Genomic DNA, 121896 nt, shown 5'->3' with positions numbered 1-121896 from the left:
GCTGCTGCGTCTAAAGAACTGCCTGTCTCTATGCCTGTCTCTATGCACGGAATATCATTAGAAAAATATTTCAAAGACACAACTATACTTTACAAACTCATCTGTGTCTGCAACTTTGTCTCCTATTGGGCTTACTGCAATGTTCAAAAACCTCTACAGACATTATGGAACAGGTTGGAATTTCCAAAGCATAAAGTGGTGGATTTACTGAAGGCAAACAGACTGTGGACTTTGCAAGTGCATTTGCACTCATTTCCCCCGGAGCTTAGCGAATGAGGTAAATCTCTGATTTCTGTCATCCAATCACATGCAAGCAAAAGTATTTATTTTTTTACATTTTCCTTGCACCCGATTGGGTATTCTTTAAAAAGTGAAGCTTTAGACCCCTTTCACACTGGAGTCCCCTTTCAGGCGCTTTATCGCTATAAATAGCGCCTGCAAAAAGCCTCAGCTACAAACCCAATGTGAAAGCCCAAGTGCCTTCACACTGGGGCGCTGCGCTGGTGGGGCGTCACAAAAGTCCTGCAAGCAGCTTCTTTGTAGCACTAATACACCACTTCCTCTAGCGCCCCTTCCCATTGAAATCAATGGGCAGCACCGCTGTACCGCCGGCAAACCGCTACTGCAGAGGCATTTTGCGGGCGGTTTTAACCCCTTTTCAGCCACTAGCGGAGGTTAAAACTGCCCCGCTATCAGCCGAATAGCGCTGCTAAAACAACGGTAAAGCACCACTAAAAATAGCGGCGCTTTACCGCCGACGCCCAGGCACTTTCAGTGTGAAAGAGCTCTTGCCGCATTTACTAAACTCTGGGGAAAATGAGTGTGGGCTGCAGTGCAGTGGTGGGTGTGCGGGGAGATCCAGCTGAGATGAAAGAAGTGATGATGCGCTGAGTTCAGTACATCGATCCGTTTCTTTTTTTATTATTATTTAATTTTTTTTAACAAACCTTATTAAGATGTCACATAGACATCTCAAAGTTTAAATTGCCAGATGCCCGGTGTGAGACAGTGGATCCCCTTTCACTGCCCTCAATAAAAAAAAAGTACTGCATGCATTTCTTTTTTTTTTTTAACGCATTGTGCCCACTCACCATTGTAAACGCAGTGTTGTGAATTGGGCACACAGAAGACGAGGCGTTTCACCTTGACCGCTCAGTGGGACTGCAATAGGCACCCAACACAATCCAACCTCATTGGTTGTGAACCAGCCCTGCAACTGCACAGTACACAGTCTATTTACCTTTAGTAAATCTACTCCATAGTATACTCTTGGTTTCTAAATCAAACTGGCTGCAATTGTGCTGCTTGTCTAACACTGGAAGCCCTCTTTAAAGCTGAAATCCAGGCAGAAAAAAAAAAAAAAAAGTAATTTATTCTCCACCTATGTATTAATAAATTAATTAATAAAATGTATTTGTACATAATAATAGAATATGTACCTGACTCGGTTTTGGGATACGTTTACTTTAGTCACCCACACAGCAGCACGCAGCCTTGCAGAGGGGTGTCAAAAATCTGACCCAATTAGGGTTCTACTTTGCACATTTCTGCCAAGATGGTGTACAAAGGAATGATTTAATCTATCTGCTGCTGCTCGTTCACAGGCTGTGACGGGTACCACACTGCATAGCTGCAATATAGTTAGCAGGGATGTTCATGACCTTGCTGTGCTGTTTGGCAGGGGTGACTATATGACAAGACCAGATAAGCAGGATTACAATTCCTGTGGCAGATAAAAACGGATTACAGCTGTTTGCCTGGAGTTTAGTTTTAAAGTACAACTGTCGCTACATAATAGTGCTTTCCAAAATGACAATGCAGGCCGAGGCATACAGTGCTGCCTGCACAATCTTTGGCACCCCCAGTAGCCTGAAATCACAAGGTAATAATGAAGGGGGGGGGGGGGGTTACTAAAACTGGAGCGTGCAAAATCTGGTGCAACTCTGCATAGAAACCAACCAGTTTCCAGGTTTTATTGTCGAAGCTAAGTGGTTAGAACCGCCGCCTGTTCGCACTGGGGTCATTGGTTTGGCACAACATGTCTGGAGTTGGCATGTTCTCTCTATGACTACGTGGGTTACACACATACAAATAAGTATGTATGAATGCGAGTTAGGGACCTTAGATTGCAAGCTCCTTGAGGGCAGCGGGGACAGATGCACTATATATAGAGATACACACGTACATACATACACACACACACACACACACACGCGCGCGGCTAGCCAAATTTCCAGCGCTATACAAGTACCTTTAGCCACTTGCCGACCTCTGCATGCTGATAGAAGTCGGTACAATGGCAGCGGTGGGCAAATGGGCGTACTTGTACATCCCCTTTAATTGGCGAGGCTAGTGGGTGCGCCGTGTACAGCGCGACCGTGCCCGAGGACTCAATGTCCGCCGGTCTCCCAGCGATCGTGTCACGGAGCCGCAGACAGGGGAGAGGCATTTCCCTGTTCTGCCTTGTGAGATGACAGAGATCTCTGCATTTTTATAGCACCGATCATTGTATAAATGACAATGGTCCCAAAGTAGTGTCAAAAGTGTCCGATGTGTCCGCCATAATGTCGCAGTCACGATAAAAATCGCAGATCGCCGCCATTACTAATAACAAAAATTATAATAAAAATGCCATAAATCTATCCCCTATTTTGTAGACGCTATAACTTTTGCGCAAACCAATCAATATACGCTTATTGCGATCTTGTTTTACCAAAGATATGTAGAAGAATACATATCAGCCTAAACTGAGGTAAAAAAATATTTTTTTAATATATTTTTGGGGGATTTTTCTAATAGCAAAAAGTAAAAAATATTGCGTTTTTTTTCAAAATTGTCTATCTTTTTTTGCTCATAGCGCAAAAAATATAAACCGCAGAGGTGAACAAATACCACCAAAAGAAAGCTCTATTTGTGAGGGGGGGGCGTCAATTTTGTTTGGGTGCAACATCGCACGACAACGCAATAGTCAGTTAAAGCGATGCAGTACCAAATCGCAAAAAGTGCTCTGGTCAGGAAGGGGGTAAAATCTTCCAGGGGGTCTGAAGCGGTTAATTGAACAAGCTGAAGTTAGAGGCTGATTGGCTACCATGCACAGTTGCCCCAGATTCTGAGTGCTCTAGTTTTAGTAAATTTGCCCATGACATGACAGTTCCTGGTAGTATTGCCCTGCCCCTTCCACATGTTCCTCCTGGCCAAGGAGGCTGAACTCCATTGTGATCTGCCAATAAAAACCGTGGAGGCAGCGGGCCAGTGCTTACCACCTTGGGACTTGTGGCGCCTGAGGTGCTAAAGAATGCATGTGAACATAGGCGTGTGCAGGGGGTGTGCCTGGGCACCTTCTAATCACTAAGTTTGCTGCCGGATTCCCCTACTGCCTGGGCTCCTCCCCCCCCCATTTTGTTTCCCCTGCCCCGCAGTGCTGCTGGCTTCCCGCCTCTCCTCTCCCCCTGGCTGCTGTGGGGGATATTTCAGGATGGAGAGAGCGGGGGAAGGGGCTAGTAAATATGTAATTTACCGACCCCTTCCTTTTCTAAACGAACACAGTGAACACGCACTCGCTGCGCTCATCTATAACTGAAGCATAGTAAACCGTGCTGACTATGCTTCAGTTTGTGAAGGAATGGGAAGCCACTCAGCACTTCCCATTCATTCACTGCCCCGTGCAGGTGAGGCTGCAGAGAAAGGCGTGTGTGTTTGAGCTTTGGGGTGCACACCTATGCACCTGAAGGTATATGCTATTGTGTACCATCACAGTACAACCAGGTTTTACTTTTTTTAAACAAAGGCTAGAACAATATAAAAACAATAGGCTACATAGTATCATTGCCCTTCTATTGAGATTGACTATTTCTAAATTGTTATAATACAGCCCTGCTAGAATCGGCAGGGGTTGCTACTTAAAGGCTACTCCTTGTGGAATAAATATTGTATATGGCACAGATATTTACATTAAGTATATAGCACACATAATATTATAACATCATTCGCTATTGCTTATTGTTACAGATGTCATGTGCTGCAGAAAGGGGTGGTTGCAAGTCTAGCACTACTTAGTAAGGTGTACCTTGGCTCATAATAAAGCATATTACCTGGTAATGTCATGGCGGCAATGTATCTGATCATGTGATCTACCCGTCCCGCTACACTCCTACCTCTTGCAAAAGCTGCAGTTAGGCCCTTACGTTATACTTCTTCCAAGGGGGGGGCTTCAGGTGCGTTTGAATAATGCAGAACTGGGTGGGTATTGAGCAAGTCTTTCCAGTTCCCTAGGCATATAGGTACCTATGAAATATATATACATTAGTAGGGTTATATTGCTTTTAAAACTCTATCACTGGTCTTGTACAATAAAATAATTAAAATAATAAAGATATGAACTGCAGTCTTATTTAGCAACTCCAAGCACACTTCGAAGTAAATTTTTAGACAGCAGCGCTAGAAAAAGAAAAAGAAAAAGCGTAATGGTTTTGGGAGTTACCTTACTTGTTATATTATATTTCTATATATATATATATATATATATATATATATATTTTATTTATTTTTTTATGTTTTTATACATTTTTAAAGCTGTGGTTATATTTTACCAGTGTGTGTGGAGAGCAGCTTTAATGGGGCGCACTACCCTTTAATCACCAGCTGGTGGAGCTGTATTTTATTGCTAGGTAACATTTTGGAAGCGCCTGACGGTGGCAGAACCGTAGTAAGGAAGAGTATGGTGTCTGCGGTCTGGATGAGCCCCTAGTAACCAGCACTTTGAACAGTTGACACCCATTGCACAGCACCGCTACTTCTACCCTAAACATTACTAAACACATTGAGGGTTATTTACGAAAAGGCAAATCCACTTTGCACTACTTGGAAGTGCAGTCGCTGTAGATCCGAGGGGGACATGCAAGGAAAACATAAAAACAGCATTTTTGCTTGTACATGATTGGATGATAAAATCAGCAGAGCTTCCCCTCGTTGCAGATCTTCCCCTCAGATCTAAAGCAACTGCTCTTGCAGTGCAAAGTGGATTTACTTTTTAGTAAATCAACCCCATTGTCCTCTTTTTTCCCTCCAAAAAATACAATCAGATGACTATTTTAAAAGGGGTTAGGTAGGCAAAACAGTCACATGAAAAAAAAAGCAGCCAATAGTGCATGAGATGCTCTAGGACAGTGATGGCAAACCTTGGCACCCCAGATGTTTTGGAACTACATTTCCCATGATGCTCCAGTACACTGCAGAGTGCTTGAGCATCATGGGAAATGTAGTTCCAAAACATCTGGGGTGCCAAGGTTCGCCATCACTGCCCTAGGAGCAGTTTGTATGCAGTTTGTTCATTCTGTGTTTGTTTCTTCTCCAAAACACTTCAGCCGAGAAAAGTCAATTTAAAAAAAAAAAAGGATTGACGTTCTGTCTCCGTCATGGCTCCTGTTCACTCCTCTAATGCAAATATTCATGGTTGGCCTGAATGTGACCATAAAACAGTGCAATTTTGTTTTTTTCGAGAGATCCGACATTTGTTTTTTTTTTTGGGCATCACGACGCTTACATGTAGCACGTGGTTCAGTGACTTGGCATTAATGTGCAGAGTTGTTCTTCCAGGATGTTTGGATGTTTTCTGCAGCTTGGGCATCGTGTGTGTTCTCACGGTCGGGAAAAGGAAAGGCATATGGGGCTCAACAGCAAAATGCCACGCTTCACGTTTGCTACCATCTGGGACCTCTACGTGCAGCAAGCCCGCCGCTCCAACTTATTTATTTTTTTGCCAGGCTGCTGCAGTCACCCACCTTACAGTACATTTTTTTATGGAGTATCCACTGTGTAGTGCAACAAACACCAGCTGATTCCGAATAGGTGCCTACGGAAAATTCACAGGCCGGTGACAGCAACAGCTTAGCCAAAAAAAAGCAGAGTTTAGAAGAATTCCATATCTTATTTGCCCAGAGAAGAAAAAAAAAAAAGGATTGTCCGGTTCACCCATTGCAACAGGTAGGGTACATTTTTTTTTTATGGTTAAGTCAGAAACATGTCCGCCCCCAGAAGAATTCCTCCTCCAGCATGTTGGCGGAACCCCTTGATGATTCAATAATCCCAAGCTGATCCAGTTAATTGTCTTGCACCCCTCTGCGGGGTTTGTTTTTTTCGGGAGAGATGGAACTATGGAGTGTTCTTGGCATTACAGCAGTCAGTTTGGCACGGGGGAGATTGCAGCTGCAGATTCCCAGCGTGAACTCGGTCACAGTGTTTGGTAGGGTCAGCTCTATTAGAAATTCCCAAATGAAGCTGAAGAGAATAAAAAAAAAAAAAAAAAAAAAAAAAAAAAAAAGAAATTTGAGGCCGAGAGACAGATTTCTACAAAATGTTAAAAAATACTAATTATAAAAGAGTCCTGCGTCCACGGGCTTTTGTTTGCCAATGGCAAACCCTGCTTGAGTCAGATAAATGCAGGTGAGAAGGAAGTCCAACGTAACGGTCACTGAATTCTGAATAGTCTAAAGCCCCATACACACTATCAGATTTTCTGCTGATTTTTTCCTTCAGATTTACTAAAAACCATGTAATATGAGGTCAAACCTTAAGAGTTTCAATTTGTATGCAATCAGGCCGGCCCTTCCACTACATGGTTTTGGTAAATCTGAAGACAAAAATCAGCAGAAAATCTGATAGTGTGTATGGGGCTTAAAGTGGTTTTAAACTCTTATGCCGCGTACACGCGATCGGAAATTCCGGTCAGAAAAAGACCAATGAGAGCTTTTCATCGGAAAATGCGACCGTGTGTATGCTCCATCAAAATTTAGCTGTCCGAATTTCCGCCAGCCAAAAATTGATAGCATGTTCTCAATTTTCCCGACAGAAAAACTTTCCATCGGTAATTCCGATCGTGTGTATGCAATTCCGACACGCCAAAACTCACGCATCCTCAGATTCAACTACGAGATGGAAGCTATTGGCTACTGGCTATTGAACTTCCTTTTTCTAGTCACGTCGTACGTGTTGTACGTCACCGCGTTATAAACGATCGGAATTTGGTGTGACCGTGTGTAGGCAAGACAGCTTGAGCCGAATTCCATTGGGAAAACCATCAGAGCTTTTTCCGCCGAGAATTCCAATCGTGTGTACGCGGCATTACAGACCACTTTAACCTACAGGTAAGCCTAGATTAAGGCTTACCTGTAGGTCCAAGAAATATCTCCCAAACCTACACGGTTTAGGAGATATTTGCAAAAAGACAGGCACCGCTGTCTACGGCGCATACGCCGTAGACAGCGCCGCACAGGCGCACTGAGCATGCCGCTGCTAACAGCGATATGCCGTTAGTGGTGTGACGTCATCACGGCTCCGGCCAATCACAGCGCCTGAGCCACAATACCCGGAAGGAAGATGGAGGCTCCGTGGAAGAGGGGACAGCGGGGACATCGCTGGCTCCTGTGTCAGGTAAGTGACACATAATGGGCTACTATGCGATGCATAGCAGTCCATTATGTTTTACCTTTGCTGGGAAAAAAAAGAGGAAGTAAAACCACCAGGGTTTACTTCCTCTTTAAGAAGCATCTTAAACTTTTTGAACTAAAATACATACCGTATATACTCGAGTATAGGCCGACCCGAATATAAGCCGAGGCCCCCAATTTACCCCCAAAAAAACTGGCAAACTTATTGACTCGTGTATAAGCCGAGGGTGAGACATGCCTGTCCATCCCTGTGTGTGTGTCCGTCCATCCCTGTGTGTCCGTCCATCCCTGTGTGTCCGTCCATCCCTGTGTGTCCGTCCATCCATCCCTGTGTGTGTGTGTGTCCATCCATCCATCCATCCCTGTGTGTGTGTGTCTCCATCCATCCATCCATCCATCCCTGTGTGTGTGTGTCTCCATCCATCCATCCATCCCTGTGTGTGTGTGTCTCCATCCATCCATCCATCCATCCCTGTGTGTGTGTGTCTCCATCCATCCATCCATCCCTGTGTGTGTGTGTATCCATCCATCCCTGTGTGTGTGTGTGTCTCCATCCATCCATCCATCCGTGTGTGTGTGTCTCCATCCGTGTGTGTGTGTGTGTGTGTGTGTGTGTGTGTGTGTGTGTGTGTGTCCAGCCTACCTGTGTCCCGAGCCTTTGTCCCGAGCCTCCGTCCCGTGTCGTGCCTTGCCTTCGTCCCGTCCCGTCCCGTCCCGTCCCGTGCCGTGCCGTGCCTTGCCTTGCCTCCGTCCCGTGCCCTCTTCGTCGGCGGCCATTGTAAAATTCAAAAGCCGCGCCTCCTCCTTCGCCTGTGATAGGCGGAACACTGAATTTCCCAGCAGCCTGTGTTCCGCCTATCACGGACGTCGTATCATCCTCGTCCGTAGTACGAGGATGAGACGATGCCCGTGATAGGCGGAACACAGGCTGCTGGGAAATTCAGTGTTCCGCCTATCACAGGCGAAGGCGGAGCCGGAGGCGCGGCTTTTGAATCATAGAATGGCCGCTGTCTGTCTGCTCGACACGCTGATCGAGCGGGCAGACAGCGATGACTCGAGTATAAGCCGAGGGGGGCACTTTCAGCCTCAAAAAAGAGGCTGAAAATCTCGGCTTATACTCGAGTATATACGGTATACAGTGCCTTGAAAAAGTATTCAAACCCTTTGAAACGTTCCACAGTTCGTCATGTTACAACCAAAAACGTAAATGTATCTTATTTGATAGACCAATACAAAGTGTCACATAATTGTGAAGTGGAAGGAAAATGATAAATGGTTTTCAACATTTTTTACAAATAAATATGTGAAAAGTGTGGTGTGCATTTGTATTCAGCCCCCTTTACTCTGATACCCCTAACTAAAATCTAGTGGAACCAACTGCCTTCAGAAGTCACCTAGTTATTAAATAGAGTCCACCTGTGTGTAATTTAATCTCAGTATAAATACAGCTGTTCTGTGAAGCCCTTGGAGGTTTGTTAGAGAACGATAGTGAACAACAACGTTTCCATTGTGTTGGACCAGTTAGGACAGGTCTCATAGTAAACCATTGATTTACACACATCATGCGACATGAGCTCCCAAAGTCGGAGCGTTTGTCGTACAAATGTGAACCAAACCTCATGAGTGATCTGTGTTCAGATCATGTGAACAAGCCCTTATGCCCCATACACACTATTAGATTTTATGCAGATTTTTGTTTTCAGATTTACCAAAACCATATAATATGAGGTCAAACCTTAAGCCCCTGTACACACGGTCGGAGATTTCCACAACCAAATCCGTCGGATTTTGCCCGTCAGATTTTAACCGTCGGATCTTGTCCGAAACTGTTGCATACACACGGTCGGACAAAGTTGGCGAAAAATCCGATCTTTCAGAACGTGATGACGTAATTTCATTACGATGGGACTACATTCAGGCTAGTAGCCAATAGCTTTGATGTAGGAATTTGATCTGAGCATGTGTGGCACTTGGTCCGATCAAAATTCTCTACACATGATCGGAGTATGTCCGATCGGCCCAGTTGGTCGGGAAATATTTCCAACATGTTGGAAAATTGGGTCCGACGGATATTCCGACTGAATCAGTCCGATGCATACCACACACAGTCGGATTATCCGACGACACGGTCCGATAGGACACATTCCGACGGATTCTCCGACCGTGTGTACAAGGGCTAAGAGTTTCAATTTGGCAGGCCCTTGCACTACATGGTTTTGGTAAATCTGAAGACAAAAATCTGTAGAAAATCTAATAGTGTGTATGGGGGCCTTAAAGACAATTAGAAACTAAAATTATTTCAATGAATGAAAAACAACATTTAATGGTGTGCCCCCCGCCACGTTGTGGTTCCATCCTCCAACCTTTACCCCGTAGTTATGAAGTGGTTGGAGGATGAATCCAGGGCACGCGGTGGGGGAAACATGCATCCAACTATCCCAAAATGTCAAAGAGACTGGATGCTGCTGCAGTGCTAGAACAGAGGAAAGGTAGGAGACACTAATGCAGGCCATACATGGGTCGAATGCCATCCTATTTGTCAATAGAAAAATCGAAAATGTTGTGCGTTTTGTAATCCGATGGTGCCACCACCAATTTCGAAATTCAACCAACCAGGTCTTCAATTTTCCCTCATGTAGTTACGGAAAAGAAAATAAGTTCCTGGGAATCTTCTTCTCTTTCCAGGTCACAACTCATGTGCGTTTCTTTTTCAATGAGATCTCTCACACGATTCTCCCATCGATTAGAAATTTGTTTGTTTTGAAAAAAAAATTCCAACATGACTCATCACTCAAATTCGATGGCCGCACGAAAATCGGCCGTTGCTGTGGTCCCCAGTGGCGGCCCATCCATAGAATCCTAATCCATGCGCCCAGCCCCTAATCTACTTGCACTAGACGCATAGATTTCAATAAGGTTTTTTTTTTGTTGAGGCTCTAATTGGCTTCAAAAAAGGTGGGCTCGGGGAGCAGAGCACTGTGCAATGAGCCCACCCAGTTCTGTGACAATAGCCAATAAATATTCATATTGTCTTCCTGATTCTCCTTCTGGTCATTTAGGAAGCAGGTCCGTCTCGATCGCCACATTCCTATCCGTCTCTGGGGGGGGGATTGTTCGATTGATGAACCACCCCCCCAAATATTGGGCACCAGCCGCCACTGGTGGCCCCATTAGTGATCGGAAAACCCAACGATTATTCAAAAATGAGATTTTCGAACTAAAACTTGTTCGGAATTCGACACATGTATGGTTGGCCTAACTGCTAAAAAGTTGAGCCCTTCAACTGTCGGGAACTGGCCTTTAGGATTGTCTTATAACCTTGACAGGGTGCCAAATGACAGCTGAGCCCATTACATCTCACTCTACAGGCTAAACCCCAGACCATTACTTTGCGACAGGCAAACAACATGAAGGTTCACACACTAGGCCTTAAACATAAGAATGCAAAAAAAAAAAAAAAATAGTACACTAAAAAAAATGTCATTGGCTCCAGCATATACAAAGTCTACCTCCCCTCGTCCTTCACAGGATTTCCAGGCTGGACTGTAAAAAAAAACTAACATAAAAGATTCATCATTTCTACTAACAAGTCCCAAAAGAACGGATCCCTTCATTATTTTTTCAGGACAGGTACTTTTTTTTTTTACCTGCAGGACAGGTCATTAATTTCTTTTGTTTCCCTTTCTCGTACCTTGACTGAGCAGCTGCAAATTGCGGACCTCCTCCCGTACCTGCAGCTGGAGAACCTGCTGTAAGACCTCCTGCCGCTGAGACTCGTGGGTAATGCCCATTCGCTGCAATTTTTCTGCATTCAGCCTCAGTAGGGCTCGGCCTGAGAAAAACAAGGAAAAAAAAAAAAAAAAAGGAAAAAAAAAAAAAAGAGTATTCACACTAGGTAAAATATTAGCACATAGCAATATTAACTCTGGAAAAAAAAATTCATTCATCTGCTAATGCTACCAAGAATCTATGCAAAGGTCTTAAAGCAAAACAGGGCAAAACAACAGGTTCTCTTTAATGCCCCCTCTCCAACAGCGCATATTTACCTTTCCCTGGCTCCTTCCGCGCTCTGTTCAGCTGTCAAAAGCAAAAAGGAGATATCCAATACTTCCAGGTTTGAGGGAGCACGTGTCCAACTGCCCTTTCTTTCATGTTGTAGAATTTGGTGCGTTGTGATTGGCCCAGCCAATTATATAAGCATTTATTCCTATATCACTAAAACTATGCAAGCTTACAAAGAAGATTATACTCCCCAATTTAGCTTTACTTCTTTTGAGGGGTTACTAAAACTGGTGGAGAGTGCAAAAATCTGGTGCAGTTGTACATGGCAGCCAATTAGCTTCTATCTTGAGCTTGTTCAATTAAAAAACGGAGCTCCAGTCTCTGAGGCAATTTTTTCATAAAAGCACCCTTGTGGTTCTCTTTACTAGTACAATATAATTAGGATTATTGTAATAACCGTAATCATTCTTTTTACTACTAAATCCATCATTCCTCACAGGATCATGGCAGGCAGCGGCCATTGATGTGGGCATCTGAAGCCCGTTTCTCTTGGCTTCCAGGATTCTGTGCAGCTGGATACCCAGCATGCACCTCCCGATCTTGCTCCTGTGAAGTAATGACACTGCGTGACGCACTTTGTTGATTACGGGTTGCCATAGCAATGGCGACGGCCAAAGTTTCAGCCTCCGTTGTTATGGCAACCTGTCAAACAACACAGAATGCCACAAGTATTCACTATAAGCCCTTGTACACACGGTCGGACATTCCCACAACAAAATAGTATTTTGTCCGAAACTGGTGTTGCATACACACGGTCGGACAAAGTTGTCGGAAAATCCGATTGTTCATAATGTGATGACATTATTTAGTTACGACGGGACTATGTTCAGGCTACGTTCAGGCTGGTAGCCAATAGCTTTGGTCTCCTAATTTGATCTGAGCATGCGTGGCACTTTGTCCGATCGGAATTCTCTTCTCTCCGATAGGATCATGTTGTCGGAAAATTTTATAGCCTAGCTTTAAAACTTTGTTGGTCGGATATTCCGACGGAAACATACATACAGGAAAAAAAAAGGTATTTGTAAACCATAATTAACTGCTTCAGCCCTGGAAGATTTTACCCCCTTCCTGACCAGAGCACTTTTTGCGATTCGGCACTGCGTCGCTTTAACTGACAATTGTGCGGTCGTGCGATGTTGCAGCCAAACAAAATTGACCTTCTGCTTTTCACACAAATAGAGCTTTCTTTTGGTGGTATTTGATCACCTCTGTGGGTTTTTTTTTTTTTTACTTAAGGATCTATGTTTTAAGGTGAATGGCCATTTAATCCTCAGGTGGTGGATTACTCTCACTTGACACAGTGTCTTCCCAATTTTGATTACAAGGCCACCAGCGTTCCACTTATTGAAAGAAAACACCACAGATAATTACATAGCACCTGTCATTGGTGTTAGTTGGAGGAATAGTGCCCCATCATTGGTATCAGTGGGAGGAATAGTGGGGTAATCAATGGTATTAGTTGGAGGAATAGTGCTCCGTCATTGGTATTAGTTGGAGGAATAGTGCTCCATCAATGGTATTAGTTGGAGGAATAGTGCTCCGTCATTGGTATTAGTTGGAGGAATAGTGCTCCACCATTGGTATTAGTTGGAGGAATAGTGCTCCATCATTGGTATTAGTTGGAGGAATAGTGCTCCACCATTGGTATTAGTTGGAGGAATAGTGCTCCATCATTGGTATTAGTTGGAGGAATAGTGCTCCACCATTGGTATTAGTTGGAGGAATAGTGCTCCACCATTGGTATTAGTTGGAGCAATAGTGCTCCATCATTGGTATTAGTTGGGGAAATAATGTCCCATCATTGGTGTCAATAGAAGGAATAGTGCCCCATTGTTGGTGTTAGTGAGAGGAATGGTTCCCCAATGGTGGTGTATGTGGAAGGAATGGTGCCTCCTTGCTGGTGTCAGTGAGATGAATAGGGCCCCTGAGGGCTAGATAAAGGCTAGCAAAGGGCCGCATTTGGCGTCCACTGGTCTATGTTATAAGGAGGAATAGTGCCCTATCATTGGTATTAGCTGGATAAATAGTGCCCCATCATTGGTATTAGTTGGAAGAATTGTGGCCCATCATTGGTATTAGTTGGAGGAATAGTGGACCATCATTGGTATTAGTTGCAGGAATAGTGCCCCATCATTGGTGTCAATGGAAGGAATAGTGCCCCATTGTTGGTGTTGGTGAGAGGAATGGTTCCCCAATGTTGGTGTGTGTGGAAGGAATGGTGCCTCCTTGCTGGTGACAGTGAGATGAATAGGGCCCCCAAGGGCTGGATAAAGGCTAGCATTTGGCGTCCACTGGTCTATTTTATAACGTGAGGGGCGATTTTGCTATTCTAGGTGGTGGAACCATTTCACATACATGATGCATTTGGCGGTGAAGTATTATGTGAATATTGGCCACAGTTTTTCACCTTGGTTTTGTTTTTTGGGACTTTTATGGACTATTATTATAGGATTGCACATCTTCAAGCATGAATTGATCATTTTTGTATTTTTAGATTTATATATTTGTTTGCATTTCTATATAAACTCCTATATGTTTGCATAACAACAGTTTTTGATCACAATTCACAAACGTTACGTGTTTTTGTGAGGGGCGGCACTAGTTACACTTATATCCTACAAACTGGGAGCTCAAAAATGTAAAATGTTAAAGTCTTAAGATATTATTATGTTTAAAATTATAAAATTTCTCTTTAACCTCCATTAAAAACACTTTCTCCCTCATCAGCCACCTCTATTTTCTTCCAGCTCCCAACAGGACCTCCTTCACTCCTCTATACACCAGATTATCTTTTATCTAGTCCATTTTCAGTTTTTCTTTTTCTGCACTCTCCTCCCTTCGTTCTTGTCTCTCTCCTGAGGATGGCATCTTCTCTGTGAACTTTCATCCGCTCCGCACATTAAGACTTCTGCTGTATGCTGCCCGGGGGTACGGATCTTGCAGCGAGAGCTGGTGCGTGTCTGCTGGGATTCAGGCACAGTCAGATGATGCAACCAATTCCCCGTTCGTGGCTCTGTCCCTGAGACTCAAGATACGCAGCCTGCGGGGCCATACGGAGATGCTAACCGACCATATGTTCAATTTGCTCCTAGTGTTTTGTAAGCCTCTGTTACAAAACGCAGCAATACTCGGCATTTGAGGTTCTTCCATTTATAGGGCTCACAGATTGCACAGCACTTTAGTGAGTTATTTATTTATTTTTATAGGCTAGAGTCACAAGAGAGCCTACCAGGCCTAGGGCAGGAATTAGGCAGATGTAGATCTTTGTCTAAATAGATAACTACATATACAAGTAGAGGTAAACCCTTAAGCTGATGACATTTAGTTTGCTAAAGCACTGTGTATCGCAAACAGTTGCCATTTATTTTTAATACAACATAGTTTTCCCTTTTTTTTTTTTTTTTTTAACTTGTTGCATCTCAGTGTTGCTGATCACTTGCAGCCTCTTTGTAGCCACACTGTCTACATGACCTACAGTGTTGATGAGTTCCCCCTGGTGTCTACGGGTAGGCAACCTCGGCACTCCAGCTGTGGTGGAACTACAAATCCCATCATGCCTCTGCCTGTAGGAGTCTTGCCTGTGATTGTCAGGGTCTTGCAATGTCTCATGGGACCAGTGCGTCAGGTCTGGGCTCAGCCCTTCCTTTCTCTGAGCTGGCCGCTCAGCTGTCGGCTAATTGCCAGCTTCTTTCTCTCCACAGTGACTCACCTGTTGATGATATTCTGCTCGTCAGTCCTGCCTACTTAAGCCATCCATCCCAGAGGATCTCTGTCTTCGCCTTGGTCAACATCACAGAGACGATCTCCCGCCTTCCTGTTAAAAGACTTGCTTGGCTGACATCCCTTATGGCTCCAGATCCTGCTTGCCATTTTACTACGCTTATCTCTGGCTCCCTGGCGTCTGGCTTGTCCGACTGTCCATTCCGGGTTCCTGAACTCTGGCTATGTTTTGATTAGGTTTTGTTCAATTTACTTTTATTATTAAACAAGTGTGATTTAACTGTACTTCTGTCTCGGTCTGATTTCATGGTTTCTGACACATTGGTGCCAACTTACCAGATTGAAATTCACTGACACGACACCCAAATTATTTTCCTGGCACAGCCAAGTTTTTACTGGCATTTCCAATAAGTTAAAAAAATTACAGTTTTAAGTGCAAATTTCAGTATTTAGGCTACAAACAAGTACAATATGCACTTAGCAATGTGATTTAAGGTAGATATCTAGGCAAAAAAATGATATTTCTTTTTTTTTTTCAATATAGTAAGTAAGCAGCTCAGGGGCAGGACTCATGAAATTGACTCGTATAGTGACACTGACAGTAGTACAGACGATGACAACTCACCGACACGACACGTCCTCTCCTGAGTCAGAGAGGACAGTCTCTCTCTAAACCAGATGGTCCCTTCAGTCCACTCCAGTCCAAAAGACACCGACAGTCCTGCTCCCGGCTTGCCTTGCTCCCATCCTACAGATCCACACATGAGGCTCCAGCCTCTCTGCTTGGCTCGGCTCCCTTGCACCATGACATCACACCACACGCTCAGGCACCGCCTCCGCACACACTAAAGCAGGCCGTCAATGGTGTCGGTGGGCTCCGAACCAGAAAGCGCAATTCTACACCATGCGTCACAGCCATGTTTTTTACTGGCAACCTTTTCCGGTCACTGGCATTTAGAACCCTTTCACATTGGAGGCCTCTTGCAGGCACTAAAGGGATAAAAATTGTGCCTGTAAAAGGCCTCCCCTGCAGCCCCAGTGTGAAAGCCCGAGTGCTTTCACACCGGGGAGGTGCGCTTGCAGGATGTTAGAAAAAAGTCCTGCAAGCAACATCTTTAGGGCGGTGGAGGAGCGGTATATACGCTGCTCTTCTACTGCCCTTGCCCATTGGAAAGCATGGGCAGCACCTGCAAAGTTCTTTAGCAGCTGTGCTTGTTTTTCGGGTGCATTTAACCCTTTCTTTGGCCGCTAGCAGGGGTTAAAAGCACCCCACTAGCGACCATAAGGCGCCGCTAAAATAACAGTAAATCATTGCTAAAACTAGCAGCGATTTACCGCTAACGTGGCCCACTGCCAGTGTGAAAGGGGTCTTACTGGCAGAAGAAAAAGTGGCTACCAGTAAAAATACTGACGGTTGGCAACACTGCATGGAACTTGTAGTTTTACCACAGCTGGAGAGCCGAGGTTGCCTACCCCTGGCTCTACAACAATTGAAAATTTCACAGGCAAGTTCTCCTGGGCATGGGTGGGGTGGTGTTGGGATGTGTAGTGCAGACAACTCTTTTCAATGCCAATGGCCTTGCTGCCCTCCTGAGGGCAATGGGTATCCTTGGAACTGGAAAATATTTTGAAAAATATCTACCAACCTAGTGCATTACCAAAAATATATTCAATTTATTCCAAATAAAAGACAAATGGTTGTACTCACAAACAGACGTAATGAATAGACATATCGCAGCATAGGAAGATGCGAACACTCTCTCTCTAGTCTGATGTGAAGAACTGGTGATGCCAAAAGACCATGCGATGTTTGAGGCGGCTAACGCGTTTCGAGGGAGAACCCTCTTCTTCAGATCCAAAGTGATGAATGATTGCGAGTACAAACATTGCTGTCTTTAATTTGGAATAAATTGAATTTATTTTTAGTAATGCACTAGGTCGGTGCACCCTCCTTTTTTTAAATAGTCCACAACAAGTAATCACGCTTGTGTAATGCTTGTTGAAATGGAACTTGTAGGTGCTATCAGCAGCCTGTGTGACAGGGTGACAACACAGGAGCACACTTACACAAGGTGTTGTCACCCTGTAAAAGAAAATTCCAAAACAGGGATCTTCTTGACAGGATCACTAGGGATGATTTTAAAGGCTGGGTTCACCTTATATAAGTAAAATGGCCCATGCCAACAAGGGGCCCCTGTATATTACAATGCACTGTGCCTTTAAAAGACATATATAGTGTAATGTGATTGGCACACCTATAGGCCTTTGCTGGTACTCATGAAGCTTACCAGATACAGTATAGCTTAGATGGTAGCTCTCAATCAAGGTGACGCATATGCAGTGAGAGTTCCCTTTCCCTGGAGCTTGCCCAGTGTGCTCTTTCCAGCAGCTTAGCGTTTCTGGGATAGGGAAAGAAAGCACACATTGAAATAGAGAAATGCACTGCCATGATTGCTGAGAATGAGTCTCGAAGCTCTGCAGTATCCAGGAAGAAATTAGAGAACAGTGAAGGTAAACAATATGGGAAAATATAGGCCAGGTTGGAGAGGGGAGGGGCAGCAGAGGCCTACATGTCTTTCAATCACATGGCAATGCACTGTAATATACTGGGTGTCAGGACCCAGGTCTGAACCTGCGACCTCTGCTGTGTCTGGCAGTGTCTCTTCTTGCTGAGCCACCTGGGATGCTGGACAGCTCCCTGGACATTTCCTTAAAGCGAAGTTCCACCCAAAAATGGAATGTCCACTTCAAGTACTGGTGACCCCCTGACATGCCACATTTGGCATGTAATTTTTTTTTGGGGGGGGAGCACCCACAGTTACAATGAGAGCTACACAGAGAGGAGGGGGAGAGGAGCGAGGCTTTGTGCGCCCGCATCACTGGACCCTGGGACAGTTGAGTGTCTGTTTATTAAAAGTCAGCAGCTACACTTTTTGTAGCTGCTGACTTTTAATTGGGTGGAATTCCACTTTAAATTATCTTGCCTTGAACCTTGTTTCTCTTGAACCTTAATCCCTTTGCTCCTCCTTTGAACTTACTGTTTTAGCCATGCCTTTGCACTTCCTATTTGCTGGAATATTGTGCTCTCTCCAGCCAATATCTTGCTCTTCTCACTTCTGCTGCTACCCATATCTTTGCGACCACTTACTGACCTTTGGCTTGTTCTTTGACTGCGCTTCTGCTTGATTCCAACCTGCAACCACTCGTTAATGACTACACTTGATCCCTACCTGCTATATCTGCTACTGGCCCCCGGCTTGCTCACCTCCTGGTGGGGCGATCCTGAGGACTGCGACCTGGTACTAACATGCAGCAAAACCCATCTCCACTGGTATAGTCTGGTGAACCCATGCTAGTGCTTAGACCTCTCATCTCAGGGGAACTCATGTCATCCACCAGCGTGACCTGCTTCTGTACTTATCCAGCTGAGCGGTGGGAGCCTCTCTACTGCCATATAACCATTAGCTACTGGTCTCCGAAACCAACCCCTGACTGTCATACTGGGGCCTCTTGTCTGCATAAGCTGTTTTACTCAAAAGATGGACTATACCTTAAGTGAAAGTTGTAACATTACAATTTGTTTTAAAACAACGTTACCATGTTTAAGCTTATATAAAATTTTGGCAATTGTGTTTACATCTATTCTAACTATGTGATGTGCACTTATTCCCATGTAAAACATTAATTTTCAGTTAGGTAGCTGCAAAGGATATCAACAATTTCATGAATGGTTACCTGTGATGGCATGGTGGGAGAAGGCCTCGACATAGGTGAGATAGTTGTGAGGGCAATGCTTCTTCAACCATTTGCACACGTCTTGCTGGGTCCAAAGGACGACCGGTTTTGTGAGGCAGCTGAAGGACGGACTGGTATGATAAATTCCATATTGATCGCTGGGTCTTACCTGTGCCAGGAAGAAAACTGGGATTAATTAAAGCATAGACAGAGAAGCACAAGAATCTGTCTGGAAACAAGCGGATGATGGTAAACAGGCCAATTGACCTAGGAGATGTTATTGAGATCCTGCAATTGGAATGGAAGAGAAGCTTTGACAAACATTACAGCAGTGTTGTGCCACTGTTTCACTGGCCCATTTTATCACTATTTAAAACTGAACTCCAAGAATTCAGCCACTTTGTACAATGTGCTGGATTACTAGGGGTGAAGTCCAATGAGATGCATGCCACCTTGTGGACTTAACGCTCCAATTTACAGTTTGTATTTTTACTGAGCACCAGGAGCATAGCTAGACATTCTGGCTTCAGCCAATGGGGTGTGGGGGTATGTGTGGCTGTTAAGGGTGCCAGTTATGTGAGCCTATTGCTTTGCCCTACACAAAATGCATGTTGACTTTAAATCTCACTAGTTCCCTTTAAAAGAGGAGCAGTAAAGACACCTTCCTCAGAGACAGCCGTCTCCAGGGAACACATCACTGCACAGCGATACATAATTTCCTGCGCAGCTTCGTGTATTGATAAATCTTCTCCTGCGTGGCACTGCACGTTCATAAATCATCTTCACGGCACTGCACTGCCATAAATAATGTTCTGCTCTGCTCTCCTTAATAACAGAACCTAGCTCAGTCCTTTTCTTCTTGTCCACCGAAGCCGATCGTGCTTTTCTGTTACCAGTACGTGGTCTGGCTTGTTTACTAAAGCCAAGGGCTCAATGCATGCATTAATCTGCTAAAAGAAATGAGATGACGGTTGTCCTGCTTCGCCATGTTTATGGGTCCTGCAAACAACTGTAGCATGGTCACGCCTCACGGAAGGGGGGGGGGTGTCAATTTACTGGCTAGGATAGAAAATCACAGCCATTATTGATCCCTTCTGTGTTAATCTGATGTCGTGTTCCATCCCCTGCCTTTTCTCCACTGCAGCTACTGTACAGTATGCTTGGATTTTGCACTCTAAAAACTCAACCCAAGGACAGCTGGATCAGGCCTACAGGATTGACTATCCTCTATGGTATATTCGCAGTCTCACCCATAACTGCCAGTGAAAAGATTGTATCTTCTAGTGATCGGATTGTTATTACAATCTGATTGGTTATTAGGAGGGACTGTACTTTTCACAGCAAAAACCAACAAGTCCCCTTTAACCTCCCACCCTTCCCCAGCAACGTGGTCTCATCCTTCCTTGGCTCCTTGCCAACTCCATTCAACTTTTAGGAATAAAAAAAATTAGGGCTGTGGAAATTAAAGATTAATTCATCGATTAATCGTAAAATCTTTTTGATCGATCAAAATACTCACCTCTCCGCCAGCTTCCGGGTCTTCAGGGACTTCCGTCGGACATCCAGTGACATCACGGACACCGACGTCACCGGACTCCTCCCCCCTTCCCCAAGTGCTTCCGTCTGCTAATGAAGGGAAGGGGGGGAGGAGTCCTGTGATGTTGAAGGTCTGATTGAACGTAACGCGTACGGGGGAGGAGCTACGCATGACGTCACCCGCTGCTGCCCTATGGAACTAACACGATTGTCAGCTTTACATTCTGTGTTTTTATCATCTTTATGTGAGTAGTTTGTGTTTGAACACAAAAATGAAATCTTATACTTAAGCGGTGAGCACTTAGATCTTTTCTTTCTACCCATGACCCGGCGTCCTTGCTGAGATCTAAGGAGTCGTGAGAGAAGTTTATGGTCCGTGTTAACCCTTTTGATACCTGCTTGCAAGACCACCTGTTTGCACAGGGGTCCATGCCATAAGGTGAAAGTGATTAGTTGACTGGAGGTGGAGGGATTGTCACACTACCGTGGAAAAAAAAATTACTCACGTCAGTACTACAGTTTGAATTTAAAACGTATTTGTGTGAACTGTGACGTTAAGTCGTGGATTGTGTAAACTAACTAGTGTCGGGTGATTGTATATAGTGTATACCACATTTACCACTGACTAATGCAGAGTTGCAATGCAAGGAGATCAGCTAAAAGTAGTTGGATCTGTATGTGCGTTACAATTAATCAAAATTAGTAGATTTTTTTTTTTTTTTTAATTGATTAATCGAACACGAAAATTTTAATCAGTAACAGCCATAAAAAATAAAAATAAAAAATAAATACTTGGAACTTCCAGGTATGGATCAGCATGCGACTCACTCCATGTGACAGCAGTAGGCCAATCACCAAGCACCAGTGCTGTCACATGAATAGATTCCATATCCTTATGTACAAAAAAAAAAAAAGGACGTAAACAGGGTCACTTTTCCAGCACTTAGGTATAAAAAAATATTAACTGTACTGAGAAGCTGCTATATTAGTATAAAACATTAAAAAGGAAAAGCAAAAAAGATCGAAACAATAGTCCTTCCAGCTTAAGCAGCGCTAAAACAATTAAAGCACATTAGATCTAATGATAGTGTGTGAATCCAGGTGATGAATAATTCGGAATATCAGTGTGACAGTTCATATCAAAGACATCAGCTGTTTAAACGTTCGACCCTCACCACACCATGTGATTCTGCTCCCTTTAGGATTTGCACTCACCGAATTCCCAATAACCAATCGCCTTTGTATAATATGTTCAGCCTTTGCAATCAATGCCAAAAGGACATCAGCCCGGAAACTCCAATATTGATCAACCAAAAGGATGTCGGACGCTCTGATCCTGTGAATCACCGAGACCAAACAAGCCACAATCCTTTCATACAGCTCAGACATAAGGAAGGAAAAGAATCCTCATAGTGTAAAACTGTAAACAACTTTTATTCAAAAGCCTACCCCTTCCCTTATGCCAATGCACTTAAACAAACAAACAAAGTGTTCAGTAAATATTGCACTGTATATTCAGTTCCGATATTCTCACCACCTCTCATGATCGTCTGTGGTGGTTCCTGGGAAGAAATCGGAGCCAGTAACTGATGCAGCAAGCTGCGTGGACACTCCTAGACGCGTTTCGTCATTCCGTCTTTGTCAATAGCATGCCTCAATGTCCTTTTGGCATTGATGGCTGAACATATTAGACAAAGGCGATTGGTTATTGGGAATTCGGTGAGTGCAACTCCTAAAGGGAGCGGAATCACATGGTGTGGTGATGGTCGAACGTCTAAACAGCTGATGTCTTTGCTATGAACGGTCACACTGATATTCCGAATTATTCATCACCCAGATTCACACACTATCATTAGATCTAATGTGCTTTATTTGTTTTAGTGCTGCTTAAGCTGGAAGGACTAATCTTTAGATCTTTTTTGCTTTATCCTTTTTAATATCCTTATGTACGTTGTGACTTGAATGACTGATAACTTATACAGGACCACTTCTACTAATCCCAGCAGCTGAATGGTGCGTGGACAGAGCGATGGAAAGAGGAGTATGTGCTGCCGTGGTGAGAGGCAATTAAGTAACCTGTTGGTTTGCTCTGCATAGGGAAAGCACAGGTATACTTTAAAAATAATCTAGAGTTTTAATAGCATTTAAGGTGACTGCACATTATTGCACAATCTCAACTTGATCGAATAGAAGTCAAATGGATTGTTTAAGTAAGCCTGCAATGTATAGTTAGCAGTAAGGAGGTTGAACAGAGATCATAAAATCTGTGAATTTGGTGAATGGAATGCACTTGATGTAAATCATCTCATCAGTGTGTGTTAAATTTAAAAAAAAAAGGTATTTATATGTATAGCTATTATAGATGTACATGGGGAGAGCTATATCTGCTCATTACATATGCAAGCCGTGCTTCCCCCCTCCGCAATCCCATGTGGTTACTCTGCTTTGCTCCTCTCTCACAATGCAAGTCAACCAGCCAGGCCTGACATACAATGCAATTTATATGGCTGGCTGATTTTATCAAGGCAATTGATGGACAGGGTGGGTTGCCACCTCACCCCTTTAAACCTGAACACATATTAATTACACAGGTTCTGTGGCCGATTACGATGGTAATTAAACTCACTTAGTGCTTTATCTGCATTAAAATTTGCCTGACAACCTGTGCAATTATTATATGTTCGTGTTTAAAAAGGGATGAGGTGGAAATCCTAGGTATACACTAGTAGAATTAAAAAGAAAAAATTTGTATGAAGACTCAAAATTCGGCTGAAAATTCTCAGGACATTCGAATGTCGTTTGCAAAGAAGTTCAAGATTTTGTTTGCTTTTAACATGTGATTTCGGAACAAATTGACTTTACTAACCGAAAACCACATACACTGTGCATTTGAGAAAAGAAATTCCATTCTGCTCCTTTGAATTCAAAAACGAGCGTTGATCTGACCCCACTAATGCAGTGGTATATGTTGGTTTTGTGTTGGCAAGATTAAAATTGGGCACCCTCCATCTAAATTTGGGCTCCACCTCTTCTGATTAGAGCCCCACCTCCTCAGAATGGGGGGGGGGGGAGAGGAGTGAGAGAAGGCTCCTCTAACCCCCCCAATACTACACCAGGAGGTTCTCCCACAACCTCCCCCCCCCCCCAAGAAAAAGAAAATACACAGGACTCTCACCTTTCCGCAGCCACCACCTCATTTTTACCAGCTGTGTGTAGCGAGGCTCCTGAGACACCATCATAGTCCTGGACTCCGAACTGCTCTGCCAAGTGAGCTATTTCTGGGATCGGAGGCTACAGCCACCACCAGCTTTGCTCATCTGTCACCGGCCGCCCCTGCTCCTGAAAAATGCTGCCCAAGGCAAGGCGGTAGATATGCCCCTGCACTATCGATTAGAAAAAACGAACAAATATGCTTACAACTAAAATGGCTTTTTACCATGTGTCCCCTCAAAATAACTCAACACACAGCCATTAATGTCTAAACCGCTGGCAACAAGAGTGAGTACACCCCTAAGTGAAAATGTCCAAATGGGGCCAAAAGTGTCAATATTTTGTGTGGCCACCATTATTTTCCAGCACTGCCTCAACCCTCTTGGGCATGAAGTTCACCAGAGCTTCACAGGTCGCCACTGGAGTCCTCTTCCCCTCCTCCATGATGACATCACAGAGCTGGTGGATGTTAGAGACCTTGCACTCCTCCACCTTCCGTTTGAGGATGCCCCACAGATGCTTAATAGGGTTTAGGTCTGGAGACATGCTTGGCCAGTCCATCACCTTTACCCTCAGCTTCTTTAGCAAGGCAGTGGTCGTCTTGGAGGTGTGTTTGGGGTCGTTATCATGTTGAAATACTGCCCTGCAGTCCAGTATCCGAAGGGAGGGGATAATGCTCGGCTTCAGTATGTCACAGTACATGTTGGTATTCATGGTTCTCTCAGTGAATTGTAGCTCCCCAGTGCCACCAGCACTCATGGAGCCCCAGACAATGACACTCCCACCACCATGCTTGACTGTAGGCAAGACACACTTGTCTTTGTACTCCTCACCTGGTTGCTGCCACACAAGCTTCACACCATCTGAACCAAATAAGTTTATCTTGGTCTCATCAGACCACAGGACATGGTTCCAGTAATCCATGTCCTTAGTCTGCTTGTCTTCAGCAAACTGTTTGCAGGCTTTCTTGTGCATCATCTTTAGAAGAGGCTTCCTTCTGGGATGACAGCAATGCAGAGTAATTTGATGCAGTGTGCGGTCTGAGCACTGATAGGCTGACCCCCACCCCCACCCCTTCAACCTCTGCAGCAATGCTGTCAACCCTCATATGTCTATTTCCCAAAGACAACCTATAGTTAGGACGCTGAGCACGTGCACTCAACTTCTTTGGTCGACCATGGCGAGGCCTGTCGTGTTAAACCATTGCCCACCATGCTGCAACTCAGTTTCAGCTTCTTATAGCCTAGGCCATCTTTATGTAGAGCAACAATTAATTTTTTTCAGATCCTCAGAGAGTTCTTTGCCATGAGGTGCCATGTTGAACTTCCAGTGACCAGTATGAGAGAGTGAGAGCGATAACACCAAATTTAACACACCTGCTCCCCATTCACACCTGAGACCTTGTAACACTAACGAGTCACATGACACCGGGGATGGGAAAATGGCTAATTGGGCCCACCAATTTGGACATTTTCACTTAGAGCTGTAATCACTTTTGTTGCCAGCGGTTTAGACATTAATGGCTGTGTGTTGAGTTATTTTGAGGGGACAGGAAATTTACACTGTTATACAAGCTGTACACTCACTACTTTACATTGTAGACAAGTGTCATTTCTTCAGTGTTGTCACATGAAAAGATAGAATAAAATAATAAAATATTTTAAAAAATGTGAGGGGAGTACTCACTTTTGTGAGATACCGTATGTGGTATTACAGGCAAACCTTTTCCTGACTTATATTATCTTATATTATCCTAGCTCCCCTTCATTCTCTCCCCATCTTCTCTTCCCTTTTTGTTCTATACTCCTGCTCTTAGTACCCACACGTATTGCTTTCTACAGTTCATTCGGGGAACCGTCCAATTTTAATATAATTATCTCCCTCACCTATAATGCATTATTGGGATTAAAGAAGAGCTAATTAGTTTGTCATGTTGCCAAGGAAATGTTTAGACTAATACGAGTTCATTTAGTCTTCACTTTTAAAGTAAAGTCCAATTCTGAATAAAGTGGGTACGGAATTAGAACTCCTGTCAGGTTTTACTGCAGTTGGAGGCTCTACTGGAGAGATTCCTTCCCTTCTTGTCTAGTAAAAAGGTTCTCAAGACAGGAAATTTCCTCAACAGCAACACAGTCAGAATTAAAAAAAAAATTATAATTTTTTTAAATCTTAGTAGGTGCTGGAACCTCAGACAGCTTTTTATTGTTGTCTAGTTTCCTTTTTGCAGATTTCCCCTTACCTTACAGTTTGGTTAAAGCCGATCTAAACTCCCCAATATACTCACCTCCACCTCCTAGTGATGCAGCTCTTACATTCCTTGCTGGCTGATGTCAGAAACAGCGCACCTCTTCTTCAATAAAGAGCTGCCTGCTCGCACTGTCCCAGTTTAAAGTAGAAGACAACCCTAATATTAAAATCTTTAAATCCACAGGTATCCACGATCTAAGACTAACCTATGCCGCCCTGTAAAAAATACATACCATTTTTTGAAGCCGCTTTGGTCCGGTCCCATGCTGAGCTGTCAGCGACAGCTTTTTTGTGGAGGTGGGTGGATGAGGGGCAGCCAACAACAGAACCCCCATAGAACTTCTATGGGTGACATCACTTCCCATTCATTTCTCAGGCGACTGACTCTTTTGCAGAACTTCTATAGCTGTAGACCTGACCAAAGCGGGTTAAAAAAAAAAAGGCATGTATAGTGATTTCTTCTTTACAGAAGAAATGCTTGCAGGATTTACAGATTTTAGTGCTAGAGTCTTCCTTAAAGGGGTTGTAAACCCTTTTTTATTTTTAAATAACAACCATGTTATACTTACCTCCACCGTGCAGTTGGTTTTGCACAGAGTGCCCCTGGACCTCCTATTCTGGGGTCCCCCAGCGGCGCTGGTAGCTCCTTCCCACATTGGGCACCCGTGCTGGCATACTCTCAGTCCTGCTTCTGTGTCCATTCACACAGAATTCTGGACTCAGCCCCGCCCCCTGGCATCCTCGTCATTGGATTTGACAGCAGCGTGAACCAATGGCTGCGCTGCTATCAATCTATCCAATCAAGAGCCGAGACAATGCGCAGAGAGGTAGAGGCCGTCTCCGCCGTGGGAACGAATGGGCTCAGTGTCAGAAATTTTTTCACCTTGATGCATAGGATGCATCAAGGTGAAAAAACACGAGGGTTTAAACCCCTTTAAGGTTGTCCCCAGAGCAGGAAATCAGGGGAAATCTTTCCAATGAAGCCCCTGGGTAGCAGTCCAACCTGGCATGGGTTCTAACCTTTCCTATTCTTTATCTAAATCTTTATACTGTATTCCTGCTACTAGTGCAGGGTTACTATGACTTTGCGGTTCCCTTTTATTCTGTACACATTAGGGGAGATTTACTAAAAATGCAGCGTGTCAAAGCCGGGTACACACTACAGTTTTTTTTTCCTCATGTAAAAACTGACAGTTGGAGCTGCTGTACTAACCATGCAAGGTTAGTCCAGAAATCTGCCCCGCTGAGCTGTTGTGTTCCGATAGGGGGGCGGCCCCTCCGCCAGAACACTCCAATCAGCCATTGGCTGAGAAAGCTGACCGGGAGTCGGTCGGCTGCTGGTTTTCCCGCATGCATGGCCGGCTTCCGTCAGATAGACCAACATACACAGGTGCCGAATGTCGACCGTCTTATTTTTGGAAAAGGCCGTTGTCCCCCGACATTCAGCCTGTGGTGTATGGGGCTTAAATCCGGTGCAGCTGTGCAGAGAAACCCATCAGCTTCCAGGTTTTATTGTCAAAGCTGAAGTTAGAAGCCGATTGGCCACCATGCACAGCTCCACCAGATTTTGGGTGCTCCAGTTTAAGTAAATCTCCCCCACTGCTTTGTATGTTTAAAATTCATTAAAGATTGCACAAAAAAGGAGACGACAGCTGTCAGCAAGGGCATCGCCATTCAAATGAGCATTGAGAATGTTTTGCTGAGCTGGTTCACCTCCTTTCAGCTGCATTGCCTCCCCCTCCTCCCATAACTCATTTCATGCACCACAATGTCCGGCTAGAAGTGTTAAAACACCACTGAGCGGAGTAATGTCTGTTCTCCAATCACCGGCATGATATGAATACCCAATTATCTCAATGTCCACTTAGGTCACACATGAATTGTCCAGAGAAGTCACCTCCACCGCCCTATGGAAAATTCTGACTGCAGTGTTTGCGGCTTCCTTTATGATGCTCCCCCTACGAACTACATGACCACAGAGGTCTTATTGGAGACAGGTAAATGCTCTTCAATAATGAAGAAGTCTAAATTCACCACTAAACTTAAATAATATCCAGTTATATCCCTTTATAATAAACACCAACTCCGACCAAAACTTTTTTATTTTGGTTGGGGGTGAAGAAGTATTTTTATTGCAGCTTGCCTTCTGATTGGGGTGGTTTCTTTTCACGTCCAGTGAGAGAGAATCAGAGGGACAGGCAATCGGAAGCACGAGAAGTGTTCACGAATCTCTCCAAAAGATATATAGACGGCAACAAAACCCATTGTTTAGTCAGTGAGGAAAGATTAGAACCTCACACAGTATTTGGTGTCTGGGTCTTTCTGTCCAGGTGACCCCTATTCCCCTCCTTTCATATCCTGGTGTCATTGGGGGGGGGGGGGGTCACTGAGGTACATGGTGAAGGGATATCTCCTCAATTAAGTCTCAGACAACAATAATAAGTGTGCAGCAGCCCACTCTAATACTTAACGGAGCCCCATCTCGATCCAGCGATGTGCATGAGAGCAGCAGCTCTCCCTGGTTTCTTCTTCCTCATTGAGAAAGTACTGTCAATTACAGCCAGTGAGCCAAAAGAAGAGAGAGCGGGGGTGGGGCTGAGCTGTGACCCGCAGGTGAATGGGCACCCCTGCTCGGTTGCACGCATAGCAAGCTGCTTGGTATGGGGGCACTTGGCAGGAGGAAGGGGCAAAGAGCACCAGAGGGAGAACCAAGAAGGGGAGGAATAGAGCTGCTCTGTGCACATAGCAGGGAAGTATAACATGTTTGTTTAAAAATGAAAAAAAAAAAAAGAAAAAAAAAAAGGGCCTGGTAGCCTACTTTTATTAAAAGGAAACAGAAAAGTCTTTACAACATCATCAGGTTTCCTAGGCAGGGGTTTCAGCTTCACACCTTCAGCTCACTCAGCTTTAATTGCAGTACCTCGCTGCATGGTGCCACTCATGGCTTCCAAATATGGCTCTCCATAAATGGAGGCTGGAGGAAGTCTGGAAGTCTCGGAGAGAGTGAGCAAAGCCTGGGGGGTGGCCGCAGGGTTTGCTCACTCTCTCCAAGATTTACGGACTTCCTCCAGCCTCCCTGAACTTGTTAGCGCCCTCAGCTTTCCCAGCTTCCCAGACCCTCTCTTGGTCTCCCAGGCCCACATAGTCTTCCCATTCCTTTGGGCAAGAAGTTCCGCTCACAAAGTATACAGTCTCTGACAGGAAGCAACCAGGTATGACAGAGTCTGTCTCCAAATGGTAGCAACTGCAACAACTCCACCTACCCTGAGCTATGCTACCTTATAATGACCATGCACACCTGTACACAGGCTGCAAAAGTCAAGCAAAACCTGGACACCGGATTGAAGGTTCCATCCCGCTCAATACTCTTTGGTATCTTCAAACTCCCGACCTTGATCAAGAACTACCAAATCCAGAGAAAGCATTGAAACCGCTTTCTCCATTCACAAGCAACCTGCAAGAGACTCTCAAACTGCAGATTTAAGAATTCAGTGTCACTTTTTTGCACATTTACATAGTGGCAGGGTCTCATACTGTCACAGCATCCAGAACCTTCAGTCCTCAGCTGCTATGAAGATTGCAGCCAGGGTCGTTTTTAAGGCAGGGCAAAAGGGGCAGCTGCCCTGGGCCCTGTCATTGTTGTGGGGCCCAAAGCAGCTGCCTCATACTTGTCAACTATACTGGTTTAAATTCCCTCGTCCCATGCTGTGTCCTGATATCTCAGTGTGAAGTGCTGCTACTAATGCTGCCCAGCTCTGCCCTATTGTTGTGTACAGATGACTCACCTGCAGACCCTGTTTTTACATGTAAATTACCGGCATTCATATGTAAATAGTGGTGATATTCATATGTAAATAAAGATGGCATTTATACATAAATAGCGGCGGCCAGCAGCATTGATATGTATATCATGCCTCCTGCGGTCATATCCACAGTAATCTCTAGCAACCAGTCAACAAGCAGAAATCATGTGCTGTAATGTGTGCTGTAACCTCTTCCAACCAGTTAGTTAGCGGTAATGATACACTGTAACCTCTGGTAACCAATCGCAATAGCTGCCTGATCTGATTCAGTAAACTGATTTTGAGACTAGCTGCTATTTATTGTATGTCTCAGAGGTGGAGAGCGAAGCTGCATGGGGGGGGGGCCCAAGAAAAGTTTTGCCCAGGGTCCAATCAATATTAAAGACAGCCATGATTGCAGCTACTAAATGGGTGTTAGACCATCCAAATTTCATCACTGCTTAAAAACATCCTACTGTACCTGTAGTAAAGCTGGGTGCCAGAGCTCAGAAGCCCGCCTCTACTCCTGCACTGCACACAGATTAAGAAAGAACTGGGTTGCACACCAGCAATGTAGAAATATCCAGCGAGGTTTAACGAATAAGCAGTAAGGACAAGCAGTACACATAGGCCACCACCCACTGGAAGCCAACCTCAAACGCGTTTCACCCTATACAGGGCTTAATCGTAGGGACCCACAATTAAACCCTGTAGGGGGTAAAAGACATTACGGCGTGGCCTAAAGTAGTAGGTTGCCTATCTGTGCTGCTTATCTTTACTGCTTGTGCATTAAACTCTCTGGATGTTTCTACGTCGCTGGTGTGCAACCCAGTTCTTTCTTACTAAATGGGTGTGCTACTTTGATTCAGACTACACAGTCTGCAAAAGCTTGCATGATTCTGAAAAAACAAAACAAAAAAAAAAAACACAACAGCTGTGTGTCATTGTGCATGCCGTTGGTGGCTATACACAGCTTGATAGCAGCAAACTCCTAGTTTCAAACTTCTCTCCAGATAACTGGGATGTGTCTGAAAGCATCTCCTTTTGCTGAGCCACCTCAGATGTTCCTTGAACCGGTTTTCTGGTGAACCTTGACCTCTTTGCTCCTCCCATGAACTTCCCATGTAAGCCATGCCTTTGCACTTCCTGCATGACAGATTATTGTGCTCTCTCCAGCCAACATCTAGCTTTGGTCACTCCTGCTGCCGTCCATATCTCCACTGCCACTCATTACTGACCTTTGGCTTGTTCCTCAACTATGCTTCTGCTTGATCCCAACCTGCAACCACTTGTTACTGACCTTAGTCTTGTTTACTGACTATGCTTTCACTTGATCCCAACCTGCTATATCTGTTACTGGACCCTGGCTTGCTCACCTCCTGGTGGCGTGATCCTGAGGACTGCAACCTGGTACTAACACGCAGCAAAATCCATCTTTACCATCATGAGCTCTGGTGAATACTAGTTATCACTTAGACCGAGCACCTTGGGTGAGCCGGCATCATCTGTCTGGGTGACCTACTTGTATGCTTATCCTGCTGGTTGGTGGGAGCATCTCTACTGCTGTAGCTACTGGTCTCCAAGCTTGACCCCGTCACCTTCATAAGGGGTCATAACGTGCAATTCTTGTGCTTGTTGGCACCTGCAAGCAGGTCAAATCTTTTAGAAGGAGCCATGTACCTGTCAGTGATATGCAAGAGTCATGGTGGGACCAAGCACCTCTTCTGCTATTCTCAAGGCTATACTTGCCTGTTCCTGGCTAGCACTCTTAGTTGTTAGTGGATCTTTATACCATTCCAACGAAGAGACAAATTCACATTCTGTGACACCCACAAGAAGATGCCATTCTGAGGAGTGCACCCTGTGCAGTCCGTTACCTGTGATACATCTGTTCCAGGCTGTTTAAGGAGTTTAATTGCCCTGCCTCCGGTTGTTCTGTGCCCTCGGCCATCGTGCCAGGTCAGGCTGTTACCGATATCACGTCGGAGGCGGTGGTTAAGATTCTCTGAGGACACAGTGTGTTCCAGGAGGTTCCGACAAAATCTGAAGTGAGCGGCAGCTGCAAAAAAAAAAAAAGTCAATATGTGTGATGTTACTATATGTACTGGAGGTTGAATGAATACTTATGGGCATATTTATAAATAGTTATTATGAAATTCAGCAAAACCTTCTCTGCTGGTGAATCTTCCATGTGCATACATCTTTATTGGCAACGACCGATTCTCCAGCAGAGAAGGTTTGGTGAAACTTGCAGTCACAGGTTTATTGGGAAACCCTGAGCTGGCCTTTTACAAGAGCTCACTACCATAGAAACCTGGCACCATAGGTGTGCACAGCCTATTACATTAAGGTTTGCACCCCAAAGCTCAAACACACATGCATGTGTGTGTGTCTACAGATTTAGGGGACCTGCATTGATCTCCCTGCCCACACAGTGTAAGAGAAGCGTGTAAGCAGAACCAGTAAGAGGGAGATCTTTCCCATACAGAGTGATAATGCTAATGCATACAGGGTAATTGGGGTGTGTGCACGACTATGCCTGACACTCAAGCAATGACCCGTTTGAAGATTTGTGCTCAACACCTTGTTTCTACCTTCCCTTAGTCAATGAGGTATGGGGACTATGTACCTTATATTGCCTCTTTATAGTCCATCACCCCAATATGCCTTTTAGGCTGCATGGATAGGGCCCAAGTTCAGAGCAGGTGGTGATCCCATTCATTTTTTGGAATTTTCTTTTCCTTTTGATTCAGGGGTCTATTGTCTCGTTAATTAGGTTATTTACCCTTTTTTCAACAGAAGAGGTTATTTACCTTACCATTCAAGTCCCCCCTCTCTCAATTTAATCGGGGCCTCTTTGCTGGGTTCAGCGTCCTTTGCATTGCATCAGCACCCCCTGGACGCACATCCTTTTTATCATATGTTTACATCATTGTGCTCTATACTGTAATTTTTACCTCCTGATGAAGACACGTTATGAGTTGAAACGCATTGGGGTGTTGGTACAGACTGATATTGAAGATATCTGCCCATGATGGAATGTATATATGCTATATAAAAACCCTGGATGTAATTGATTGCTATCGTTTTAGTTGTGTTACGCGTTTAACTTTTAGTTGTCACCCAATAAAGGGCTATATTTTTTTTTATACCAACTTTTTTTTTGTTTGGTATCTACACAAAGTCCCATTCCATGCTTGCATACAATATGCCTTTTTGGCTGTAGCTGGGCTGTTGCTCTATGATTGACTAAGCCCATTCAGATTATTGACTTTGGACTTGATAAAAAACAGTGGGCCAACACCAGCAGATGACATCACTGACTGTGGAAACTTCACACTGGATCTCATGCAACTTGGATTCTGTGCCTCTCCACTCTTCCTCCAGACTCTGGGACCTTGATTTCCAAATGAAATGCAACATTTTCCACAGTCTGTCATGATTTTGGAAACCATGTCATCTGCTAGTGTTGGTCCATTGCATTTTATCAAGTCCAAAGTCAGCGCAGCCTTCTACCATGAAATTCTAGAGCACTAGGGCCACTATCAAAGCAACCTGGACTTCCATAACACCTCAGCAGTGCCACAGGCTGATCGCCTCCATGCCACACCATATTGATGCAGTACTTCATGCAAAAGGAGCCCCCGAAGTAGTATTGAGTGCATACTATACTGTACATTAGAGGTCTCCAAACTATGGCCCTGTTCAGAAACTACAATTCCCATCATGCCTAGTCATATCTGTGAATGTCAGAGGTTTACAACAGCTGAAGAGCCATAGTTTGGAGATCCCTGCTGTACATGGACATACTTCAGTAAGCCAACATTTCTGTATTAAAAATCCTTTTTTTTATTTTTTATTTTTTTTATTGATCTTCTGTAAAATTCTAAATTTTCTGAGATACCAAATTTTGGATTTTCACTAGCTGTAAGCCATAATTATCAAAATTAAAAGAAAGGAATGCTTAAAATATATAACTGCGTGTTTCACATCTATATAAAATTATAGGAGTTTCACTTTTTTGAATTGAATTACTGAAATAAATTAACTTGATGGTATTCTACATTTTTTGAGATGCACCTGTGTGTATCATAAATATTATATTATATATATATATATATATATATATTATATTATATTATAATATATATATATATATTACAATGGTGTGAATAAGTGTTTGCCCCCTTCCTCATTTCCTGTTCCTTTGCATGTTTGTCACACTTAAGTGTTTCGGAACATCAAACCAATTTAAACAATAGTCAAGGACAACACAAGTAAACACAAAATGCAATTTGTAAATGAAGGTGTTTATTATTAAAGGTGAAAAAAATCCAAACCATCATGGCCCTGTGTGAAAAAGTGATTGCCCCCTAAACCTAATAACTGGTTGGGCCACCCTTAGCAGCAACAACTGCAACCAAGCGTTTGCGATAACGTGCAATGAGGCTTTTACAGCGTCCTGGAGGAATTTTGGCCCACTCATCTTTGCAGAATTGTCCTAATTCAGTTACATTAGAGGGTTTTCGAGCATGAACGGCCTTTTTAAGGTCATACCACAACATCTCAATAGGATTCAGGTCAGGACTTTGGCTAGGCCACTCCAAAGTCTTCATTTTGTTTTTCTTCAGCCATTCGGTGATGGACTTGCTGGTGTGTTTAGGATCATTGTCCTGCTGCAGAACCCAAGTTCGTTTCAGCTTGAGTACACGAACAGATGGTCGGACATTCTCCTTCAGGATCTCTTGGTAGACAGCAGAATTCATAGTTCCTTTTATCACGGCAAGTCTTCCAGGTCCTGAAGCAGCAAAACAGCCCCAGACCATCACACTACCACCACCATATTTTACTGTTGGTATAATGTTCTTTTTATGAAATGCAGTGTTCCTTCTACGCCAGATATACTTGGACACACACCTTCCAAAGAGTTCCACTTTTGTCTCATCGGTCCACAGAATGTTGTCCCAAAAGTCTTGGGGATCATCAAGATGTGTTGTGGAGAAATTGAGACGAGCTTTGATGTTCTTTTTGCTCAGCAGTGGTTTTCTCCTTGGAACTCTGCCATGCAGGCCATTTTTGCCCAGTCTTTTCCTGATGGTGGAGGCATGAACGCTGACCTTAACTGAGGCAAGTGAGGCCTGCAGTTCCTTGGACGTTGTTGTGGGGTCTTTTGTGACCTCTTGGATGAGTCGTCGCTGCGCTCTTGGGGTAATTTTGGGCGGCCGGCCACTCCTAGGAAGGTTCACCACTGTTCCATGTCTTCGCCATTTGTGGATAATGGCTCTCACTGTGGTTTGCTGGATTCCCAAAGCTTTGGAAATGGCTTTATAACCCTTTCCAGACTGATAGATCGCAATTACTTTCTTTCTCAATTGTTCCTGAATTTCTTTGGGTCTCGGCATGATGTGTAGCTTTTAAGGATCTTCTGGTGGACCTTACTGTGTCAAGCAGCTCCTATTTAAGTGATGCCTTGATTGTGAACAGGTGTGGCAATAATCAGGCCTGGGTGTGGCTAGAGAAATTGAACTCAGGTGTGGACAACCACAGTTATAGTATGTTTTAACAAGGGGGGGCAATCACTTTTTCACACAGGGCCATGATGGTTTGGATTTTTTTTCACCTTTAATAATAAACACCTTCATTTACAAATTGCATTTTGTGTTTACTTGTGTTGTCCTTGACTATTGTTTAAATTGGTTTGATGTTCCGAAACACTTAAAGAGGAAGTAAACCCTGATGGGTTTACTTCCTCTTTTTTTCCCTGCAAAGGTAAAGCATAATGGACTACTATGCATCGGATAGTAGCTCATTATGTGTCACTTACCTGACACAGGAGCCAGCGAAGTCGCCGCTGTCCCCTGTAGTCCGCCGCATCCATGTTGCTTGTGGCGTCTCGCAGCTCCGACGAATCACAGCGGCGCAACCGCGATGACGTCACTCCCGCGCATGCGCACGGGAGTCGCGCCTCGCAGCTCCGCCGCTGTCATACGGCGAAGCCGCGATGACGTCACTCCCGCGCATGCGCACGGGAGTCGACAAATTTGGCAAATCCATTCTTGGATTTGCCGCATTTAGTGCGCCTGCGCGCCGCTGTCTACGGCGCATGCGCCATAGACAGCGGTGCCCATTTTCGGGCAAATATCTCCTAAACCATATAGGTTTAGGAGATATTGCTTGGACCTACAGGTAAGCCTTAATCTAGGCTTACCTATAGGTCCAAGTTGTTTGGAAGGGTTTACTTCCTCTTTAAGTGTGACAAACATGCAAAGGAACAGGAAATGAGGAAGGGGGCAAACACTTTTTCACACCACTGTATATATATATATATATATTTTTTATTTTATTTTTTAAGCTATTTCTTTTTTGATGATGATTATTATTATACAGGATTTCTATAGCTCTGACAGTTTACGCAGCGCTTTACAACATTAGGGCAGACAGTACAATTATAATACAATTCAATACAGTGGGAATCAGAGGGCCCTGCTCGTTAGAGCTTACAATCTAGGAGGGAGGGTCAAGTTATACAAAAGGGTAATAGCTGTGGGGGATGAGTTAATGGAGAAAATAGTACAGTAGTTAGATGGAGGCAGGATAGGCTTCTCTGAAGAGGACATTTTTCAGGGATCGCCTAAAAGTGGATACATTTGGAGACAGTCTGACAGATTGGGGTAGCGAATTCCAGAGGATGGGGGAGGCTCAGGAGAAGTCCTGGAGGCGGATATGGGAGGAGGTGATGAGGGAGCTAGAGAGCAGGAGGTCTTGGGAGGAACGAAGAGGGCGATTAGGTTGGTATTTTGAGACTAGGCTAGTGATGGCTTTGTAACTCATTGTTAGTATTTTGGATTTCATTTGTTGGGCAAGTGGCAGCCAATGGAGGGATTGGCAGAGAGGGGTAGCAGACACTGTGCGGTTTGTAAGGTGGATGACTCTGGCAGCAGCATTCATGATGGACTGAAGGGGGATAGTCTATTTAAAGGTAAGCCAATGAGGAGGGAATTGCAGTAGTCAAGGTGAGAGATAACCAGGTAGTGAATCAGGAGCTTTGTGGTTTCATTGGTTAGAAAGGGACGTCGTTTAGAGATGTTTCGGAGGTTGAGGCGGCAAGCTTTGGAAAGTAACTGGATGTGGAGCTGAAAAGGAGAGTTAAGAGTCCAGGATAACACCTAGCACGCTGACATGTGGGGATGGGTGGATGGTTGTGCCATTGCTCTCGAATGATAAGTCAGGGGAAGAGGCACGTGGGGGAGGAAATATTATAAGTTCGGTTCTGGACAAGATGAGTTTGAGAAAGTGTTGTGACATCCATACAGATATGTCTTTTAGTAAGTTGGTGATGCGTGAGGAGGCTGATTGAGTGAGTTGAGGAGTGGAGAGATAGATTTGTGTGTCATCAGCATAGAAATGATATTGAAAGCCGTGAGAGGCTATCAGCTGACCCAAGGAAGAGACGTAGACTGAAAATAAAAGAGGTCCAAGAACAGAACCTTGGGGACCCCAATGGAGAAGGGAAGAAGAGTGGAGGTAGTAGAATTGTAAGTGACACTGAAGGTGCGTTGTGATAGGTAGGATGAGAGCCACTGAAAAGCACCGTCACGGAGACCAAGGGAGTAACGTTTTTTGAGGAGGAGGGGGTGGTCAACCGTGTCAAAGGCAGCTGAAAGGTCTAGAAGTAGGCGTACAGAATAGTGTCCGTTGGTTTTTGTAGCGAGTAGGTAATTTGTGAGTTTTAAAAGAGCAGTTTCTGTTGAGTGTTGAGGGTGAAATCCAGATTCAAGGGGATCAAGAAGGTTATTCTTAATGAGGTGGTCACTCAGTTGGTTGTAAACCAGGCGTTCAAGGAGTTTAGAGGAGAAGGGGAGCCTAGAGATAGGGCGTAGGCTGTTAAGACTGGTAGGGTCCAAGGACGACTTTTTAAGTATGGGGGTGACCAGTGCATGTTTTAGAGCATTGGGGAAAATGCCAGAGTTGAGGGAAAGATTGAAGATGTGAGTTAGAGAGCATAAGATAGAGTCAGAGGGTGACCGTAGTGTTTGAAAGGGAATAGGGTCAAGGGGGCAGGTGGTTAGGTGGGAGTTAGAAAGGAGTTTAGCAACTTTGTCTGTAGTAGCAGATTTGTATAAGGGGAGTGTCAATTGTACCTGTTGTAACGGGGTCTTAATGGGGAGAGATACCTGTAGAATGGAGATTTCATCACGGATTTTATCAATCTTGTTTTTGAAGTGATTAGCAATCTCCTGGGCAGTGAGTGAGTCAGTGGGTGGAGGCGGTGAAGGACAAAGTAGATAGTTGAAGGTAGAGAAAAGTTTACAGGGACTGGACCAGAAGGTGTTGATAAGAGTTGTAAAATGGGTCGGCTTGGCAGTGTGGAGGAAAGAATAGTATTGGTTGAAGTCTTTGAAAGACTTGGTCTTCTGCCACAGACGCTCAACAGCACGACTACCTTTTTTTTTTGAGAATTTTTGTGTAATCTGTTTGCCAGGGTTGTAGGGGTCGAGGCTTGATTCTGCATGTAGTGAGGGGATCGAGCTTGCCCAGGGTGGAGGACAGGGATTTATTGTAGATGGAAGTGGATTGGTTGGGGCAGGACAGGGGAGAGATTGTCATAGAGGTGGTCAGTGGCAGAATAGAGGACAGAAGAGTTGAAGATGCGAAAGTTTCTATGGGTGATGGTTAGGAGGGAAAGGTGGTGGAAGACAGGGGGGGAGAGAGAGAGAGAGAAACGAATAAGGTGATGGTCGGAGAGAGGAAAAGGATTGTTTGTGAAGTTGCATGGAGTGCAAAGGTAGGAGAATACAAGGTCAAGGGTGTTGCCATCAGAGTGAGTAGAAGCCTGTACCCATTGCTTCAGGTCATTTAGAAGTTCTTCTTTATCTTCTTCACCAGATCAGCAACTGTCAACGACCTGTTATACCAGCTTTGATATTTGCCACTCTATAAACAAGCAATCCAATTTCCATGCAGTGAAGGAGACTGATTACAGTTTTATACAGCCACAGAGAACAAAGAAGTTGTGTTTTTCTTCTGCTCCTGCCTAAATCTATTTTTAAAGTGGTGCCTTAGGCGTGAAAATCGACTGGGGGGGGGGGGGGATGGGAACTTGTAAAAAGAAGCAAGGCGCAATTTGCATATTCATGCAAGAGACGTACTACAGTCTCTATAATCGCATCATGTGTCCTTCAGCGGCAAAAAACAAATGTTGCAAGAAGCAAAAATAAAAGAAAGTCGATGCAAAAGGTAAAACATGTGACATGGCAGTGCTAGCCAAGAAGAACTGTAACACTCTTGTAAAGAAACGTAGTCAGTTTACCCTAAAAGCTGAACTATGGGATGAAAAAATCTCTCATTTAAATATATTCCTCAATAGTCATAGAGGATATACAGTATCTCACAAAAGTGAGTACACCTCTCACATTTGTGTAAATATTTTATTCTACCTTTTCACATGACAACACTGAAGAAATGACACTTTGCTACAATGTAAAGTAGTGAGTGTACAGCTTGTATAACAGTGTAAATTTGCTGTCCCCTCAAACTAACTCAACATACTGCCACAGCAGGGATTGGGAGTGCACCGCGTACAGAGCGCAGGGATTGGGAATGCGCCGCGTACAGAGCGCAGGGATCGGGAATGTGCCGCGTACAGAGCGCAGGGATCGGGAATGTGCCGCGTACAGAGCGCAGGGATCGGGAATGCGCCGCTTTCAGAGCGCAGGGATCGGGAATGCGCCGCTTTCAGAGCGCAGGGATCGGGAGTGTGCCGCGTACAGAGCGCAGGGATCGGGAGTGTGCCGCGTACAGAGCGCAGGGATCGGGAGTGTGCCGCGTACAGAGCGCAGGGATCGGGAGTGTGCCGCGTACAGAGCGCAGGGATCGGGAGTGTGCCGCGTACAGAGCGCAGGGATCGGGAGTGTGCCGCGTACAGAGCGCAGGGATCGGGAGTGTGCCGCGTACAGAGCGCAGGGATCGGGAATGCGCCACTTTCAGAGTGCAGGGATCAGGAATGCGCCGCGTACAGGGTGCAGGGATCAGGAATGCGCCGTGTACAGAGCAAAGGGATCGGGAGTGCGCCGCGTACAGAGCAAAGGGATCGGGAGTGCACCGAGTACAGAGCGCAGGGATCGGGAGTGCACCAAGTACAGAATGCAGGGATCAGGAATGCACTGCGTACAGGATGCTGGGTTCGGAAGTGTGTCGCATATGGAGTGCAGGGTTGCTGGGGCCCTGAGCAGTGAGTTGCCATGCTTGAGCATTGCCACAATATTGAACATCTGCTGCACTTGCAGAGTTCTAATGAGGAAAGTGGCCAAAAATGACATTTTTGTTGCAGAGGATGCCCAAAATCTAACTTGCATCTTAGTGCAGACTTCTAGGAAAATTCAGTGAGCCAATCACACAATCAGGAAATTATATTTCTTGGGGGGGGGAACGTTCTGTACACCCTTTGCTTTGGGCACCTTTTTGCATTGAATTTTATAAAAAATTACAATGCTGCAGATTGAAAAGAAAAAGATCATTTTTAATTACGTTATATTATATCGTGGCTTGTTTGGCAATTGCATACGCTATATTATTTTTTTTTGCAATATTTTCTTCCCATGAAAGTGGCATTACCCAGCTGGCTTTTCACCTATGCATTGTATTGACGTGTGTTAATGCACAAAACCAAAAATGGAACATAACGTGCTACAGAATCATTTTGAATGGTATTCCATTGCAATAATGCAAGGCATGGTAATGCACTGCATCAGCAAAAATGCCGCTAGGATGCTTTTTTAGTCCATTGTGGTGCACTGGCAGCCCATGCAAGTAAATACACTGCCAATGAATAGCACATTAACTCTGCGATGTAATGCATGGCATCAGACTGAATAGGTGTAAACAGAGCCTAAAGGAAATTAGTTTTGTTATGCTCCTTTCTATTTAATTGTTAGCATTACAAATGCATACCCCCTTTTTTTTTTTTTTTTTTTATTTTTTTTTTTTTACTTTTCTTACAAATAAACAAACATTTATTATAGAGCCAATGTGGTTTCGGGTTGTGCCTAAGTAGATGCAAATAACCAGCCTCCTGCTGTGTGCCGGTCTGCTGGCACTTACCCCGTGGGCGGGGACAGCATCTCCTGTGTCCTCTTCTCATCTCAGATCACGGCAGTTTCCGCCGTGTCTCCTCCCCTCCTCCTAGGCATCCAATAGGATCGCCTGATCTTTCAGCCAATTGGTGCCAGACCCACGCTGCCCGATTGGCAGAGAGGCGATTCAGTGTTAGAAAAGCGAATATTTATTTGCTTTTCTAACACACCTGGGTGGGCTCCAAGCGCAATGCTCTGCGCTCCGAGTCTATTTTGAGGCCTATGGCTCTAATCAGGTGCTTCAGAAAAAAACACCCCTGCCGCTGTAATTCAGATGGCCATGTGGCTGTGGATAGATTCACTTCTGCCCATAGCTCTTAAAAAAGGGCCATTTGTTTTTTTTTTGTGAATTTTTTTAAAATGACAATTATTATTTTTTTATTGCATTTTAGGGTAAATACGAGATCTGAGGTCTTTTTGACCCCAGATTTCATATTTTCTATTACAAGTTATGTTCAGGAATAAAAGTGATTTTTTTTTTAAACTGTAAAAAAAATTTAAAAAAATAAAATAAAAAATGGTAAAATATATAAGAAAAATTAATTTTTAAACGTGCCCTGTCCCAACGAGCGCGCGTGCAGTGCCCACATATGAAAATGGTGTTCAAACCACACATGTGAGGTATCGCTGCGATCAGTAAAGCAATAGAAATCATTCTAGCCCTAGACCTCCTCTGTAACTCAAAACATGCAACCTGCAAAAAATTTTAAACATTGGCTATGGAGATTTTTAAGGGTAAAAAGTTTGTTGCCATTCCACAAGCGGGTGCAATTTTGAAGCATGACATGTTGGGTATCAATTTGCTCGGCATAACATTATCTTTCACAATATAAAAAAAATGGGCTAAATTTATTGCTGTCTTATTTTTTTTACTTTAAAAAAAGTGTATTTTTCCCCAAAAAAAGTGCGCTTGTAAGACCGCTGCGCAAATACGGTGTGACAAAATATTGCAACCAGTGCCATTTTATTCTTTAGGGTGTTAGAATTTTTTTTTATAATGTTTGGGGTTTCTAAGTAATTTTCTAGCAAAAAATACTGTTTTTAACTTTAAACAAGCACAGTCCTTAAGTGGTTAATATTTGTTGTAGCACAGTCCATGAGACTCCAAGGGTGGCCAGAAAAATCAGCCGGGGACTATTGCAAAAGAGCCCACCGCTGGTGTCCCCAAGAGATATAAGAATCTCAGGGTTCATCTTTCTAGACTCCGCACTATAGGGCAGACTGAGCCTTTCATTCTTGCCTTTCAGCGGAAATCTCACTGGAATCCGTCACTGCTGCAGTTCACCAATCAGTCCTGTGCTGGAGTCTGCTAATCCTGGATCTGAAGGACAATTAGCGGTCCAGCGGACAGCAGTATCTCTGTATGGAGCGCAGAAGACTGTGATAAAATAAATAGAAGGGGTGTGCATTGTGTGCAGAGAATGGAGCAGACATGAGCCCTCGGGACTGTTTTGCTACAGTAAGATTACAGCAGGCCCATTTAAAAGAGAATGGATCACCTACTATAAGAAATAACCGCTTTTGAGCCTCCTAAAGATTACCGCAAAAATAAAATATACGATGGCAATCAGAATCCCAAAATGAATGAATAAAAATAATCATATGCAGCATCAGCCACCTACAGAGCATATCGATTTCAATCTGTTCTTTCAAATTAAGTACAGTAAAGAATCGTAAAGAATCCTCAATGTGTTGAATTTTCAAATATGTGCGTACATAAATTATACTGTATTATACTATAATTATACTGTATCTAAAGCCATTGTTCTAAATTCTGGCTAGAGTAATCACGGGTTATAACCTAGGTCAGGTTTTTATTGCAGTATCCCCAATGGAGAGATACACCCTCCATTTGTAATGGTGACCATTGTAGAAGTGAAGGAAATTTTGAGTGGTCACCTGAACAAGAATGAATGGAAATTCTTGCAATGAGGAAATCTGATTCAGTGACAACTATAAGGAAGACTTCTCTTACTTTGGAAGGCTCTTTCATTTCCTGGTGTATCTAGAGATAAAAAAAAAAAAAAAAGTGTGTGTGTGTGTGTGTATATATATATATATATATATATATATATATATATATATATATATATATATATATATATATATATATATATATATATATAGGTCTTAGGGCTGAAACAACTAATCGATTAATCGACAACGAATCGATTATGAAATTAATTGATTACTATTTTCATAAATCGATTAATCGACCAGTAACATAATGGAGTTAAAAAAAGCTAAAATTAGACCTTTATAGTACAAAAAGAGCAAATAATCACTACTGTAAATATTACTTTCACCGTTCTACAGTAAAAAAAATTAACTCCTTAAAGTAGTGATTATCTGCTTTTTTTTCTACTATAAAGGGCTAATTTTAGTTTTTTTTAACCCCATTATGTTACTAAACGTCTTAGCCCTTGTACACACGGTCGGAGAATCCGTCGGAATGTGTCCTATCGGACCGCGTTGTCGGATAATCCGACTGTGTGTGGTCTGCATCGGACTGATTCTGTCGGAATATCCGTCCGACCCAATTTTCCAACTTGTTGGAAATATTTTCCGACCAACTGGGCCGGTCGGACATACTCCGATCATGTGTAGAGAATTTTGATCGGACCAAGTGCCACGCATGCTCAGATCAAATTCCTACATCAAAGCTATTGGTTACTAGCCTGAATGTAGTCCCATCGTAACGAAATTACGTCATCACGTTCTAAAAGATCGGATTTTTCGACAACTTTGTCCGACTGTGTGTATGCAACAGTTTCGGACAAGATCCGACTGACAAAATCCGACGGATTTGGTTGTCGAAATCTCCGACCGTGTGTACAGGGGCTTAGACCTGGTTCACATCTATATGTTTATTGGTGCTTTTTTGCAGAAATGCACTACAGTTCATTTACATGGTTTCCTATGGGACACGCTAACATCTGAAAGGGTCGGGGACTTATTGCAAAATGGTGCTTTATTGGTTCAATATACTTCAATGGAGAAGCTGCAGAAAAGCATGTAATTTGTTTTTGCAGCAATTTGTGTTTTAAAAAAAAAAAAAAAATGCAAAAATGCAAGTTGCAGTAAAATCAAGTGCACAAAAATAAAAACGCACAGCAAAAAGCACTGCAGAAACAGATTAAAAGCAAACTGCATAGGTGTGTACTGAGCCTTATGCTGGCCACACCGATCAATTTTCAAGTGAGAATATTCAGGCGAAAAAATTTGTACATTCGCTGAATGAAAGAATTTTCACTTGTTTTTAACATTCTGTTTTTAAAATGAATGTCATTTCTAAATGAAATCCACATACAGTGTCAGAAAATTCTTTTGACTAAGAAGTTTTCTATTATTTCCAAATGTTCCCGTCACTGTGGTTGAAAATGAACGTCAATTTGACCCTCTTTTTTTTTTTTAAAGGTTATTAACCAATTAATCGAAACAATAATCGGCCAACTAATCGATTATGAAAATAATCGTTAGTTGTAGCCCTAATATATATATATATATATATATATATATATATATATATATATATATATATATATATATATATTCTCCAAAGAGACACAGAAAGAAAAATTTACAGACTATATCATTTTATATTTTATTTGTAAAACGTTTTGGCTTTGGATACACTTTAAGGCTCCATGCACACTGAAGCTCAAAAAAGCTATTTCTGGACGCCAGATTTCTGGCAGAAAACGCTGGTTGAAAAACCTGCTTTTAACAGCGTTTTATACTAGCGTTAATGAGCGTTTTACAGCGTTAGCGTTAATGGGCGTTTTTTATAAAAATACACAAAGGACACTCCAAAAATCCCACAATGCATTGAAAAATAGAATGCCGAACACTAATGAACGAGCGTTAATGAGCGTTTGTCGTTTTTTGCCGCTGAAAAACGGCACTTTGAACGCGAATTTCTGGCGTTCAGAAAAAAGCCCATAAACTCCACTGCTCATTAAAGCTGAAAAACGTCCATGTGTGCATGGACACATAGGCTAACATAGAGTTGAGTTTATGGGCTTTTACAAAAAACGCCCAAACGCCAATAAACTGCAGTTTATCAGCTTCAGTGTGCATGGAGCCTAAAAGCAAACCATAAAAAGGGCTTAAAGGGGCGTTTCGGCCGCTATTTGTTTTTTTTTTTTTTTAAAGTCAGCAGCTACAAACACTGTAGCTGCTGACTTTTAATAAGAACACTTACCTGTTCAGCGAGCCCACGGTGACGGCTGCCCGAGACCGATCTGTCCATCAGATCCACTGTCGGCGCCTCCATCTTAACGAAGGGAAACAGGCAGTGGAGCCTTGAGGCTTCACCGCCCGTTTCCTACTGCGCATGCGCGAGTCGTGCGGTGCTTTGTGAATTGCCCGTTGTTTTCTGCCCCAGAAGGCAATGGGGCTGCTCACATGCGGAGGAAGAAGCACCACGGAATAGGAAGAGGCAGATTAGGAAGACTGCCTAACAACAGCGGTTTCAGGTAAGTTAAAAAAAAAAAAAAAAAAAAAAAATTAAATTTACATTTTTTTAAAGAATTTTAACGCCATTTTTTATTTTAGGGCAGCCCTCCACTTTAATAACCCTTTCCCAGTGTCCCATTTTAAAAGCTTTGAACAACCAGGGGGCGGAATGGATTGGTGATCATGTGGTTGGCTGTCCAAGTGGTCACGATTGGGAGCGGATCCCGACAGCTACCAATCTTAAGGCTACGTTCACACTGTTGCGGGTTGATATGTTAAGTTGTACGGGTTCCTGCAACCACAGCAAAAATACCCCGCTATTTATCAGACACACCAGGTTGCTATAAATTCTTAATGGCACCCCCTCCACATACTGGAAAACGTAGTTTGGTTTGTAACTTGCGGAAACACGTGGTGCCAAATGCACCATGCAATTTACCTGCGGACACGTTTTTAAAAGAGATGTACAGTGGATATAAAAAAAGTCTACACACCCCTGTTAAAATGTCAGGTTTCTGTGATGCAAAAAAACAAAAAGGAGATAAAGATAAAATTTCACTTTTTCAACCATTAATGTGACCTATAAACTGTACAACAAACTGAAATAAATATGTTTGCATAAGTGTGCACACCCCTTACACGAATACTTTTTTTGAAGCGCCCTTTGGTTTATTAGTCTTTTTGGGTATGAGTCTTCCAGCATGGCGGGTCCTGACTTAGCAATTTTGCCCACTCTTCTTTGCAAAAACACTTAAAATCTGTCAGAATGTGAGGACATCTCCTGTGCACAGCCCTCTTCAGATCACCCCACAGATTTTCAATGGGATTCAGGTCTAGGCTCTGGCTGGGCCATTCCAAAACTTTCATCTTCTTCTGGTGAAGCCATTCCTTTGTTGATTTGGATGTATACTTTGGGTCGTTGTCATGCTGTTCATAATTCCCTCTACCTTGACTAAGGTGACCAAAAGCATGATGCTGCCACCACCATGCTTCACGGTGGGTATGGTGTTCTTTTGGTGATGTGCAGCATTGTTTTTGTGCCAAACATATCTTTTGGAATTATGACCAAAAACTTCAACCTTGGTTTCATCAGACCAGAACAGTTTCCCACATGATTCTGGGAGACTTCAGTTGTGCTTTTGCAAAATTTAGCCGGGCTTGGATGTTTTTCTTGGTAAGATAAGGCTTCCGTCTTGTCACTCTACCCCATAGCCCAGACATATGAAAAATAAGGAAGATTGTTGTCACATGTACCACACATCCAGTACTTGCCAGATATTCCTGCAGCTCCTTTATTTAACCACTTGAGACCCGCACGTCATGGGGTTTCGCTGGTTATATCTAAATGATGCCTGAGTCCACAGACATCATTCAGATATTGCCGTTTTCAGCCGGCGATTCCCTACACCATAAGAATGATCATAGCGGCTGTTCCGCCGCTTGATCGTTCTCACGGGCGGCGGGAGGGGACGCCCCCCCTCCCGCCGCCCTCCGGTGCTTCTACCGACTCACCGTTTCCATCGGTGAGTCGGTCACAGGATCCGCCGGCCCCAGCATGTGATCATAGAGATTTCCAGTGGACTAGATTGTCCCTGGAGTCTCTATGATCGTTCGGAGGCCGGGCGCGATGTTATGACGTCACGCCCAGCCTTGGTATTCAAATTAACGGCGCCGATCTGGCTAGGAAGACATGATCGTTTTTTTTTTTTTCGTTTTTTTTATTCTTCCCAGCCTAGAGGTGAGATATGGGGTCTTATTGACCCCATATTTCACTGTAAATAGGTCCGATCGTGCCATATTCCTATTACAAGGGATGTTTACATTCCTTGTAATAGGAATAAAAGTCATCAATTTTTTTTTTATTTTTTTTTGTAAAAGTGTAAAAAAAGTGTAAAAATAAAAAAATAAAATTAACAATAAAAAAAAAAAAAAAAAATGTTAAGCGCCCCTGTCCCTGTGAGCTCGCACACAGAAGCGAACGCATACGTAAGTCCCGCCCACATATGAAAACGGTGTTCAAACCACACATGTGAGGTATCGCCGCAAACGTTAGAGCGAGAGCAATAATTCTAGCCCTAGACCTCCTCTGTAACCCAAAACATGTAACCAGTAAAAAAATTTAAATCGTCGCCTATGGGGATTTTTAAATACCAAAGTTTGGCGCCATTCCACGAGCGCGTGCAATTTTGAAGCGTGACATGTTGGGTATCTATTTACTCGGCGTATCTTCTTCTTTCACATTATGCAAAAAAATTGGGCTAACTTTACTGGTTTTTTTTTTTAAGCATAAAACTGTTTTTTCTCTGAAAAAAACGCGTTCGAAAAATTGCTGCGCAAATACTGTGAGAGATAAAAAGTTGCAATGACCGCCATTGTATTTTCTAGGGTCTTTGCTAAAAAAACATATATAATGTTTGGGGGTTCTATGTAATTTTCTAGCAAAAAAATTAGGAATTTTACATGTAGGAGAGAAATGTCAGAATTGGCCTGGGTCTGAAGTGGTTAATTTTTCTGTAGGCCTCTTGGCACTCCCTGACCAGTTTTCTTCTCTTCTTTTCATCAATTTTGGAGGGACGTCGAGTTCTTGGTGATGTCACTGTTGTGCCATATTTTCTCCACTTGATAATGACTGTCTTCACTGTGTTACATGGTATATCTAATGCTTTGGAAATTCTTTTGTACCCGTCTCCTGACGGATACCTTTCAACAATGAGATCCCTCGGATGCTGTGGAAGCTCTCTGCGGCCCATGGCTTTGCTGTAGAATGCGACTAAGAAAATGTCAGGAAAGACTGTTGGGCCCCCCCCCCCCCCCAAAGAAAAATTTCCACCGGCCGCCACTTGAACTTCCGCTTATCCGAGTCGGCCCCTCCCTGCCACATTTGGCACCTTTTGGGGAGGGAGGTTATTGACACTTCCATAAGACCTCTCCACAGCAACGTACGTTACAAGTCCGGCCCCCCTCCTCCTGTTGCCAGTGGCCAGTAAGGAGCGCAGCATGCTTTGCGCATTCACAGTAGGGACCCAGCTGTGAAGCCGCAAGGACCCCTTACATAAGGGGCTGTTTAGGTGCAGTACATCCCTCCTAGAGTTTAGTGTGCCCGGGAGGGACAGGTACAGGGTTCAGCCATGGACCTTAACAAGCCTTCGTTTTAAGAATGCTTGTTTCGATTTTCTAATTGTAAGGCCTGGTTCGCACAGGGTTACTACAGCATATACCGTGCGGTGGGCCCTGTTCACACGGTCTGTGTTCAGGACCATGCACCCGCACCAATGTCAAACTGGGTGCAGCGGCTGTGTCCATGCAGCCTCCATGTCCCAATTGACATGAATAGGACTGCATGGGGATGCATGCAACATCTGTGCATGGCAGTGTGGGCAAACACAGCCCTTGCATGAGTGTATAATGTTATATGCTTGTGTGAACGAGGACTTTGTGGGATCAAATCACCGTTTGCTTTTGACCACAGGCGATTTGACAAAATCTTTTTCTCAAACAAATTTCTAACAGTGTATGTAGTCATCGCTTGTGAAAATCCAATATTTCCCAAATCAACTGTTAAAATTAGGGCTGTTACTGATTAAAATTTTCGTGTTCGATTAATCGATATTTTTTTTTTAAAATTGATTAATTGACTAATTTTGATGAATTATAAACGCACATACAGATCCAACTACTTTTAGCTGATCTCCTTGCATTGCAGCTCTGCATTAGTCAGTGGTAAATGTGGTATACACTATATACAATCACCCGACACTAGTTTCCACAATCCATGACTTAACTTCACAGTTCACACAAATACATTTTAAATACAAACTGTAGCGCTGACATAAGTCATTTTTTTTTCACAGTAGCACGACAATCCCTCCACCTCCGGTCTAACTAATCACTCTCACCTTATGGCATGGACCCCTGTGCAAACAGGTGATCATGCAAGCGGGTATCAAAAGGGTTAACATGGATTATAAACTTCTCTCACGTCTCCTTAGATCTCAGCAAGGACGCCAGGTCATGGGTAGAAAGAAAAGATCTAAGTGCTCACCGCTTAAAGAGGAAGTAAACCCTGATGAGTTTACTTCCTCTTTCATTCCCTGCAAAGGCAAAGCATAATGGACTACTAAGCATCGCATAGTAGCCCATTATGTGTCACTTACCTGACACAGGAGCCAGCAAAGTCACCGCTGTCCCCTGTAGTCCGCCGCATCCATCTTGTTGGTGGGGTCTCGCAGCTCCGCCGCTGTCATTCGGCGAAGCCGCGATGACGTCACTCCCGCGCATGCGCACGGGAGTCGACACGCGCGGCAGCTCCATTCTTGGAAATGCCGCGCTCAGTGCGCCTGCGCGCCGCTGTCTACGGCGCATGCGCCGTAGACAGCGGTGCCCGTTTTCGGGCAAATATCTCCTAAACCATATAGGTTTAGGAGATATTGCTTGGACCTACAGGTAAGCCTTAATCTAGGCTTACCTGTAGGTCAAAGTGGTTTGTAAGGGTTTACAACCACTTTAAGTATAAGTATAAGTATAAGATTTAATTTTTGTGTTCAAACACAAACTACTCACATAAAGATGATAAAAACACAGCATGTAAAGCTGACAATAGTGCTAGTTTCGTAGGGCAGCAGTGGGTCACGTCATGCGTAGCTCCTCCCCCGTACGCATTACATTCAATCAGAACTTCGACGTCACCGGCCTCCTCCCCCCTTCCCTTCGTTAGCAGACGGGGCACATGTGGAATGGGGGGGGGGGGGGGAGGAATCCTGTGACATTGATGTCCATGATGTCAGCCGATCTCCGACAGAACTTCCTGAAGACCCAGAAGCTGGCCAAGAGGTGAGTACCGATCAAAATAAATTTTGATCGATCAAAAAAAAAAAGTGACTCGATTAATCGAGGAATTAGTCTTTGATTTCCACAGCCCTAGTTAAAAGCAAACAAAATTCTGAAGTCATTTTTCAACATTCGTCAGGTCATCAAATGTACTGAGCATAGGTGTGTGCAGCCTATTACATTAGGGTGTGTACCCCAAATGTATTAAAACATGGACGGAGTCAGTAGGGCAGTGGAGGGTGTCAGTGGGGCAGTGGAGGATGTCAGTGGGGCAGTGGAGGATGTCAGTGGGGCAGTGGAGGATGTCAGTGGGGCAGTGGAGGATGTCAGTGGGGCAGTGGAGGATGTCAGTGGGGCAGTGGAGGATGTCAGTGGGGCAGTGGAGAATGTCAGTGGGGCAGTGGAGAATGTCAGTGGGGCAGTGGAGAATGTCAGTGGGGCAGTGGAGGGTGTCAGTGGGGCAGTGGAGGGTGTCAGTGGGGCAGTGGAGGGTGTCAGTGGGGCAGTGGAGGGTGTCAGTGGGGCAGTGGAGGATGTCAGTGGGGCAGTGGAGGATGTCAGTGGGGCAGTGGATCAGTGGGGCAGTGGAGGGTGTCAGTAGGGCAGTGGAGGGTGTCAGTAGGGCAGTGGAGGATGTCAGTGGGGCTGTGGAGGATGTCAGTAGTTTATTATTTTACTTTATACATTTTTTACAATTTTTACATTTTTTATAATTTTTTTTAGGAGCCCTGTTGGGGGGCTTTGGTGAAATATCAGCAGGGGGAATCTGCCCCTCACAGGGTAATTAGGGTGTGCCCAGGCACACCCTCTGCGTACGCCAATGGTACTGAGAATTTTTTTTATGGATGTTTGTTAGAAATTCTACTCGCGTATGGCCAGCTTTGGTTTGTACTAATACATGAGATCACTATCCCTGTAGAGCTAACATACTTATAATCGATACACATACAATACAGGATTAACAAACTCCAAATGCCCCCTCCCTTCCGCTGTCCTCCGGTGCTTCTACCGTGCGGTCGCCCGTGTGAGTAGCGTTTGTTTAAAATAAAAAAAATAAGAAACGGCTAACTTTAGTGCTTTGTTTGTTTTTTATTCATTCATGAAACAGTTAAAAAAAATGCATTTGAAAAATTGCTGTGCAAATACTTTGAAATAAAAAACTTCAACTACTGCCATTTTATTCCCTAGAGCCTCTGCTAAAAAAAAAACTAAATAAAACCCATTATATATATATATATATATATATATATATATATATATATATATATATATATATATATAATGTTTGGAGTTCTAAGTAATTTTCAAACAGCAAAAAAAAAAAAAAGATTTTTACATGTAGGAGAGGAGTGCCAGAATAGGCCTGGGCTGGAAATGGTTAAAATATAAATAACCCTCCTACAGCAACAAAGTGCAACAATTGTAAAATACCAAAACACCTTGCTCCTGTAAATAAAATGATACAAATTAAAGAATAGCATCAGTGATAAAAACATAAATGTAGCGAAATAGAAGTCCATTCTATTTCCAGGATCTTGTACTTTGTTATCAGTTTTATATGTGTATCAGGGTTTCTTAAACACAGTAGCTGTTTGGAATGTAGTGTGGGGAGGTAGAAAAGTTTATTTATATTTATATTGATAATAAAACACCTCTGACATATCATGGGGTCAGAAAAACACATCTAGGCTTATAAGGTGGAAAGTGTTGAAAACTACCTGCCAATTTGATTTTAGCTTTTTGCTTTGTTGACTGTTTTAAGGTGAATCATGAATGATGGCGGTTACCCAACTGTTACACTTGTATAAAAAGGCTACATATATACAGATTATTATACAAATGTGCTATAGTATATTGCCATTCTATCAGGCACAGAATATCGTCAATGTCATCTGCATGGGTACTATGACCTCTGTGCATGAAAGGACTCTCTTGTCACGTAAACTCCTCGATGCCCCATAAATTCTTCTACTGTGTTTTATGAAGCACATATACCTGTCACCACAACTAGACTCTCTCTCTAAAACACAGGAATGTACAAATAAAAGAAGTACAAAAACCATATGATAGATGTACGAGACAAATATGTATCTAAACTACACAGACAGACAGAAAATGCATTTTATGATGTAGCCATCAAAAATAGCCAAGTATGCCTTGATAATGATAAAATGTGTTGAGCATTCCACCTTAACCTACAATATAACATGTATGTGTTTGTAATTCCCATCAAGTTTGCACTTTTATGCCTCCTATACTGTTATATGTATTACTATTACATACGTGTCTGTCACATCGCATGCATGCACCATGTGTTATGACAGGGCCCCTATCACACACGTAACATGTGGTGCCACTTACCATACACATCTAGTTGAAAAGATGGCCCCTTATAAATTACACGTGCTTCATATAGTTCCCCAAATAATAAACAGGTAATGCCTCCATCACACATCTATATTGACCCCAAACATATACATGTACCATATAGTGACCACCTATCATATGTATGATGCATGTAGTGATCCCCTATCATACCCACAAAGCATGTAATGACCCCCTATCATATGAACAGGCTGTAAGTAGTGTGACCAAATCATATACATGTAGTGAACTCCACCATTTAAAAAAAAAAAGAAAGGGTAGCATGTAGTGACCCTCATCAAATGTAGATAGTCAGCATGTAGTAGCCCCCATCTTATATACACACACACACACACACCAGAAGCATGTAGGGACCCCCTATCATCTATAGGCAGACATCCTGTAGTGACCCTTGTCTTAAATAGACAGAATGTAGTGACCTCTATCATCTATAGACAGACACATTATTGACCTCCTTATCATCTAGAGCAGTGATGGGGAACCTTGGCACCCCAGATGTTTTCGAACTACATTTCCCATAATGCTCATGCACTCTGCAGTGTTGTTGAGCATCATGGGAAATGTAGTTCCAAAACATCTGGGGTGCCAAGGTTCGCCATCACTGATCTAGAGGCAGGAAGCATGAAGTGACCACCAAAATCTATTGACAGGCAGCATGTTATGACCCCCCCCCCCCACCTCCATCTATTGACAGGCAGCATGTAGGGTCACCCCCCATCATCTATTGTCATGTAGTGACCCCCCCATCATCTATTGACAGGCAGCATGTAATGACCCCCCCCATAATATATTGACAGGTAGCATGTAGTCATCCCCTGCCCCCATCATCTATTGACAGGCAGCATGTAGTGACCCCCCCCCCCCACCACCATCTATTGACAGGCAACGTGTAGTGACCTTCATCGTGCAGACAGGCATCATGTAGTGACCCCCCCATCATCTATTGACAGGCAGCATGTAGTGACCCCCCCCCCCATCATATATTGACAGGCAGCATGTAGTGACCCCCCCCCCCCCCCATCATCTATTGACAGGCAGCATGTAGTGACCCCCCTCCCCATCATCTATTGACAGGCAGCATGTAGTGACTGCCCCATCTATTGACAGGCAGCATGTAGTGACCCCCCCCCCCCATCATCTATTGACAGGCAGCATGTAGTGACCCCCCATCATCTGACAGGCAGCATGTAGTGACCCCCCCCTATCATCTATTGAGAGGCAGCATGTAGTGACTGCCCCATCTATTGACAGACAGCATGTAGTGACCCCCCCATCATCTATTGACAGGCAGCATGTAGTGACCCCCCATCATCTATTGACAGGCAGCATGTAGTGACCCCCCCCCCCATCATCTATTGAGAGGCAGCATGTAGTGACCCCCCCCATCATCTATTGACAGGCAGCATGTAGTGACCCCCCCCCATCATCTATTGACAGGCAGCATGTAGTGACCCCCCCCCCCCCATCATCTATTGACAGGCAGCATGTAGTGACCCCCCATCATCTATTGACAGGCAGCATGTAGTGACCCCCCCCCCCATCATCTATTGAGAGGCAGCATGTAGTGACCCCCCCCATCATCTATTGACAGGCAGCATGTAGTGACCCCCCCCCCCATCATCTATTGACAGGCAGCATGTAGTGACCCCCCCCCCCATCATCTATTGACAGGCAGCATGTAGTGACCCCCCCCCCATCATCTATTGACAGGCAGCATGTAGTGACCCCCCCCCCCATCATCTATTGACAGGCAGCATGTAGTGACCCCCCCATCATCTATTGACAGGCAGCATGTAGTGACCCCCCCCATCATCTATTGACAGGCAGCATGTAGTGACCCCCCCCATCATCTATTGACAGGCAGCATGTAGTGACCCCCCCCATCATCTATTGACAGGCAGCATGTAGTGACCCCCCCATCATCTATTGACAGGCAGCATATAGTGACCCCCCCCCCCCCATCATCTATTGACAGGCAGCATGTAGTGACCCCCCCCCCCCCCATTATCTATTGACAGGCAGCATGTAGTGACCCCCCCATTCATCAATTGACAGGCAGCATGTAGTGACCCCCCCCCCCCCCATCATCCATTGACAGGCAGCATATTCGGACCCCCCCATCATCTATTGACAGGCAGCATGTAGTGACCTCCATCATGCAGACAGGCAAGTGACCACAACATACACATGTTTCATGCAATGATCCCCATCATATATACACTAGCAGCATGTAGTGACCCCTCCATTATCTACTGGCAGCATTAAGTGAACCCCATAATCTGTAGTCACCCCAACATATACATGTACCATACAGTGACCCCCATCCTCTAATCACAAGCACCATGTAGTGGCCCCTCTCTCAGACATGCAGTGTCCCTAATCACACCCATGTAGCAGCAACAACCACTCAAGCAGTACAGACACGCAGTGCCCCCCCACCCCACACCCACCGTCCATGGTGCCCCCACCCCACACCCACCGTCCATGGTGCCCCCCATCTCGCACCCACCGTCCATGGTGCCCCCCATCTCGCACCCACCGTCCATGCTGCCCCGCTCCGGGCTGTAGTCCCCTCGTCCGACGGGCTCCCTCTCCCCGATCCGGGAGCGAAGGTCAGTGAACATCGGGCGTCCGGGTTACATAGACAGCAGAGCCGCCGCCGCCTGCACTCACACACCGCACGGAGGGATGGGGGAGGAGGGCGGACACCCAGCTCTTCTCTCCGGGTCACCCGCTCCGCATCCTCCGGGAATCCTTACAGACGTCCCCTCTGTATCAGTGCGGCGCTCTTCTCTGTACACCGGACCGGTTCAATGCTCCTTTCTGTACACCGGACCTGTGCGATGCTCCTCTCTCCTTGCGATGTTCGGTGTGCGCTCAGCTGATCCCCTGAACTCCGCTGCAATCCTCTCTTGTGCCACTATCGCTCCTGCCCAGCTGTCTGCTCACCAGGGGGGCACTGGTAGTGAAAGGCTTTTCTCTTCCCCAGCTGGGTGCTTCCCATGCCTTCACTCCCTCTGATGCTGAACACAGGGCAATTGTGCTTTTAATTAACTTGGAACCTCAAACACTTCCTGGTTTCACATGACCAAACCATAAAAATGTGAGATCCAAATCCATAAAAATGTCCTCCTGGATCAGCACCTTGGGGGTTTCCATCCAATGGTGGACAAAGTCAACAAAGAGACCCTGTACAAATAGAATTTTGGGGGCCCCATTCAACCACTGACCTTTACTTCATAGCAATAGCTCAACCATGCTCAACTAGGGGTTCTGTGGAACCTTTGGTAGGGTTCCATGGCAGACTGTTTAGAAGTTCCTTGAGCTGGCTGCTTGACCTCCTATTTGAAGGTGGGTGCACAGTTCCAGGGCCAAACCCAGTAGCATGAGAAGAACCATTATCTGTGTACAGTGCTGGGACAAGGCCATTAAGAGCCCAAACTGGAATAGATCAACCATTCTCAACTAGGGGTTCTGTGGAACCTTTGGTAGGGTTCCATGGCAGACTGTTTAGAAGTTCCTTGAGCTGGCTGCTTGACCTCCTATTTGAAGGTGGGTGCACAGTTCCAGGGCCAAACCCAGTAGCATGAGAAGAACCATTATCTTTGTACAGTGCTGGGACAAGGCCATTAAGAGCCCAAACTGGAATAGATCAACCATTCTCAACTAGGGGTTCTGTGGAACCTTTGGTAGGGTTCCATGGAAGATTGCTTAGAAGTTCCTTGAGCTGGCTGCTTGACCTCCTATTTGAAGGTGGGTGCACAGTTCCAGGGCCAAACCCAGTAACATGAGAAGAACCATTATCTTTGTATGGTGATGGGACAAGGCCATTAAGAACCCAAACTGGAATAGATCAACCATTCTCAACTAGGGGTTCTGTGGAACCTTTGGTAGGGTTCCATGGCAGATTGTTTAGAAGATCCTTTAGCTGGCTGCTTAACCTCCTATTTGAAGGTGGATGCAAAGTTCCAGGGCCAAACCCAGCAGCATGAGAAGAACCATCTTTGTACAGTGCTGGGACAAGGCCATTTAGAGCCCAAACTGCGCCCCCCCCCCCCCCCCAACCCCAAGATGAATAAGCAACCACCCCCCCACAAAAGAAAAATTGAACACTAATCTGCATGCTTACCCCTAAGCTTAAATACCCTATTTTCCCCCAGTACAATTCCACCCTCTGCTGAAATTCCCCCTCCATCCCCCAAACTCCCACCCAAAAAAAAATCAAACCTCCTAGCACAAATCCTCTACCCCTAAAATTTTCCCTCTGGAGTACACATCCTCTCCCCGCCTCCCAGCACAAATCTCTCCCCCCCCCATTCCTCCTCCTAGCACGACCCCCCCCCCCAATACATCCTACTAGCACAAATCCCTCCCCCCAAAAAGTTCCCCTCTTAGCACAATTCCCCTACCCCCTCTACCATATCACCTCTTCTAGCAGGAACCTTCCAAATCCCCTCTCCTAGCACAAATCCACTTCCCCCTCCCAATACAAAAACCTCTAAATCACCACTCCAAGCACCCCCCAAATTCTTATCTCCTGTTGCCCCCTAAAATCCCCTCCCCTTCAATCTCCTCATGGTGCCCCCCACCTCACATGATACCACAGTGCCCAGGTTAGCTGGCCCTCCTGCCCAACCCTTGTCCTGGTCCCATCTCTTTTAACTATCTGTATATACAGGCTGCATGTAATGACCCCAACATATACAGGTATATGTAGTGAACCCCGTAATTTAGGGAAAGGTAGTATGTAGTTACCTCAATTGTATAGTAAACAGAAGGCACATAGCAACACCCTACATCTATAGGCAGGCAGCATTTAGTAACCTCCTTCATCTGTAGAAAAGAAGGATGTAGTGCCCCCATCATATAAAAATAGCACACATATAGTTATTCCCTATCCTATATTTGGACAGCATATCCCTCCCCCAATTATCTATAGACAGGCAGCATGTAGTGACCACCATTAGTCTATAGACAGGCAACATGTAGTGGCCACCAGTAGTGATCACCATCATATATACATAGCAAGCATAAAGTGACCCCCATCATATATTTAAACAGAATATAGTGATCCCCCCAATTATCTATAGACAGGCAGCATATAGGCACCCCAATCATCTATAGATAGGCAGCATATAGTGACCACCATTGTCTATAGACAGGCAACATGTAGTGACCACCATCGTCTATAGACAGGCAGCATGTAGTGACCACCGACATATATACATAGGAAACATATAGTGACCCCTATCACATATTTAGACAGATATCAGACATATAGTGACTTCTGGGTCTGAATGGGGCATGTAACAGCACTGATGCTTTAAGACTGGGGTCAGGGACAGCCTGCAGTCATGATGGAAGGGGAGTGTTGCTGGCATCATGTGTCTCAGGGGAAGCAATAATAAGTGGTCAAAAAAATCCATCCCAGTCAATCAACTTTGCCCTCAGCAAGGTTGTCAAGAGCCCACAAATGGATGGATGGGATAAGAACGCTCTAATACAGTATCTGTAGCCATTTTAAGCAAGAACGCTTATGTCTGCCTTTTAGTAAAATGCCCTTTCTCTTGACAAGTTTCCAAATGAGATCCTATGACTCTTTATGCCGTGTACACACGACTGGACTAGGTCCGATGGTCTTCCCAACTGACCTTTCAGCGGAGTTCCAACAGACTTTCCCGAATGAACGGACTTGGCCACACGCTATCACACCAAAGTCTGACGGATGCAAACATGATGACGTATGACCGCACTAGAATAAGGAAGTTCATAGCCAGTAGCCAATAGCTGCCCTAGCGTCGGTTAATGTCCGCCAGACTAGCATACAGACGAACAGATTTTTTGTCTGCACTCGAGTCCCCCGGAAAGATTTGAAACATGTTCTAAATCTAAAGTCCGTCTGATTTTTCGAGAGCAAAGGTCCAATGAAGCCCACACACAATCGAATTGTCCGGCGGATTCATTCCGTCAGACCTAGTCTGTCAAAAAGTCCGGTCGTGTGTAAGCGGCATTAGTGAAGTGCTCAGTCAAAGATTTGGGATACTATGCTTTGCTTCTTAAGTGAGAAGCTCCAGCTGGTGTGAAATTCCCCATTTCTTAGCAAAATACTCAATTTCAGGGAGGTTGATTTACTAAAGGCAAATATACTGTGCACTAGAAGTGTACTTCAAGTGCAGTGCAGGTGCTCTGAGGGGAAGCTCTAAAATTAGGGGGAGCTCTGCTGATTTCTATCATCCAATCGCGTGCAAGCAAAAATGTTTTTTCTTTTATTTTCCTTGCATGTTCCCCTCAGATCTAGAACAACTGCACTTGCATTGTACTTGCATTGTAAAATGCTTCATCTCTTAATAAGGTCCTTTGTTTCCAAATGAGATGCTCTCTCTACCTGTTAAATGCTTAATTTCTTAGTGAGAAGCTCTATCTCAGGGTTTCTCATACAGGGTTCCTCCAAAGGTTGCTAGGGGTTCCTTAACCACTTGCCCACTGGAGACTTAAACCCCCTTCCTAACCAGACCAATTTTCAGCTTTCGGTGCTCTCATACTTTGAATGACAATTGCTCAGTCATGCAACACTGTACACATATTACATTTTTGTCTTTTTTTTTCACATAAATAGAGCTTTTTTTTTGGTGGTATTTAATCACCACTGCTATAAATGAAAAAAACTTGAAAATGTTGTAAGCAAAATGCATTTTTCTTCGTTCAAAAATTTAGCAAATTAGTAATTTTTCTTCATAAACTTTGGCCAAAATTTATACTGCTACATATCTTTACTAAAAAATAACCCAAATAAGTGCATATTATTTGGTCTATGTGAAAGTCATAGAGTCTACATCCAAGCTATGGTGCCAATCATTGAAAATTGATCACACCTGATGTACTGACGGCCTATCGCATTTCTTGAGACCCAAAGGGTGCTTTCACACTGAGGCGTTGGCGGCAAAGCATCGCTACTTTTAGAGGTGCTTTACCATCATTTTATTCGGCCACTAGCTCTTTTAACCAGTCAAAAAAGGGTTGAAACAGCGGCGCTGCCCCATTGATTTCAATGGGCAGGGGCACTTTAGGAGCGGTGTATACACCGCTCCTACAGCGCTGCAAAGATGCTGCTTGCAGGACTTTTTTTTACCGTCCTGCAAGTGCACCACTCCAATGTGAAAGCACACAGGCTTTTACACTGGAGAGACAGGAGAGGCTCTTTACAGGTGCTATTTTTAGCGCTGTAAGCGCCTGTAGAGTGCCTCAGTGTGAAAGCAGTCTAATAAGCCAGGAAAGTACAACTAGCCCCCAAATGACATCTTTCTAGAAAGTAGACAGTACATAGTATTTAGTAAGAGGCATAGTGAGTTTTTTATAGTTGTATTTTTTTACCACAATTCTTTACAAAATTAAGACCTTTTTTTTTTCACCAAATTGTCATAATAACAAGTTATTTTTCACAAACAGCATATGCATACTTGCAATTAGGTCCGGTTCACACCGCTGCGGGTGAGAGATCCGTATGTGATTCGCACCGCACTGCAGTGCAAATCACATCCGATCTCCGTAGCGATGCGAGTTCAGCCATACAGATAGTATGGCTGAATTCGCATCGCTCCCGCCGCAAACTCGCACGGGACCCTTTTTTGGTCCGCAGCAGAATCGGATCGCATGGGTGTTCACACCATGCGATCCGATTCCTGTGCGAGTGTGCAGATCGCACTGCGATATGCGGACGGATCTGGGGGTGTCATTAACATTTCATTGACACTCCCAGCAGTTCGCATAGGGCAGTGTGAACTGCCGGCGGGAGGCATGCGATGCGGGAAAACGCTGTGGATTCGCGGCGTTCCCGCATCGCTATGGTGTGAACCCAGCCTTACACCCCAAAATACATTCTGCTACTCCTCCCGAGTATAGTGATATCACAGGTGTGAGACTTTTACACTGTCTGGCCACATAGAGAGGCCCAACATTCAGAGAGCACCATCAGGTGTTCTAGGGACATAAATTACACACATAATTTCTAGACTACCTCTTACACTTTTGAAGGTCCTGGAGCAGCAGGACAATGGAAACACCCACAAAATTACCCCATTTTGGAGAATAAACATGCCAACTTATTTTCTATGAGGCATAATGAATCTTTTGAACATGTCATTTTTTTCCACAAGTTTTTGGAAAATGTGGAAAGAAAAAGTAAACAACTTTTTTTTTTTTACACAAAGTTGGCCATTTATAAGATGTTTCTAACACATAGCATGTACATAGCAAAAATTATTCCCCAAAATATATTCTGCTACTCCTGAGTATGGCGATAGCACATATGTGAGACCTTTACACAGCCTGGCCACATACAGAGGCTCAACATGCAGGTGTTCTAGGGACATACATTTCAAATCAAATTTGACTACCTATTACATTTTTGTGAGGTACTGTAGTGGCATGGATGTGGCACGGATGAGCACTGATGTGGTATGGATGTGGCACGGATGATCACTGATGTGGCGTGGATGATCACTGATGTGGCACTGATGATTACTGATGTGGTATGGATGTGGCACCAATGATCACTGATGTGGCACGGATGAGCCATGGATAGAGATGGATGAGCATGAATGAGCCAGGGATGGAGCATGAATGAGGATGGGTAAGCCAGGCATGGAGGATGGATGAGCATGAATGTGGATGGATGAGCCAGGGATGCAGCATGAATGAGCATGAATGTGGATAGATGAGCCAGGGATGGAATATTAATGTGGATGGATGAGCCAGGGATGGGCACAGATCAACAATGTGGGAACTTTGGATCCAGCCCACAGTGCTGCTGCATTCCCCCCCCTCACATCGATCGGTGTGAGGAGGGAAGGAGCTGAACCAGACATGCTCCGGTTTGTTTACAAATGATCACGCTGTCATTGGAAGGAGTGATCACATGGTAAAAGGCCACTGTCATTGGCACTTTACCCCGATCCGTGACACGCATGGTCTGGGCGGCCCGACAGTCACAGACATTCCCGGGTGCATGCCCCAGGGGCCATGATTCTGGGAGGACGTTATAGTACGCCCTCCCAGAGTTATCCAACCACTCTATAGCCATCATTCAGCTATGGCCAGATCGGTAAGTGGTTAGGCAACGATCAAGTTCTGTGTCTCAGATAAGTTCTCACTGACACCTTTTATCTTTTTAGCTATCTGTAAGGCCTCATGCACACTGGACTTTTTGGACATTTTACAGCTGCTGTTTTTAGCTTCAGATATTTTTTTCTACAGTCAATAAACTCTCCAGCATGTTATCCTATGTGTCCATGCACACATAGGCAGTTATCAACTGTATTTGGCCGGGGCGTTTTTTGGCTGTTAAAAAAAACCCTCAAACTAGTGGATTCTGATGTCAAAAAATGCCTAAAAATGCTAATAAAAACGATAACGCTGAAAAACGCTAAAAAACGCTATTGCAAAAGCATTGAAAAACTCACTGCAAAGCTACTGGCGTTTTTATAACGTTAATATAACGCCCAGTGTGCATGAGGCCTAAGGGGGCAATTCTTCCCAATGTCCACAAATGTAAGGAGCATTCTCCCCACTGACTATCACATTAATGTATCATGAGTTGTAGATAGAGTCATTTTTAGCAGGGGTTCCCAGAGACAGGGAAGTTTATTCAGGGGTTCCTCTTTGTTGATAAGGTTGAGAAAGGCTGCTCTGTCTTTGAAAAATTCTCAAGGTTAATAATGAGATGCTTTTCTCTGTGGGAGATTCTCCATTTCTCAGTGAGGTCCCCCATCACCAAATTGGATCATCCAGACTATCATCGACACGGTTCCTTCTTTGTGAGATGCTCTGGCTTTCAATGAAATGATCCATCACTTACTGAGATATTCCATTTCCAAACGAGATGCTCAAACTTATATGAGTGTAATGCCGCGTACACACGATCGCACATTTCGACAACAAAATCCATGGGATTTTTTCCGATGGATGTTGGCTCAAATTTGTTTTGCATACACACGGTCACACAATGTTGTCAGAAATTCCGAATGTCAAGAACGCGGTGACGTACAACGAGCCGAGAAAATTGAAGTTCAATAGCCAGTGCGCCACTTCTGCTTGATTCCGAGCATGCGTTAAACTTTGTGCATCGGAATTGTGTGCACACAATTGGAATTTCCGACAAAGGATTTTGTTGTCGGAAAATTTGAGATCCAGATCTCAAATTTTGTGTGTCGGAAATTCCGATGGAAAATGTCCGATGGAGCCTACACATGGTCAGAATTTCTGACAACAAGCTCCCATCGAACATTTTCCGTCGGAAAATCAGACCGTGTCTATGGGGCATTAGATCCTCCATCTGTAAACAAGATGACCTGTCTGTTAACAAAATGTTTCGTCTCTTTGTCAGATTCCCTGATTCTTGGAAAAATGCCTTAATGAGGTGCTCCTTCTCCAAATATAATGCTTCAACTTTTTTGGTGAGGACCTTGAAATGCTTTTTTGGTGAGGACCTTGAGATGCTCCAACCATTAGCAATCTGCTCCATCACTTCTTTAGCATGGCAGTGGTCATCTTGGGAGGTGTGTTTGAGGTTGTTATCATGTTGGAATACTGCCCTGTGCCCCAGTCTCTGAAGGGAGGGGATCATGCTCTGCTTCAGTATGTCACAGTACATGTTGGCATTCATGGTTTCCTCAATGAACTGTAGCTCCCCAATGCAAGCAGCACTTATGCAGCCCCAGACCATGACACTCCCACCACCATGATTGACTGTAGGCAAGACACACTTGTCTTTGTACTCCTCACCTTGTTGCCGCCACACACGCTTCACACCATCCGAACCAAATAATTTTATCTTGGTCCCATCAGACCACAGGACATGGTTCCAGTAATCCATGCCCTTAGTCTGCTTATCTTCAGCAAACTGTTTGTGGGCTTTCTTGTGCATCATCTTTAGAAGAGGCTTCCCTCTGGGATGACAGCCATGCAGACCAATTTGATGCACTGTGCGGCGTATGGTCTGAGCGCTGACAGGCTGACCCCCCACCCCTTCAACCTCTGCAGCAATGCACTCATACCTCCCAAAGACAACCTCTGGATATGCTGAGCACCTGCACTCAACTTCTTTGGTTCTGAGGCCTGAAGTGGAACATGTCCTGTTAAACCACTGTATGGTCTTGGCCACAATGCTGCAGCTCAGTTTCAGGGTCTTGGCAATCTTCTTATAGCCTAGGAACCAGAAGGAACCATAGTATACAGTGGGGGCACCAGGCATCCCACACTTCAGAAAGTGTGTCGGATGAGAAGAGCAAAGTTGGAACAGTCGGCAGGATAAATTAGCATAAACCCTCTTATCCTAAATTATGTTAATGGTTAATGATTTAAATTCTATCACCACCCTTCATCCTGACCATGCTGCTCTCTTAAAATTAAAAAAGAGGTTTGAATTCTTAAAGTGTATATAAACCCTGAAGCCGCGTACACACGGGCGGACTGTCTGGCCAACTAAGTCCGTCAGACAATCCGACGGACAGTCCGTCCTACTTTTGAATGAACGGACTTGACCACACACAATGAACAGACAGTCCGCTGAAAGCTTGCGCGATGACGTGTACAGCACGTACGACGGGACTAGAAATACGACGTCCAATACACTGCAATGCAACCTTCGGCCGTGTAAATCCTTTCTGAGCATGCGCCATACTTAGTCCGTCCAACTTGCCTACTCACGAGCGGACTGTCCGCTGAAACCAAAGTTGGACGGACTGTATTACGGAAATTCCGAAAGACTTAGTCCGCCAGACTGTCCACTGAAAAAGTCCGCTGAAGCCCACACACGAGCGGACTGTCCGCTGAAATGTGTTTCAGCGGACTAAGTTGGACAGACAGTCCGCCCGTGTGTACGCGGCCTAACAACAAAAGTCTCTCATTTGCTCCCTTTTGGTCTATTAAATGTAGAGAAGGGCAACAAAACTAATAAGGGGACTGGAGGATCTCAATTACGAGGAACAGCTGCTAACACTAAATGTATTCTTGCTGGAGATGAGACGCTTGAGAGGAGACATGATAGCGATCTACAAATATCTCAATGGGGATCCCAGAATAAGAATTAAACTAGTCAGTCCTAGGGAGTGTATAAGGACATGGGGCCACACAATGAGACTGGAGGAGAAGCGGTTTAACCTTAAATTGTGTAGGGGATTCTTCACTGTTAGGGTGTCATGTCACATTCGGCTACCCATCAAATTTTGCTACCCGCTGGAATGCGTATGCGCGTCGCCGCCATATGCATTCCAACACAGGGCCCCTCGCAGGCTCGCTTCGCTCGCCATACTTTGGGCATGGCCTGGCTTCGCTCGGCATAATTATAATCTAATTCTATGTCCACTTGGATGGTGGGACATGAACCTAGACTCAGGGGTGTAGGTACAAAATTCTGTGCAAGTGCACATGGCCACAGTGTTGGAACACATAAGGTGGCGTCGCAAATGCGCAGTCCAGCGGGTAGCGAAATGTGATGGGTCGCCATATGTAACGAAACAAGTGCTATAAGGATGTGGAACGCTCTCCCACAATTGGTGGTGACTGCAGGGAGTATAATACTTTTAAAAGACACTTAGCTGTACATCTAAAAGAACACCACATACGGATATGGGTAATCATTACAGACAATGATACACATACACCTTCACAGGTTGAACTGGATGGACTATTGTCTTTTTCAGCCTTACCGACTATGTAACTATGTATCGTTGGAAGCATTTTTTTATATCTGTTTGATTAGTAAAAAAAAAGAAAAACTGCTGATTGTGTCAAAAATTCTCTTGTGTTCCCTGCACACTTCATATGTTATCTCTAAAGGCCCGTACACACGATCAGAAAATCGTACAAAAAAATCGAAGAGATCATACGATAATCTGATCGTTAGTACACAGCTTTTGTCCAAAATTACCAGATCATACGATTTTCATTTAATCAGTACAGTTTTCATCCAAAAATACAGTACAAGTACAATACATTACATTCCCTCCTAGGGTTGCACCAATACTAATATCGGTGCAGATACCAAGCATTTACACGAGTATCGGTCCTCATGCAAATGCTCCGAAGTTTAATCCAATACCTTTCGTATCGGGCCAGGCATCCTCAGTGTAGCACAGGGGCAGCCTCACAGGGTGGTCACACTCGGTGTGGCGGTAGGGGCAGTTACAAGCACCGATCCCCCTGTATAGCATTTCAATAAAGCAGCTGATAGCGGCTTCTCCCCCTCTCCCTCCTGCGGCTGTCAACTGCTTTATTGAAAGGCTATACGGGGGGATCGGTGCTTGTAACTGCCCCCATCGCTGCACAGATCACCCCTGACTGTCCTCTGTGTGTTCCTCCGGCTCCCCGGGTCTTACCTCTCTCCAGTGTCCTCCTCCCTCTCTCCGTCTCCTCCTCCAGTCCCTGTCCTCCTCCGGATCCAACTCTGTGCTCCCAGGCTCCCTGGGTCCCTCGCTCCCTCCCTCCCAGATCTGTCAGGATGGAGAGCAGAGGCTCCTTCCTTTTCCAAATGCATAGTGATCACTGACTCTGTCCACTCATAACTGAGCATTGGAAACTGTGTTTACGATGTCTGCGTTTATGAATGGAGAGGAGCCGCTGTCTCCTGTCCATTCATCTCCAGTGCAGCTGAGGCTGCAGAGAGAATCCTTTGCCTGTCTCAAAGGGGAGAAAGCAGGGGTCTCATCTCTCACCATTCAGCTGAACTTGCATGATTTCAAACCCGCGTTCAGTGTGAACGAGGGCTAAAACCTGGAAGCTGATTGGTTTCTATGCAAAGCTGCACCAGATTTTGCACTCTCCAGTTTTAGTAAATCTCCCTCAGTGTGTTGTTAGTCCACAGAGCCTACAATGGAACTTAATCCATAAAAACATCTTTAGCTTTTCTCACCCTCCCCCCCTCATCTGATAGAATCGGGCGTTGATTGTTTTTTTGTTTTGTTTTTTAAGAGCTGTTTATTGTTTTTTATTAAACTTATACGAATATAATAACATAACAGTCATACAAGTCTCTTACGTCACTTTACAGCAGGTTACTGTAGGCGTAATAAAGCCAATAATGGGCACAGAAAACCAGTCACAATAACAAACCACTAGAATAAATGTGCTACATGAAGTCATCAGGAATGGATCATGGATCCAGAGAAAATGTGGATTTGAAAGCCATCTACTCCTTATTTTACGAAGGGCCTGTGTCTTTTTCCTGAGGTCATAAGTGAGTCTTTATAATGGTAGAAAACAAACAACACAAAAGAGATTACAGCGCACACATACAAAAATGACATTTATCCCGCAAGGCTAGTTAAAAACACCTGAACATATTAAAAAATACGGGGGTTTGGTCACGCTATATGATCATATAGTGCTAAGCCCACTTACTGCGACAAAGTACCCCAAATTTATAATGGTAGATTGTCATTAATGAGTCTTTTCCAAGTTACGATAGATAGGGAAGAGGACCCTTTCCACGATAGGATAATCGCCTTTCTGGTGTAAAAGTAGAATATATGTAGAAACATTTTGGCATGTTTAGAAATGGGTAAATCCATAGCTCCCAGCTGTCCCTGATTTTGAGGGACTGTCCCTGATTTGGAGCAATGTCCCTCTGTCCCTCTTTCCTCCTCATTTGTCCCTCATTTTGGTCTGATCTATTGAGCTGTATATAAAATGTACTTTTTTTCCCAGTGGTAAATCTTTCATCCAAAGTCTAAATTGCTGCATTTGTACATTTTAAAAGCCAATATAAAAGAATATTAGTGGTAATAAAAGCACTTGTGGATTTCATTAAGCTTTTTTGGGGGGTTTTGTCCCCTTTAAGGGCGTGGCATGGGGTGTATCTTATGCCTACATACATTTGCTAGTTGGTGTACCCTATTACCATCTCAAAATGTTGGGAGGTATGGTTAACCACTTTCAGACCGGACCATTTTGCTGGCTTAAGACCAGACCACCTTTTGCGATTCAGCACTGCGTCACTTTAACTGACAATTGCGCGGTCGTGCGACGTGGCTCCCAAACAAAATTGACGTCCTATTTTTCCCACAAATAGAGCTTTCTTGTGGTGGTATTTGATCATCGTTTTTTATTTTTTGCGCTATAAACAAAAATAGAGCGACGATTTTGTAAAAAAACACATTTTTTTTACTTTTTGTTATAATAAATATCCCCCAAAAATATATAAAAAAACATTTTTTTTCCCTCAGTTTAGGCCGATACGTATTCTTCTACATATTTTTGGTAAAAAAAATCGCAATAAGCGATTATTGATTGGTTTATGCAAAAGTTATATTGTTTACAAAATAGGGGATAGCTTTATGTCATTTTTATTAATTTTTTTTACTAGTAATGGCGGCGATCAGCGATTTTTATTGTGACTGCGACATTGTGGGGGACACATCAGACATTTTTGGGACCATTGTCATTTATACAGCAATCACTGCTATACAAATGCAGTGATTCCTGTGTAAATGACACTGGCAGTGAAGGGGTTAACCAGTGGGTGGCAGTATAGGGGTTAAGTGTTCCTAGGGGCGTGTTTACTAACTGTGGGGGGCTGGGCTTTGTTTTAGTGAACACTGATCTCTGCTCCAATCACATGGAGCAGAGATCAGCCTCACTTGTTGCTAGGCAGAATGGGGAGATGCTGTTTACAATGGCATCTCCTCATTCAGCCGCCCCTTGAGACGATCGCGGGTATGCCCGTGGCAATGGAGTCCGCGGGAGCTGTGACCGGTCTCACAGGGGTCCCGACCTTCACGCAAGCGCGCTGCCGGCCGCGCGCTCGCGATGGCAGGGCGGCATTTAAAACTGGACGTACCTGTATGCCAATATGCCTGCCTGTGCCATTCTGCCGACGTACATCGGCGTGCGCCGGTCGGGAAGTAGTTAAATCACCTAGGATACCTCGGGGCTTTTTGTCAACTGGAACTTGGTGGAACACAGTTCCACCACCTATGGCTCAGGCCCTCTGCTCAATGCTCAAGTGACAGCTTGTCAACCAAAGACTCCCACAGATCTGATCTCCTGAGTGGCTCCCACTGCAGGATAGGGACAAGGGAGATGCAGGTGGCTGGGGTGCAGTGTAGATGCCAACACCCCCACCGGATTATCTCCCTGCAAGTGAGAGAGGCAGAGCCACCTACAGCACTGTGCAGGGAGATACTAGAGCCAACTGGGTGCTTCAGCCTAATACAACAACAAAAGTAGTACATGTGGAAGATGGTGGATCCTTTATGGAGGTGGGGAGAAGATGGCGACAGTGGAGGGGGGTTGGCATGCAGAGGTCAGAGCTGAAGAGGAGTGAAAGTGAGATGTGGATGGAGGATGCAGAGGAAAGCAGCTGTGGAAGAAGGCTGAACTCTGCACTCTGTGTGTAGCACACCCCCTAACTCGTCACTCTGTACATTAGGGGTCTCAAACTGGCGACCCTCCAGCTATTGAAAAACTACAAGTCCTATGAGGCATTGCAAGACTGACAGTTACAAGCAGTTACAAGCTGTTTCACAACAGCTGGAGGGCTGCCAGTTTGAGACCCTGCTGTACATAATGCACTCCTGGTATTTAATGCCTCTAAGATCCTCCCACTGCTAGTGAAATTTGACCACATCCACTATTTGATACGGTTTGGAGGGTGTGTGTGGGGATGAGGTTTTGGGGGGAGGGGGTTTTGGGGGGTCCTGGTTAAGTTCCTGTAAATGAAAAAGAGCCCTTGGATACCTAAAGGGGCAATTTTTGGGGGTGTTAAATATTGGGAGGTTCCAGAACTCAGGAGATTAAGTCATATGACCTGATGAACATATTGGCAGTTCCAAAACAATTGGAGGAAGTCAGCAGACACTCCACATCCCAGTAAGCGAATAGAAGTAGGGCGTAGGCCCATTTTATAGAATCTAGTAGGTGAAAAATGACTACAATAAAACAATTTCAGTTGTATCACTTTGTCCCTAGAGGAATTTATTGAGCTTTTATAGGTTTATTCAAATTCAAACCAATCCTGGTCAGTGGATGATTACCTTTGTGCTGCACTGCAGCGCTTTCTGCTTTTTAGCCCAGGCCAAAGTGATGTCAGGCACAACTTCCTCCTGGGATCTTTTGCGTTTTCCTTTCTTTTTCTGTGGGGTACAAACGCGCCACAAGATTTTTCATGTGACCAAGTGTATCGTAGGTCTTTAGGATACGGCAGAGATCTGCGGTGCATCCGAGGAAATGCTTCATGAGTGTGTAGGTTCTTGCCAGGTCCTAAAGACTTGGTACAGTGCAAGATAATGAAAGATAGATGCACCAAAGGGGAGGATGTTCGCAATATCCCCTGGTTGACATTCCACACAGACTGATGCATTTCTGTGGCAGATTAAGAAGGAACTTTTGTGCTTGCAGGTCTTTTAACCACTTCCCGACCAGCGCACGCCGATGTACGTCGGCAGAATGGCACGGGCAGGCATATTGGCGTACAGGTACGTCCAATCTTTGCTTGTCGGGACCCCTGTAAGTGCAGTCACGGGTCCCGCGGACTCGATCGCTGCGGGCATACCCGTGATCGTCTCACGGGGTGGCTGAACGGAGCAATGCCGTTGTAAACAGCATCTCCCCGTTCTGCCTAGCAACGAGTGACGCTGATCTCTGCTCCATGTGATTGGAGCAGAGATCAGTGTTCACTAAATGAAAGCCCAGCCCCCAACAGTTAGTAACACACCCCTAGGAACACTTAACCCCTACACTGCCACCCACTGGTTAACCCCTTCACTGCCAGTGTCATTTACACAGGAATCACTGCATTTGTATAGCACTGATTGCTGTATAAATGACAATGGTCCCAAAAATGTGTCAAAAATGTCCGATGTGTCCGCCATAATGTCACAGTCACAATAAAAATCGCTGATCGCCGCCATTACTAGTAAAAAAAAAAAAATTAATAAAAATGCCATAAAACTATCCCCTATTTTGTAAACGCTATAACTTTTGCGCAAACCAATCAATAATCGCTTATTGCGATTTTTTTTTACCAAAAATATGTAGAAGAATACGTATCGGCCTAAACTGAGGGAAAAAAATTTTTTATATATATTTTTGGGGGATATTTATTATAACAAAAAGTAAAAAATAATGCGTTTTTTTCAAAATTGTCACTCTATTTTTGTTTATAGCGCAAAAAATAAAAACCGCAGGGGTGATCAAATACCACCAAAAGAAAGCTCTATTTGTGGGGAAAAAAGGACATAAATTTTGTTTGGGAGCCACGTCGCATGACTGTGCAATTGTCAGTTAAAGCGACGCAGTGACAAAAAGTGGTCTGGTCTTTGGCCAGCAAAATGGTCCGGGGCTGAAGTGGTTAAGGAAATACAACAGCAGGAAATGTGCAGTGTAGCACAAGCCTCTTGGGGACTGCTTGGATTTAACTGCTCGTCTCCACTGCCATGACCTGATGAACATTTTAACCCACCTGACACTCTGGGTTCAGACATCCTTGCACCACCTTAAAGCAATAAGTCAAACAACTGCGTTTAGGTTCTGATAATGTTTGCTAGAACAATTCAAAGAGGATTTTTTCACAAAGAGGAGGTAATAGATTTGCTGAGTTTTAGGCAGCAGCGTAAACTCAGCAAAGGAATTCCTCCAAATAACACAAGTCAAGATAGTCGCATGTAAAACAGTCTAATATATACACAAGTACAGTGGGATTCTGCTTGCACCTAATAGGATAAAAACAGTTAAATGATTATACTGACAAATTTCTAGAGAAACCTTGGCTAGCCTATAACCCTTTAACCCTAATGAGAGATCAGACTTAATGGCAATGATATAAGGGCCCTTGTAGCAATTATGACAGTAATGTCCCCGTTGCAGATCTGATGGTCTTCACTGGCAGTAGGAGCTCAATAGTTGTATCCAATAAGGTGTAATAGCAAGCAATAGGGTTTCTTGAAATAGTAGAAGCTAGAGGTGTCTATGCACAGTGTTCAAGATATATTCAGTAAAGTACTCACAAGGTAAAGATGTCTGTGCAAAGTGCCCCAGTAAACCCGTGAGAAAAGGATTTGTAAAGGTGGGCGATTTCCCTCTCACCAACGACCCGGGCTGATTCAATGCCCTCCGCACAGCAGTTCCTGTAGCGACACTCGCGCAGCGGCTCCGCTGTATAGATCTGAAGCTTTGAATACAGGTTGGCAGGTGACCAAAGTGGTGCTGAATGGATATCGGACGAACAGCAAGCATTGCTAGGCCCCGCTCATCCGGGTTGGAATGGAATTCACCACGTGGTAGGCCACGACCTCTCTCACCATGCACAGAGAGGTCCGTCTCGCGTCAGGCCCAGGAGGAAGAGACCGTAGGGCCGGACTTTGGCTTCTTATATAGTTCCTCCCAGCAATATCTTTGATGGTAGCAAAGATCCCTGGGATATGTAGTCCAGATACAGAGTCATGCAAAGCAATTATCAGTCTGAGGAACTACTCATCCCACAATCCCTTTAGCTTGGCTCACAAACATGATGTCAGTTGATAACACTGGGAACTAGAGGATCACTGTACTTTTATAATTGTAGACCACATTGCTATATGTGTATTGCACAGAAGTACTTTTTTTTTTCTTTGACATATAGTACACTTTAAAGCGGAGGTCCACCCTAAAGTGGACCTTCCGCTCATTGGAACCCTCCCCCCCCTCCGGTGCCACAATTGGCATCTTTCAGGGGGGAGGGGGTGCAGGTAGCTGTACAGTACAGGTATCTGCACCCACTTCCGGCGTAGATTCTGCAGAAGGTACGCCCCTTTCCGCAGAATCTACGCCCCTTTCCGAAGGTCCCCCGCTGCCTGCTGAGAAGCACATGGATCCCAGAGACAGCGGGGACCATCCTTATTGCGCAGCGCGACTCGCGCATGCGCAGTAGGGAACCGCGAAATGAAGCCGAAAGGCTCCACTTCCTGATTCCCATACCCAAGATGGCAGCGGCAGCGACCGAGAGACGATCGAGAGATCGGCTTCGGGTGCCGACATCGCGGGCGCGCTGGACGGGTAAGTGTCATTATTTTAAAAGTCAGCAGCTGCAGTATTTGTAGCTGCTGACTTTAAAAAAAGAAAACGGCGGACTCCCGCTTTAACCTTTTTGCAGCAAGCAGTTCTCAAGGCTCCTTCTGGTGAGGGACCCAGAGCACGCATACTACACCCTCTTCAATTATCTATAGATTTAATTGAACAGGACAGTCAAAATAAGGCACTGTGTGATTTTATTGAAAATCCAATAAAGTTTAGTCTCTTGTTTTTGGCATTACTGTTCATCGAAATCCAATGACCTATTGAACAGTCTCTTAAGCCTCTATGGACAAAACTCAAGGAAAAACTGCCTTTTTTTTTCCCCCTTCATCCCTCCAGCGTGGTATTGGCTGTCATCCGCTACAAGAACAGCTCTTCCTTACAACACTCTAATGAATAATGACTTGCGTTAAGTTCAGCCATCTCTCTTTAACCTACACTGTCCCTCCATGTCCAATGATTTGATCCAGCCAAAGTGTGGAGACTCGGGTTTGAATGATTTCTGATGGCTCTGTGAAGATGACCTGATGTATTTTGCAAGATATTATTCATATCAATGATCAGCCCTGTGTTGTGATGAGGTGATGGTTATTTTTGGAGCGCAGCCTGTCTGGGTCAGAATTCTATGTCTTGTGATGAGACGCTGTGCGCCTTTTATGGGTTTCTCACAGAGTGAGACGTCTGTGTTTTTATTCGACCTTTGGGCTGTTGATTGAAGGATGATCTGCATTTGTGATAGATACTCTGGCTGAGCGGACTCCTGGGTGGTAGAGATGCTGGTTCTCGCCAGGTCACTATTAGATTGTAAACCTGCAGCTGCGTTTCGCTGCCCTCCCTCTCCACCCCTCTACATTTATTTCCTTTTATTCCCCACACTTCCTCCTCTCCATCTCTCTTTGTTCCTTTCCCCTTTGTTCTACACCTCTCCTCCTTCCAGTTATGCCACTCCTTACTTCTAGGTAAAAATATATTTTATCTTCACCGAGCTTCTCTGCACTTGCTAACCCCCGATTTCCACTAAATGACAAACCTCTTAATGACTATCCCACCCAACAAAAAGCCTTTTATTTGGGCCCTGTATCCAGTATGAAGTTTGAAAATTCTTTACATCACGCACTAGAAGAGCAAGAGGAGTAGTAAAGTCTCATGGTTTTTCACCTTAATGCATTCTATGCATTAGGGTGAAAAACCTTTTGTGCTGCAGCTGCCCCCCATAGCCCCCCTTTTTCTTACCTGAACCCGATCGTTCCAGCGATGAGCACAAGCCATTGGCTCCTGCTGCTGTTAATTAAAACCAGTGACACGGGAGCCGGGGGCGGGGCCGCGTCCTGCTGTCTGTGTCAATGGACGCAGCAGCAGCAGGACTCGGGAGCGTGCCCGCATGGGTGCCCCCATGGAAAGCGGCTCTCCGCGGGCACCCAATGGAGAGGAGGGGCCAGAAGCCCCATCTGAGGACCCCAGAAGAGGAGGATGGGGGGCCGCTCTGTGCAAAACCCTTGCACAGAGCAGGTAAGTGTAACATGTTTGTCATTTAAAAAAAACAAAAAAACACTTTAAGGGGCAGTTATCAACTAAAGTATGTCTCAAACAGCTTTATGGAACAATTGTATATGAATGTTTGGTATTACAAGTGGTAGGCATCATATTTTTAAGAGGAAGACCTATGGGGGGGGGGGGGGGGGATGGATTTTAGCATGTGTTTCCAGGTACTGGCAATACCCTACTGGTGGCAGCTGGCAGATATCACGGTCTGGGGCCATGCTTGGAGACCAGTAGCTATAGCAATAGAGAGGCTCCCACCTACCAGCTGGATAAGTGCAGCAGTCGGTCACGCTGGCGGGTGACATGGGCTCAACCAAGGTGCAGAGTCTAAGCCCTAAAGTGTTAACCAGAACTCCTGATGGAGGAAATGGGTTTTGCTGCATGCTAGTACCAGGTCATGGTTCTCAGGATCGCTCCACCAGGATGTGAACAAGATTGGGTCCACGACCAGAAATTAGGTGATAGGGATCAAGCAGAAGCGTAGTCAGTAAACAAGCCAAAGGTCAGTAACACATGGTTGCAGGTTGGGATTAAGCAGAAACATAATCAAGGAACAAGCCAAAGGTCAGTAACGAGCGGTAGAGGAGATATAGCCTGCATCAGGATTGACAAGAGTGAAATATTGACTGGAAAGAGCTCAGAAATCTGAAAAACAGGAAGTACAGAGACATGGCTTAAATCAGGAAGTTTATGGGAGTAGCAATGACTTCAAAGTACATGAGAAGTAAGACATAAGGCAAGGTTGTGTAGCAAGGTCCCAGGCCTCCTCCAGTCTAATGAGAACCTCCAGGGACAGAGACAGATGACATCCTTCTGTATGTGGTGGGTTGTGAGGCATGGTGGGTGCAAGGTAGTTAAAGTTATTGGGCGCCAGACACTTCTTGAATGCAAAAGAGATTTTTATTTCTCTTAACAACCTTTTTGGGGGAGAGAGGGTTAGGGCCAGGACACCCTTAGGTAATTGCAAGATTAATTGGCAGACTCCGAGACTTCAAGAGGAGGACAGCCATGCCACATCTGCATGTGCAGGAATGCTGTCTCCTACGGCAACAGTTTTTAAAATTTCCTAACACAAAGAGTAACAGTTCTTTCACTTCCACTACAATCACTCCTTGTAGTTCTTCAGATCCCTGAGATCCCGGTCTCTTACTAGACTAGATGATTCACTGCCACTGAATCCCTTGAGCTCTTCCAATCTTCACGGGGGTATCTTCCTTAAACGCCACCCCCGCTTCTCTGCTGGGTCCCTAGCTTGGCACTAGAGATACCTCTCAAGCTTCAGCCCACTGACCTGCTCACCTCCTCTGGCTGGGTCTCTGGCTTGATACCCACTGAAGTTTCTCCATTCGTCCCCAGTTGGTGAGAATACTGCTCCAGTACTTGCTTCAGTTACTCACTGTGGTCCCTTGTAATAAGATGGTTGGTCCCTTAGTGGAGACAGCTTCCCCTCTACCTCTGACCACGACAGGTTCTCCGGTCGGCAGAACCCTCACTTTTGGTTGGACTGCTGTAATCCCAACCCTGCTCTGCTCTATTGCTTCTGGGTAGACCCTCAGACAGCCTAGCAGCCAGATGTGCCCGAGATAGGCCCAATCTCTGGCCTAGCAGCCTAGGCAATACGACACATGTCCACCCAGACAGCCGTCCAGGTGGCACAGAACACAGATCACCTGACTCCACCCAAATATATAGGTTCTCCCAGCAGGCGAAGGGATCATAGAAAACTCCTGCCCATTGGCCAAGACACCCCACATACCCATAATCTAACCTTGCATGCCCTTCTTGTATCTAGTACCACAAGGTACCCGGCCACCTAGTGATAGAGGAGAAATGTGTAACAAAGCCAGACTTCGGGAGAAATCAATTGATCTCTAACAATTAGCCAAGATGACTATTCCTGGCAAATAAATTTTGGGGAGCAACCCTGCCAAAACTCCAGGGTGCTACAGTTGTCTAAGCAATGAGGCAGTAAACTGTCCAGCACCTCAGGTGGCACAGTAGGAAGAGTCACTGCCAGACGCAACCAAGGTCCTGGGTTCAGGTCCAGGTTCTGACAAGAGAAAATCAAAGCACCAAATTAATAGGGAAAAGGCAGTGACCAAGCAAAGTCACTACGGGCCCAGGATGAGTCTTATGCCCTGTACACACGGTTGGACTTTCCGATGGAAAATGTGTAATCGGATCGTGATGTCGGAAAATCCGATCGTGTGTGGCCTCCCTCGGAATTTCCGACACACAAAGTTTAAGAGCCGGATCTAAAATTTTCCGACAACAAAATTTGATCGTTTAAATTCTGATCGTGTGTAGACAATTTAGAAGGACAAAGTGCCACGCATGCTCAGAATAAATTAGGTAACGAAAGCTATTGGCTACTGGCCTCTTTATAGTCCCGTCGTACGTGGTTTACGCCACCTCGTTAAAAACTGTCGCATTTTCCGACAACGTTGTGCGATCGTGTGTGTGCTAGACAAGTTTGGGCCAAAATCCATCGGAAAATGCACGACCGCTGCTTTTAGTTATACATTGACTTTATCTGCCCTTGTATGTTAGCACCATGTGACCAGCTTTCCTCCATGACTTTTAAAAGGTAGTAACTGCATTTGCAAAGGCACTTGGTACATGCATCATTTTTGGTCATTGAGGAACATATTTAAATGAAAACTTTTGTTCCGGGAGTACAGCGCCTAAGTGCAAAATACCACTTGCTAACACAAATATGGTAATGCACTGCAAATAGTGCACAGGTTTGAATCTGGCATTTATTTGAGTATAGCAAACGAGTAGAGCATTATTAGGGGTCAATGGGCATGGAAGAGATTGAAGAAAGGGGAATACGTCCAGCCACCTCCCTTGAAGGGGTCAAAAGTGCCTACAATGGGCACATGAACAACAGAATGCAGCAATGGAAGAAGGTAGCCTGGTCCGATGAATGAAGTTTTTTCCTTTTACATCATGTGGATGGCAGTGTGCATGTGCATTGCTTACTTGGGGAATAGGTGGCACCAGGATGCAGTATGAGATGAAGGCAAACGGACGGAGACAGTGTGATGCTTTGGGCAACGTTCTTTTTGGGAACCTTGGGTCCTGCCATTTACATGGATGGTACATGCCATCTACCTAAACATTGTTGGTGACCAGGTATACTCCTTTAAAGGAAACAGTACTCCCTGATGGCAGTGGCCTCTTTCAGCAGGATAACGCACTCTGCCACAGTGCAAAAAAAGGTTCAAGAATGGTTTGAGGAACACAACCAGGGCCAACTTTACTATAGATTGGACCCTGGGCCAAATTTTTCTTGGACCCCCCCCCCCCCCCCCCCATGCAATTTCCCTCTCCACCTGCTCTGAGACATACAATAAATAGCAGCTAGACTTAAAATCAGATTTCTGTATCCGATCAGGCAGCAATTGCGATTGGTTGCCAGCAGTTACAGCCAGGGGTGCCTGTAATATTGATTGGGCCCTGGGCAAAAATTCTCATGAGGCCCCCAAGGCCAAAGCCCAACCCGCCCCCCCCATGCAATTTTGCTCTCCACCGCTCTGAGATATACAATAAATAGCAGCTAGACTCAAAATCGGTTTACTGTATCAGATCAGGCATGAATGAAAGGATTCTACACCAAGCCCCAATGTAATGAGAAGATTTACAATGACCACCAATGTAACTGAGACATTTAGCCTGCGTTCACATTTGTGTGTCAGGAACGCATGCAAAATCTGCAGCTGCCCTTTAGCAGATACACAGTAATGCCATCAATTGTTAATGACACCCTCACACATCTGCTGACATGTGCCTCGGCACCGTGTGATTTTGAAAAAGGGTTAGGGACCTTCTTCCGCATTTCTAGCACATAGAGCAGCCCATTGAAATTAATGGGCTGCCCCACACGCGACCTACATCTTTATCCACCCTGTCAGTACACCTTTGCATCATAAAACCCCTGCTAACCTCTGCACCCCAAACCTCCCCCATCCTCTCCACTCCAACCCTCCACCCCCTTTAACTCTACCTGCCTACTCTGCTCATCTTTGGACCCACCTATTCGCTTGCCTTTGCAGAACAGGCAGATGTTAGGCTTAATGACCACAGTTGTAGGCAGGACTTTCAAGCATGCCCCTTTACCTCCCCAGTGGGCAGCATTCAGTATAGGTGATGGTGGATTTGACCTGGGGGGGGCATGATATACATAAGAATGCCACCACTATTTACATGTAAACACAGGGTCTGCAGGTGAGTCATCTGTACACAACAATAGGGCAGAGCTGGGCAGCATTAGTAGCAGCACTTTACACTGAGATATTGGGACTAAAACTTCAAGGAACAAGGGAATTTAAACCAGGATAGTTGGCAAATATGTGGCAGCTGCTTTGGGCCCCACAACAATGACAAGGCCCAGGGCAGCTGCCCCTTTTGCCCTGCCTTAAAAACGGCCCTGAACACAACAATAAGTACCAGATATTGCCCCGTCCTCCAAATTCTCCAGATCCTAACCCAATCGAGCATCTGTAGTATGTGCTTGACAAATGAGTATGATCCATGGAGGACCCACCTTACAGCTTAGAGGAGAACTCCAGGCTGAGATTTTTAGGCTGGGCTTCTACTAAGGGCCACAGGAGTGCTGAAGTCCGCTCTCCGCCGACGTCACTGCCATCAGTCGTGGCAGTGCACAGCGCATCTGTCAGCTGCCTTGACTGATGGCAGTTTCAGCAAGCCGTTGAGACGGCCGTTCCCCCACCCCTCCACAGCTCAGCGATCCAACGAGTGTGGAGAAGCAGAGAGGAGAGACGCTAACTGACAGTCAGTAGCTCTCCTCTCGGGGAGCTGTGAGAACCGAGCCATCGGCGGTGTTTGGTGGCTCGGTTCTCAGGGCAAAGATGGGGGGGGGGGGTGGCAGGTGCAGCATCGATCTGATGCTACATCGACCTAGGTAAATATGAATCTAAAATAAAAAAAATAAAAAAACATACTTCTCTTTTAGACTTAAAGGATCTGCTACTGGCAGCTCGTGCCACATACCCCATGCCTCGATGGTTCAGTGCTGTTTTGGCAGCAAAAGGGGCTGTTTTGATGGCAAACGGGGGATCTACTCAATATTGGATGGGTGGACATAATGTTATTGGCTAATCGGTGTATATTAAAGAGTAAAAAATGAAGTTATGCAGACTCTACAAGGGCCAATCTGTTATGAATTCGGGGAAGAGATACAAGACAAATCCTCTTACTGCTATGTGCTCAAGCAAAGATAGCACTTCCCAGTTCTTAGTTCAGCCCGTATAATGATAGGACTGTTCCCTTTTCTATGAGGAAGTAAGAATTAATTTTTTACCAATGCAACAGACTTCTGTCACAGGTGCATTATTGCCATTATCCCTTTGTTAACCCCTTTCTCTACCCTTATATCGGTAGTGATGTTCAGAGGGTTCTTAACAAGTGAGGATCTACTACTACTGAATTCTCTGCCTTACTAGTATATGCAGCTTCAGGATTCTAGTATTTTGCAATTCAGTGGTATGAAAGCTGGTAACATGCCCAGTGAACTTCCCTGCCAGCACCCCCAGGCACAGCATCACCCTGATCTCCCTTCACACTAGGCTGGCATTATATAACAGCTGCCAGATCAGTGTATCGTACTGTAGGGGGGGGGGGATCAGTATTCAGAGGGGGGGTGGGAGGATTAGCCTCTGTTAGCTCCATACCCTGAAGGCTAGTGGGGATGTGTGTCAGAGACAAGCTGGTAGATCCCACTGTGACCATAGGAAGGGACAGATGTGCTTGTTGTGTCTGATCTAGCAGGGTCTTCAAAAGCCAGAGCATCCTGCCAACCCCTGGATTACATTTTTCCAATTTGACACATTTCCAACACCTAAAGTCTCTCACTGCCTTTCTGTAAAATGCAACAGTGAAATACTGAATACTGATGAATCCATGTTTGCCAATCAGAAGTGTTATGATGTGCTCATCACACGGGAGGTTTGTGGGTGGTTTGTCTAAGATCTCAAGTGTTAAATATTTAAATAATTGTGGAGATTTTGAAATCACAGGTTTCCTAAGTATCTAAAGCCAATATTTTTATTTATAGTAAAAAAATATACCTCTAGAGGTACAGTAGGAGTATGTAGAAGGCCACAAGGATCTGTACAAAGGCATAACGATGGAGAGCTGGCCACCCTCTCATATCACTGGATGGATCCAGTAACAGAAATACACCAGAGAGATGTTCCCATCCTCTGTATTCCTGGGATCTCATGGCGGAACATCAGGAGATTCCTCAGGGTGATCAGCATATGGTTTTGGAAAAAAAAAGTAGTAATATATGGTATATAGTTTGCGTTGATCACCTTTTTTATTTATTTTAGCATATGGTTTTGGATAGGGTAGGGAAAGTAAGTATATTGTAAGTACTTGCTTGCTTACTTGTTGCAAAGGTAAAAACCTTCTGTGTGCAGCAGCCCCTCCAGCCCGCCCTAATACTTACCTGAACCCACTTCTCGATCCAGTGATCTCCATGAGAGCCCTGCCTCTCTCTGGGGACTCACACTCTTGATCGCACTGGCACTCTTGACTCACATCGCCTCCCACTGCTGTCAATCACAGCCAGTGAGCCAATCAGGGGATGGACGGGGCGGGGCTGAGCCGCGGCTCCGTGTGTGAATGTACACACAGAGCCATGGGTCAGGAGCGTGCCTGCTTGCATGCCCCTACAGCGAGCTGCTTGCTGTGGGGGCACCTGGCAGGAGGGAGAAGCCAGGAGCGCTGGCGAGGGACCTGAGAAAAGGAGGATCGGGGATGCTCTGCGCAAAACCGACAACACAGAGCAGGTAAGTATAACATGTCTGTTATTTAAAAAAAAAAGGCTTTAACCACTTGCTTACTGGGCACTTAAACCCCCCTCCTATCCAGGCCAATTTTCAGCTTTCAGCACTGTCGCATTTTGAATGACAATTGCGCGGTCATACAACACTGTACCCAAATGAAATTTATATCATTTTTTACCCCCAAATAGAGCTTTCTTTTGGTGGTATTTAATCACTATGCGATTTTTTTTTTATTTTTTATTTTTTTATGAAATAGGACAAATTTTTTTTACAGTTTTTTTTTGTTTTGTTTCAAAATTTTATAACGGGTAATTTTTGTCTGTTATTGATGTACACTGATGAGGCGGCACTGATGGGCACCGATAGGTGGCACTGATGGGCACTGATGGTTGGCAGTGATGGGCACCACTGGTGGGCATTGATATGTGGCACTTGTAGGCATTGATAGGTGGCACTTGTGGGCATCAATAGGTTGCACTTGTGGGCATTAATAGGTGGCACTTGTGGGCACTGTTGGTCGGTATAAATGAGGCATAATTGCCTCTTCCTCTTAGGGACCGATGTCCCTTTAAGATAAGCCGGTGATCGGCTTTTTTTTCTCCTCTGCTGTCAGCGTGAGGAGGAAAAAAAGCGATCACTGAGCTTTTGTTTAGAAACATGTGACCAGCTGTCATTGGCTGACAGCTGATCACATGGTAAGGGGCCGGGATCAGATCGGGTGATCAGACCGGTGATCACCCAAGTCTCAGTGACTCAGTGATCATGGTGCACGCAGGGAGCGTGCACAGGGGAGGCCGTGGCCGTCATTCGCCCATAGCGTGGATGTCATCTGGTTAATATCACTTTAAGAGACTCACTATCTCTTAAATTTGTCCTGGTGGCCATTGTCACCAGAACGGATAAGGAAAATCTAAAATGATGAACTGTCACCAGAACAGGAATTGAGGTGAAATCTTCCAACTGGAACATGTGCTCCAATGCAACTAAGAGAGGATTGCCCATAGACCCCTTTTACACTGGGGCGTTTTGCAGACGCTATAGTGTTAAAAATACCACCTGCAAACCGCACCTAAGACCCCTTTAACACTGTGCGTCAGCAGTAAAGCAGCGCCGCTCTACTGACGTTTTAGCGGCGGCGGATTTAACCCCAAAAAGGGGTTAAATCCGCCTGCAAAATGCTGCCGCAGCTGCGTTTTGCCGGCAGTATAGCAGCGCTGCCCCATTGATTTCAATGGGGAGGAGCAGTGGTGGAGCGGTGAGTTCCCCACTCCTTCACCGCTCCAAAGAAGCTGCTGGCAGGACTTTTTCTGATGCCCTGCCAACGCACCGCTCCAGTGTGAAAGCCCTCAGGCTTTTACACTGGAGTGAATGGAGCAGCTGTTTTAGGGCCGTTTGCAGGCGCTTTTTTTAACACTATAGTGCCTGCAAAACGCCCCAGTGTGAAAGGGGTCTATATGTATTTGTAAGCGGGACCCAGGCTGCCTCGCATGTGGCCATAGCAAGCAGCTGGTTCACCCTACAAGTACCGATTTATAGGGCAACCATACTTCTCAGGCCAACTTTTACACAGGACTGAACCCCTCCACCCTCCTGGCTGTGCTTGTTCAACCTCTTCACTCCCAGGGGTATCTAGATGCTGGCCCCTCCATTCCTTCTCGGGCTCAACAAATAGGTTTGCACAGATAATGTCAACTATGATACTCCCCCAAGGTTTACTTCCTCTTTAAGGTGTCAGCATATCAAGACATTTTGCACAATTTCATGCTCCCAACTTTGTGTGAACAGTTTGCGGATGGCCCTTTCCTGTTCCAACATGACTGAACACCAGTGCACAAAACAAGGTCCATAAAGACATGGATGAGTGAGTTTGGTGTGGAGGAACTTGACTGGCCTGCAGAGTCTTGACCTCAACCTGATAGAACACCTTTGAGATTAATTAGAGAGGAGACTGTGAGCCAGGTCTTCTCGTCCAGCATCAGTGCCTGACCTCACAAATGCTCTTCTGGAAGAATGGTCAAACATTCCCATAGACACACTCCTAAACCTTGTGGACAGCCTTCCCAGAAGAGTTGAAGCTGTTATGACTGCAAAGGGTGGACCAACTCAATATTGAACCCTACGGACTAAGACTGGGATGCCATTAGGCCCCTTTCACACTGGGGCGGTGCGGGCGTCGGCGGTAAAGCGCCGCTATTTTTAGCGGCGCTTTACCGTCATTTTAGCGGCGGTCTGCGGGCGCTAGCGGGGTGGTTTTAACCCCCGCTAGCGGCCGAAAAAGGGTTAAAACCGCCCGCATAGCGGCGCTGCAGCGGCGCTATGCCGGCGGTATTGCCACACTGTCCCATTGATTTCAATGGGTAGGAGCGGTTTAGGAATACACCGCTCCTTCACTGCTCCAAAGATGGGGCTAGCAGGACTTTTTTTCACTGTCCTGCCAGCGCACCGCTCCAGTGTGAAAGCCCTCCGGCTTTTACACTGGAGTGAAAGGGGCCGTTTTTTTTTCAGGCGCTACACAGGCGCCTGAATACCGCCCCAGTGTGAAAGCAGCCTTAAAGTTCATGTGCGTGTAAAGGCAGGCGTCCCAATACTTTTGGTAATATAGTGTATGTAACCCGCCCCCCCCCCCCCCCCCCCGCTAATTTTTTTTACCAAATACGTAATTTCAACTATAACACTAAGAATGAAAAAATTATCTGAGCCATCCATAATGATGCCAACTAAATGTATGAAAAATAGCAATTCCATTTAACCAGCAATAACCATTCCACTGCGGCACTGTAGAAAGAGGCAAGCTTGGAATTACACTGCTTCCTTTGCCGGGATGCATTCATCATATAGTCATATAGCTGCAGTAGATATGTCCCTATATCAGCGTAATTGTGTCTTTAAGCTGCAGAGACATGGATGCTCCGTCAAATGGATAGCAACAGTTTTCTAGTTTGCTATAAGATAGCATTCAAGCCTATTTTTCTATTAAGAGACGGTGCAGGTTCAATTCTTCTAGTGTGTGTGCGCATTGTAAACCAGAGATTCACAATAAAGCAGTACTTAAAGTGCATGTCAAGCCCCCTTCATGACCCAGGCCATTTTTTGCGATATGGCACTGCGTTACTTTAACTGACAATTGCGCATGTGAACATCCCTTGTAACAGCAATAGTCATGTGACAGGTACTCTTTATGGAGAGATCTGGGATCTATAAGACCCCCAGATCCCTCCTCTGCCCTTGAAAGAATTTGATCACACCAAGATTGGTGTTTTTCTTTTTTTTTGTGTCTGACGTTTAGTAGGGGTAATGTCACTTTTATCAGGAAAAAAAATAGCAAATAGAAAAAATAATAATATAGAGAATGTACAATTGCTACATATTTTTATTTATCCACTTCAATACAGGGCATTTTCACCCCCTTCCTGCCCAGGCCAATTTTCAGTGCTGTCACATGTTGAATGACAATTGCGAGGTCATGCAACACTGTACACATATGAACTTTTTATAATTCCCCCCCCCCCCCCCCCACAAACAGAGCTTTCTTTAGGTGGTATTTGATCACCTCTGCGGTTTCTATTTTTTGCGCTATACACAAAAGAAGAGCGACAAGTTTGAAAAAAAAAACACAATATTTTTAACTTTTTGCTATAATAAATATCCCAATTAAAAAAAAAAAAAAAAAAAGCAATTTTTATTCCTCAGTTTAGGCCGATATGTATTCTTCTACATATTTTCGGTAAAAAAAAATTGCAATAAGCATATATTGATTGATTTGTGCAAAAGTTATATCGCCTATAAAATAGGGGATAAATTTATGTCATTTTTATTTATTTATTTTACTAGTAATGGTGGCGATCTGCGATTTTTATCATGTCATTGATAAAATCTTGACATTTTTATCATGTGACACTGCGGCGGACACATCGGACACTTTTGACACTATTTTGGGACCATTCACATTTATACAGCGATCGGTGCTATAAAAATGCACGGATTACTGTAAAGTCACTAGCAGGGAAGGGGTTAACACTAGGGGTGCGATCAGGGGCTTAACTGTGTTACCTAAGGAGTGATTCTAACTGTAGGGGGAGGGGACTCACAAGGGGAGGAGACCGATTGGTGTTCCTCTGTACTGGGAACACACGATCGGTCTCCTCTCCCCTGACAGGACGTGGATCTGTGTGTTTACACACACAGATCCACATCCCGGGCTCTGCTACCGGCAATCATGGGTGCCCGGCGGACATCGTGCCCGCGGGCATCTGCACCGGGTCCCGAGTGACGTGCCCCCTAGATGGCTGGGAGGCCCAGGACATCATATGACGCCCGCCCAGGATGAGCAGGCGCATGACAGGTTCATCTGCGCTCACTGTGAATATACAGACACAGTCCTGCTCTCCTCTATGGGGAAATCGGGTGAGAATGCAGTGCCAATCCTTTTTCATCCGATCTGATCCGCCAGATGGATGTAAACTAGGACCACCATCCGTCTGGATTTTGCAGGCAGAATCGGATCAGATAGCAGCAGACATCCACTACTCCATGGAAGGTCCGATCAGGTCTGCCTGAAAAACTGACAGGGGGACCTGATCAGACAGCCCGTGTGAAAGGGGCCTAACTGAACAAGCTGAAGATAGAAGCTGATTGGTTACTATGCACAGCTGCTCCAGATTCTGTCTCCTTCAGTCTAAACCCGGCCCATGCATGGTTCAAATTCCGAAAGAATTTTCTTCTGAAAATCGTAACTTAAGCCGCGTACACACGGGCGGATTGTATGGCCTACTTAGTCCGTCATACAATCCGACGGACAGTCCGTCATACTTTCGAATGAACGGACTTGACCACACACGGATGCACAAACAGTCCGTCGAAAGCTTGCGCGATGACGTGTACAGCACGTACGACGGGACTAGAAATAGGAAGTCCAATACACAGCAATGCAACCTTCCGCCGTGTAAATGCTTTCTGAGCATGCGCCATTCTTAGTCCGTCGAACTAGCCTACTCACGAGCGGATTGTCCGCTGAAACCAAAGTATGACGGACAGTACTACGGAAATTCCGAAATACTTAATACGCCATACTGCTTGTTGAAAAAGTCCGCTGAAGCCCACACACGAGCGGACTGTCCGCTGAAATGTGTTTTGGCGGACTAAGTAGTTTTCGTGTGTCCATCGAATTTGAGTGATCGGGCATGTTGGAAATTTTTTGAAAAACAAACGAACGTCTAATCAATGATGGGAGAATCTTGCGAGAAATATAATCGAAAGAGAAGTGCAAAGGAGCTGTGACCTGAAAAGAAAAGAAGATTCCTGGCAATGAAAATTATTTTCTATAGCAACATCAGGTGAAACTGAATGCTTTATTGGTGGAATTTCGAAAATCAATGGTGGCACCATCGGATCACAAAACGCACAAAATTTCAGATTTTCAAAATAATTTTTTTTGGAACTTGACCCATGTATGGCCTGCATTAGTAAATTCCACTCCAAGCCCTTTCTGCCAAAAAAAAAAAAGCTCTACCGTGGAACTGTAGGGTTCCTTCAGAAGTTGCTAGAGGTTCCTTGAGCATTGGTCAATTTCTGCCTCTCAGATAAGTTCTCACGGACATCATTGATCTTTTTAGCCATCTGTAAGGGGAGCATTCTTCCCACTGACCATCACACTAATGTGTCATGAGTTATAAAATAGATTTTTAATTTTTAGCAGGGGCTCCCCGAGCCTGAAGAATTATTTCAAGGGTTCCTCAGTGTTGAAAAGGTTGAGAAAGGCTGTCCTAGAATTTTTCTCTAGGCTTTAGTTCTGCTTTAAGGGTGACACCTCCAGTATTTGTTTGCCCCAGTTGTATCAATTGGTTCTTGTACATCTTCCCTGGGATTTAAGTAAACACTGAATGACCTTAACACGGTGCTGTGCACACTGACAATGTTGTGTTCATGCGCGCACTCTTCCTCTTCTGCTCCGAGGGCCTCCTTATTATTCTGAGCCTCGCGCAGCACTGTACTAGGACATCTGGTATGCTCACTGATGTACCGCATAGAACAGAATAATCCCTGCTAGAAATGATGGAGAAATTATCATTCACGGAGGATTTTCTGATACAGTTTAGTAGATTATTAAACGTGAAAAACTCTGAAAGCGAATAATAATAATAATAATAATAATACTATAGCTGAACTTCAGATTCTGAACTTTGTTTTTTTAAAGCCCAACTTTGCTCTCTTCAAAATCTATGGTGCCTTTACATGACAGCATTTTCTAGCTTTTATTACTCTGATTGGGTTGTCCCCCCCCGCCCTTTTGTCTGACTGCTCTTCCCTTAACTTAGAGCGGAGCTCCCCCCAAAAGAGGAAGTTGCACATGTTTGCACCCTCCCCTGCCACATTTGGCACTTTTGGGCAGGAGCGGGTATCTTGTTTTGACAGGTAACTGATCCCACTTCCGTTTGCCCCCCCTCCTTCCCCCCGGTCTTCTGGGATACATCACAGATCCCAGAAGACTATGGGACCATTCACAAGGCTCAGCATGAAAACCAGCCATGAAACCGCAAGGCTTCACTTCCTGTTTCCCTTACTTCAGATGCTGGCGCCTGCACCCGAAGCCGATTGAAGAATCGAGTGAGAACATCGCTGGATCCCTGGACAAATAAGTGTCCTTTGTCAGGGCTGGGCTCATCTCTTCCTTCTCAAAGATGGCCGCTCAGCTGTTGGCTAATTACCAGTAAGGATGAGCACAGGCGTGTTCGCATGGTCCACCAAGAAGTCGGCGCAGCGCTGCGCTAATCACAGGCAGTGAGACATTGCCCCGATGCGCGGCTGCAGAGATCGGGCAATGTCTCACTGCCTGTGATTAGTGCAGGCGCTGTGCCGACCTCCTGGTGGGCTCTGCACGTGGACCATGGGAACACGCCTGAGCTCATCTCTAATTGCCAGCTCCTACAGTGCCTCGCGAAAGTATTCGGCCCCCTTGAACTTTTCAACCTTTTGCCACATTTCAGGCTTCAAACATAAAGATATAACATTTTTATTTTTTGTGAAGAATCACCAACAAGTGGGACACAATTATGAAGTGGAATGAAATCTATTGGATTTTTGAAACTTTTTTAACTAATAAAAAAATTAAAAGCGGGGCGTGCAAAATGATTCGGCCCCCTTGCGTTAATTCTTTGTAGAGCCACCTTTTGCTGCGATTACAGCTGCAAGTCGCTTGGGGTATGTCTCTATCTGTTTTGCACATCGAGAGACTGAAATTCTTGCCCATTCTTCCTTGCAAAACAGCTCGAGCTCAGTGAGGTTGGATGGAGAGCGTTTGTGAACAGCAGTTTTCAGCTCTTTCCACAGATTCTCGATTGGATTCAGGTCTGGACTTTGACTTGGCCATTCTAAAACCTGGATACGTTTATTTGTGAACCATTCCTTTGTAGATTTTGCTGTATGTTTGGGATCATTGTCTTGTTGGAAGATAAATCTCCGTCCCAGTTTCAGGTCTTTTGCAGACTCCAACAGGTTTTCATCCAGAATGGTCCTGTATTTGGCTGCATCCATCTTCCCCTCAATTTTAACCATCTTCCCTGTCCCTGCTGAAGAAAAGCAGGCCCAAACCATGATGCTGCCACCACCATGTTTGACAGTGGGGATGGTGTGTTGATGGTGATGAGCTGTGTTGCTTTTACGCCAAACATATCGTTTTGCATTGTGGGCAAAAAGTTCGATTTTGGTTTCATCTGACCAGAGCACCTTCTTCCACATGTTTGGTGTGTCTCCCAGGTGGCTTGTGGCAAACTTTAGACGAGACTTTTTATGGATATGTTTGAGAAATGGCTTTCTTCTTGCCACTCTTCCATAAAGGCCAGATTTGTGCAGTGTACGACTGATTGTTGTCCTATGGACAGACTCTCCCACCTCAGCTGTAGTTCTCTGCAGTTCATCCAGAGTGATCATGGGCCTCTTGGCTGCATCTCTGATCAGTCTTCTCCTTGTCTGAGCTGACAGTTTAGAGGAACGGCCAGGTCTTGGTAGATTTGCAGTGGTCTGATACTCCTTCCATTTCAAAATGATCGCTTGCACAGTGCTCCTTGGGATGTTTAAAGCTTGGGAAATCTTTTTGTATCCAAATCCGGCTTTAAACTTCTCCACAACAGTATTACGGACCTGCCTGGTGTGTTCCTTGGTCTTCATGATGCTCTCTGCGCTTTCAACAGAACCCTGAGACTATCACAGAGCAGGTGCATTTATACAGAGACTTGATTACACACAGGTGGATTCTATTTATCACCATCAGTCATTTAGGACAACATTGGATCATTCAGAGATCCTCGCTGAACTTCTGGAGTGAGTTTGCTGCACTGAAAGTAAAGGGGCCGAATAATTTTGCATGCACCACTTTTCAGTTTTTTATTTGCTAAAAAAGTTTAAAATATCCAATAGATTTTGTTCCACTTCACAATTGTGTCCCACTTGTTGGTGATTCTTCACAAAAATATATATTTTTTTTTTTATTAAACAAGTGTGATTTAAGTGTACTTCTTTCTCAGTCTGATTCATGGTTTCTGACATCCTTATACTAAAAGTCAGCAGCTACAGTATTTGTAGCTGCTGACTTAATTTTTTGGGGGGAACCTGGAGCTCCTGTCTGACCACCTAGCTATTATTTTCAATCTGGAATTAGCTGTTTCTAACACCTCCCTCTCTCAACCATTAAATTACCGCAACTGGGCTTCCACTGATCAGCCCAAATTAGCAAATTCTGTTACTCCCACCCTATCCTGCATCTATTAGGGGCATCTATTTTGCCAACAAGGGTGTCAGAAACTCAAACTGTTTAATTTTCCCAACCAGCTTCGAGGTATAGGTACCTCCTGAGATCAAAGGCAGTCTTGCATACTTGGGCATCGGTGGCGCTGTTCTGGCCTGGCTGTTATTAATCACATTTGGAAGGTCCATTTGTGAGACTAGAATAGGGTTGAATTGAGACTGCTAGATACAACTATTTCTCGCATGAAAAAAATCTTAGCAATCCTAGACAACTTTCCTGCATCATTGATGAATTAAAACCTTGTTGCCCCTTTCACATTATAAGTCTGTAAAATATCCCTCCTTCCCAGCCAATCCCCCGTTAGCTGCAGACGCAGCTGCCAGGAGTGTGCACTTGCCGTGACAGGAATTATACCCCATTGCTTCAGGCGGGCATAGTACCGAGCTTGACCCATTCAAGTGAACACAGTTATGGTGCGGTAGTCCGGTATTTAGAAATCGTTTACACTTGCGGTTAGGGGGTGTTACAATCCTGCTGCTGAGCTGCATTTAGTTACCTGCTTGTGCACTTCTTTGCTTTAAAGGCTTATTCACACATGTGGTTTATGAGCAGTAAAACCCCGCAGTTGAGCCACATATTTACAGCCCCTCAAATTCTCCCCTTTTAGCTGGAAAGGCAGCAGCCAGGGGCGTACACATGCCGCGGTCGCGATGCTTTTTTCATGGCTGCAGGAGGAATTATACCCCCTGTCATATTCATTGGGTTTTACCGCACCCCGAACTTAGCTTATTCAAGTGAATGGGGCTGTGCTGCAACTGCCCCATAATAATGCACGCGGTAGTCCAGCATTTAGGAGGTTAAAATAGGAGGTGATGAATACCTCCTCACTGCCTATCAAATGCTCTCCGAAGATTGATCCTAATGTGGATCATTCTTCAGGCTGGGTTCACACTTATGCGAATTGGAAGCAGGTTTCCCCGCATCCAATTTGCATGACAGGAGAGTTTGCCTGGCTCTCAATGGAGCCGCTTTGCATATCTCCGGGGCGGCCGTGAAGGGGAATTCCACAGGAGTCTTGTGCATCTTTGGCTCCATTTCGGGCCCGAATGCAGGCAAAAATGTGTGCCTGATTCGTCCTTCAAATGGAGAACAGGGATGCACCAGACCCCTGCTGCGAGACGCATCCGTATTAAGTGTGAAGAGAAAAGCACATGTGAATGAGCCCTACCGATTCTATACTATGACTGCTCTGACATACTGATATACCACAAAATACTGATCTGCAGCAGACAGTACAGCAGCAGCTCTATGTCAGGAAAGAGTTAAGACATTTTAGTGCCCAAAGTCAGTGGCATTTGAGCCAATTTGTATTCAGTGACATGTTGTGGCTACAGAGCCTGGCAGACACCCCCATTACACAGTGACCTCTGCCCTGCCTCTGCAGAGGGAGGACAATCCTGGCATTGTACTTCCTTCCTGTGTCCTGGGCACAGACTCTCTGCCTGCTGAATTCTAATTCAGCGGATAGAACAGAGGAGAGAATTCGGAAGGCAGTGCATCACCTCCCCCACCATGTGCAAGGCAATGCGTGGTAACCATTTACAATATGAGTTCAAGTCTGCACCTTACAGTGAAAAAGAAACCCTAAATGCCTAAAATGTGCAGATATATGTCAGTAACATACAGGCTTTATTTCCAATATATCTTATTCTGAAATATTTTTCAGGCTGAAATTGAGGCAAAAAATGTTATTTAAATACAAGGCATATCCTTACTTCAATCCTTTTGTATTTCTTCCAGGACTGTGCAAGATTCTAACGTGAAACAACCCCGCTACTTTGCCTTTGTAAAGGAGATTCCTGTAGTAAAGAGTAACCACTACTGCCGGCTCTGCTTGTGCAGGGTTACTGGTCGTGTGCTCCCCTTATCAGCATTGACTCAGCAGCTCATCTCACTCGCCCACCCAACAGCTCAGCTACCCCTGCTCCCCTTTCCAGCAGTGACTTCCGAGAGGTGACTTAGCAGCCCAGATAACTGGGCAGCCTTTATGTCAATTTGGGGAAGTCCAGGGCATGTTTTTCTCAGAGAATAGCTGCGGGAACTCCTCCCTTCCGAGTCACCCCTTGTCTCTGCCCCCTACCCACCTCCGAGTACCGTGCCTTGGTTCCAGCCATTATTAGTGGCGGCTGGTGCGAAACATTTTTTTTGGGGGGGGGGGGCGGCAAATCGCATGTCAAAACGCACCAAAGAGAACCAGGGCTTAAACATACATAAGAAAAAACTAGCAGGTGCGCCGATGAACAGTTTAGTATGCCCCCCCAGCTGGCTATTAGTGATAATTAGACAAGTCAAAGGGTGCTGCTGCTTGTTATGGATCCTCTGGGTTGCAGGAACACCTGTCAAGGAATTTATTATGATGTTTGATCTATTAAGTTGCTATAGTCCCACCATTGTAACCCATGCCTATAAGTATTTTTGCCTCCCCTACCCCTGTGTCCCTTTAAGATCTGAGCCAGGGGAGGCATCACCGTGAGAGTGTCTTTCTTCCCCTAAAAATTGGTGAGTTACCATTGAGTGGGCATGGCCTGAGGACGGAGGCCACGCCTCCCAAATGTGTTGTCCTGGCAACTGTGTGACATCCACACTCTTTTCGCCCCTGTATCTTGCTCATGTGGGTTTTTGTGTCTCTCTGAGAGCACGCGCATTAGGATCTGAACGCCAAGTGTAGTGGTGGATAGCCTCGGATGTGCTGCCAGGATCCGGGCAGCTAGGTTGAATGTCCACGGCTCCCCCCTCTCCTGTCAGGATCTTGAAGTGGTTTTAGGAGTGTGCGGCCACAGTGGAATCCTTATGTTGTATCGGTCTTCACACAATGTGATTTTGACCATTGTAGTGTTTTTAACTTTACAATATTAAAGCCGAGTTAAACTAGGGCGCCTTTGCGCACTCTTCTTTTGCGTTTTTGGCTATTTGACCACTTTCAGACTGGACCATTTTGCTGGCTTAAGACCAGACCACTTTTTGCGACTCGGCACTGCGTCGCTTTAACTGACAATTGCTCCCAAACACAATTGACGTCCATTTTTTTCCCACAAATAGAGCTTTGTTTTAGCGGTATTTGATCACCCCTGCTTTTTTTATTTTTTGCGCTATAAACAAAAATAGAGCGACAATTTTGAAAAAAATGCATTATTTTTTACTTTTTGTTATAATAAGTATCCCCCAAAAATATATAAAAACATTTTTTTCCCTCAGTTTAGGCCGATACGTATTCTTCTACATATTTTTGGTAAATAAAAATCGCAATCGCAAAAGTTATAGAGTTTACAAAATAGGGGATAGTTTTTTGGCATTTTTATTAATATTTTTTTCTTACTAGTAATGGTGGCGATCAGCGATTTTTATTGTGACTGCGACATTATGGCGGACACATCGGACATTTTTGACACATTTTTGGGACCATTGTCATTTATACAGTAATCACTGCTATACAAATGCTGTGATTCCTGTGTAAATGACACTGGCAGTGAAGGGGTTAACCAGTGGGTGGCAGTGTAGGGGTTAAGTGTTCCTAGGGGCATGTTACTAACTGTGGGGGGCTGGGCTTTGTTTTAGTGAACACTGATCTTTGCTCCAATCACATGGAGCTGAGATCAGCATCACTTGTTGCTAGGCAGAACGGGGAGATGCTGTTTACAAGGCATCTCCTCGTTCAGCCACCCCATGAGACGATCGCAGGTATGCCCATGGCGATCGAGTCCGTGGGACCCGCGACCGGACTCACTGGGGTTCCAACCGGCAGGGCGGCATTTAAAACTGGACGTACCTGTACGCCAATATGCCCGCCCGTGCCATTCTGCTGACGTACATCGGCGTGCGCCGGTCGGGAAGTGGTTAAACAGCTTTGCTCATACCCTTCATGCCCTCGCATGGTCAACATCTCCAGTGTGGTCCTGTGTATGACTTGGCTGACTTCTCTTCTGATTCCCGTTCCTGAATTATGGCTCCTGACAACAATGACTTCTGCTTCCCTGATCCTGGCTCGTCTGATTACCTGCTCTGGCTTCCAAACCCTGGCTCCTGTTTTTGACTACGTTCCTGATCTGTGTTATTTTTTATGTGTTATTATAAAGGTGTGATTTTAACTTCTGCCTCTATTGGTTTATGATTCCTGACAGCCCTCTTGTCACTTTGACGAAACGCTCGTAGGAAGGTGGACATGGTGACGTCATCACGCTTTCTCAGTGGGCGGGTGTTCGCTTGCTGGCCAGGTGTTTTTTATGATTGTTTTCATCTTCATATTTGTAATCCTTTTACTCTATTAAAACCGTTTTTGGTACGGTATACACTATGGAGTTTCTCTTTATATTTTCTGGGTAATACCTGAATTTTCTGCTTGGTGGCAGATGCTCGAGCATTCCAGGATATTTGGTGCTCGATATAAGTTCCTTTGTAATATCAACGGTGGAAAACAGGCTTCCTAAAGCTTGCCTTCTGGTAAGCGCATAATTCATGTGGTGGAGGTGCACCGTCATCTAGAGACGCATTCACCTTATGTGTTATATATGGACTTTGCATTTATTATCTATGACATTTATACACGATCATTGATTTGGACTTACTAATTTTATATTTTCACTTATTTGGTCACGATTTGGTTAGCGCTGCTATTTTGCATTATTTATCTGGTTCTGTGTGTATCTCACGGTTTTAGCAGCTGCTCTTTTTTTATATACATGTGTTCTTTAGCGCTGTATTTTTTTACTTTTCCTATCTTGTCACTTCGGCCTCCAACCAGGTACATGACATCAATAAGGCCTTGCGGCAACCACTTATCTCTCAACTGTCCCTGATTTTGTGGGACTGTCCCCGATTCGGAGAAATGTCCCTGTGTCCCTCATTCCTCCTCCTTTGTCCCTCATTTTGGTCTGATCTATATAGTTTAGGGCTGTTACTGATTACAATTTTCGTGTTCGATTAATCGTTTTTGTTTTTTTATCGATTAATTGACCAATTTCGATTATTTATAACGCTCATACAGATCCAACTACTTTTAGCTGATCTCCTTGCATTGGAACTCTGCATTAGTCAGTGGTAAATGTGGTATACACTATATACAATCACCGGAAACTAGTTAGTTTGCACAATCCATGACTTAACTTCACAGTTCACACAAATATACGTTTTAAATTCAAACTGTAGCACTGACGTAAGTCTTTTTTTTTATTATTAAACTTTAAGAAAAACGTAGAAAGTTAGTTTAACTTTAATTATAAAACTTATCTAGTATATTGACTGTCAGTCACTTTATAGTAAGCATCACTTTAGCCAGTCCCGCAGACATACCAGTGTGTTTACATTTTTTTTTTTTTAAATATCTCTTATTATCCTCAATATCTTATTAGTTTTTTCACATATTCATTATACATTTCACCATTTACATTCATCGCTCTCTTATGAGCTTCCAAAAAATCCATTCATAGTCATGTCCTCAAATACTATAAAATTGTACATATACATTTATACATTCATATCTCTCTTACTCCTTTTTTTTCTCCCCCTTTTGGTGTGGCTTGCCCTATCTCCATACTGTTTTATCCTGATGCTGTTATGGAATTTTCTATACAACTTGCCCATACTCTCTCATATTTCTCTCCATGTCCTCTACTCCAATATGTTTCCCTATAGTGGTAGATTACTATTTACTACATTTTTCCAATGTGTTAACGTTGTAGCTTCCCGCCTTCTTCCAATTCAGCACTATTGCCTTTCTAGCGTAAAAAAGCAACAGACCCACCTGTATTCTCCTTCCTATAGGGGTGATATTCCCTACTAGTCCTTATAGGCAGATCTCTGCCTCTTGATTTAAAGAGACTGATGTTACTGTTACTAATTACTCTCAGAACCTCCCTCCAGAATACCACTATCTTTGGACAAGACCAGCATATGTGGATGAAATTTCCTGGGGTGCCTGCACATCTCCAGCAGTTTTGAGAGTTTGTTGGAAATATTTTGTATAATTTGTATGGCGTATAGTTACTTCTATGTGTTATTTTAAATTGTATTAATTTATCTTGCAGAGATACTAATATTTGGAGTGGAGATCTCCATATCTCCTCCCAGTTTTTATCTGCTGTTTAAATTTTTTTTTTTTTTTTACAACAATGTTAAAAACGGAGGTTATTAAATTTGCCTACACTTTGCTCACTGAATGATCCCAGTTAACCGCATCCATTTTTACCATCACTGTCCAGGCTGTCCGGTGACGTCACCGGACATCGAAGTCACCGGACTCCTCCCTGCTTCCCTTCGTTACAAGAGGCACTTGGGGAAGGGGGGAGGAGTCCGGTGACGTCGATCTCCGACGGAACTCCCTGAAGACCCGGAAGCAGTCGGAGAGGTGAGTACTGATCAAAAGAATTTTGATCGATCAAAAAAATGAACGATTAATCGAGGAATTCATCTTTAATTTTCCCAGTCCTAATATAGTTGTATATAAAATACACTTTTTATCTATCAAAAAAGTGTTTTTCAGCACATAAACCTTTCATTTGATTTCTAAACTGCTGCATTTGTAAATTACAAAAGCCAATATACAGGAATAGTAATGGTAAAAAAAAAAGCACTTGCGGGTTTAACCTATCTTGTTTTTTTGTACAATTCTCCTTTAAGGGGGCGTGGCCAGAAGTGTGTCCTATGCCTGCATACTTTTGCTGATAGGTGTCCCTCATTCCCATTTTTTTTTTTTTAAGTTGGGAGGTGTGGTTTTTTAATCTTAATGACACCCCCCGTGCACGCCGCAATGCACGGTGCCACAACCAGAGTCAGGACAAGGGGTGGGCAGGAAGGGAATTTCTACTGGGTGCAATGGTTTAATGTAGAGATTGGAGTGCCTTCCTTCTGTACCGAGGCTGACAGGAGTAGTGGCAGTGATTTTAACAAATGAGTGACTGCTGGGTGTAGGATCCTGTCAGGAAGCCCATGCCAGCAACCAAGATGGTGTGGGCAACCATGAGCCTTACACATGGCTCATAGTTTCAGCGCATTAGTCCAATTAAAAATCAATATTCAGTAAAAAAAAAACAGGCAATCAGGTGGGATCCACAGCGGCTGGCTTTTCCGTCATTGCCCCAGTATGAACTTAGCGTTACTGTTAATAATACAAGAGTAATTTAATGCACGTAGCCTCGCCACAGGCTAATTTTAAGGCCTGGGGAGGTAAGCCGAGTTAGCCCTAAAGAAAATGAAAGACTATCGTTTTTCTTGAAAGACTCCACTGATTTTTTTTTTTTTTCGTGTTTAAATCGAGCAGCCACTGGCTTTTTATGTCTTGTATAGACTCCTGTTATGAGATGTAGCTGCTGCAGTGCAATGCTCCTGCCCTATGCCATCCTGAAATCTTCCTGCTGCATTCTCCATAATATATGAAGTAAATGAAATAATCCAGCAGAGAAGCAGAGAGTTCCTCGTAAAGGCCGCAGCAGGTGAGTAGAGCTGAGGAACTCAAGCGGGAAGATCTCACCATCGGGGTCCGTAAGAGATAAAAGAAGCCAGCGGGGGAGCTCAGCTCGCCAGCATACATCAAATGCTGAAATATTAGTTCTGAGTTGAAAGGCCTTTTAAGCCCAACTCCAGCCAAAGTTTTAATTTGGAGCTTTCAAAGCTGTCCACGTCTGAAAAAGATTTTTCTGTCAGAGTTTAAATATTTCATGTGTCTCCATAGAGCAGATTTTGCCTCACTTCCTGTTCTGACATTTGTCATCTGGACAGGAAGTGAGAAAAAAACCTCCCCAAGGGGATACAGATAGCAAAAAATAAATCCTGATAGAAGTGGTAAACTTTCATTACTCTACTAACAAAAAAGGTCTTTGTATTGCCCCTACGGGTGTCTGGATGTTTCAAAAACCTGTGAATCAGGAAGTTGGGAGATTACCTGCTTTGTCTGAGGTTATGTTCACATCTGTGCGTGTCAGGAATGCCCAAAAAATTGCATGCTTTCCTGACATGCACAGAAACACACTGCTGTTTAGCAGGTGAGCGGTGGTGCTATTTAATCTTAATGATACCCCCCGTGCACGCCACAATGCATGGTGTCACAACCAGGGTCAGAACAAGGGGGGGTGGGCAGGAAGGGTGTTTCTACTGGGCGCAATGGTTTACTGTAGGGATTGGAGTGCCTTCCTTCTGTACCGAGGCTGACAGGAGTAGTGGCAGTGATTTTAACAAGTGAGTGACTGCTGGGTGTAGGATCCTGTCAGGAAGCCCATGCCAGCAACCAAGATGGTGGTGACAGAACTTCAGTACCTGTGGAGAGATTGCAGAGGGTGCACTTTGCCGCGCCTTTGCGCACACGTGTGCCTGTGCGCATGCACGCGCTAATTGTGACAATCATGGCGCCAAAGTGCCTATTTAAACAGGGTCAGTACCTGGACTCAGTGCTGTCTGCTCTACAGTGTTCCCTGTGTGTCTCACAAATACTTACCTGACTTCTGTTCCTGCTTGCTTCCTGACGTTCCTGCCTGCATCTGACCTCAGCTTGTCCTCCACTCTGCATCTGCCTGTTCCTTCTGCTACTCTGCTGCCAGCCTCTTGACAACCCGGCCTGTATCCTGACTCCAGTTCTGCCTCAGCCTCTGTTCCTGACGTGCCTGCTTGTGTATGACTCGGCCTGCCTGTACCTGCCTTCTCTTCAGCCTTGGAGGTGCCACCATCCCTCCTGTTGCTGCATCTGCACTTCCGCCTGTGGGGTCCCAGTGCCTGCTTGTTCCAGCTTCCTGCCTATTACTGTTATCGGACTCCTACAGACATCTCTACAATCCGGCCAGGAGTTCCAATCCAGCTCCAGGTTCAGCAATCCTGCCAGGCACTCGTGCGACTCTGCATCTCAGCACTCCCTGTCAGCTCTATCAGGGGCTCCAAGTCAGAGCTGTAAGAGAGGCCGTCTTCTGCATATCAGGCTCCATTATTGGGTACCTGACAGATCCCTTCGCACATCATAGGACGGAGTGCAGTTTGGCATCTTTGACCTGGGCACTGTATGACCTTGCCCCGGTATTGGTCGCAACACCATGTGGTTTGGTGTGGCACAATTTTGCAAACAGATCAGGGACTTCTTTTGTACATTTCTCACACATATGGCAGGCCATTGAAATTAATGGGCTGCCCTGCATGCAATGCCGGATTTAGACCTGGGGGGGGGGGGCCCAGGGCACTTTAAGTTCACGGGCCCCTCAACATAGAAATGAAATGTAAAACTTCTGCCAGAAGCCCTGTTCTCTTTCTTTTCCCCTTAGGACAGGCTTATTTTTTTAAATAATTAAACATATTTTATAATTATTTCATTTTTTTAAATAAAGGAAGTCTGCCCCCCCCCCCCCCCCCCCCAGGGCCCAGGGCAACTTTCCCCCTTTTGTCCCCTTGTAAATCCAGCACTGCCTACATGCAACATGAGGGAACATGCGCATGCTCTGTTGCACCTGCATAGTGTGAATGGAGCCTTAGATCCATCAAATATGCTGGAAGTGGAGTGATTTTTTTCCCTTACTTCCGCCTGATACACATCCAATAGACAGGAAGTTGGGAAAAATCTCTGAAATGGGGACACAGACAGCAAATACCTTTTTGTTATATTTCTATACGTAATCACATGACCTCTGTTATCAGCTGCATAAGGGGAGAGGTGGGGGTTGAGACTTCAGGGAGGCGTCTCACAGCAGGAGGCAGTAAAAGATCAATACATTGAACTTTTAAGTGAGGAGCTGAGCAGGTGGGTGGGGTTTCAGCAGAAGTCTTGGCCATTGGAGGTCAGGCAGACTATACTCTCAGCACAGCCAGAAAACTGAACACACTTGGATGGATGTGCTTCTATGCCTAGTGCGGTCAGTTTGAAATAGGAAAGCAGGGGGACTGGCAGGATCATCGGGTATTTCACATAAAGAAAGTAATACAAAGAGATCAGAAACTTTTTTTTATTTATGTGAAAAGTTCACCATAAGAGAAAAAAAACATCACCTGGTAAAACGTATACAAAAGGGTGGCCATACCAACAAAATCCAAAATAGTACATAAAGAATACAAGGAGGTCTGTCAAATTGCAGACTACAGGCTGAACATAGCACAGTGACATAACAGGAAATATGAAATGCTGTTGGCAATAAATGTTTGGTGAAACAACTCAGATCTAAGATTAGATTTCAGAAATCGCCCTGGGGGAGTGCCCAGGGCCTAACAGGAGGAAGTAGAACCAGGGGGTGGCAAAACTGTAGGGAAAGAAAAGTATGGGCTCCAGCCCAAAGGAGCGCAGAACAATAAGAACCTATAAATGATATAAGATAGAAAAAGGGATGAAAGGATGTTTCCTCTCCTTTCTTCTCACCTCAAATCCCACCAGCTAAGAAACTAGGAGGGAGAAGTAAATTTGAGGAGTCCTAGAACTGTAGTAATGCCTCAATAGGTAACGGTAGGAATACATTCCTACAAAGTGGAGGGCGTAGTAAAGTGTCATAACACTTCTTTATACTTGGACGAGCAATTGAAATTCCTCCTAGTAGAACCATTTCTAATCAGAACCCTTGTCTGTAAAGGCCACGGTAAGATCCTCCATTTCTTGGATGTCGTTCACCCTGGCAAACTGCTGTCATAATGCCGGTGGGTTGGAGCATTTCCAGGAGATCAGGATGCAAGCCTAGGCAGTTGGCAGCATTTAATATGTGGATTAAAAGGGACATCTTTTATCTCTTCTGAGACATAGATCTAATGCCGCGTACACACGACCGGACTTTTTGACAGCAAAGTTCCGACAGAACAAGTCTGTCAGACAATTCGATTGTGTGGGGGCTCCATCGGACCTTTGCTTGCCAAAAATCTGGCGGACTTTAGAAATAGAACATGTTATACATTTTTTCACCGGAACTCCGCCGGACTGAGAAATCCGTTCGTGTGTATTCTAGTCCGACGGACAAAAACCGACGCTAGGGCAGCTATTGGCTACTGCCTACGAACTTCCTTATTCTAGTCCGGTCGTACGTCATCACATTCAAATCCGTCTGACTTTGGTGTGATTGTGTGTGGCCAAGTCCGTTCATTCGGAAAGTCCGTCAGAACTCCGCCGAAAGTCCGTCGGAAAGACCGTCGGACCTAGTCCCTTGAAAAGTCCAGTCATGTGTACGCGGCATAAAATGAAGTAGTGCTAAGCCCGATGGTAGAGAGTGGTCCTTTAGGATAGTGTTAAATGCTTCCAAAAAATAGGATGACAGACAGGAAATAAAAGTTTTGTAGGTTTGAAATTCTTAGGCCATTTGGGGCCAGGGGCCTTACCATTTGGATGTAATGTGAGGGTAAGTAAGACCTCAGAGGCTAAGTTTGCATCTATTTCAACAACTTTGAAATCGAATTGGTCACCGTGTAATGGAGGGTTAAAGTGGTTGTAAACCCTTACAACACACTTTGACCTACAGGTAAGCCTAGATTAAGGCTTACCTGTAGGTCCAAGAAATATCTCCTAAACCTACACGGTTTAGGAGATATTTGCCGAAAGACAGGCACCGCTGTCTACGGCGCATGCGGCGTGGCGGCTCCCATGCGCATGCGCGGGAGTGACATCATCGCGGCTTCGCCCAAATGACAGCAGCGGAGCAGCGAGACCCACCGAGAAGATGGATGCGCCGGACTACAGGGGACAGCAGTGACATGGCATAGTAGTTCATTATGCTTTACCTTTGCAGGGAATGAAAGAGGAAGTAAACTCATCAGGGTTTACTTCCTCTTTAAGGCCCCATTCACACCTGAGCGTTTTGTAGCTTGAAGCCTGAAGCTACAAAACGCTAGAGGGGTAAAAATCTATTATTCTCAATGGAGATGGTTCACATCTCCACTCCATGTCGCCTGAAGCCGAACGCCTGAAGCTCAAACAAGTTCCAGACCCTTTTTTGTCGCTTGAATCGAGCAGATTTGGGGGTTTTTCTTCTTTTTACATTGGTGACCTTTTACCCTGCATAAAATCGCGGCAAAACGCCGTAAAAAACGCTGCGAAATCGCGGTAAAAAAACACCGCAAAAACGCCACAAAATCGCTGTAAATTCCCCGCAATTGTCTGCTTGAAAATGCTACACTTAGGTGTGAATGGGGCCTTAGATTATCCAGGCATTGTAATAGGTCCAAAAGGCATCCGCAATGGCTGTGCTAGTATGGACTTTCGAACCTGTATTAGACTGTCTTCGGATGCGGCTGACAGCAGGGGCCTGGTGCGTCCCTGTTTCTCAGAATTTTTGCGGACCTAAAATGGAGCCAAAGATGCAAAGAACCTCTTTGCAATAGGCCGCCATGGAGCTGTGTGAACTGGCTCCATTGAGAGCTGGTCACAGTCTCCTGTCATGCGATTTGGATGCAGGGAAACCCACATCCAATTTGCATCAGTGTGAATTCAGCCTTAGATACAACTGCCGAGATAACAGATTGAGATCTACCTACTCCGAGAGCATGTGTGAGGGATCTGCCACATTTGTTAACAAGTTCATAGAAGAAACGTTTATTGCGCAATATAAGTTGTTTCATCATATAGAAGGAAAGGGAGCCGTTCCCGTACTTTGGTAATTTTTGCATCTATCTGAAGAGACAAAATGGTTCCATTATGTTGTAGTTCAAGCTGGTCAAGCTTGGTGATGAGAGCTTCAATTTCTTGCATTCTCAATTGCTTGAGCCCGTGTCTATGCTTTATTAAGATACCACATATGTAGCATTTATGGGATATTGTGATATAATTCCTGGCATTAAATCAAAGTCCCATTCCATATATCTATTATTTTGATGTTACTACAGTGCCTTGCGAAAGTATTCGGCCCCCTTGAACTTATCAACCTTTTGCCACATTTCAGGCTTCAAGCATAAAGATATAACATTTTTATTTTTTGTGAAGAATCACCAACAAGTGGGACACAATTGTGAAGTGGAACGAAATCTATTGGATTTTTGAAACTTTTTTAACTAATAAAAAAATGAAAAGTGGGGCGTGCAAAATTATTCGGCCCCCTTGCGTTAATACTTTGTAGAGCCACCTTTTGCTGCGATTACAGCTGCAAGTCGCTTGGGGTATGTCTCTATCAGTTTTGCACATCGAGAGACTGAAATTCTTGCCCATTCTTCCTTGCAAAACAGCTCGAGCTCAGTGAGGTTGGATGGAGAGCGTTTGTGAACAGCAGTTTTCAGTTCTTTCCACAGATTCTCGATTGGATTCAGGTCTGGACTTTGACTTGGCCATTCCAACACCTGGATACGTTTATTTGTGAACCATTCCTTTGTAGATTTTGCTGTATGTTTGGGATCATTGTCTTGTTGGAAGATAAATCTCCGTCCCAGTTTCAGGTCTTTTGCAGACTCCAACAGGTTTTCATCCAGAATGGTCCTGTATTTGGCTGCATCCATCTTCCTCTCAATTTTAACCATCTTCCCTGTCCCTGCTGAAGAAAAGCAGGCCCAAACCATGATGCTGCCACCACCATGTTTGACAGTGGGGATGGTGTGTTGAGGGTGATGAGCTGTGTTGCTTTTACGCCAAACATATCGTTTTGCATTGTGGGCAAAAAGTTCGATTTTGGTTTCATCTGACCAGAGCCCCTTCTTCCACATGTTTGGTGTGTCTCCCAGGTGGCTTGTGGCAAACTTTAGACGAGACTTTTTATGGATATCTTTGAGAAATGACTTTCTTCTTGCCACTCTTCCATAAAGGCCAGATTTGTGCAGTGTACGACTGATTGTTGTCCTATGGACAGACTCTCCCACCTCAGCTGTAGTTCTCTGCAGGTCATCCAGAGTGATCATGGGCCTCTTGGCTGCATCTCTGATCAGTCTTCTCCTTGTCTGAGCTGAAAGTTTAGAGGAACGGTCAGGTCTTGGTAGATTTGCAGTGGTCTGATACTCCTTCCATTTCAAAATGATCGCTTGCACAGTGCTCCTTGGGATGTTTAAAGCTTGGGAAATCTTTTTGTATCCAAATCCGGATTTAAACTTCTCCACAACAGTATTACGGACCTGCCTGGTGTGTTCCTTGGTCTTCATGATGCTCTCTGCGCTTTCAACAGAACCCTGAGACTATCACAGAGCAGGTGCATTTATACAGAGACTTTATTACACACAGGTGGATTCTATTTATCACCATCAGTCATTTAGGACAACATTGGATCATTCAGAGATCCTCGCTGAACTTCTGGAGTGAGTTTGCTGCACTGAAAGTAAAGGGGCCGAATAATTTTGCACGCACCACTTTTCAGTTTTTTATTTGCTAAAAAAGTTTAAATTATCCAATAGATTTCATTCCACTTCACAATTGTGTCCCACTTGTTGGTGATTCTTCACAAAAAATTTAAATTTTATATCTTTATGTTTGAAGCCTGAAATGTGGCAAAAGGTTGAAAAGTTCAAGGGGGCCGAATACTTTCGTAAGGCACTGTATCTCTCCACAGTGACTAACCTGTTGATGATATCCTTTCGCAAGGCACTGTATATAGGAATGCAACACCTGTGAATTTATATAGGCTCTGATGAAGGTTTAATCAAGGAGTTTCCTTAGGTGGTTTGCTGGCTACAACCTGAGAGGCCTTCCGATGTTTCTTTACGCTTGGTTCACACCTATGCATTTTTTAGTGTGTTTTCAGTTTTGCAGAAACAATCTACAGTCCATTTAACATGGTTTCCTATGGGGTTCATCTTCACATCTGTGCATTTTATGGAAAAGGGCCAGGGACTTTTTTTTCTGTTTTTTGGTTCCACAGACCTCAATGGATCAAAAATGTGTATTGGAAAACGCAAAATGCACCTGGAATATGCAAACTGCAGCCTGCATAGGTGTGAACCAGGCCTTAGAAGGGTCTAATGTGATATTAAAATCACCACCTACAAAATAAGGTTCCTTTTAGAGAACTCCTCTAATGTAGAGAGAACGGAATCGAGAAAAAAGATCTGGTCAGAATTAGATGTATACAGAAGTAAGCATTTGCCAGGGTGAAGGTGTTTTGCATAATGTGACCCTTCAAAAACAAAAATCTGCCCTCTGCATCACAGTCAGAGGTGAGATGCTGCCATGGTACTGATTTGGAATAAGCAGTTATTATGTGGTTTTGGAATTGTGTCAGCTCTAAAATGTGTTTCCTGTTAAAAAATGATATGAACTGTCTACTGTGGAGGTCATTCAAACACATAGTTCATTTTCAGGGGCATTCAAGCCCTGAGATAATTTTTTATACAAGTACATGGTATAACAGACACATAATAGGAATATGAGATGTTGGGGTAACTTTCTAGTATTTTGGTTCCTTCCTGCTGTAGTCTGAATTTAGAAGAAATGCTCCTCTTAGGCCTGCCATCAGTCCTTGAAACTTGTCCACCATATTAAGAAGAGGCCAAGCTAGACTTTTACAAGAAAAGTCAACATCATCTGCCTATAACTGAAACTAATACACAATCATAGTTAATCTCTGAACCCCCAAAATACACAAGGATCCTAAAAACCCTCCCAGACGCCCAATTGTTTACAGTACCGACTCAGTGACTATGCCCGTTGGCTAAATATCTAGACAAATGTTTAACACCACTGATTGTCCATACTCGCTTGTATATACGAGATACTAAAAATTTCTTGAATAAGATTCAAAATATTACATTAAGTCCTGGCTCGGTACTGGTCACATGGGATGTGGCTAATCTATACACAGCCATTCCACACACCCTTGGTTTAGAAGCATCTAAACGTTTATTAGACAGGTCTAAAAAAATATACACCTGCACAAATTTCTTTCCTCATGGACATAGTTTTGGAGGAGAATTTTTTTCTATTTAAAGATACCAATTACTTGCAGCTCGCTGGAGCAGCGATGGGTTCAAATGTAGCACCTCCATGTTCCAATGCATTTATGGACATGGTTGAGCAGTCATTTATATACAATTGTACACTTTTCAACAACAATTATACAGTATGTTACAGGATCATTGATGGCGCCTTCGCCATTTCGACAGGCGACCTTGAATCTCTATCTCTGTTCTATATGTATTTAAACTTATTGATTCCAGGCCTTAAATTTAACATAGCAGTCAACCAGTAGGCGACTCCATTTTTGAACACATTATTAAAGATTAAGGAAGGACACATTGTTAGTGAGCTATACAGGAAACTAACTGATCGCAATCAGTTATTGAAATTTTGTAGTTTTCGACAACGGGGATACCCTGGACATGTAGTTCGTAGAGAAGGTATGAGTCTATATGATAATACTAAAATCTCCATGGTTGGTTGCAGGATGCCCTTCATCTCTCAATTCCATCCATTTTCAACTAAACTAAATAACATCATGAAAAAAAAACATTGGTCTATCTTGAACAATAGCTATCCATCTAGAAAAGGGTATTCCTGTGCCAAAAAGGGGGATTCCCAGGGCTCAAGTCCTGCGGGAACGCATGGGAACGGAGTTCCTGTACTTTTTCCACAACAGAAACTCAGTTCCCATTAGCAGCTGTGTCCTGCAAGACTTTGAAGCATGCGAGCTGTGTGGCAGGTGCTACACCAGCAGCCGCCGACACAGCTCGCAATAGTAAGTGCCGCCCACATGACAGCTTCCACTTCAATCTACCTGTCAATCAAAGCTAGCTGACGGGTAGATCAGGTCCCTGCTGCTAAGAGATTGTATTTAGTCAGACCTCTCATGATGTTCTCCTCCCCGCCGGCCCCTCCTGATTTTCTGTCTCCTCATCCCCCCAAGTCTCCTGCATACTTGCTCTGTGTGTCCCGCTGAATCCCCCCTCTTCAGTGTCATATGATGAGAGAAACGATGAGATGAGAGAGAAACCAGAGGAGGAGCACAGCTATTCTGCTCACAGGACATGCAGGGAGAGAGGTGAGCTGAGGGAAGAACATCAGTTTTGGGTGGTAAGCTGAGCACAATACCTGGCAAAGTTTAATGCCAGGAGGGAAGTTTATGAGGAAATATGTGAAGGGTTGGAATAGCAGTGAGTGTGTGTTGGAGCCCTGCAGAGTTTGCAGCCCCCACAAGCTAATATACATCTCCTAAGCAGGAACACATCACTATCTCCCTAAGCATTCTGTCCAGATAATGTGCAGTTAATTTATGACCTTTCTGTTTAACCCTGTGTTATCCAAACTGTTCAATGAAAAGTGTAAACTCACCACATAAACACTCTATATACAAAATAAAATTCCCCAAATAAACGAAAACTGGATCAAAAATAAAAATTTTGAAGCGTTCGTGCATATGAGCGTTAGTGATGGACGAACTTCCGACGGGACGTTTCGCGAACGCGAAACGCGAACGGACACAAACGTTCGCGAAAACGACCGTTCGCCGCGGGCTCCATTGACTTCAATGGGAGGCGAATTTCGCAAACCTTTAGGTCGAATTTGCGGCCACGGGGTAATTATTAGGGGGTAGCACGTAGTCCCACCACCTGGACAATAGCATAATACATGTATGAGGTGAATTTGGGATCGATAACTACAAGCATTTTTTTTTTATTTGGGAAATTGTTCTGACAATTCAGGACTATGGAGCTAATGAAGGCAATGGAGGAGAGGGAAGGTCAGGGACCAGGGTAGGCAAACAAGAGGGTGCAGGAGATACAGAGCACTGACAGCAGCACCGTAATACAGAGCACTGACATCAGCACCGTGACATACAGCGCTGACAGCAGCTCCGTGACATACAGCGCTGACAGCAGCTCCGTGACATACAGCGCTGACAGCAGCTCCGTGACATACAGCGCTGACAGCAGCTCCGTGACATACAGCGCTGACAGCAGCTCCGTGACATACAGCGCTGACAGCAGCACCGTGACATACAGCGCTGACAGCAGCTCCGTGACATACAGCGCTGACAGCAGCTCCGTGACATACAGCGCTGACAGCAGCTCCGTGACATACAGCGCTGACAGCAGCTCCGTGACATACAGCGCTGACAGCAGCTCCGTGACATACAGCGCTGACAGCAGCACCGTGACATACAGCGCTGACAGCAGCTCCGTGACATACAGCGCTGACAGCAGCTCCGTGACATACAGCGCTGACAGCAGCTCCGTGACATACAGCGCTGACAGCAGCTCCGTGACATACAGCGCTGACAGCAGCTCCGTGACATACAGCGCTGACAGCAGCTCCGTGACATACAGCGCTGACAGCAGCTCCGTGACATACAGCGCTGACAGCAGCTCCGTGACATACAGCGCTGACAGCAGCTCCGTGACATACAGCGCTGACAGCAGCTCCGTGACATACAGCGCTGACAGCAGCTCCGTGACATACAGCGCTGACAGCAGCACCGTAAGCAGCCCCAGGAGGAAGTCAGCACAGCACAGGGATGGTGTGATCCCCTCATAATAAGAACCCCCAGGAGGAAGTCAGCACAGCACAGGGATGGTGGGAGCCCCTCATAATAAGAACACCCAGGAGGAAGTCAGCACAGCACAGGGATGGTGGGAACCCCTCATAATAAGCAGCCCCAGTAGAAATATGACACCGCTCAACCTCTTCAAAGAGGAGGGTAGGGGCATATAGTACGGTGTGCTTTTTTGGGTCAGGGAAGTGAGCCAAATGAATTAAGAAGGTCTGTGTGCTTGATTCCAAAAATTGTTTATAGACATATACATGGTCTACTGATCACATGTGTTGAATTCCTCCGAGATCCATGCCTCATTCATTTTTAGAAATGTGAGGTAGTTAACACTGTCGTGAGCTAGGCGAGTACGCTTATCGGTCACAATCCCCCCTGCTGCGCTGAACGTCCTTTCGGACAGGACACTGGATGAGGGGCAAGCCAACAGTTCGATTGCAAATTGGGCAAGCTCTGGCCAGAGGTCAAGCCTGCCCACCCAGTAGTCTAGGGGTTCATCACTCCTCAGAGCGTCCACATCGGCCGTTAACCCAATGTAGTCGGACACCTGACGGTCTAGGCGTTCCCTGATGCTGGATCCGGATGACACCTGCCGATGGGTCGGCTGAAAGAATGACCTCATATCCGAAGTCACCAACACATCTTCAAACCGGCCTCTTCTTGCAGGCGCTGTTGGATTGGTACCCGCAAATCCTTCTCTGGGAGTGGGAATTGCTCCTCTGCCAGCGCACGCAAAAGCAGAATGCAGCATTTCTCGAAGCAAGGCCTGGAAGTGCTGCATTCTGACAGCCCTCTGCGACGGCGGTAACATTTCCGCCATTTTGTGTTTGTACCGGGGATCTAAGTACGTTGCCACCCAGTACTGGTCCTTGACCCTCATGCTTTTTATACGGGGGTCCCTATTAAAACACTGGAGCATGAAGGCCCCCATTTGCACTCAAGCGGAAGGTATGTGGTGGTGGTGGTGGTGTTGTTGGTGGTAGTGTCTTTGGGGGTGCACATAGCAGAGAGTGAAGAAGAGGGTGCAGATCGAGAGGATGAGGAGGGTGCAGAAGAATAAGGCTGAGTGAGCCACTCAACCAAGTCTGGTGCGTCCTTTAAAGTAATTGAACGCACCTTCTGCAACTTCCCACTTTGGCTCAAGGCTGTTGCTCCTGCCCTACCCCTACCACCCCTGCGGAAGGGCCTGCCTCTTCCTCTGCCTGTCATTTTTTAAATCACCCTGTGACAAAACTCTTAGTCCCTATACCGCTGAAGGACTGCTGCAGTATAGGGCAGCGGTCAGCAGTAGTGCACGTCAACCCTATGTATTGTGGACCGATAGCGGTCCTTACAGAACAGCAGACTGTACTGCACTCAGGCCTATGTACCGTAGCACCCTATACCAAGTTACCAGTCCTTATAAAAACTTTTGTGGACCAAGCAGGTTGTGTGTTAGTGTTTAGCAGACTGTGCGTCAGTCCCTATACCGCTGAAGGACTGCTGCAGTATAGGGCAGCGGTCAGCAGTAGTGCACGGCAACCCTATGTATTGTGGACCGATAGCGGTCCTTACAGAACAGCAGACTGTAACGCACTCAGGCCTATGTACCGTAGCACCCTATACCAAGTTACCAGTCCTTATAAGAACTTTTGTGGACCAAGCAGGTTGTGTGTTAGTGATTAGCAGACTGTACGTCAGTCCCTATACCAATGAAGGACTGCTGCAGTATAGGGCAGCGGTCAGCAGTAGTGCACGGCAACCCTATGTATTGTGGACCGATAGCGGTCCTTACAGAACAGCAGACTGTAACGCACTCAGGCCTATGTACCGTAGCACCCTATACCAAGTTACCAGTCCTTATAAGAACTTTTGTGGACCAAGCAGGTTGTGTGTTAGTGATTAGCAGACTGTACGTCAGTCCCTATACCAATGAAGGACTGCTGCAGTATAGGGCAGCGGTCAGCAGTAGTGCACGGCAACCCTATGTATTGTGGACCGATAGCGGTCCTTACAGAACAGCAGACTGTACTGCACTCAGGCCTATGTACCGTAGCACCCTATACCAAGTTACCAGTCCTTATAAAAACTTTTGTGGACCAAGCAGGTTGTGTGTTAGTGTTTAGCAGACTGTGCGTCAGTCCCTATACCGCTGAAGGACTGCTGCAGTATAGGGCAGCGGTCAGCAGTAGTGCACGGCAACCCTATGTATTGTGGACCGATAGCGGTCCTTACAGAACAGCAGACTGTACTGCACTCAGGCCTATGTACCGTAGCACCCTATACCAAGTTACCAGTCCTTATAAAAACTTTTGTGGACCAAGCAGGTTGTGTGTTAGTGTTTAGCAGACTGTGCGTCAGTCCCTATACCGCTGAAGGACTGCTGCAGTATAGGGCAGCGGTCAGCAGTAGTGCACGGCAACCCTATGTATTGTGGACCGATAGCGGTCCTTACAGAACAGCAGACTGTAACGCACTCAGGCCTATGTACCGTAGCACCCTATACCAAGTTACCAGTCCTTATAAGAACTTTTGTGGACCAAGCAGGTTGTGTGTTAGTGATTAGCAGACTGTACGTCAGTCCCTATACCAATGAAGGACTGCTGCAGTATAGGGCAGCGGTCAGCAGTAGTGCACGGCAACCCTATGTATTGTGGACCGATAGCGGTCCTTACAGAACAGCAGACTGTAACGCACTCAGGCCTATGTACCGTAGCACCCTATACCAAGTTACCAGTCCTTATAAGAACTTTTGTGGACCAAGCAGGTTGTGTATTAGTGTTTAGCAGACTGTGCGTCAGTCCCTATACCGCTGAAGGACTGCTGCAGTATAGGGCAGCGGTCAGCAGTAGTGCACGGCAACCCTATGTATTGTGGACCGATAGCGGTCCTTACAGAACAGCAGACTGTACCGCACCCAAGCCTATGTACCGTAGCACCCTAGACAGACCAAGTTACCAGTCCTGATAAAGAGCTTTGTGGAACAAGTGAGTTGTGAATGATTAGCAGACTGCAGCAGAAGGGCAGCAGTCAAGTATAATATTCTTTCTATATTTGGAAGAAAGAATATTATACGTGTACAAGCCTATTACCGTACCACTGATACCAGTCCTGAAAAGAACCTTTGTGGAACTAATAGTAACAGCAAGTCTTTAAAATTATCCTCACTGCCTGACACACTGCTTCCTGCCTGTCCCTATACAAATTGGCAAAAAAGAGTAGGCTGGAACGATTAGCTGGAACAGCTCTTTTGTGGACCTGATAGTAACAGCTAATGATGATGATGATGATGATGATGAAGAAAGACTAATCTGGCTGAGCTGTCCCTAAAATAGCAGCATACAGCGCTCTGTCCCTTTATCTAAACTGACAAAAGAAACTCAGGCTGCTGACCTAACACCTATACCAGTCCTGAAAAGAACTTTTGTGTACCAAATAGCTAGCGTTTTCTCTGTCCCTACTCCACACAGGATCCTTTCCCTACAGTGACAGAAGAAAGAATGTAAAATGGCCACCGGATCGGGTGTATTTATAGGTTAGGGGGAATGTCCAAGTGTCCATGAGCTGTCATGTCTCAATTGGTTGTCCTGTAACACATGATAAACGTGTCACGAAAGGTTAAAGTTCTTGTATACATTAAACACGTAAGTCCGCCGGGGCGAACGACGGAAAAAGGCGTTCGAACCCGCGGACGGCGAAAGTCGGAAATTCGCCGCGAAACGACCGCCGGGCGAAACGTTCGTCCATCACTAATGAGCGTATCATTTTAATTTTTTTGGTGGGCGAGTGGATCTTGGGTGGGAGTTCCCACACTTTTTTCCCCAGGACTTGACCCCTGGGGATTCCTAACTAACATACAGCTGCACACACTGAAGGGAAATGTCTGAACCCACACAAGCAGAGTATAAAAAGAATAGTGGTGCGCTGAATTAAATATCGATAAAATCCATAATATCTACATAAATGTGCAAAAAACAATTTAAAACGAAATTGTTAAGTAAAAAATATAGTGTAAAACTTATAGAAGCAAATAAAACAAATATCAATCCTATCCTATATATATAGCAAAGGATGTGGCGCTAAATAAAATAACATAGAAAATCAATTTGGTGAAATTAATTATTAAAATAATATGCAAAATCCAACATACGGTAGCTAAAAGTTCGCCAAAACTGTCAATTAATATAAAAATGTGCATAAAAATATTGAAAAATGAAAAAAAAATCATATATAAACCATGCTTATAATTAAAACCCCCTTTTTTTTTGCATTCTTTTTGCGCTTTAATACCAAGGACATAGTTTGGATATAATGGTTGTAATTATGAAACCATTATATCTAATGGTTAGAATGGTTTTATAATGAATGGTTTATATATGAATTTTTTGCTGAAATTTTTTTTATGCACATTTCAATGTTAATTGACACTTTTGATGTACTTTTAGCTATGTTGGATTTTGCATATTATTTGAATCATTATTCACATCCTTTGCTATATATTCAATTTATCTGTGGGTTTGTGTTAACCTGTTTGATGTTGGCAGCTTCTCACTACTGCGGTTGATCAAAAATAGGTGTGTGCATTAGTTGTTTATTTTAAAATATATAATGCAGAGCCAGGCTTTGGGCAGGTGACAGGGGGACACCAGGGGGTAGAGAGGGACTGGAAAATAAAAGATCACCAGGGGACCCATGGAATGAAGAGGCTTTTGTGGGAAGAAGGGGTCCTAAGGCATAAAGATTTGAGATGTAGAGGCCCTATCAGAAGGACCCTATGGAATGAAGGGGGCCCCCAATGGGAAGAAGGACCCTATGGGATGTAGGGGTTGTATGGTATGTAGGGGGCCTAGAAGAAGGACCCTATGGAATGAAGGGGGCCCAATGGGAAAAAATGGTGTTATGGTTTCTGCATCAGTCTTGATGACATCAGAAGACATTGGAGCATGGGGGGAAAAGACTCTGAGGACCAGTCTAACAGGATGGAGGATCAAGTAAGCAAATCTTCCTGTTTCATGCTGCCTGGACCTAAACAAGCCCTTACAGTGTGGGCACGATTTTATTGTCAGATGACAAACTGACCTTTGAAGCAAAGCCCTCCAGTAGTGCGCTGTCACTGCTGCCGGGGGCTTCCCCCTTCACCTGGTCTTGCTTCTGAGTTTGCATACTCCTGCTATGTGGCTAGCCGGGCCGTGAGGACGTCACTCTCGTGCAAGTGCGCAGCATACTGTTTTTGTGCGTGTTTTCAAAATTGGAGTGGGCCGGTCTTGATGAAGTCCAGGGCCAAATTTTTGTCCCAGTCCAGCCCTGCAGTCTCCCAACTTTGATTTATAGTGATTGATGGGGTGCCGAGAAATAGACGGGGTGGCAATAGAGAATTAGAGTTAAAAAGGAGAGAAGTTAATTGGATACACTTAATTTGTATTTCTTTCTTTAACCACTTTCAGACCGGACCATTTTGCTGGTAAATGACCAGAGGTCTTTTTACACTTTGGCACTGCGCTGCTTTAACTGGTAATTGCGCGGTCATGCAATGTTGTACCCAAACAAAATTTGCGTCCTTTTCTTCCCACAAATAGAGCTTTCTTTTGATGGTATTTGATTGCCTCTGCGATTTTTATTTTTTGCGATATAAACGTAAAAAGACCGCAAATTTTGAAAAAAAATGATATTTTCTACTTTTTGTTATTAGAAAAATCCAATAAACTCAATTTTAGTCATACATTTAGGCCAAAATGTATTCAGCCACATGTCTTTGGTAAAAAAAAAGTCAATAATTGTATATTTATTGGTTTGCGCAAAAGTTGTCACATCTACAAACTAAGGTACGTTTTCTGGAATTTACGCAGCTTTTAGTTTACGACTGCCTATCTCATTTCTTGAGGTGCTAAAATGGCAGGGCAGTACAAAACCCCCCCAAATGACCCCATTTTGGAAAGTAGACCCCCTAAGGAAATTGATAAGAGGCATGTTGAGCCCATTGAATATTTTATTTTTTTGCCTCAAGCGATTGAATAATGACAAAAAAAAAAATTTTTTTTTTTTTTTTACACAAAGTTGTCACTAAATGATATATTGCTCACACATGCTATGGGCGTATGTAAAATGACACCCCAAAATAAATTCTGCTGCTTCTCCTGAGTATGGGGATACCACATATGTGGGACTTTTTGGGAGCCTAGCCGCGTACGGGGCCCCGAAAACCAAGCACCGCCTTCAGGCTTTCTAAGGGCGTAAATTTTTGAGTTCACTTCTCACTACCTATTACAGTTTTGAAGGCCATAAAATGCCAAGATGGCACAAAACCCCCACAAATGACCCCATTTTAGAAAGTAGACACCCCAAGCTATTTGCTGAGAGGCATGTTGAGTTCATGGAATATTTTATATTTTGCCACAAGTTGCGGGAAAATTACAAACTTTTTTTTTTTTTTTTTTTTTTTAACAAAGTTGTCACTAAATGATATATTGCTCATGCATGCCATGGGCATATGTGAAATGACACCCCAAAATAAATTCTGCTGCTTCTCCTGAGTACGGGGATACCACATATGTGGGACTTTTTGGGAGCCTAGCCGCGTACGGGGCCCCGAAAACCAAGCACCGCCTTCAGGCTTTCTAAGGGCGTAATTTTTTGATTTCACTCCTCACTACCTATTACAGTTTTGAAGGCCATAAAATGCCAAGATGGCACAAAACCCCCACAAATGACCCCATTTTAGAAAGTAGACACCCCAAGCTATTTGCTGAGAGGCATGTTGAGTCCATGGAATATTTTATATTTTGCCACAAGTTGCGGGAAAATTACAAACTTTTTTTTTTTTTTTTTTTTTTTTCACAAAGTTGTCACTAAATGATATATTGCTCACGCATGCCATGGGCATATGTGAAATGACACCCCAAAATAAATTCTGCTGCTTCTCCTGAGTATGGGGATACCACATATGTGGGACTTTTTGGGAGCCTAGCCGCGTACGGGGCCCCGAAAACCAAGCACCGCCTTCAGGCTTTCTAAGGGCGTTACAGTTTTGAAGGCCATAAAATGCCAAGATGGCACAAACCCCCCCCCAAATGACCCCATTTTGGAAAGTAGACACCCCTAAATTTAGGGGTACACTAGTGAGACTAGGTAATAAATGGCGGGTGCCCTGAAACTATAAAAAAATAACTAACCAACCAGCGTCACCTGTAACAGTTATATGGTGATCACTGGTGAAAGGGTTAACTAGGGGGCAATTAGGGGGCTTTATGCGGTAGTATATGGGGGTCCCTGGCGCTATAAAAAGCTGCAGCGAACCTAAATACCTACCTGCCTAACTAGCGTCACCTGTGACACTAATACAGCGATCAGAAAAACGATCGCTTATTAGGCTGGGTTCACACTGGAGCGATGCGGGAACGCCACGAATGCGCGGCGGGTTCCCGCATCGCATGCCTCCCGGCGGCAGTTCACACTGCCCTATGCGAACTGCTGGGAGTGTCAGTGAAATGTTACTGACACCCCCAGATCAGTTCGCATATCGCAGTGCGATCTGCAAACTCGGATCGCATGGTGTGAACACCCATGCGATCCGATTCTGCTGCGGGCCAAAAAAAGGGTCCCGTGCGAATTTGCGGCGGGTGCGGCGGGTGCGGCGAATGGCTGAACTCGAATCGCACAGAGATCGGATGTGATTTGCACTGCAGTGCGGTGCGAATCACATCCGTTCTCATAAACCGCTGCAATGTGAACCCAGCCTTAGTGACACTGGCGACGGGGGGTGATCACGGGGTTAAACCTTTATTGGGGGGGTTAGGGGGGTACCTTAGAACTAAAGGGGGCTAACCCTAACTGCCCTAACAGTTATTAGTCACAAATGACACCCGCCGGGTGATCAGGGGGTTAAACCTTTATTAGGTAATAAATGGCGGGTGCCCTGAAACTATAAAAAAATAACTAACCAACCAGCGTCACCTGTAACAGTTATATGGTGATCACTGGTGAAAGGGTTAACTAGGGGGCAATCAGGGGGCTTTATGCGGTAGTATATGGGGGTCCCTGGCGCTATAAAAAGCTGCGGCGAACCTAAATACCTACCTGCCTAACTAGCGTCACCTGTGACACTAATACGGCGATCAGAAAAATGATCGCTTATTAGGCTGGGTTCACACTGGAGCGATGCGGAAACGCCGCGAATGCGCAGCGGGTTCCTGCATCGCATGCCTCCCGGCGGCAGTTCACACTGCCCTATGCGAACTGCTGGGAGTGTCAGTGAAATGTTACTGACACCCCCAGATCAGTTCGCATATCGCAGTGCGATCTGCAAACTCGGATCGCATGGTGTGAACACCCATGCGATCCGATTCTGCTGCGGGCCAAAAAAAGGGTCCCGTGCGAATTTGCGGCGGGTGCGGCGGGTGTGGCGGGTGCGGCGAATGGCTGAACTCAAATCGCACAGAGATCGGATGTGATTTGCACTGCAGTGCGGTGCGAATCACATTCGTTCTCATAAACCGCTGCAATGTGAACCCAGCCTTAGTGACACTGGCGACGGGGGGTGATCACGGGGTTAAACCTTTATTGGGGGGGTTAGGGGGGTACATTAGAACTAAAGGGGGCTAACTCTAACTGCCCTAACAGTTATTACAGTCACAAATGACACCAATGCAAAAAAAAAAAAAAAAAAAAAAAAATGACATTGGTGTCACTGTGACTGGGGGGCAGGGGTAATTGGGGGGGTGATCGGGGGGTAAAGGGGGGGTGTGAGTGTGCCTGGCATGTTCTACTGTGTGTGTGAGTGTTGGTGCAACTTACTGATCCGCTCTCCTCCGTGTCGGAACGAAAAATACCGACACGGAGGAGAGAATACATCACTTCCTCTCCTGTGTTTACATTACAGGAGAGGAAGTGATGTCACCGGGGATTTCTATTCGTCGGGAGCGATCGCGAGGGGGTGGCCATGAATGAATGGCCGTCCCCTCGTCCGGGATCGCTCCCGCACGAATACCGACCGCCGCAGGCACCGGGCGGGGGCCCGATCGGGCCCCCGACCCGCGGGAGGCAAGGGACGTACATGTATGTCCTTATGCCTGCCCGTGCCATTGTACCGACGTACATCGGCGTGCGGCGGTCGGCAACTGGTTAAATGTTTGGCAACATTTTTATTATTATACACAAATTTTCTGTATAACACATTCTGCTGTATATGTATTTGTGTGTGCATATTTTTGCATACGCATGTACATATATACAGATATGTGTTATTTGCATTATTATTTTTATCTTTATTTCTATCTTTATTTTCTTCATTCTTTTTATTAATTAGGATTTCTGATTGATTGATAGATACAATCTGTAAAGTGTAGGAATGCAGTTACATCTGTTGATTTATTGTTCCAGGATCATCTCATGTTATATTATAATTTGTATTTTATTATAACGTTTTGGCTATTTGTGATCCATTAATCAATTGATTCCAGACAAGCTGGTTGATTACCTAATAGAATGCAGATGTATTGTCTCTCTATATAAATTGTACCGTGTATTTGATCATTGTAGGTATGAAGTTTTGAAGAAGGGCATGATCTGTACTAGCCCGAAACCGTTAACTATGACTGCCTGTATACTTTGGATGTTTTAAATATTTTTTCATTAAGGGCTCTTTCACACGGGACGGATCAGTGATGATCTGCCCAGTGGACGTCCGCTTGCTCAGCGGGGGGATCGCTCCGTCGATCGCCGCTGAGCAGGAAGATGACAGGTCCGTCTCTGCACACTGCGCAGGGACGGACCTGTCAGAGCGCCGCTCTCCCCTATGGGAGATCGGATGACGACGGACCACAGAGTCCGTCGTCACCCGATCCACAGACGCATGGAAAAGTAGGTTTTTCTTCCGTCACACTTTTTCGGATCGGAGCGGGACGGATGTCAGCGGACATGTCACCACTGACATCCAACGCTCCATAGAGGTCTATGGAGCACCTGTTCAGGCGGACCTGAATGTATCGTTCGTGTGAAAGAGGCCTTAAACCTTTTTTGCGCAGCAATCCCTTTTGATATTTTCCTATACTATAAGCCCTTGGGAAGACTTGATTGCTTGCACCTGTTACAACGACTGACGTGCACCTTACCCTCTGAATTCTCTCTCTCCCATATATATATATATATATATATATATATATATATATATATATATATATATAAAATGTTTGGGGGTTTTAAGTAATTTTCTAGAAAAAAACTAGATTTTAACGTGTAAGCAACAAATGTTAAAAATAGGCTTAGGCATGAAAGGGTTAACATATGCTCAGTTTTAACTGACCTGATGTGAACAAGCTTACTGTAAAAAAAAAAATCTAAACACATCACAAAAAAGGGAAGCAGACCTGCAACACCTTTTCATTTTCACGTCAGCAAAATGCTGCCAAACGCATAGATAGCTAACTCCAATAAAGTGTGTTGACATAATTGCTCTATTATCTATATTAAGTTCCTGTTTACTAAAAAAAAAAAAAAAAAAAAGTCACTGGTGCCAGAGAAGAATTATGTTATGTGCTGTATTAGCAGCTATTTCTAACACATCAACGATTATATATAGCTTGATGTTTTTCTTCTGCACCTGGCTGTCCTACCTTCTTCAACACCAGTGGTGTGTGCATTGCATTGTGGGATGCCAAAGTTGTTCTATATATTTATTCTGTGTCGCGTGTCTTATTTGTAGTACACATGTACTTGTAGGAAACCAAGCCTAAAATTGCAGAATGCATTATTTTTTTCAGAGCTAGTTCACACTGTAGTCCTTCCCGACAGCTTTTTTGGGATCTTAGCATGGGGTTCTGTCATGTGACTTGGGAATTGACGTCACTGCTGCCTTGGGTCACCAACCGCTGGCTGTGGAGGAGCCATGAGGAAGTATAGGTAGGGTGAGTATGGGGGGGTATAGGGGTGTCAGGGGGATGCCCATTGCACAGCCACAGTCACTTTGACAGTGTCTCTTTAAAGCTTTGCACATAAAGCATGGCTCTAAACTGTAAAATGGTGTAGACCTTTCTATGAGCATTAGATTTTTAGACATGGGAATGCTGTGTGTGTCAATAGACGCACAGAGAGCAGCTCGGGAGTGAGCCTGCATGAGTGCCCCCCTAGCAAGTAGCTTGCTATGGGGGCATTCAGCAGGGGGAGGAGCTAAGACCTGATTACAGGAGAATCAGAGCTGCACTGTGCAAATCCATTGTACAAAGCAGGTAAGTAGAACACATTTGTTATTTAAAAAAAAAAAAATATATATATATATATATATATATATATATTTTTTTTTTTTTTTTTTTTACCTTCTACAATCACATTTTCAACATTTACAATCAACATTTCAACATTTAGCAATTTGGTTGGTGTTTGCTTTCGCATGCACCTGTGCCCAGATTATGGACATTAAAGCATTTATATATTCTTAACAAGCTATAAAAGAGTTTTAAAATAAGCCATCACTGACCTCTCTAGCATCTTTCACTGTGAAGTAATTCATTAAAAGAGAAGTTTAAAAAAAATAAAAAAATCCATAGTTCTCCCGACGCCTCTACACTGAGAGCTGAGTGATCAAATACTGCTGATCGCTCAGTCCTCCCCTCTGCTCTGAGCAGAGAGCCGTGGCTGTCAGTCAGTCAGCAGCTCTCTGCTCTTCCTTCCAGCACTCACTGGAGCGCCGGGCTCTATAGGGAGTTGGGAGTGAGAGGCTGAGCCAGCTGCAGTTGGGATCCACCCAGATGTCTGGACCGGCTGATTGACGTCAGCAGACAGCAAGCTTTAGCCCCCTGTCCACTGAAAACGAGTCTCAGGCATGCAGAACAACTTGGTCCACCTAGCCAAAAGGCCTGGCGGACCCCTCTCCTCATGGTCAGTTGAAGCCAACCACCGAGTACTAGGTGAGGGGCTTTCCTGAAGAGAGACCCCCTGGTTCAGGAGAGTAAAAGAACCTCCAGTCCGTTTGCACCCGACTGCCCATAGAGAACAGCGGGCTGTGTCTGTGGTCAGGGGCTGCCTGTCCATTAAGGGCGCACAGGCGTCACCCCCTCTATCCACGCTACCCCCTATATGGTTAATAGATAGATAGATAGATTACATAGCATTAATCTTTCCACGGTCGCCGTGGCCACCCCCTATTCATGTGTCCGGCCCCTTTCAGGATGCCGGAGCATGAATTACAGAGGCGGGGTGTTTTTTTGAAGCACCTGATTAGAGCCATAGGCTCTAATAGGCTTCAAAATAGGGTGGACTCGGAGCGCAGAGCATTGCACTCAGAGCCCACCCAGGTGTGTTAGAAAAGCAAATTAATATTTGCTTTTTTAACAATGAATCGCCTCTCTGCCAATCAGGAACTGCGGGTCTGATACCCATTAACCGATTGGCTGAAAGGTCGGGCAATCCTACTAGACGCCTACGAGGAGGATGAGGGGGATGCACGGCAGAAGGCGCCATGATCCACAACACAGGAGGGGGAAGAAAGCCACCGGACATGTTGCGCGCCCGCTTCATAGATGGGGTAAGTGCAGGACTTTGATCTACCGGTTGTCCTCCCAGGGAGGGGGCCATGTTGCCGCCACCACCGCTGACCGACCTGGTCTGTGTCCGCTCTGCATTAGGGGAGCAGACGCAGACCTGTCCGCTCAGCTCAGCTCAGCAGGGGATCAGAGGACAGATTTGCTGCTACGCAAAACCAGATCCGGCCCCTGTGAAAGGTGCCTTTGTCTTAGTTTTAGGCTCTAGCGATCTCCTGTATGGGGGGGGGGGGGGCTCAAAGAGAGGGAGGGAAGGGCAGCGCCAGCACCAAATCCGCGATTCTGCAGGGTTCATGTGCTAACAAGGAACATGCTCAGATGAGGAGATAGCAGAGTAACAAAAGGATGAGGTGATTGGTCTGCTACTTCTCCTTCTCTATCCAGTCACAAGCTGGGGGATGGACAAAACCAAGCTGTATTATTTAATGGAGGCAGCCAAAAGTCAGGTCTCCAGGCTGAGCGTTCTGTCTGGCAGGTCTATGTAAATGTGCTTGAAAGCATGCGCGGTGCTAGAGGGGTTGCAATGGCCTCTGGAGGCCCCGTGTGGCCTCCCTGTCACATCAGGTTTTACACTTTGTCGCTGGGGAAAAGCGATTGCTGTGTCACCCTATGTAGGTGATTCGGTAAACTCAAGGGGTCCGAGCCAGCCCAGGCCCTCTGAGTTTCCTGCTTCACCTAAACAGGGTGATAGTGCAAGGCCCTTTCCCCCAGTGGGGCAGTCTCTGCTCAGCCCCCCACCCCTCCAATCTGCCTGGAGAAAGTGGTGGGCTTGTATGTGAATCTGGACGTCTGAAAACCTGCCCAGTGGGGGTCCCAGGTCAACTTTTGCATCAGGGCACCGCAAGCTTCAAGCTACGCCAGTGCTTGAAAGCCAGCCTCTCTGTCAAATGCTATCCTTGCCGGTATAGCAATCCAGGAACAGGTGGATAGGCACATCAGTCCTCTAACACTTTGATTACCTGCACACGCCCGCCTCATACTGTCTGCGGCTCGAAGCAGAAAAAAAAAGAAGAAAAAAAAAAAAAACAAGCCGCCATCCGAGACTCTGCTGAGCAAGAAATTTTTCACGGATACACTTAATTTGGATTTGCATAGAATTAATCCCTCCCGTAATCCGCGTTCATAGAGCGGCAGTTATTTATAGACACATCAAAGGGGCCGAGAAGAAGAGGCACCACATGGCAAAGAGAGATAAATCTCGTCTCCCTTTGACTGGTAGGCAAGGAAAAGGGCAGAGCGGGTGGAGGGTAACGGGGTAAAGTAGAGAAAGGGGGGGGGGGGTTGCGGCAGAATCGGCAGACACTGGGTCAAGAGCTCTCTTC

At 44.9% G+C, this 121896-nt stretch overlaps 1 protein-coding gene and 1 long non-coding RNA gene across 2 annotated transcripts; one reads left to right on the top strand and one right to left on the bottom strand.

Annotated features, from left to right (window-relative positions):
• Positions 1-5242: 5242 nt before the first annotated feature.
• SAMD10 (sterile alpha motif domain containing 10) lies at positions 5243-55582 on the bottom strand. Its single transcript, XM_077460388.1, has 5 exons — positions 55079-55582; positions 31615-31796; positions 18963-19131; positions 11137-11277; positions 5243-6276 (listed from the first exon to the last, which is right to left on the bottom strand). The coding sequence occupies exons 1-5, from the start codon at positions 55161-55163 to the stop codon at positions 6257-6259; spliced, it is 597 nt and encodes a 198-aa protein (XP_077316514.1). The 5' UTR covers positions 55164-55582; the 3' UTR covers positions 5243-6256.
• On the top strand, positions 14211-15512 carry LOC143936072 (uncharacterized). Its single transcript, XR_013263610.1, has 2 exons — positions 14211-14688; positions 15209-15512. It is a non-coding gene; the product is annotated as an uncharacterized LOC143936072 (long non-coding RNA).
• Positions 55583-121896: the final 66314 nt, after the last annotated feature.

The sequence above is a fragment of the Lithobates pipiens genome, unplaced genomic scaffold (assembly GCF_037356315.1).
Source record: "Lithobates pipiens isolate NorthernLeopardFrog02 unplaced genomic scaffold, aLitPip1_a1.2 Scaffold_28, whole genome shotgun sequence".
NCBI classification, from domain to species: domain Eukaryota; kingdom Metazoa; phylum Chordata; class Amphibia; order Anura; family Ranidae; genus Lithobates; species Lithobates pipiens.
This window is presented reverse-complemented; position numbering and strand designations above follow the sequence as displayed.

What these genes read in the sequence shown, in the direction of transcription:
- SAMD10 (XM_077460388.1), bottom strand. Translation starts at nt 55,163, where the DNA reads ATGTTCACTGACCTTCGCTCCCGGATCGGGGAGAGGGAGCCCGTCGGA. An exon ending in CTGGAACAGATGTATCACAG is followed by an intron (nt 19,132 to 31,614) that starts GTAACGGACTGC and finishes TTCCTGGCACAG; the next exon opens with GTAAGACCCAGCGATCAATA. An exon ending in CTCCCACCATGCCATCACAG is followed by an intron (nt 11,278 to 18,962) that starts GTAACCATTCAT and finishes TGTTTTTCTCAG; the next exon opens with GCCGAGCCCTACTGAGGCTG.